Source organism: Sceloporus occidentalis, unplaced genomic scaffold (assembly GCF_023333645.1).
Source record: "Sceloporus occidentalis isolate IW3139 unplaced genomic scaffold, rSceOcc1.0.p SCAF_31, whole genome shotgun sequence".
NCBI classification, from domain to species: Eukaryota; Metazoa; Chordata; class Lepidosauria; order Squamata; family Phrynosomatidae; genus Sceloporus; species Sceloporus occidentalis.
Window position 1 is genome coordinate 10,045,046 of NW_028317011.1, and position 144,179 is coordinate 10,189,224.

The following is a 144,179-nucleotide window of genomic DNA, read 5'->3' on the forward strand; positions in this document are numbered from 1 at the left end:
AGACACCATCCTTGGTGATAAGGCCTCCACTGAGAGGCCAACATATATCTGGTTCTTTCATGAACAGAGAGGAAAGGAGATTTGCCTAATGTTTTATAGAAAAGTGCAGCCTGGCTTACTTATGGATATTTTTTTTTGGTAATGGGCCAATACCACAAGTGAGCAAAAATGTTTTAGACATTCATGAGTGGCTGCTACCCCACATTTGGCAGTAGATGGAACGACACCTTTAATAACATGCTTCATAAAAGCATTTTGCTGCTGTAATATTCTGAATCCCTATTTGGAATAGTTAGGTGAAGTATTGTATATAGTAGGTTCTGTGATTGACCGAATACATAATTCAAGGAGACCCTGTATTTCATAATACTATATCTCTGTTTTACAGCAAGAATACCACTTTGAATACACCGAATGTGATAGCACTGGATCGAGATGGAGAGTTGCTGTGCCCAATGAAGGCAAAACTTGTGTTGGACTCCCCGATCCAGTGAAAGGAAAAGAATGCAGTGAGTTGATTTTTATGAATGTGTGTTAACCTAAGTCTCAAGCTGTACTTTCTTTAATCTCAACTGGCTGAATTTTTCCCCCATTATCTATGTTCAGTGACTTAATATTTAAAATACTTAAGTATGTATATTATTAAGGAACATTGAAATGGCAAAGTATTCGGACTTAACATTGAAACAAATACATGCTATTTCTGCTCATTAAATAAAGTCCAATAAACTATGTCAGTCAGACCTTAATTTATTAAGAGTATATCTTTGCCTGTGGGTCCACAACTTGGTAGTTCATAAAAATATAGGTTTCTTTTTCCCTAATCTGAGATATCAGTCTTTTTTGATTTCCTGGTACTTGACATATCCTCATAGTTGCCAGAGCAACCCACATGAATTCTGCCTTGAGAACTACCATAAGGCATTCAGTACTATCCTTAAAATGTACAAGCTCAGCTTATTAAAGCAATCATCTGTGCCTAGATGTCCTCTTGTAATATTGAAACATGTCTAGATTATGACATTGTAGGCAGCTACTTCCATTAGTGACCTTTTCATAACACAAAGCTATTGAACACAGAAGAAGAGCAGAGCTGAAAGTAATGATCACAAGTTTTGCAGATGGCTATTCTCACTGTATGTAATTAAATACACATTTAAGGTAAATATATATAAATTTTGGCAACAAAAAACCTTAACATTGAGAGCGTTAAGGGCTGTGAAATGTATACAAGAAATTGTACCATAAATACAAAGGTTTGTAGGAATCTTAGAACTTCAATTCACAGGTAGATAAACTGGAGACTGGATCCAGATGTAGTAGAAACTCAAGTTATTAAAGTATTCAGCTATACAAATGGTAAAGTGGAGATCCCACATGCCCAGATGCAACAGCTGATGCTTTTCGTCCAAATGATGACCTATGAAGTCCAACATTTGGACGAAACAATGGTGTTGCCCTTAAGCGTTTGGAAGATCTCCACTTTTACTGTGTGTAAAGCAGTATACTTTAATAAGGACACATTTTCTACTTACTCTGGTTCCAGTTTCCAGTTGTATCTACCTGCGGATTGAAGTTCTATGATTGTGACAACCCATTGGATTTATGTATTTTAGGTCCAGACAGATCTAAGGTGGGGGTTGAGTTCCTACCAGATGAACTTGCCATCAATGGTGAGAGTTTATTAGAAATGCGGACAGTGCTGATTTAAGGTTGGTTGCCTCTCCATAAAATATTTGAGATGAAATTGTATCATACCCCATAAAAGTTTGTTTTATTTAAATAATTCAGTCTTTAAAATATACTTTCTTTTGTACACAAAGGGCTTGACTGTTCTATGGAAAAGTGAAAGTCAATGCTGTGGTTAAGCATGCACTAAACTGAGGTCTAAAGCCTAGAGCTAGCCTTAGAGCTATTTAAGATAATATGTACTACATGCGTGTGCTTTGCATGGGTAATTAAATACATAGTTTAATATTTTGCCATTTAATATGCACCCCTATTCATGTGTTACTTCTGAAATACTACTATGCTCCTATATTGCTTTTTTGGGTAAGATGGAAATTTGTAAATATAATCTCGTAATTGTTACTTTTTGCGTTTTCTATAGCCTTTTCTTGTGCGTCAGGGGAGTTTTTGGACATAAAAACCCAGCTATGTAGTCCATGCCCATCGGGAAGGTACTCTCTTGGGACTGGAATCAAGTTTGATGAGTGGGACACGATGCCACATGGATTTTCCAATCTGGCAACATTTATGGAGACTGCTACTGGCTTTTCTGGAAATAGCTGTGACAAGTAAGTGCTGTATTTGCACAACAATTCACATTTGTGTTTGTTTTTTATATGACCATGGCATGAAAAGTGGAGCACACTTCATGGTGCCATAACACTCAAAGTAATTGTTTTGTCGCATATCCCTCTGTCCCTATTTTCCAAAAGTTTTGGTGAATATGCGTGTATCACAATAATAAAAATCAGTGTTTTTCATGTATATGTAAACAGCTACATTGTTTAGCTATTGGTATGGTACAATATAATTGCCTATAATACTCTAAAGATGATCATCCAAAATTAATGTGAAGCAAAATGTCCATTGCATACAATATGCAGTGGAGGCTGAAGTGGCTTATAATAAACTTCCCTCTTACAAAAGAAAAATTAACTCTAATGTTATGATACATTGAAAATTTGAGACAGAATGCTGCAGATCCAGAACGGCAAGAGGATTTTTAAAATGTATCTTTACTCGGAGCCCACCAAGTTATATTTTTCCATTTAAATGTGTCCCGTTATAACAGGTACGCATGACACATAGAAGGCAAAATTGTGTTTGATGAAGCCAAGAAGCTCAGGTTTTAAACCTGCAGGCTTTTACTTTAAAGGGAATTTAATATTGTATTATTAAACGTCAGCATTATATGTGAAAATGAAAACACTTCATCTGTACAGATGTGTTCGAAATGAGATTGGTATGTGTTGCTATTATTAGACAAGGTGAATAGATATTCCAGAACTAGGTCACCTAAATCCGCTGGATTGGCTAACCACATTTACTATAATATAGAAAATACATACAAGTATACAAAAGGGATTTGTGTCTTAAAACAGAAGTGTGGAGTGCTATATTAAATAGAAATAAAATAACTCTTGTTATTTCAATACTTTCAGTATTTAAGTACTCTGCTTGTTGCTATGGTGATGAAACCACATTTTAAGCATTCTATCCGTATCACACACACACACACACACATATATATATATATATATATATATATATATATACACACTGATTAGCCATAACATTATGACCACTGCAGGTCAAGTGAATAACACTGATAATCATGTTATCATGGCAACTGTCAGTGGGTGAGACATATGAGGCAGCAAGTGAACATTTTATCCTCAAAATTGATGTGTTAGAAGCGGGACAAATGGGCAAGCGCAAGTATCTGAGGGAGTTTGACAAGGGCCAAATTGTGATGTCAGAGCATTTCCAAAACTGCAGCTCTTCTGGGGTGTCCAAGGAACAAAGAGCAGTGAACCTGCAACAGGGTCATGGGCAGCCATGGCTTTTTGATGTACATGCTGACCCCAGTCCACTCCCAAAAGTGCCTACAATGGGCACGTTAGCATAAGAACCACGGAGCAATGGGGGAAGGTGGCCTGGTCTGATGAATAACGCTTTCTTTTACATCACGTGGATGGCCGGGGGTGTGTTACCTGGAGAACATATAGAACCAGGATGCACTATGGGGATAAGGCAAGCTGGCAGATGCAGTGTGATGCTTTGGGCAATGTTCTGCTGGGAAACCTTGGGTCCTGACATTCATGTGGATGTTATTTTGAAACGTACCACCTACCTAAACATTGTTGCAGACCATGTACACCCTTTCATGAACACCGTATTCCTTGATTGCATTGGCCTCCTTCAGCAGGATAATGTGTCCTGCCACAAAGCAAAAATGGTTCAGGAATCGCTTGAAGAACACAACAATAAGTTCAAGGTGGTGAAATGGCCTCCAAATTCCCCAGATCTCAATCCAATTAAGCATTTGTGGGATGTGCTGGATAAGCAAGTCCTATCCATGGAGGCTCCTCTACCTTGCAACTTACAGGACTGAAAGGATCTGCTGTTAACATGTTGGTGTCGGATACCACAGCACACCTTCAGGGCTGTTTTTGGTGGCAAAAGGGGGACCTACACAATGTTATGGCTGATGCTGACGGTGTGTATATATATGTACTGTACATACACACACACTATATGAACAAAGTATTGAGACACAACCATTACAAAAGGAACTGTGATGACATTGCATTCTAAATACATAGACATTATATGAAGTTGGCCACACTCTTCTGAGGAGGTTGCCAGAATATTTTAGATTGCTGTGGGAAATTTTGCCCATTCATCCAGTAGAGCAATCTCCGTTTCAGTTAATCCCAAAGGTGTTCAAGGTGAGGGCTCTGTGCGAGAAATTATAGGTGAGTTGGGGAAAGCAAGGGGGAGAAAAAAAGAGGGACAAAAAAGAGGGAGGTGAAAGAGATGAAAAAAGGGGATGTTACTTATTATTTGCATGTATAGTTTAAGATGTTCTGGGGCAGCTGCATCTCTGCCTCTGGTCTGTAGAGTGAGGACGCCTGGCAGTGAGAGGTATGACTTCTATAAAACACATTTTTAACATGTGTTACATGTTATTACAGTCATACTTCTCATTCCCTTAACATGCTGCTGCTTCAAGTAAATCTTGTTGAAATGTTCAGAAGGTTGCAAGGATGTCCCCATTGAAACTATTGGACCAAATTTCAGTAATATAAAAAAAAATTGCAAATGAATGTATCCCACTTTGTTTTCCACTCTGTAAGAGACTGGCCATGACCACATATTTTTCCTCTCACCTAACAAAATAGAAAATCGTCCTACAAGACCATGTAATGTAGCTACGTTCTCTTAAAATGTCCTTGTGCATATTTTTATACTGTTGCTTATTTTCCATGAAAAAGTTACAGCATTTGTTACCATCTCTTTTCTCAGTTCATCATGGATTCCTCGGGGAAATTACATTGAGTCGAACAGAGATGACTGCACGGTTTCCCTCATCTATGCTGTTCATCTGAAGAAAGCCGGCTCCGTCTCCTTTGACTATCAGTACCTTGATAACAACATTTTCTTTGAATTCTTTGTAAGTTTTCAATATATATAATTTGTTGTATTTATCTCAATGTTATCTAAATTATATACCAATAATAGATCATCAGCTATGTTTGCATAATTGATTCAGTACCTTGTTGAAAACAATGGGGATCAATGTCTAGGTTTAAAATATACAGACAATCAATGTCCAGACCTGTATTATATTTCCCACTATATATATATATATATATATATATATATATATATATATATATTTATATATATATATATATATATATATATATATATATATATTTATATATATATATATATATATATATATATATACCAGCTTTTCATTTGTTTGTGATTCCCTCTACAATAGCAAATCATTAACATTAGAAAGCTGTGCGTGCAAAACTTTATTTCAGATATACTCTCAAAAGCTACCCATTGAAAGCGTGTGTGTATGTATATGCTAGCACCTATATAATCTGATTCATGTACCTAATATATAATTCACTTGAATATAAGAAAAAACATAATGAACACAGACACGTTCACTAATGGGAATCAATACCAAGTTGCATGTGTTGTCATTTTTATTACAATTATTATTATTTATTATTATTATTATTATTATTATTCGAAATATACCAAAAATATGTGATTGAAAAATAAACATGTCAACATAAGATATGTTGATAATAGTCTGTTTTTATAACTGACAAAAACATCATGTTTTCACAATAAATTTAAATGGCGATAAATGTAAAAAAAAAGGGAATTTTGTTTTTAAAAAGTGCCAATTTTTTATTTGAAGTTATATAAATAACATATATAAATGTGTCATATCTTTATCCCCAATATACTGTTTTAGAGATGTATTACTTTGTATATTTATATTATATATAGGTATTTACACAAAAGTAAAACTTTCCACTCCAGATGCTTCTTACCTGCAAGTCTTTCAGATATACACTCGGCAAATAATACATTATAATTTCTCTCAGCGTCTATTGTGGATTTGATTACATTATTTATTTTTACGTATTACACTTTACAGATCCAGAATGACCAGTGCCAAGAGACAACGTCCTCTTCTGACAAATGGGTTAAATTATCAGAGAACAGTGATTGGATGCATCACTCGGTAGATCAAAGTTTCTAATTTATCATATTATATCCAGTAACATACTACATTTTCTTCACATCAAACTGAGTTGGTCTAAAATGCTATTTTAAAATATTTCAAAAATGCAGTTCACTGATAACTGGCTATTGATTTTCTGATTGGACCTTATGTTTGTTTTTTTTTTACAGAGGGATATAATGCTTCTAAGACTATAAAAGCAGCTTATATAGGGGCTCCCTTTTGATATAATGAGTCTCAGTAAAAAGTATAGGGCAATATATTTTAGAATCTAATATGTGATTTTTTACAAATACAAATACTTGCTTAAATATTATTCAGTATCTACTTAACGTCTACTTAAAGAACATGTACGATTGTTATCTAGTAATTTAGACAAAATATACATTTCAAGGTAATTTTAAAACAACTAACACAAAAATATTTTTTGCTGTTTTTACAGGTCTCTTTGAAATCAGGTACAAATATCTTATACTGGCGAACAACAGGGATCCTTATGGGTTCTAAAGCAGTGAAGCCAGTCCTGATAAAAAATATCACAATAGAAGGTACTAAAAAGACAAAATTGTTTACTTACTAGATTTTTGCTCCTCACCATTTGCTTCAAAGTTTTGCCTCGGTGAAAGTGGCCTTTTGTTTCTGTGCAGCTAATGTCTTGTATCCCTTTCAGGAGTTGCATATACTTCTGAGTGTTTTCCTTGCAAACCTGGTACCTTTAGTGATGCACCAGGATCCTCAGATTGCAAGATTTGTCCAAGGAACACTTATTCAGAGAGGGGAGCTGCAGAATGCATCAAATGCAACACAGAGAAACAGTACTCAGGTATCCATGTTCCTGCCAGGCATTGTATTTGTTATTATGTGAATCTCCATTTGTATCACCATAACTCATGTAGCCCGTTCAATATGTTTTTAGTGTTTTATTGTTCTTTTATGTGCTTCTTGTGCAGTTAAGAAATCCAGAATAAGCCACATGTTGCCTGATCAGATTTTGGGAGAAAAATAGATTTAGCTTGAGTTTTTACAGTAGAACAGGATTTACAAAGTCAGGAGATTTGACTTAGCCGGTAGCATAGCTGTGCAAATATTTTGTAAGGTTGAAAGAGAAAAATACCTATGTTTAAGGACAAATTTAAGTTATTTGAGAAATTTGCTTTTTTTGTTCATTATTCATAGGTAATGCAGTGGTGATGTTTTATGCTATACCAAATACCAATCCCTACGGGTTTGCTAAATTATTTAATTTTGTTTTTATATACTGGCCCCAATAATTTTTTTTATCTATACCAATGAATCTTGCACATACATATTAGTTAAGGCCTATGGCAGCGACCCCCATAAACATCAACATACCAGCCCAAGCAGAAAAATAGTCCCAATGTTCCCTAACAATATTGGGGCATATCGAAATTTCATTGGGTAGGGCTCTCCAAGGAATCCTTATGGTTTCCGTAAAAAAAAATAAATTGCTTTGGTTAACCCCTTAATGACAAAGCCCGCACGGGCTCAAAATGCATTGTTTTCAATGGGTTTAGGGATCGCCCATTGAAAAATAGTCCCAATGTTCCCTAACAATATTGGGGCATATCGAAATTTCATTGGGTAGGGCTCTCCAAGGAATCCTTATGGTTTCCGTAAAAAAAAATAAATTGCTTTGGTTAACCCCTTAATGACAAAGCCCGCACGGGCTCAAAATGCATAGTTTTCAATGGGTTTAGGGATCGCCCATTGTCCTCAAATTCCCCTTCCCTTGACATTTTTAACATAAATGAATTATTGATTTTCTGCCAGATGGCTGCCCAACTTAATGATCTGGCTAGTGTCTTGTTACACACACACACACATATGTATGTATGTATGTATGTATGTATATATATATATACCAGCTTTTCATTAGTTTGTGATTCCCACTACAATAGCAAATCATTAAAGTTAGAAAGCTGTGTTTGCAAAACGTTATTCCAGATATACTCTCAAATATATACACTATAAAATGTAATTTATTAAAGTACTCAAATGTTAATCTAGGCTAATGAACTCTAGACAAAAATATGTTTTGTGTGTCATCAAACAACACAGAGAGCTTATGATCAACTGCCACTAACATGCATGAACATATTTTTACATGTATACATTTCAGATGAAGGATCCAGCAAATGTATAGATCGCCCTCCTTGTACCAGCAAAGACTTATTTCAAATACATACACCCTGTGACAGCGAAGGAAAGGTAATGTTTGTTAAACTTTGTTCCAAGCCACGCTGACTCAGTCACAACATATTGTTTAAAGATTATTTTTCACATGTCAGCTTGTGAATTTTGATATGTGAAATGATTTGATGTTTTATATTAAATCAGAAGCTGTCAATTGTGATAAATGGTGTTTTCCAGACTCAGATTATGTATAAATGGATAGAGCCTAAGATTTGCCGAGAAGATGTCCCTGAGTCTATCAAGCTTCCTGCTTCTGGGAAGAAGGAAAACTGTCCGCCTTGTAATCCAGGCTTTTACAGTAATGGCACATCAGCTTGTTCTCCGTGTGCCTTGGGGACATATTCTAATGGAATACAGGGTAAGGCAGCTGCATGATAATTCTTTCACCCCTCCTTTAGTTGTGACCATTTGAGCTGCTTCATTTTTCTCTAATTTATCATAATTTTCCCCTGATTTAGTCATCCACAGACTGAATTTGTATACAGTCATATTCCTGGTGTTCTAGCCATAGGAGCAACCGATTATGATAAAGATCCCTGGTATCCAGCGTACCATGGAATGAAAGCCAACATAGTGTTCTATAGCAGTACTACAGACCAGGCCCAGATTGGCCATGTGGCAAACTGGGAAAATGCCCAATGGGCAGATGCCTGATGGCACTGTTCACTGAAGCTCATGTGTCAGAAATGGTCTGTTATTGTATGGCTGAATGTACCCAGCATGTACCCAGCAGAATGCCACATGTATATCATTTATTAAGTGCTGGCCATAAAATGGGCTATTACTGAACCACTTGGTACATCTACCCCGTAAACAACACTACCTCTGCCATATATATACAGAGACAACCCCATATACACATTCATACAACAATAGTTACGCAGATAATTTACACACTATAAAACCACTTAGTTAAATACACAGCCTTGTTTTTTTCCCTTCTAATTACCTAACAGTACATAACCTGTGTATAGTGGTTTTACATATACCATGACAGAGATGTGCAACCTAGGGCTCATTATTTCCTATACATAAATACAGTGGGTTTAGATTAGATGTGTGCATTATGATGAAGGATACAATGGATTGACTAAAATGCTGTACCTGTCAAACAGAGTGTAAGCCGTGCCCTGCGGGAACAGAACCGGTCCTAGGCTTTGAATATAAATGGTGGAACATACTCCCTGCTAATATGAAGACTTCCTGTTTTAATGTTGGGAACTCCAAATGTGATGGAATGAATGGTGAGTTTCCTCCAGCTACCAGTTTACAAAATGCGTTTAAGGTTGTTTTTTGAATTAAACTTTGGTTTAAAAAAAATACAGATTGCTGTGGATTCCCTACACTATTGTGTGGGATGCACAGCTGTATCAAAGTTACACTACATGGATTGGAAATTATAAATTTATTTGAAACAAATGTAAAACCTGGTTTATAAGACTATTTCAAACAATGTTACTTTAAAAAGAATAATTGTTTAAGGTGATGACATTCGAGTTACACTGCTGTGATGTGCTAAAAAGGAGTTTGCAGATCTCAGGCACAGCATAATTTGTGCAAACTATATATTTTGTAAATTATCATTTTCTATCAAAAGTGATAATATAAAGATGAACATGTTATGTTACATTTTAGTCAGTTATATAGTAGTGTATCTCCCTCTGCTGGACATTATTTGTCTGTATTTTTATCACAGTTTGCATTATTAATTGCTGTAGTGGTTCTCACTAACCAATTATTTACATGACTCATCTCTATTGAAATCTGTACGCTTTGTCTGATTTCCTTTTCCTTGTTGGACTGTTTAATTCTTCACACAGAATAAGAATAGTTTCTTAGAAACACTTTGAACATTTTGTAAACTCTACTAAAATACATGAAACACTTACATAATTTAAATATATTAAATTTGAACACTCACCAAACAAACTCTTCTCACTGTCAAAATGTGTGAATTTACCTGATTTGATTCAGACATTTCTACAGTTGCCCCCAAATCAGTATCTAGGTTAGAGACGGGACAGGTTTGGGATGCAAGGGCTTATCCTTTTCCAGTGATAACACACCCTTTACCCTGGGGCACAGCTGATTCATTTCCATTCTGCTATTCCATCAAGATATGCACATCTTTTCTCAGTTTCTGTTATATAAATAATTTTCTAACCAACTAGAAAAACAGTGAATACTACTACTGTCCTTATGAAAACTCTGCTTGTTCCATTTTTTTAATAATAGCATAATTGGAATGTGAAACGCTGTTAACATTTTATATCAGTTAAATTAAACTATTTGTATTTATACTCAACTACGCAATGTTTCGTGTCTGCCTAGGTTGGGAAGTTGCTGGAGATCATGTTCAAAGTGGAGCAGGTGGCTCAGACAATGACTATCTTTTACTGAATTTGCATATTTCAGGATTTAAGTAAGTGGCAATCAGTTGGTAGCTAATAGGATAGTAGGTGGTAGGAGCATCATGATGGAAGTGCTGCCAAAACATTTAAGTACAAGGATGTACCAACCAAGCCAAGGGCAATTTCAAGGACAAAATATGTAACAAATAAGTAGCATGAGCAAAGCGGAATAGGTACCTACAGATACATGAAATATAATGATGCTAAAGTACAGTTGGTCATAATGAAAACTCACCTACAAAGACAAAGGACCCCACAAAAATGACTCATGACTACACAGATAATGGCTGGATACCCAGAATAGTCCGTATATGATCTGTATCAAGAAGGTGGAATATGTGACATGATGTTTTGTATTGTCAGCAAAGAGAATTAATGGGTAGAAGAGAATGTATTATATATCGATGACATGTAATATAGACTCTGTTTTTCCCTGTGCATACTCTCAAATGTAAATTTGAGAGTATGTGCCCCTGTGGATCTTAGCTGTTATAGAATATTCCACAGAGACTGGAATAAGAAAGAACTCTTGATCCCTTCCCATCATGCTGATGTGTTTCTGTTTTGGGGCACATTAGATACTCTATTAAGAAGGAAATCCATAATGTATGTTAACTGATACCATCCTGTGCAGACAGCCAACAATCTTGAGTGGTGTTTGTTTAGTATCTCAAAAAAAAAAATATATATTTCTCTTTTTACCTTGCCCTTCAAGGAAAGTCTGAATATATACCCTTTTAATGTGATGATACTTGATTCTGAATGTATACACCTTTAATGTGATGATACTTGATTCTTAATATGTTTTCATTTCTTTTAATTTCTAGACCCCCCAATTCAGTGACTGGAGCAAATGGAGCAGAATTAGGAAGAATAACCTTTGTTTTTGAAACTATTTGCTCAGCAGACTGTGTGTTGTATTTCATGTTGGTAAGTGGTTTATGTAGCATGGATGCAGCAAGATTCAAAACAAGTAATTGAATCATTCCACATCCTTACCTCCTGTATCTCATCACATATATTAAGGGAGAATGATGAAACTAGAGTAGACAAACTAAGACAAACCAATACATTAGTTAAACAAGGCCATGCCTGCAAGTTTACAATCTAGAGAACATAATGTATATTATTTATTATTTGCATGTATACCCATATTTTGGAGTTATCTTGTGTACATGTTACTTTGAAAAAGATGTGATCTATGTCTTAAAGAGACCAAACTAACATGTCTAATCAATTGCCTGTCCTGAAGTTTCTCTCCTTCTGCTCACACAACCTTACAAAGGTAGCCTGAGCCAATGAACAACAGGGAGCAATTTACAGTAACAGAGTAATAACTAAATAGCTTAGAATAACAATGCAGAACCTGAGAGCAGGGACGTAAGATGAGTACTTCCATGGAATACACATACAGTGGGTTTCCATACACATCTTTCTTATTTTAAACTGTACAAAAACATTATCCTGTTGCTTTGGTCTTTTATTGGCAATACCTATTTTGTTTTCTTTCAAGGATGTGAACAGAAAGACTACAAGCGTGGCAGAGTCATGGGGAGGAAGCAGGGAAAAACAGTCTTATACACACATCATAACTAAAAATGCTACTTATATGTTCACATGGGCCTTCCAAAGGACAAATCAAGTCCTTGAAGTAAGTATATCTAGCTATGAGCATGTATATATTCAATATAATATCAAAGTATGTCATCTTATATATAATCCATTTATAAATTCACTTTTAGAAATGTTCCTCACTAGTATGCATATTTTATTATTTACAGTTTACATTTATTTCATAAGATCTCTAAATATATTTGGAAATTTTTTTTAATTTTTTATTTTTTTAAAAAATTTAAGTACTTTTTTATTTAATAAACATGGACTATGCTAGGATGAACATGAAATTACATTCGAACTGCAAATGTTAATGCAATGCTTTTTACCTGTGTTGTTTATTTTACATAGAGTCGCCGTTTTGTCAACGACGTGGTAAAGATATATTCCATAACAGCCACAAATGCTGTGGACGGCGTAGCTTCCAGCTGCCGTGCTTGTGCCCTTGGCTCTCAGCAGCTCTCAACATCGTCCTGTGTGCCTTGCCCTGCAGGTCATTTTATTGACAAGGAGAGTAATATGTGTAAAGAATGCCCACCCAACACCTACCTGTCTCCTCACCAAGTGTATGGGAAAGAGGCCTGTATTCCATGTGGCCCAGGAAGCAGAAGTAACAAGGTAACAGAAATTACATTACTCTGCTGTCTCATAATGTCCAAACATCAACGTGATGCTTATTACCTGTGTTGCTTATTCTACATAGAGTTATCTTTTTGTCAATGATACGTCAAGGATATATTACATAACAGCCACAAAGGCCGTGGACGGTGTGCTGTGATGTCTCACAGCTGTCCCTTTCTCCTTTCTGAGAGCAGGGATATTTGTGCCCCTAACCAGAGCCGTAGCTAGCTCCTTTTGCACCCAAGGCAAGAATGGAAAATTGTCCCTCCCAACTATCTCTACAGAGGTTATTTTATTTACACTGCCCTTACAGACACCTGTCCATAAACACACATATACACATACACACTGCCTTTACACACACCTGCCCATAAACACACATACACGTACCCTGCCCTTACAGACTGCCTTTACACATACCTGCCCATTAACACACATGTACACATACACTGCCCTTACACAACCCTGCCTTTACACACCTATACACACACACCAGCTTACAAATATAGAAATACCTACACTGCTCTTACACACACACTGCACATACACATACACTGCCCTTACACACACGACTGCCCATGCACACGCATATACACATACACTGCCCTTACACAGACCTGCCCATACACACTGCCTTTACACACACGTGCCCATAAACACACATATACACATACACTGCCCCTACAAGCCTGTCCATACACACATGTATACACATACACTGCCCTCACACTCCCCTGCCTTTACACACACATATACATACTCCGTTCCAGGGCCCATAGTCTGTAGGAAGGAGGCTGGCACTCAGTCCCCTCCAGGAGCCCATGGCACAGAGGCTCTTGTGACAATACACTTTCACTCTGTTGTTTGGCCACAAAAAGGAAACCAATTGGTTGTTGAACAATTTCAGCAAAGCATATTCTTTTCCAGTAAATCTGAAGGATGGGGGAAAAAAAGGTGGTTGCTGACAGTTTTCTTAAAACCACAACCTGCAGGCTGGATCACTGTGGTCCTGAGCCTAGCTTGTCAAGAAAGGAGGAGCAGGAGCTGTTGCCCAGCTGACTAATATGCCTTTCCTTGTTGGGTTATAAGATGTTCTCCTACATAAGAGAAATATAGAACTTAACTACTGTGTACTTAAAAATGCTTTCTGACTAATGCTGTAAGACTAATCGATATGCACATATCAAGAAATAGAGTTCTTTGAAACTAATTCCCAGAAGATAGGCAGTAAACTGTGCTGAGGACACCAACTACAAATCTCCTAAACACTTTCCTGCAATGTAGTGGGGTTGCCCATTAGGTGCTTGGCCTCTTCATACTTCCCTTGCTAGCGTTGAGTTTAAAACAAACAAGAACAAAAGAAACAAAGCCCAATGTTTGTTTAAAAATGTCAAATTGGGGGGCGTGGCCTGGCAACGGAGCTGCATGGACGCGTGAGTGTGTAGCTCTGCCAACACGCGAGCATAAAACCGGCTAAAACAGCTTGAACACCGGGTTTTTACCTGCCAGCTTTCTATCTCGGCACCCCTGAGACAGGTGGGATGTCTGCCAGACACCCTAAGAAGACCCCACACAAGCTACCCCATTACTTCACCAAAGATGCCCGGCACGGTGATAGGCCCCAAGATGGCGGCGAGCCTTCTTTCGCGCCTCAGGCAAACGCTCCAGATGAGGATGAATTGGGCCTCGACCCTGCAGCGCCAGTGACTCCAGTGATCCTACGCAGCATGTTGGACTCCATGCAATCCTCCATGACGGATGCCATAAAGGGCATGCTCACCGACCTCAGGCAAGATCTGGCCCAGCTAGGCACGCGCACTGAACACATGGAACACAAATTTGAGGACTTTACATCAACCTTTAATGAACTGGTCGACCGTCACAACATGCTGGAAGACAAATATGACACATTGCTCTCCAAGCTGGCCGACTTGGAGGATCGCTCCCGTCGGAACAATCTGCGGCTTCGTGGCGTTTCAGAGGATGTACCGGATGGTGAATTAGCGGATTACGCCCGTGAGTTTTTCCTTACTCTCTTACCTGATACCCCGGTTCCAGAGCTTCGTATAGACAGGATTCATAGGATTCCGAAGCCGAAATCTCTCCCGTCAACTGTGTCCAGGGATGTGATTCTGCGACTTCACTATTACTCCACCAAAGAGGCTATTATGCGCCAAGCCCGCCGACTCTCACCGTTTCCTGCACCGTACACCCAAATTCACCTCTTTGCCGATTTATCCTCCGAGACCCTGAATCTGCGACGCTCCTTTGCTCCAATCACTCTGGCGCTCCGGTCCAATCATATTCCCCTACAGATGGGGCTTCCCCACCAAGCTGCTGATTTCCCGGAATGGGGTCCTGCATGTAGCCAAGCTGCCTTTGGAGGGCCTTCACCTCCTCCAGCGCTGGAATCTAGTCCAGGACGACGAGGACGTCTTGAGCCATCGCGACCCTGCTTCCGTCCCTCCTGGACCCCCTACGGCGGATGAGCCTCCTAAACCCAGCCGGCAGAGGACGACGCGACAACACTACTCACGCACGCACGCTAAGGATCCAGAGAGGCCCTCTGCGTTGCCTTCGGCGACCCCACCGGTGTCTTCCTGAAGCCCAGCAGCGATTACAGCGACCCTGTTTCCCTCCCTCGACGTTTCGGGGAGTTTTGTCTGTAGACGCTATGCGGGTAGTCTCTCCTGACTGAGGACGGGGCGCGTCTTCCTTCTGGCGACCCGATGCCGTCCTGTTTCGGTTGCAGGGTTGGTGAGCCTGGATGGGCCGTTGCCCTCTTTATTTACTTTTATTTTGGTTTTTCATCTGCACGGAGTGTGGTGGACAATGTGTTTTCTTTGCTTTTTGTTTTCTGTGTTCCACCGCTGTAGTTGGGGGGGCTAGCCTGTCCCAGACCTCGGGTCCTGATTCTCGTTGCGCTGGGAAGTTCACAGTTTTTTTTTTTGTTTTGTTTTTTTGTTTGTTTTGTTAGTTTTTTTTTCTTGTTTTTTTTTTTGTTTGCATGGTTTGATTACACACACATTCACACACACACTTTTTCTGTTTTTCCCATACATTTCTACCTTCCCTTACTGACCGGTAACTCGGCCTTGTGCCTGGTATTATGGTACTGTTGGTTTAGTTCCTATTTTATATGTGCGCTCCACCTCTGACAAGGGTCTTCACTGTATTTTACACTGCATTGTACTTCTGTGCTGTTACGTGTTAGTGCTATGTGTGGTGTACTGTGAGTTTTGCCTCGGTGTTCTGACGTTATTAGGTTATAATGCGAGCGTGTCAGCAGTTCATGGGAATTGCTGTTTTCTTGTTTTCTCCCCCTCATGGTCACACTCTCTGGTGGGTGTTCTGTTTTATGCTTTCTCTCATTGTGTGATTACTTAATACCTACGGTGAGTGGTTTTCTCATATAGTCTCTGGCTGCTCATTTCTTCTTTCCTACCTGTCTTCCTTCCTTCTTCTTTTTTTTTTTTTTTTTATTGTTTTTGTTTTTGTTGTTGTTGTTGTTGTTGTACGTCGGCTGTCCACATGCCGTTCAGGGTCCTCTCTCTCAATGTTAGGGGCTTGAACACGCCCCACAAGCGTCATACGCTATTTCATGAACTCAATGCACAGCGGGCAGACGTGGTGATGATTCAGGAAACTCACCTGTCCAAATCCAACCATCGCCTGTTAGCGTATAAATTGTATCCTTTGGAATTTCATGCTAGGGCTCCGGGCAAGACAAGGGGGGTAGCTATCCTTCTTAGTAACAAGGTGAATTTTCAGTTTCAATCTCAGGCCTGTGACCCTCAGGGCCGTTTTCTGCTCCTGAGAGGTTGTATTGATGGCGTCCCTTACACACTGCTGAACCTTTACGCCCCTAACACAGGGCAGTTAACGTTTTTTGATAAAGTTCTTGCTAAGTTATATGATGTGAGGCATGGCAGAGTGATTGTGGGGGGAGATTTCAATTTAATTTCAGCCCCTAGTCAGGATTCCTCGGCTCGTTTATCCTCCAAGTATTTGAAATCGCTGATTACCCAAGGGTCCAAGTTTCAGCAATTGCTTCACCAACATTCCCTTTTCGATTCCTGGCGTCTCCTCCACCCTATGGAAAGGGATTATTCATTCTATTCCACAGTCCACTCCAACTACTCCAGGATTGACATGCTCCTTGTTGACAAGCTTACCTTGCAGGATGTACAAGCGGCTGACATTGGTCATATTACGTGGTCTGACCATGCCCCTGTGTCGATTTCCATCACCAAGGGCTTTGGAGCGGCTCCGTCAGCCAGATGGCGCCTCAATGAAAGTTTACTGCACCAGGCTGATGTTCGTGCGGAGATCGCTACTGCGCTCACACAGTACTTTCAGGACAATGATACCCCTGATATTTCCCCGTCCACACTATGGCTTGCTCACAAAGCGGTCATCAGAGGTCACTTAATTAAAATTGCTGCTAGATTGAAGAGACAACGTTTGCGTACCCTGACTGACCTCACTACTCGTCTTACCACTCTGGAGCTTTCCAACAAGGCGTCTTGGTCTGCTGATACTTATGCACAGCTCCGGGACATTAAGTCGGAACTACACCAGCTCCATCTCCAGCGTACAGAATTTTCCCTCCGTCGGCTACATCTCACCTATTATATGAAGGGCAACAAAGCCGATTCCCTTCTCGCTCGTCGCCTCCGGATTCAGGAATCTCAGAGTTCTCCCCATCATTTGGTTGACTCACACGGACACAAGATTTTCAATCCTAAAGAGATTGCGGATAAATTTGCGGACTATTGTGCATCGCTCTACAACCTTCCTCTACAATCTGACCTTCCTCACCCTCGCTCCGTCGACATCTCTGCGTTTCTTGACTCGCTACCTATCCCTAAGCTTCTGCCTCCCCAGTGGGATACTCTGGTTAAACCACCTTCTACTGAGGAAATTGAACGCACCATTGCCGGCCTCAAGGCCCATAAAGCCCCGGGACCAGATGGTTTCTCGAATATTTATTATCGGACTTTCAAAGATATTGTTGCTCCCCGCCTCGGTGCTCTCTTTTCCAATTTCATGAGTACCCAGCATTTTCCGCAGGAGATGTCTGAGGCTACCGTGGTTACTATCCCTAAACCTGGAAAATCCCCTACAATGTGTGCGAACTATCGGCCGATATCTTTATTGAATACAGATACTAAATTGTATGCAAAACTGATGGCTAACCGTTTGAATATGTTGCTCCCTTCCCTGATCAAAAACGACCAGGTCGGCTTTATTTTGGGTCGTCAACCCTCGGATAACACGAGGAGGATCATCAATATCATGCACCTGGCTAAGTCGCTGAACAAACCTTGTATCCTCTTGTCCTTGGACGCTGAAAAGGCCTTCGACCGCCTACATTGGGGGTTTTTACGTCTGACGTTACAGGCCTTCGGTTTACCGGAGCCCTTTATTAATGCTGTTCATATCCTGTATGGTGCGCCCTCTGCGAGGGTTTTTTCTTCCGGATTCCTATCCAAGCCGTTCCCGATCCGCAATGGTACGAGGCAGGGTTGCCCCCTCTCTCCCCTCCTCTTCGCTCTGGCGCTGGAACCTCTGGCGATTGCCATTCGGCATAACCCTAACATCAGGGGCTTTGACGTGCGGTCTACAGAAACTAAACTATGCCTTTATGCGGACGACATCCTTCTGACGCTCACTGAACCGATGGTCTCCCTTCCAAACCTGCACGCTCTCCTGGAAGCCTTTGGTCGTCTTTCGTACTATAAGGTTAACTGGGACAAGACGCAGGCCCTCAATATTGGATACCCCGACCACTTGATTGACGTCCTCTCTAGCAATTTTGCCTACTCGTGGCGTTCTAATTTTATCACCTATTTGGGGGTCCGCATTACCAAAACTGCTGCCTCTTTATTTCGGTCGAATTACTTACCTCTGTGGTCCAAAATATGTCAAGATCTCCAACGGTGGTCAAAGCTGGAACTCTCTTGGATTGGCCGGGTTGTCTCGTTCAAAATGAACTCACTCCCAAAGCTGCTGTACCTTTTTCGCACCCTTCCCATCGCAGTGCCTACCATTTTTTTTCGGACTGTTCAGACGCGTTTGTCCAAATTCATCTGGTTGAATAAACGTCCACGGCTTTCCCTTGCACTTCTACAACGGCCTAAACTGCTTGGAGGTCTCGGTGTCCCTAATGTCAAGAATTACTATGTTGCGGCCCACCTAGCGCAGTCAATTCTCCTTTTTTCCAACAAGGCGTCGGTGGCATGGGTGGATCAGGAATCTACACTGGCAACTCCGCACACGGTGAGAGACTTATTGTGGCTTCCTAAGGCCAGCCGACCTCCACTTTGTGATTTGTTGCCTACTACTACGTTGTCTCTGGCGCTGTGGGATAAACACCGTGCTACGCTCCGCTTCCCGATGGAACTACACAGCGCTGCTCCGCTATCGGCCTTGAAACCTCTTCTCCCTCATGTGGCCCTTGATTGCTGGATAGACCAAGGAATCGTTTCCATATTTCAGCTCTTCTCTCACGGACACATACAGTCATTTTCGTCTCTCCAGACTCTCTTTTCGCTCCATGGTCGTGATTTTTTCAAATACCTGCAAATTCGTGATGCCTTGCGTAAACACCTCAGGCACCCTTCTGCTACGTCTCCCATGACACCGATTGTTGCACTATGCCTAAAAGCGCCTCATGTCTCTCACACTATTTCCCTATGTTACTCGGCTCTGATGGGTCACAGGTCTGAGGTCAAGCTCCCGTACATGTTGCAATGGGAGAAGGAGATTGGGTCCACGTATGACGTTCAGGTGTGGTATCACGCTCTCTCGGCCTTTCAGGGTGTGTCTAAGAACGTCACGCACTTTGAGACTAATCGCAAGGTTCTGTTCCGCTGGTATTTTGTGCCCTCCAAGATTGCTACCATGTTTCCTTCAGCCTCCTCTCTATGCTGGAGAGGTTGTGGTGAAGTTGGTACGATGTTGCACGTCTGGTGGAGCTGCCCGGTGCTCTGTCCCTTCTGGGCTGACGTCTTTACTCTTATTACTACCTTGCAGGTGGTTGAGGTAGCTCTATTAGACATGTTTCCCCGATCGTTACGACATACACATAGAAAACTCCTAGCACACGTGTTGAATGCAGCTAAGATCTGTATAGCTCGCAAATGGAAGGAGACTTCTCCCCCTATTATTCAAGACGTTCTGTATTCCATCACAACGACTCGCACCTATGAGTATATGGCTCACTCAGCCTCCAATACCACACACATCTTCCACTCCACCTGGGAAAGTTGGGATGCATATTACACACACACATTCTGCCCCACCCCACAGGGTCATGTCTTGGGCACCATGCGTACTCCTTGGCTTGTGAGGGCGACTACTACCGACTAAGATCCTCTTTTGTTTTTGTTTTTTTTATATATATTTTTTTTTTTTCTTTTTTCTTCTCTTCTTCTTTCCTCCTCTCTCTCTCTCTCCCTTCTTCGACTCTCTTTCATTTCTTTCTCTACCCTGCCAGAGTATGTCTTATTTAGTTTGTTCATTACATTCTACAAGAAAAATGTTTGAGATGTCCTGGTACATGTTATACATGCTGTACATTTTGTTTGTATTTCTTTGTACATTGCACCGTCGATTCTACTATCTGCTGTTCGGATGTTTTGTGACTGTACTCCATTTCTGTCAACTGTGGATGTCTCAATAAAAAATTTCAAGTGAAAAAAAAAATAAAAAATGTCAAATTGCAGCATGCTGCCAGCTGATCTGTTATGAAATCAACTGGCTAGCGTGATAGAAAAAAAAGCCTGATCGGCAACTGTGATGTCAAATCGCTTTGATCAACTTTTATGTGCAACACCAGAAAGATGGTGAGGGCAGTGGCACTTGTAGCCATCAAAAGCATGTGCACTAGGGGTAAAAAAAAGGGTGCCTACACATTTGTTTTTTCTATCTACATGTTATTGTATGCCTTCCCTATAAGTGGGTTGTCTCCTAAATAAAACTATAGCAAAACCCTCACCTCCCAGAGAGAAATATGTCCTGAACCCCTATCCTGGCTATAAGTGTGTAAGCTATATTGTAGATATATATTAGTGTCTGGAAGTGTCTTTATTACATGTATTTTATTAACAATACATTTATTCATTTCAAAGGATCATTCCGCCTGCTACAGTGACTGCTTTCTGTCTCATGTGTCTGAAAATCAGACCCTGACTTACAATTTCAACAATCTGAGTAGCGTAGGAACCCTCATCAATGGACCAAGCTTTACATCCAAAGGGACAAAATACTTTCACGTTTTCAACATCAGCTTATGTGGAAATCAGGTACGTTTGCAAATTATATTTGAGCTAATGTGGTAGGTTTCATCTAATAATTGAATTAAAAGAAATGTATGTTTCTGTTTTGTTTTCCCTTGGAATGCTGTTTCCAGAAATGTTTTATTCTTGTATATGTGTGCTATTTTTTTAAGCATTTTACAACATATTTAACATATGCCTATTTATAGAAATCTGTGTGTGTGTATATATATACAGGGCCGGCCCGACAATGGAGCAGAGTGGGGCAACCGCTCCAGACGGCACTTTTGAAGGGGCGGCAAAGTGCAAGCCCTTTTTTTTTTTTTTTTAAAGTGAAAGAGAGAGAAAAGGGCGCCGAGTGGTTTTCACTTACCAAGCTTCCAGTACCCACTCGGCGCCCCTCTGTCTCTCCACTGCGGCGAGTCTTCCTGTTCGGTCTCGGTGCCGGCTTGTAATGCTGAGTGCCGGAAGATTTCCGGCGCTCAGCATTACAAGCCGGCACCGAGACCGAACAGGGAGACTCGCCGCAGGACTGCTGAAAGGTAAGTACAAGGGGGGGCGGCAGGGACGGAGGGAGAGGAAGGGTAGATAAGGGGGGGCGGCATTTTAAAATACGCCCCAGGCGGCATTTTGCCTTGGGCCGGCCCTGTATATATATATCTATCTATATATATATATATTATGTTATTATGTTTATTTTACATTTATAGGGTGAAAAGATGGCTGTCTGCACTGACAACATTACGGATGTCACAGCAAAAGACATGGAAGGAGAATCTGAAGACTATTCCAATTTTGTAAAAACATTTGTATGTCAGTCAACTATCATTCCGTCAGACAGTAAGGGATTCAGAACAGCTCTGTCATCACAGTCTGTCAGTTTGGCGGATGAATTTTTAGGTAATTACTTTACACACTTTACAGACTTGCATTTGTATAATATTTGCACTGGTAAAATCTAATCTTAACCACAATGAAAGTATGCGTGTCGTGAAAAGCCAGTGCTTGTCTGCTGACAAGTATGCTCTTCATATTATCTCTGACTAATTAGAAACTGTAGGAGTGTTATTAAGGCTAGAGAGTGTGCATTCTGAGTTTGAAGAAAAAAGGATAGCTTGCATAAAGTTATGAGCGTCTTTTAATATTTACTTGGAAAGAGTGAATTTTTCCAGGCGCGTGTGGCCTTTCCAAACTCAAAGCAAGAAGAGGAATACAGTGTATACATGAATACAATTTGTATAACTTTTATATTTTTGTCCGCTTTTAAAGATTTTTTTAATGCTGAGTGATAGTGGGGTCGATTAAATGTCTTGATTTAATCAAGTGCAACAACGGTCGTAAAAACACTGTAGGAGTCCAGTTCAGTGGCCAGACTAAACTGGAAACAAGGACTGGACACGCAGGAAATGCTCCATTCAGATGACCTCGTTTATACGAGGACTAAAATAGATAAATTTTTGCACATACATTTCAGACCGCCACATTTAAATCTAAACTCAATGTAGACACCATACCAGCACCAATTAAACACACTGCTCATGCACAGGCGAACAAAAATTAACCCCATCAAGGACACTTAACCAAAACATGTGAACTGTGAGAACAGCAAAATCACTTTACTAACAATGAGATGAAAGGAACTTCCCAGATTTATTCTAGAAACCAGCTCTTTTTCCCCAAAATAAATGTAAGAACTTAGCCAACTGTTGCAAACAATGTCATTTTGGATCTTTCCTTTCATCTCATTGGTTTTGCTGTTTTTATGGTGCATGTTGTAGTGTTTCAGTTGTTTCTGTCTTCTGTAAATTTTGTCTGAAAACGGTTGTTGTTATGCATGTAGTCAGGAACATTGAATTGCTCTGCACGTTTGTATACAGAACATATAAAAATCTGTATTTCCCAATTGTGGCTACATTTATTTGGGAGCATTGAATTAGTGCTAGTATACCCATGGCAATGGTTTCAAATGATAGCCCTACTTGTCCTGGAAAAAATATATACTTTAGATGAGTAAAAGAAAAATATTAAAATTGCTGGTTGGTCAATGTAACCTCTTTATCTACACCAAAAAAGAGATGATTTTCATAGTGAAGAAAGATACATTTAATCTATTGTTTGAGGGTTATATAAATCTATAATTCTCACTGATCGTTAAGAATATATTAGAGGATCCTCTACACTTGTGTTACATAATAACCTTTGCAACATTTTTTAATGTAGAATATTTATATTTTTGCCAATGTAGGGGCTACAGTGAACACAACACTTATGGGGATTTCTATTAAACCAAATGCATTTCCAGCTCCACAAAAGATACCAGATGTGAATTTTTTTTACAAGTAAGTTGCAGGTGAATTTTGCTAATAAAAAAGGAAACATTTCAAGATTGTAGGCTTGCGAGCAGGGCTCTCTCCACCTAATGTATCGGTTTGTCGTAGTCTGTCAATTCTCGTCTTGTCATACCCCTTGAATAGATGTATTGTATTAAGCACTGCGTACATTTCCGGTGCTATATAAATAAAAGATAATAATAATAATAATTTACATTGATGTGGAAATTAGTAAAGTGCTGCACATGTAGAGACTCTTGGTCATTTTTTTTTATTTAAATGTAAAATAATTTGTCACCCTCAAACGTGATTAATATATCTATATACAGTATATCTAAGAAAACTATTACTGAATGACATTTGATTCATTCATTTGCAGATTTAAGAAATTAATGTAAACATAACAGTGGTGTAGGTGCCTAGTAATTTTTACAAGTTTATGATGACACTAGTAATGCATTTATGATATATCTCTTGGTTATTAAAAGCAGTAATAACAGGTTTTTTTTATCTAAAGTACACTACTTATAGAAAAGCAATGGTAAATAGATTTTTTCATCTTAGTGCATGTTACTTTTGTTCTTAAGATCATCCGCAGCTACTTCTTCGTGTGAAAAGGGACGGGCAACGGTAATATCCATGAGATGCAATCCCACCATACCAGGCCAAGGGGAGATCTCAGTGCCCAGGTAATGGATATCAAGAACATTTATGTTAACAGAGGCAAAAATATTGTAATAAATAATGCAGCAAAATAGAAACGAAATAGGAAAAACCTAAACACAAGGCTAGAGGACATTGGATATTTTTAACCAATCAGGGCCTTCCAATTAAGCATAGAAATTTCATCTGAATAAACTTTTCACCCCAAGAATGTTGTTTTCTAACATTTCACTGGCTGCACTTACCCCATTAGAAAATATTGGGAAAAACATGCATACTTAAGTTGGTGTTCTGTTACTTTGTCTTGCTAGAGAGTGCCCAGCAGGTACTTGTGATGGGTGCAGTTTCTTTTTGCTTTGGGAGACAGTGGAAGCGTGTCCACTCTGCACAGAAAACGATTATCAGAAAATAGAAGGCGCCTGTAAAAAAGGGCAGCAGGTAAGGGAAAAATTCTAAATTTGCTAGGAGATGTTTCTGTGATATAACATTTTATCATAAGTGGTTTTTTTTGGTGGTTATAGCTTACTTGCTGTTTACTTTCTGTTATTCAATTGACTTAATTCTAACCAGTGTACCATCTTGTAAATGATTTCTTTTTTATGTACGCATGTAACATACCACTTTATTTATTACTATTATTAGCTCCTTAAGGATACTAGATATTTTACACTTCAGGGTGCACGCAGTTTCAGAATTTTTGCCATGTGTTTGTTCAACCTTGATTTCACTAAGCTATATAGTTTTTCAGGGCAGGTAGTACTGCAATTGTAGACTGAAAAAAGGCAAAAATACCCCACAAAATTGTAAATTGCTTCAATCTGGGGTTTTTCTGGATCAGCAGAGTTAAATTTGGTGGACTTGTTTTTCAAACATATTTACTATGTTACTATTTCATATTATACATTCTCCTTCATTTTCTCTTCTTGTTTTTTCTTTTATTCATTTATTTAAAAAAATATAAAGGTTAGAATGCCCACATTGCCTGATGTGTAACAAATTGACATGTCTTGTTTTGTCCAGTTTGACCATTCACATATAATCATTACATTTGGATGGCACTCTGGAAGACAAGATATTTCCTTGTTGTGATATGTTTATATTTCTTTATGCATTCCTAAATTATTCACTTACTATAAGAGTACTAAATATACATGTTTACGGGGGAAAAAATCTAGAGACCCGTCTTTCATTTAACATCAGATATACAGAACAAATCTTATTAGCTCCTTCTTTCCTTCTATATTTGATGTGATTTTAACACATGTTGTAACCCATCTCTTATACAAATAAAAATATGCAAATACACATTATTTATACATAAACCAAAAGGTTCTAATCGCGAAGCTGGAACTTATTTCTTTTTAAAGGAAACACACTATGTATGGAATGAGCCTAAACTCTGTAAAGGCTCTTTGCTGCCTGAAAAAAGGGTGTCTGCCTGTGAATCTATTGACATCTGGCTGAAAGTGGGAGCAGGCGTAGGAGCGTTCACTGCTGTACTGCTAGTGGCACTGACTTGTTACTTTTGGAAGAAGAATCAGAAGTAAGTACATTAAATATCTTTCCCTCATTGTAGATTAGACATAATGGCAAGGCAGAATTTGAAAAAGCCTGCATTTTGATGCCTGTACATTTGGATGTGTACACATATTAATTAAGAGCGAGAGTAAGTGTGAGAGAGCTTTAGTTTCAAAATGGAAAAAGCTCTGAATTTCCTCCAAACCGAAAGGGCAGGAGACAAAATGTGTTACCTGAAAAGTATCGGACCAAAAACGAGACACGTGATTCATCAGAATTATTCTTGGTCCTTTTGTCTAATATGTACTTTTCTCAGGAAGCATATTACTTAATTATTTGAAACGGGGCTCTGTTTTACAGAATATAACAACTGACCTTGGTTGGCTGAGTTTGATATATCTGCAAATTGAGACTGATGATACAGTTTAGCATGCAGAGTACATGTTCCACATGCCCAATATGGACCATTAACCACTCTTCTTTTGCAGGCTGGAGTATAAATATTCCAAGTTAATTATGACTGCTAATTCGAAAGAGTGTGAACTTCCTGCCCCAGATAGCTGCGCCATAATGGAAGGTGAAGATAATGATGACGATGTGGTATACTCCAATAAACAGTCATTACTGGGAAAGCTCAAGTCACTTGCTACAAAGGTGAGATAGCAGAACCTCAGCACTAAAGTACATCAAAATATTCTGGATTTATTTGTGTGTTAGCTATTGTACCACTAGAGGGCACCAGTACACTGTACTGAAGAGTTCTTTAATGGCAGTGATAATTAATATTGACTTTTAGAAACCTTGATTTTATAAAACGCTATCCCTATTCCAGGTCCTTGAAAACTGTAAAGCAAGTCTAAATATATCTATAAACATATAAAATGAATGTTGCTACCGTACACAGTGTGTTACAGTGGGCTATATCAATGACTGATCTTTAGTCATGAATGCCTAGCATGGCTAAATAAGGATTACATTTTTGTAAAGACAAAACAGAATTGGTGAATATAATACATTTGCTAACTTTTATAATGCAGCAGATACTGCTAGTGTTGTCATGTTCCAAAGATGATCTGTTGAAAATTATTGTAGTACTACAATTTCTGCAACAAAAACATGGCTTTTTAGGAAAGAATTATTTTATATTATTCTTACATTTTTGCTGTATTTTACTACTCTAATTTTCTGCATGCATTATGATGTCATGGACAGCCACATAATGTATACACAGAAGTTTCTCCATGGCAGAAAGTGCCAACAGCAAATACAAAGAGTCAGGCTTTGATGTCCCTTCCAGTATGGCAGGATGAGTAGAGGTTTACATTTTTCTCAAATGAGGTATGCCAGCATCTTACATCACAATTCTCTAAAAAAAGTTGTATTGACATGAATTGTGTCTATAAGCGTACTTTAGTGTAAGCTGTGTCGAAAACTGAACTTCTTTATCATTTCAGGAAAAAGAACACAATTTTGAGTCCGTTCAACTCAAATCTTCCCGGCCACAAAATATATGAAAACCAGATAATGCCTTTTAGACACAAAGATTTTTTTAAGGAAAAAAACCCCAGTATATATATAATATATATAAATATATATTGTAACAAGAAGAATACAATTTTTGTGGTACCTGTGAAAATCACCAAGGCATGGAATGGAAGAACGGAATATCAAAAGATCAAAATAAATGCTTGGCTGCCTTATTACGTGATTGAATATATTGCCAAAAATGGAATATTAGTTTGGATTTAAAGTTCAACTCAGGAAGAGAAAAACTAATGCAGAAAATATCCAGTCCATTCTGCATTGCTTGTGCATGTTCAGTCATTACATTGTAACAATTCTACCACTGGAGTAGAACTGCCAATATCTAGTCAAGAAATTCAAATATTATACAGGGCCTGTACTATTGTTCATAAACCCTTTTTAATGTACTGTTTTAAGGACATTTGACATGTGAAGAGGATATGGGTGGAAATGGGAAAATGCTGGGTCAGATAAAGTAGTGGCCTTTAAACACACAAACTAACACAGTCATCCCATCATTTATTTAGAATGTTCTTATAATGTCATTTATTTATTTAGAATGCTTTAATAAGGCATTCTCCACTTGTGTTGATTCCTGCCCCAAGAGCAGGGAAGCAGGAAACTAGCTTTTCTTTCTCAGTGCTTCGGGCACCATAGGGTAGATTGTAAGACAAAACCTTTATTAAAACTGGATTCTTAATAATATAAAATGACACCAATCACGTGCAAGTAGTGTAAGGGTATAAGAGAAAATTTAAAGTATAAAATATAAAATATACTTCCCAAAAACGCACTGCAGCAACCCTCAAAAAACTGGAATCACCAGCAGTGTTCTATATGGCCATTTAAATTGAGTAGGTTAACCTTTTTTATTTTTGTGTGGAAACAATCTTTATCCGGAATTAAGTTTATACGTATGAAAGTATATGACAGTAAAAGTGTATGTATGTCTACATTATGAACCATTTGTTTCTGTTTGTTTTATAAGACAAATATTAATAAAACACCTAGAACTAGTACTTGTAAAGCTAATGTTCTATATGGATTTAATTGGATGTACCCGTTTTATAGAAAAACATAATTCTGGATATATCTTGCACTGCTAGACATAGAATTAAGTGAATGTCATGCTGCCTAATTAAATTACATCACATGATTTTTAATTACAGAATGTGTACTATAAGATGTAATTAAGTTCCTATCACAACATGGAAGCAGCTGTACCATTATAGATGATAGGCATAAAAAATAGTCCAGAGCCACATGTGATATTTTCATATGGAGTTCTAATTATAATTTACACTAGACCATTTTGATTTACATTGAAAAAATGGATAAGCATCAATTGATGTAATTTAAAAATACGTATTTTCCTGGGAATCACATTTATCTGTAAAAAAAAAAAACTACACTAAGCATTTTAACATACAACACATGTGAAGTTAAATGTTTCAAAGGATGTACATTTTTGTTACTAAATAGATTATAGACTTGTGTTTTTATAAAAAGACCATTGGCTTTTTCTAAAAAAAGACTGGTATTTAAGTAAAAAAAAGTTTTGTTTTGGGTTTTTTTTAAACTAAGTTATTGCTCTTCTATGAAATGGAGATAGTTTTTTTTTCTTGTCTAATTTTCTCTGTATTATACACAAAAAATGTTGTCTGTATTTCTCTTTTTATGGGAAGAGAGTAGCTATTGATATGTTTATTTCTGTTAGACTGGGACTACACATAAGTTATTTGTAATATATTGAACTTATTTTAAAAAATAATGGTGAGTTGCAGAATGGGCTTGAAAAAGGTATACCTAAAAAAAACAACCTATACCTATACTTTTTTTAAGCAGGAGCCCAAAAGGTCCCCCTCTGTGAACCATCCAATCAGTAACTTGCCTTGGTAAAATGGGTAAAATTGTGATTTTCTTCTGCCTAGAACTTGCATTGGTACTAAAGCCAGCCTTTCACTGCATTTATTTTAAATGCTCCCTATATTTGTGTCAGATCCACACTATTTTTACTGAAATTATTATTATGTTATTGCCATTCATGTTTGGTCACAAACTGTTTACTTTAAACTATTTTGTAAAACTATGTAAATGTTAGCTGTTCAAATGTCTCTATTCACTTTACTTTTGATTTTGAAAAAGGTTATATTTAAACCTACCACGTATAAGTATTTTCTTTGTCAGATTTCTTAAGGTAAATATATATATATATATTTGAAGCTGATCTGTTGCCTGTATGTTGTTTGTGAAGAGTAAACTGGTATCAGTATAACTAGAATGCTTTGTGTATTTTACATGAATTTCCACATTCAGCAGCTGGGGTGTTTAGAATAACAAGGCGGCATTTGTACCCTGGCAATATCCTTTTGATTTTTCTTTTCATGGATGTTCTATGCAAATTCGTTAGGACAGAAGCGGATAATGTACATTTATCATGTTGTTATATACTCTCTCACATTCTCAAATCCAAGGGAGAACGCCTAAGTAATAACTTAAGTGAAGGAGTTACAAGCAAAGGATGAATTAAAAGGCAAAAATGAGGATAAAGTATAAATCCTTATATATTGTATATTTTGGGATTTATATTAGTGAACGTGTTGAGTAGAAAGGAAAAAAATTCTAGCGATGAGCTCCTGTGTAAGCAGCAAAAAAGAACATGAGTTGCACCAAACATCCAACTCCTAAAAATATGCAACTATTGTGAAAGGAAGAGGGATCTTAAAGTGCGATGTTAAATCAATGAATATATATAATTAATAAATCATAAAGTGATATTTCTGATAAGTATAAATAATTTGGGCTAATAAATAAATATGTACACTGAACAACTATAACATTATGACCACCTGCCTAATGTTGCGTAGGTCCCTCTTGCAACCAAAACAGCCCTGACTGTCGAGGCATGGACCCCACTAGACAACTGAAGGTGTGCTGTGGCATCTGGCACCAAGACATTGCAGCAGATTCTTTAAGTCTTGTAAGTTGCGAGGTGGGCCCTCCATGGATGCACCCTGGTGCCATATATTGTCAATGAAAGCGACGCACACGCAGCCGGCCATCGACGTGATGTAAAAGAAAATGTGACTCATCAGACCAGGCCACTTTCTTTCATTGCTCTGTGGTCCAGTTCTAATGCCCACATGCCCGCTTTTGGTAGTGGGCAGGGGACAGCATGGGCACCCTGACTGGTAGGTTATAAAATTGAAGATAGAATAGATAAGAGAATATAGGGAGAATATAGAAGATGATGAAGATGCAGAGGAAGATGCAGAAATAGTAGCGGACTGCGGAAGTGGTTGGCAGAGAAGGTAGCGGGACATATAGTGAGAGTAAGAGAGAGCGAATGAACAAGAATGTGAGTCCATGAGAGTGCTGGAGAGTGAGTGAATGTTGGCACCAAGCAACAAATTTTGTTTCTGAATCTAAAATGCCTTAAAATTTTCAGCCAAAAATGAGTGGGCAGGGAATAGAATTTTTTGCCAAAAATAAATGGGCCAAAAAATTGTGGTTATACCCAGGCCCGGACTGGCCATCGGGCAAACCAGGCGTTTGCCCGGTGGGCCGGGCCGGATTGACTTAGGGGCTGATGGAGCTGCAGCTCCAGGCCCCTACCTTAAAATAGGCCCAGTCAGGACCGAACTATTTTTTTTTAAATTAAAACATCTGGGTTTGTTTTTTTTTACTTTATTTAACATCCTCCATGTTAAATAAAGTTTCTGTTAAGGCTGGCCCTGGTGGGGGCTTCCCGGCCCCTTAGAGTGGCGGACCCGGTCGCAGTTGCGGCGGGCTTAAGGGGCAGGTGCCCCTTATGCCCTGCGTTAATGCGGCCGTAGAGGTTGCTGCTTGCTCCGGCAACAAGGTAAGTAGGGTGAGGGAGGGGGGTGCAGTGAGAAGGGGCAGAGGGGGGTTAGATAGTGAGAAATGGGGAGAGGGGATAGATAGTGGGATGGGGTACATAGTGAAAAGGGGGAACAGTGAGAAGGGACAGATAAGATGGGGAGAGGGGGTAGTGTGAATGCGTATGAGAATGAATGAATGAATAAATGTGTGGCTGAATTGTGTGAATGCGTATGACAATTAATTCATGTGTGGATGAATTGCTTGAATGATTTGTGAGACTGCATTAATGAATGTGTTAATGATTTGTGTGAATGAGTAAATGCAAAGATGGTACATGAAGGGTGGGCTTTAACAATAAATAAATAAATAAATAAATATGGGCTGCTCGGGCTTAAATGCCCGGGCCTATTTTTTGTCCCAGTCCGGGCCTGGTTATACCCATTTGCACATTTCTATTGAGCAAGCCTAACACTAGCCTATCTAAATCACACCTACTTTCCCTCTTGCAACTTAACCAGCTCTGTGCCCTAGATACTTCCTCTACCCCATATCCATGCTCACCAGCACTTACCACAGCGCTGACCCATGTTCAGTAAAGAGTAACCTAAATTTCATGTTGTCAATGTAGGGTGACTACATGTCCCGGATTGCCCGGGACAGTCCCGCAATGGGACAATGCATTGTCCCGGAATGAGGAGTCTGAGTGAAGGAGGTCTCAGCCAATCAGGAGAGACTTCTCAACTCTGAGAGTTCAGAAGCCTCTCCTGATAGGCTGAATTCCTCCTTCACTCCAAGTCAGAGGAAGCTGCAGCCAGCACCAGGTATGTGTGTTTGTGTGACTGTGTTTGTCAGTTTGTCACAGTGTTTGTGTGACTGTGTTTGTTTGTGTGACTGTGCTTGTCATTGTGTTTGTTTGTGTGACTGTGTGTAATGTCGGGTAATAGAGGAGTACATTTTCTGAAACTACTCATGCCTGGTATTAGAGGGGTTAACAATCTATATCTACTCATGTCTGTAATGAGTGTATGTATATTATTAAATCTGAAATCAGTGTGTATGTGATATATATATGCATGCATGATATTTCTCTGCAGTCAGCAGAATTCTCTGCCTTTACCAAATTTTGTCTATTATAGATTCTTGTGGTATGGTACTATGTATGTTGTAAACGTACACATTTTCATTCTATATGCACTATTCAACTGCTATTTCACTAAGAGGTTTCTCTTTTGTTTATGTCATTTCACATGACCAAGAGAATTCAATGTATTGAACGGAACGGTTTTAGGTTCAGCTTGTTGCATGGGGGATGTTTTACTAGGTACACATTATGTTTAACTGGGGATATGCACATGCTGTTCTGGTGATTCCAGTCTTCATTCCCACATGATGATCGTTTGAGAGGTGGGGTAAGCCACTCCTGTTGTTTATCACATTAATCACTGCACTGCATAAATTGTTTCACTTTGCCACACAGCACTTGTCTTGAGAAAGGACCGGAGGTGGTCCGAAACATTGGCCGTGCTGATTGAAATAAACTAGTGTTTAATGCACTTTGCTACAAAGACCCGTGAGTGCCCATTTTTCTTTGGTTACATGTGTCTGGCTATTTTTGGAGCACCCGGGCAAATAAAAGCCTGTGTATATTTACAATATTTATATATATATATATATATATATATATGTGACAGTGTGCATATGTGAATCAGTGTATAAATAAATAAATATGTATATATATATATATATATACATCTGTGTGTGTAATCATCTGTTTCATAGCGTGTCCCTGAATGGCAGAAATAAAATGTGGTCATCCTATGTCAATGGCCTAAAAGTCTGTACGAGCGACCAAAAGAGTCGCTCGTACAGACTTTTAATACCCCAATGCAGCAACTTACCCGGCAGATCCCACTGGTCTCCCTGTTCTATCAGTTAAATGTCCGTACGAACGACTTTATTGGTCGCTCGTACGGACATTTAACTGATAGAACAGGGAGACCAGTGGGATGTGCCGGACAAGTTACGGCACCAGGAGCCTAAAAGTGTTACGGTCAGGTAGACGAGGGATCCAACAATGCAGGTAAGCACAGCTAAAGAAAGTCCAGAACACAGTCCGAGGTCGAGGGCAACAGCAGGCAGCAAGGTCAAAAGCAATCCGAAGTCAGGGCAGGTAGATCAGGTGCAAAACGGTAAACAGGTCCGGGTTCGTAGCCAGGCAGAGAAGAATCGTGGTCGTTTAAACAGGCAAGAGGTCGGTACACAAGGGAGAGATCAAATAGAACGTGAACTATAGCACACCCAACGCTAGAGAACGTTTAGAACGGGCAAAGACAAGGCAAACAGAAAAGGAACCACTCACGTCATCAGTCGCGCCCTAAATTGATTTCAGGTGCGTTGGCTGGAACCACCACCAGATGGCGCACTTCCGCCGTTTTCCCGGCGTGTGTGCGTGGCGACGCGCCTGGATCGTGAGCGGGTGCGCGCGCCCGATGAAGCAGGACCGCAAGCCTCCCGAGTGACCGCGGCAGTACCGGAGGTGGAGCCGCCGACGTCGGGGGACCCAGCGTGAGCGGCCAAGGTAAGTGCAGCAGCGGCGCGCGTTACCCGTCGGCAACCTGCGTGCGGGACGGAGGTGGGGTTGCCGGCGCCCGGCGAGCCGGCGTTAGCAGCCGGAGAGGGAGCCGCGGCGGCGCGCGTAACAAAAAGTCTGTACGAGCGACCAACAGAGTCGCTCGTACAGACTTTTAAAACCCTAATTCAGCAACTTACCCGGCAGATCCCACTGGTCTCCCTGTTCTATCAGTTAATAAATGATAGAACAGGGAGACCAATGGTATCTGCCGGACAAGTTACGGCACCAGTTTAACAGTCTGTACGAGCTCATACGGACATTTAAACTGGCGCCAGAGTTGCTGTGGTATGCGTTAACCCCGTATTAACCCCTTAACTGGAAAAAACCGAACACGAAGAATGTCCACGAATATTCGCCCGAAGAGAAGACAGGAACAGGCGAATATTCGCGGAATACGAAGATTTTTTTTTTGTCCCGAAGACGAGCACGAAGATGAACACGAAGAGCCCCCTGGTGCCCAAGTCTACTCTCCACCAAATGTGATTAATGGGAACATCGATTTGTCTTAGTCTCTCAATTCTCATCTTGTCATACCCCTTGAATGTATGTATTGTATTAAGCGCTGTGTAGATTGTTGGCGCTATATAAATAAAAGATAATAATTTTAGTTGCCTTCGTTTAATCAGATCTTGCATTTAAACACATTTTGAAATTGTGCCCAGTGATGCATTATTATAATATTTCTTATTTAATATAATTGCAATAAATTGGGAAAACATTAATATATATGTAAATCAAGGTTGGTCACAGTTATGCTCCTATAAAGAACTGAAAAACTAATTTGACTACTGTAGTAATAAATCTCTGTATAAAATTTAATTTAGTTGTAGTTTGCACCAAGTTTAGTAAATATATAAATATGACTATTTACTATCGAGTGGTAATGAAAATATAATGATTGGGGTTGCCCTTAAATGCCATTTTCAAAATATATCTATATAATAATAATTGGGTAGTAATGTTAAAATTCTTAATTTAAATGTTTATTAACAGTATTAGACATACATATATACATAAAATATATATTCTATCTGTCTAAAAACAACTACTGTTTTAAAACAAAAGGAAACAGCTACTAAACAGTAAACTAATTAGGAAAATATTGATAATAAAGATAGCTTAATTTTATATTCATATTTTGCAGCATAGAAGTAAGACATTTTAATTAATGTTTTATTGTTAATTTGATATTGGTGAAGCTTAATAACAGGAGCAGATATAACATCTGCATCTAATTTTAATTTGGTTCTGTTGGCTAATTTTCAGGTTGTAATTAGTGCTGTTTCTCAATGCCATGACTAGCTCCCTTCTAATCCAATGTTACATCAGTCAACATGCACTTTTCATTAACAGAACTAACAAAAATTAGTTTTAAAGAATTTTCATGAGTCCTAATCTCTCTTTTATTTGTATCTACATTTCTTCAATTTATTTTACTTGGCACTAGACTTGTCCTCACAGCCTAAATAGGCTGGTTGGGGAGATCAAAGAACTCCCCCGTAATGGGCCCATTTGTAGCGAGACACTGGGGGGCTTGGTTGCCCAAGAGGTTTTTGCACCAGAGGAACTGCGTAGGCCAGGATACGTCACTGAGTTCAGGGGACTATAGAAGATGAAAACCTTTTGGGAAGTAATAGCATAGGACTCAATAATCTAGGGGCCAGGTTGGCAGAAGGTTGGTGGACATTAAGGTTCTTGGTGGACAGCCACATTTTATCTGCAGTTTTACATATTGTAGTTGGTACACTCTCAGAGTAAGCATAAGACTTTAAGCAATCTCCACTGTATACTTAAAGAGAAAGACCCATGGAAAAATATTTTTGAGCCTTAAACACCATGCTATATAAATGAAAAAAAGCAATATGCCCGTTAATCATGATTCTCTTGTGTCACCAAACTTTTTTTTTTACATAATAAAAATGGTACAAACACGCCTACCCTGAAGGGGGCTGTTGTTCTGAAATGTTTGTGCCATTTGTATTACGTATAATAAAACGTTTGGTGACACAAGTGCACCATATGATCTTGGAAGCGTGTGGCATATTTATTACTAATTTGTATAACATCAGCTAATCGGTGGTGCTCTATATGTGTGTGTCACCCCAGGACAGCATGTTTACTGTATGAGTAAACACTGTATTATTTGTATACAGTAAAACAGCTTATCATTATAAAACACTTATTTTTCTTTAATTTCATTCCTGTAAATGTCCTTTATGTACAGAATTCCTTCTTGTCCCATGAAATCCTTTCTTTTATAGACTTTCATTAGTCAGAGTAATAATTGCCATTCTGCTGTTGACCACAAGACAGTGTGGTAAGGAGTCTGGGTAATAAGATAAGGATTTATTCCTCGTGGAGTAAGACAAATCACTAATGCTTTAAGTAAATTTGAAGAATGGTTGAGAGTGTTGCAACTGCAGTTTAATGTTGATACATGCAAAATCATGCACTAAGGATGTAAACATAAAAAAGCCAATGTAACATTGTGCTGCTGTTCTTTCAGAGATAACAGAAGAGAGATATTTGTAAGTAATTCTCTAGAGACTCATCACCAGGAGGAGAGAGTTCAGAAAAGTCAATTAAAAGGGTTTGCAGGGTAAAACATATTAGGAAAGACTAAAGGGTATCAACACTGTATGTATAGCTTGGAGGAGAGTGGGGATGTAAAAGAAACACTTAAACACATAAACTAATTTAACAAGGTACAGGTGGGAAGTTTATTTCAAAGAAGGAGAAATGTTTTAACAAGTCATGATCTAAAACTAGAGGGTGAGAGGCTTAGATGTAATGTAAGGAAATGTTCCTTTAATGAAAGTTTGATACGTAAGTGAAACAACATCCCAGAAGAAGTGGTACATGTTAATACAGTACATAAATACAATACATTAATACAGTATTCTAAACCTTAGATTAGACTAGAAGGTAAAATAGGCAGACTAAATGGGCCAAATGGTTCTTATCAGCCAACAAATTCTCTGTTTTTTTAGAGCTTGAACACATTCAATATGAAGCTGTCTGAAAATATGATATAAAAACTAGAACTATATCTATAAATAGAAAACAATGCTAGATTTTTAAAAACTTTTCCAGTATGATACTAGTAATAAAAATGCTAATGGATGTTCCCTTTTAATTCATTCATGGTGCATCTGCAGCTTGTGCTGTAGGAGAAAAGGAAACATGAAGAACACAGGAATTATAGCCTAGAGCATCATGAAAAGGAGAACATCAAATGAGACAGTGGAAAGTCTAAGTAATACTTAGTCAGTTGAAACACAAGATTTGTGGTTAATTTGTCCAGTAGGCTTTTACATGTAGAAATAGTGAGATGAGCCCTTAATTTAGATTTTCCAGTAGTAGTATACAAGGTTACATAGGACAATAAACACAACAAAGCAAGAGATCAGTGCACATCCAACAAATATTATTTAGCACCTATCTGAGGGATAAATATGGGGGATTCCGTCACACTATATGGCCATATATTGCTTAGATCGTCACTACGTCAAAATACCCCAATTTTGGCGAGTTCTAATTTTCCATGACTACACTGCTTACCAAGGAGCTGAATCAGTGGGATTGCACTGCTGTTTAACTTACTGAAATGCTTGTGTATTTTAAAGCCCTTTCTGGACAAACTTAATGAGGCACCAGTGTGGTATCTGGCATGCAGTACCGTCGATTCAGCTCCTTGATAAGCAATATAGTCATGTCAAATTGGGCTACGCAATTTATGGTCATATAGTGTGATGGAATCCCCAATATTAATGCTTCAGATTGGTGCTTTCCAATAGTATTTGCTGGGTGTGAGCGGATTCCTTGGTTTGTTGTGTGTACATGTGGTTCATTTCAGCAGCAACAGGTAATCTGAATGTAAATGCTTTTTAGGGTGTGCTTCCTTCTCTGTATGAATTTGTACTTAGAACAATACAAAAGTATTTAAACTGTCTATGTTAAGACCTGAGGGGGAACCCTTTTGTACAAGAATTCCGCTGTTATCATGAAATCCACTCATTACATTTAACACAAAGATTGGTACACTTCTCTTTTTCTTTTATTGTTTGTTTTACTAGTTCATGTTCAGACTAAGTATAGTAACCACTATTTACAATAAAAGCATAAATCATGCCTGGACCTTTAAAAGATAAGGTCCCTTTATCTCTAGATTGTAAGCTTGAGAGCAGGGACCTCTCTACCTAATGTATTGATTTGTCTGTCATTGCTAGTCTTGTCATATACCCTGAATGTATGTATTGAAAGAAGTGCTGCGTACATTGTTAGCGCTATATAATTAAAATAAAATAATAATACAAATAATAAGTAGACCTGTTTTAAGCTCAACACATGCATGTTATTAAAGTACTTACAAAGTAAGTTAATATACCGTATTTACTTGATTATAAGACAAGGTATTTTTCAGGGCAAATGCTCTGAAAAATAACCATCGTCTTATATTCAAGGTCGTCTTCTAATCAGACCTCAAATAGAGGTCTGGCTACACGACTAAGATCCAGATCCCCCGCAGCGCTGCGGAAGACCTGGATACTCCTCTCTGGCACCTGGTGGATGTCTGCGCGATGCTTTCTGGAAGCAGAGTGGTATATAGGGGGTCAAGAGGCATATCAGGGAGGCAGAGTGGCATATAGGGGGTATAAGGCATTTCTTGGGGCAGAGTGGCATATAAGGGGGTATAAGGCATAACTGGGGGCAGATGTGCATAACTGGGGGCAGGTTGGCAAATAAAAGGAAACAAACAACAAATGCATTTTTCTCAATCATAGTTTTTATTAAATATGTGAATTAATATTTACCAGTAAAACTTTTTTCCTATAGGGAAGTCTTATATTCAGGATTTTTCTTTTTCTCCTAAATTGATATTCAAATTTTGGGGGGTCATCTTATAAGTGAGCAAATACGGTACATTGTTTGTGAAGAGGCTACCTGGGACACTGGAATGACTTTGAAAGAAAGAACATTGCCATTGTCTCATAAATCATGTGCTTTCAAGATACAAAATTCTATATGCATACTGTATTAGGTGTATTGAGAAAGACTTCATACCCGCATCTGCACTCTGGTCTGACCTAGTTTAAAGGCACTATGAAGAACAACTGTTTATAAGCGGGCAATGAGTTGCAACAGCAAAGGCCTTGACAGCTTTTTTAGGAAGCATAACAGAGAAGCACAAATCTAAGAAGCTCTTAAAAGCAACGTCAAAGAGGCAAGGTCAGCAGCAGGATATCAATAAACGACATACGACACACAGTATGCGCATGCAGAACACAACAGTGCTCCGTACTAAATGCTGGGAGCAACACTTACAAAAGGGCTATGTAATTAGCCCCTAACAGTTTCTACACCTCGTACATCTGGCATAAACCGTAATATAGTCATTCTGTGAATTACACAAGCTGTTGAGTGTAGGGGAACAAAGCAAGTAGCTACACAGTTGGAAACTGGCAAGTTGTAGTTCACCTTTTCTTTGGTGGTCACTGCAGGACAAGTTATTGTTGAAAATTGTGCAAAAACATAACAATTAGTATCAATTTACATGGTTAAATGGTGAATGGAGGTCAACAAAGCCTTTGTGATTCCCTCAATATATTCACCTCTACCATCTCTGATGGTAGGCCTTATCAATTTATATATCACCCTTTTGGTAAAGTAAAGTTCCTTACATTACATCTAAACTTCTGACCTTCTAATTTAGCTTATAATTAGTATTAATAATACTCAATTATCTTTAGCATAAATGTGTTTCGAATTTAACACTAAAAATTAATTCATGTTGAGATCTCGTACCAAATGAAAGACCTGCTGTTATTCAAACATAAAAATATTTATTGGAAGATTGAATTAACATTCTGTAATTTATACATGACAAGCAGCACTTGTAGCCCCCCAACATGCTTATCACAAAATGTGCTTTAGAAATCCAGCTGCCTGCTACAGAATACTTTGTGTAAGTACACTGCTGGCTTCACAATACAGTTCCAATGCTGTTTGTAACACAACAGAATTCAATATTGCTTTCCTTGTTTTATCATGCAGTATTTGGAAGAACATAATACACCTTCGAGAAAGGAGGAAATATATCCAAATTACTCTACACATTTTGTAACCTCCTACAAAATGTTTGCACAATGTCTAACATGCAAATGGTTATGCAGATCTCATTTCACTCCATCAAAGGCGGATTATATTATCTGTGAACCTTTAATCTGTTTGTACAGTTAGTAATAGGGAATGCTGAAACAGAATAAAGAGGTCCATCACAAGTTAAAATAGTTTTTCAATCCAGGTATTGAAAAACAAGGATAACAGATAAACAGTACAACATGTGCCTTTTATTTTTCTAAGATTTCTAAAAATTTCTTGACAAACAAGAAATTTATTTTTTTGTACATGGTTTACATGGAATGCTTTTAAAACTAACATTTATACTGTATATATATAATCACCAGACTTGTGCTTTTACCTAACCACTTCCCTATCAAAAGGAAGTTGTGTATTTTAACTAGACGTTTGTGCTTTATCGGTGTCAGATAAGGAAGCAATATGTGATGAAGAATAAATTGCACATGGAATCCATTATGCAATATACGTTTAAGTTGGAACACGCTGGAACGTTTACCTTACAATCCAGTTTTCTGTATCCTATTTTGCAGAGAGTCTTTGGTAATTACACCTTTTAGACAACATAAACTTAATGCAACCAGATGACCAAATTCTTGAAAAGGACATGGAAAAGCATGAAAAATCATTGTTATACCCAATGGGCAATACAAAATGTGTTAACAAATATAATACATACAAATACAAGTTAAGATTCCTATTGAAGCATGTTTTTATTTCATTAAAAACAATGTATATATTGAGCTTAAATATGCAGGGAATTTATTGTGCTGTAGGTTTGTGATCAAAGTGTGATACTTCTTTCTGATTGGACTTCATACACTAAAAAGGAAGACCAATATCCAACCTTAATCATGTATAAAATAAGGTCAATTAAATTACAGGAAAAAAAAACAAACCTGCCAAGTGATTCTGAATTATATATATATATATATATATTCAAAGTACATTTATAAAAATGTATTTATAAAAGAAAATACCTAACTGTGATGTTAGCATGTCCAAGAAGGAACCCAATTAGTAAGCCTTATGTCCCAGAGGACTGAGAAATGTCTTGTATCACAAAAGGTTCATGCACATGCACAGTACTATATTATTCCTCTTTAAAGGTTGGGGTTTGTAATTGGGACTCTGAAGTAGACAGAGGACGCTTTGTGGCCCAATTTCTAGAGATGTAGTGTTCCATTTTACAGCTAACCTTACAGTCCTTTTATGGCTAATGCAGGGCACATTAGACATTTAGATGAAGCCAACACCAGATTGCCCAGTCATTTTCAAATCTAAAATCACAATACGTCAAAGTGTTGTGCAAAGGAGGGTATAATTCATTCTTACATATATTGCTTCCCATGCAAATAAAAAATCACATGAATGAATTTGCCACAGGACAGAAAACCACATTTTATGTCGTATTATGAAAAGTTAAAGTTAGAACAAAGAAAACAGAAAGCTCCAACATTTTTGTTTAAAACTGTGTTTTGAGTAATCCCTTTTGTTTTTTTACCCCTTAAACATTCTATGCCTTCCCTGGAACAGTCCTGGGGAACTGCCATTCATGATTCCCCACGTCGGGAGTCTCACTTGAGACTTCCTTTATGAATGGACACTTCACTTTCTCAATAAAAGTGATGTTCCATTCATCTGTTGTGAGTGTGGCTTATAGGCAAGAGACTTTAACATTTTTTAAAAAAATAAGTAAAAAAATAAAATAAAGGTTAAAAACTGTCAAATCTCTGCTGTCATGCTGAGAATTAGACATTATGGCACAGCCACCCCTACCTGCAAATAAAATCAATAAAATTAATCACAATTAAAACACAACTAATAAAAATAATAAAAAAATACCTTACAAGCACTTTTTTTTTAGAAATAGGCCGATAACTGTCTGTGGATCAGAACTCCCATCGCCCTTATCCGAGCTGATGATAAGGGTCATGGGAGTTGTGGGCCACAAAAGTGGGTGCATGAGAAAAGCAAAAGGCTGGCATACTTGTGAATTTATTTTTTCCAAACATTTTCATTATTTTAATGTATTATTCATATTAAATGTCAGGCTATACATCTAAAACAATGTATCAAAATAAAGCTTTTTCTCTCCTTGAAAAAACAATATACAATTTGTGTAGATGCATTAAAAAGGAGAACCATGGTGAAGGAGAAAGTGTAAAAATGCTGAAAATTCTCAGGTTCTTGGGCACAAAACATCCTCAGTAAAGAAGGGGTTAAACACTGGTTAACCAAGCAGATAAGTGCTCATTATATGTAAACAGATTGCTCCACAACTAATAATACTGTGTGACTACCATCCAATATCAGGAAATAGCCATAGACAAACATTCAATTCACCTTTCATCCCCCAAATCAGTGCAACAGAAACTGATTAAAATTACCAAGAACAAACATGCTTGAAACCTCAGATAAAAGTTCACATACTGGCATCTTACATTAATACTGCTGCTTTTTGTGCAAAAAAACCCCCAACCAGTTACATGGTTTGGAACTGTTACAGAAAAGCATTCTAAAATTGGTTACAATGAAAACCTAGTTTACAAAAAAAACATTATCAGATCATAAGAAATATTAATTCATCACTGTTTAAGTGGATACAGTAAATTGTGTAATGAATGCACCCTATTTACACTTACTCTACATCTGTGGTTTACAGTGATCATTATACCAGTCTAAAAAGTTCTACAACATCATTGTTTACTGTCCGCAAAAATATTTCTCTTAAAAAAGCAAAAAGTAAAAGTACAGAACTGCACAACAAGTGCATATTATCTAACAGTCTAAAAACCCAGAGGACTACAATGTTGTTCACAATTATAAGGACGATGTTGTAGAATCAAGAACCTCTCCTCCATTGCAGATGGTAGGCGTGTAATGAGCACTCGCGGAGGCTGCAAAATCAAAAAGAAGAATATACTATTAATAATATCCAAATAACAACAGAATCTGGCAGCATTGATTCATGAAACAGCTTGATGACCACCTCCCCGCTCTCCCTAGCATGCACTCTCCATCACAACACCAAAAACAACCACCAAAAAACACATGGAAACACAGTATTGCAGGTATGGTTTAATCCCAAAGTTTCGACCAAACGGAATGGGCAGGGGAAAAAAATGTTTTCCCTGAAAATGAATTTGTCTAGCAAACACTCATCCACACATACTAATACATATTCATTCATACATACTCATTCACATATACTAATTCCCACATATTTATTCATACATACTTCTTACAGCACCCTTTACTGTACATCTTTTGCCCCATGTTAAAGATGACTCCAGTACAGTAGCATTATGACTACGAGAGTGGGGAAGACTGGTATTGGTTGATATTTCATTTATTCTAGCATTAGTACATTTAAAACAGATTAGGCAACAGGGGCCCTCAAAATGAAGTTTTCAAAAAACATGGACATATATGTAACTCAGACCTTTGTTTGTCTTAATTGTAGTTAAATACTAAAGGAGCAGCAATGGCTACATGATTAGCCTCACCTTTATAACTGGCCTACTTGGAGATTAGGACTTGGACATTATATTGTATCCTAGGCAATGATTTCGGAAAGTGTAATTACTGAGAATATGGATATATTTTTGACTTAAATATATTACTATATTTTTATAAATTCAACTTAACTATATTTATTTTTATGTTATTTGTTTTTGACAGTTAGTCATGTTACAATAGATATATTCTGTATACTACTCCCTTTTTCTAGACACAGTGTCACATCATTGAGGCTCCTTCTATTGTTAATGGTAAGACAGTTTGATAAGTACTTGATAGATTACATCTAAAAAAACATGAATTAAGCAAATATACAGCTGCAAAACTATTGTTTTTTTATTCAAACTTTTTTTCAATTACTGTTAAAGACTTTTATGAAGTGATACAGCGGCTATAATAAAGTTTTATCTTTAATGTATCATTCAGCAACAACTAAATCTATAGTAGCAAATGTAAATGTAAACAAATATATAAAAATGATTTACAAAGTGTGATAGCAATATTAAGAATTGGCTACTGCTGAAGGAGAACTGGCAATTAACATTGTTAATTATACAAATATTACATGGTCATAGTAAAGCAGATATTGCATGTAAATATCTCTGAACAAATAAAACAAGCTGTTATCGCTGTGTTTTTTTGATACTATCGACATGTTCCTGATCTAGCAAATAAAGTAACGACAGAAAAGGTTTCAGCACAATTCTCTGAGCCAAGGGAAAGGTTGCAAAAGAGTGCTTCTTGCGTCACATTTCTCATTAGTTGTCTTACTGGGCTTGCAATATAATGCTGTTTATTGTCCCCGTAGGTTAGCTCTTCCCATTGATCTGAACCTTCCTATATTGGAATTTTTCAGAGTGGTAATAAAGATTTCTCAGAAAACACTCTGCAATCGTAGCTGAAATTTAAAATTTTATTGACAGAGTTCTCGCACAACACCACAGTAATAAAGTATACAAATACAAAACATATCTTATTTTTTATAAAGTTAACAAAACAAAGAGATTACAGACTTCTGAATAAATTTGTATTAAAAGAGTTTAACAAAGCCTTGGTTACTTCTATGGGGCTAATGTATTAGGAGGACACTTCAGCTATCATATGCTAAATCCCCAATATGAATATGGCCCCAGCTATTTTCAATGCATTTTAATGAAGACATCTCCTTGCACATGATATACTTACTGCCAATCAGCTCCAGCTTTGGTCCAGCAGTACACATACACAGAAAGTGCTTCCATTGATTTATAGTTTAGGGCTTTCCTGCCACCAATTGGCTGCTTGAAGTAGCCAATCAGTCATTTGAATTGCCAGACCATGGAGAAGGAGGGTGGGTACTATCACAGGTAGGTTCTTTATTTTATTTATTGTTGTTTTTGTTTTGACAAATGCATACTAAAGGCTTCACAGCTGCATGCATATTGTGAGAGGGTATCCAAAAAAAGTGAGGAAAGCTAGGGCAATTCTGGATAACTTAAATAGACAGGACTTGAGAACTTATGATGTGGATAAAAAGACCATCTGTCCCACAGACGAGAAGATTAATTTTGTGACCAGCTACAATTCACAATTTGATGCAATAGTACTACAACTAGCCTCCCTCTTCTGGCTACGTATAATAAATTACAACATATAAACACATAAAAACATGATACACGTGCTTATTGAAACCTTCAAAAATTAAAAAATAGTGACCTGGCTTCAAATAGACGAACTATTGAGGAAGCTCCAATATCTCAATAAAATATATCGTTTACTTACCTAAGTAAAGTTCTTAAAAAAATAGCAGCATGCATCTTCTTTTTGTGTAGTAACGATACACAAGGAAGAAAACACAAATATAGTGTAGAAGTTCAATATAATAATATATATTAAAAATATTGCACTCACATAGATGAAGTTAGTAAAGGCTCATCAAAACATCTTATTCCCGATCTTCTTCATTTGTTAAGTCAGGAAATTCAGAACAAGAAATTTAAATAGTATAATTTATTGAAAAAAGCATTATCTTTGATATTCAGATGTAATATCTGCAATAACAGAAATACAAAAATCCACAAATAATTGAATAAAATAGAATAAAATATCTAAAAAGTCACCTGAAATATCCAATAATAGAGCAGCTCTGGCGATAACACGCAACATGTTTGCCACTAAAGCCTTCTATATGGCATCAATCTAACTACTACACTATATTTTTGTTTATTTTATTTGTATGTACCTATAATTACTGAGATATTGGAGCTTCCTCAATATTAGGTCTATTTGAAGTCATTTCAGGTCACTATTTTCACTAAGGGTTTCCCTAAGAGCATCTAGCACTTTTTTCTTTGTTTGAATTTAGTTTTTTTGTAAAAGTGAGTATACTGTTCACTGGAGGCTTATGTAAGGGTTAAACGTTTGTCTTTTGTCTTTTGATATGGTTAATCAAGGCTATATATTTTCAGCTAGGAGAGCGCCAACCCTGTTTAGCCTTCTAAAGAAATCCAAAGGAGAGTAAACAGGTTGATTAACTAGTACACCGCGTAATTCAGGTGGTAGCCACCGTTGCATTTGTTGTTCTCATTTGAATGTCTCCCATAGTTTTTGTTCTTATACCCTTCAGGACCGGGATTTTGATACTAACGTGTCGCTAAAGGACCGGAGCCGTTTTTGTCATGTCTTTCTTCAACTGTAATTTCTCTCTTATCACCCACACAAATCATATATTGTTTTTTTCAGCACAAGTAGGGCTTTCATTTGAAACCATATTAAGCTGGGTAGTACATTGTTTTGTTTGAAATAAACTGCAAAAAGTGGGGAAAAAAGGAAAAAAAACATTTACAGTTTTGTATACATACAAATTGTACACACATTGAACCAATGGGAAAAAATTATCCCAAATATATTCATTAAGTTGTCCTGATTTGGAAACCACCCAACATGGCCAGGATTTTTATCTATTTTGACCAGTATAGGGCAAATATTGCAAGGCATGCATCACGTTTTTGAAATGTAATTTTTTTCAAATTTGGCATGGTAGTCTAATAACTGCAATAGTTGTCACAGATACTGATTACCCCCCCCAAATTATATGTTTATGAACAGTAGATAAGTCAAGGTGTACAACTAGGGTCATTTTGACACTTTTCAAACAGGGATTTTATCGCCAATTGCTGCCAAATTTTGAGGTATTTTTATATTTTTTTGGTTTTTTTTGCATATGTTGCAATGTTGCTTTAGATTTTATATTATATTTTGTATAGAATATGTGCAACTGCAGAACAAAACACCAAATTGTGTTCACCAACATCCCCCGGTTCCAACAAGGCCTCACATGCATGGTTCATGCATTTTTTGAGGAAGCTATGAGGGCAAAACTGGAACATGCGCATTTTCGTTTTCACATTTGGAATTTTCAGAAATTGGTTTCCTGGGCCCATATCCCATTTGGGACATTTTGGAAGCCCCCTGCTGTAAATTACCCCATAAAAGTATATATTTATGAACAGTAGACAAGTCAAGGTGTTCAAATAGGGTAGTTTTGACAGTTTTCAGCTAGCCTTTTCTTCACTGATGTCTGCCAAAGTTCACGGAAAATTTATTTTATTGCGTTTTTAACAAATACATTTCAATGTTAAAATTTATTTCTTGCACAGCATATGTGCAACAGTGGAAGAAAGCACCACATTTTGTTCACCAACACCCCCCGGTTCCAACAAGGCCTCACATGCATGGTTCATGCATTTTTTTGAGGAAGCCATGAGGCCATAACTGGAACATGCGCAAGTTTTCAGAAATTGGTTTCCTGGGCCCATATCCCATTTGGGACATTTTGGAAGCCCCCCACTGTAAATTACCCCATAAAAGTATATATTTATGAACAGTAGACGAGTCAAGGTGTTCAACTAGGGTAGTTTTGACAGTTTTCAGCCAGCCATTTCTTCACTGATGTCTGCCAAACTTCACAGGGAAATTATTTTATTGCGTTTTTAACGCATACATTTCAATGTTGCAATTTATTTCTTGCACAGCATATGTGTAACACTGGAAAAAAACACCACATTTTGTTCACCAACACCCCCGGTTCCAACAAGGCCTCACATGTATTTTTTTGAGGAAGCTATGAGGGCAAAACTGGAACATGTGCATTTACATTTTTTTTATATTTTTTTTCATCAGATTACTTGTAAGTGACAGGTTTAGGCCGCTGACATCAATCAGGGAGACCGATCAATAATCAGCGACTTAAAATGTCACCGACAGGTGATCAGGTAATAATTATGATTTTTTCATTTATTAATAATTTGTGTTTTTTCATAATTACCCTAGATGACCCCTCTCTCTTTGTAGAGCAGGGTCATCCGTGGGCTGCCATAATGATCCGATCACTCCTATTGGCCAGGAGCGATCTGATCAGCCCAGCATTTGACCTGGAAGCACCCTGGACGTTCAGGTCAGTGCTGTTATTTTTTTTTTTATTATTATTATTTTTTAATTTTTTTTTTTTAATTATTATTATTTTTTACATTATTTTTTTTTTTAACTCTTTCAATGCTGATGCTCCATTGAAGCACAGCATTGATTGATATTTAGTCCCCACAAGCTTGTGGGGACTAATATTAACCCCTGCAATGCTGCGATGGGGGTCATACACAATCGCAGCATTGAAGGGGTTAATTGAGGAAGAGGGGGTAGGGGTTAACTGAGGAAGGGTGGGGGTGGGGGGGGTCTGGTCTCCACACTCATGTGGAGACCAAAGAACCCTGTCTCCCTGTCCCTGAAGCTGCCTCTGGCAGCTGGGACACAATCTCCAATAGACTGGAGATTGTAGGGGAGGAGTCTCTCTCTGATCAGTCCTACAGGTTGCTGAACACACATTGGGGGGTTGTTTGATAGTGACGCATACCAGGAGCTATGAATTCATTCCTGAAGTACAATTTGTGTGGAAAAAAATACAAAATAAAATTTTGGGAAAGACAGGTAGTAGAATCTCATGCATAAAAGGGTTAAAATACCAGCATTTGAAATACTTTGTGGTGTCTAGTTTTCAAAAATATATGGTTTGATATGTTGAAAAATTACGGTTGCTGTGTACTGGGCTGATATTTGGGGCCCTATAGCTTTAAAAATGCACCATATTCTCAGAAATACTAGAGGGGCATGTGTTTGAGATATCTGCAGTGTAACTGTATTGGTCCAATGGGGAAATTTTTTTTAACCCCCTGTAGAATGTTGAAAAATGACGGTTGCTGTGTAGTGAGCTGATATTTGGGGCACTATAGATTTAAATTTCCACAGTAAAAATGCACCATATTCTCAGAAATAATAGAGGGGCATGTGTTTGAGATATCTGCAGTGTAACTGTATTAGTCCAATGGGGAAATATTTTTTAACCCCCTGTAGAATGTTGAAAAATGACGGTTGCTGTCTACTGGGCTGATATTTGGGGCCCTATAGCTTTAAATTTCCACAGTAAAAATGCACCATATTCTCAGAAATAATAGAGGGGCATGTGTTTGAGATATCTGCAGTGTAACTGTATTGGTCCAATGGGGAATTTTTTTTTAACCCCCTGTAGAATTTTGAAAAATGACGGTTGCTGTGTACTGGGCTGATATTTGGGGCACTATAGCTTTAAATTTCCACAGTAAAAATGCACCATATTCTCAGAAATAATAGAGGGGCATGTGTTTGAGATATCTGCAGTGTAACTGTATTGGTCCAATGGGGAAATTTTTTTTAACCCCCTGTAGAATGTTGAAAAATGACGGTTGCTGTCTACTGGGCTGATATTTGGGGCCCTATAGCTTTAAATTTCCACAGTAAAAATGCACCATATTCTCAGAAATAATAGAGGGGCATGTGTTTGACATATCTGCAGTGTAACTGTATTGGTCCAATGGGGAAATTTTTTTTAACCCCCTGTAGAATTTTGAAAAATGACGGTTGCTGTGTACTGGGCTGATATTTGGGGCACTATAGCTTTAAATTTCCACAGTAAAAATGCACCATATTCTCAGAAATAATAGAGGGGCATGTGTTTGAGATATCTGCAGTGTAACTGTATTGGTCCAATGGGGAATTTTTTTTTAACCCTATGTAGAATGTTGAAAAATGACGGTTGCTGTGTACTGGGCTGATATTTGGGGCACTATAGCTTTAAATTTCCACAGTAAAAATGCACCATATTCTCAGAAATAATAGGGGGGCATGTGTTTGAGATATCTGCAGTGTAACTGTATTGGTCCAATGGGGAAATTTTTTTTAACCCCCTGTAGAATGTTGAAAAATGACGGTTGCTGTCTACTGGGCTGATATTTGGGGTACTATAGCTTTAAATTTCCACAGTAAAAATGCACCATATTCTCAGAAATAATAGAGGGGCATGTGTTTGAGATATCTGCAGTGTAACTGTATTGGTCCAATGGGGACATTTTTTTTAACCCCATGTAGAATGTTGAAAAATGACGGTTGCTGTCTACTGGGCTGATATTTGGGGCCCTATAGCTTTAAATTTCCACAGTAAAAATGCACCATATTCTCAGAAATAATAGAGGGGCATGTGTTTGAGATATCTGCAGTGTAACTGTATTGGTCCAATGGGGAATTTTTTTTTAACCCCCTGTAGAATGTTGAAAAATGACGGTTGCTGTGTAGTGGGCTGATATTTGGGGCACTGTAGCTTTACATTTCCACAGTAAAAATGCACCATATTCTCAGAAATAATAGAGGGGCATGTGTTTGATATATCTGCAGTGTAACTGTATTGGTCCAATGGGGAAATTTTTTTTAACCCCATGTAGAATGTTGAAAAATGATGGTTGCTGTCTACTGGGCTGATATTTGGGGCCCTATAGCTTTAAATTTCCACAGTAAAAATGCACCATATTCTCAGAAATAATAGAGGGGCATGTGTTTGAGATATCTGCAGTGTAACTGTATTGGTCCAATGGGGGAATTTTTTTTAACCCTCTGTAGAATGCTGAAAAATGCCAGTTGCTGTCTACTGGGATGATATTTGGGGCGCTATAGCTTTAAATTTCCACAGTAAAAATGCACCATATTCTCAGAAATAATAGAGGGGCATGTGTTTGAGATATCTGCAGTGTAACTGTATTGGTCCAATGGGGGAATTTTTTTTAACCCTCTGTAGAATGCTGAAAAATGCCAGTTGCTGTCTACTGGGATGATATTTGGGGCACTATAGCTTTAAATTTCCACAGTAAAAATGCATCATATTCTCAGAAATAATAGAGGGGCATGTGTTTGAGATATCTGCAGTGTAACTGTATTGGTCCAATGGGGGAATTTTTTTTAACCCTCTGTAGAATGCTGAAAAATGCCAGTTGCTGTCTACTGGGATGATATTTGGGGCGCTATAGCTTTAAATTTCCACAGTAAAAATGCACCATATTCTCAGAAATAATAGAGGGGGTTGTGTTTGAGATATGTGCAGTGTAACTGTATTGGTCCAATGGGGAATTTTTTTTTAACCCTCTGTAGAATGCTGAAAAATGCCAGTTGCTGTCTACTGGGATGATATTTGGGGCGCTATAGCTTTAAATTTCCACAGTAAAAATGCACTATATTCTCAGAAATAATAGAGGGGGTTGTGTTTGAGATATCTGCAGTGTAACTGTATTGGTCCAATGGGGGAATTTTTTTTAACCCTCTGTAGAATGCTAAAAAATGCCAGTTGCTGTCTACTGGGATGATATTTGGGGCACTATAGCTTTAAATTTCCACAGTAAAAATGCACCATATTCTCAGAAATAATAGAGGGGGTTGTGTTTGAGATATGTGCAGTGTAACTGTAGTGGTCCAATGGGGAATTTTTTTTTAACCCTCTGTAGAATGCTGAAAAATGCCAGTTGCTGTGTACTGGGATGATATTTGGGGCACTATAGCTTTAAATTTCCACAGTAAAAATGCATCATATTCTCAGAAATAATAGAGGGGAATGTGTTTGAGATATCTGCAGTGTAACTGTATTGGTCCAATGGGGGAATTTTTTTTAACCCTCTGTAGAATGCTGAAAAATGCCAGTTGCTGTCTACTGGGATGATATTTGGGGCGCTATAGCTTTAAATTTCCATAGTAAAAATCCACCATATTCTCAGAAATAATAGAGGGGCATGTGTATGAGATATCTGCAGTGTAACTGTATTGGTCCAATGGGGGAATTTTTTTTAACCCTCTGTAGAATGCTGAAAAATGCCAGTTGCTGTCTACTGGGATGATATTTTGGGCGCTATAGCTTTAAATTTCCACAGTAAAAATGCACCATATTCTCAGAAATAATAGAGGGGGTTGTGTTTGAGATATGTGCAGTGTAACTGTATTGGTCCAATGGGGGAATTTTTTTTAACCCTCTGTAGAATGCTGAAAAATGCCAGTTGCTGTCTACTGGGATGATATTTGGGGCGCTATAGCTTTAAATTTCCACAGTAAAAATGCACCATATTCTCAGAAATAATAGAGGGGCATGTGTTTGAGATATGTGCAGTGTAACTGTATTGGTCCAATGGGGAATTTTTTTTTAACCTTCTATAGAATGCTGAAAAATGCCAGTTGCTTTCACCTGGGATATTTGGGGCGCTATAGCTTTAAATTTCCACAGTAAACATGCACCATATTCTTAGAAATAATAGAGGGGCATGTGTTTGAGATATCTGCAGTGTAACTGTATTGGTCCAATGGGGGAATTTTTTTTAATTCCATGTAGAATGTTGAAATATGACATTTATCAAGTACTGCACTGCTATTTGGGGTGCTATATCTTTAAATTTCCACAGTAAAAATGCACCATATTGTAAGATATTATATAGGGGTGTGTGTGTGTGAGATATGTGCAGTGTAAATGTGTTGGTCCAACGGTGGAATTTTGTAATATATGCAGAAATGTTATAAAAGGTAATTTGCTAGAAATGAGCGGATATTTACCTTTAATTTGTTTAATAAACGTATCTAATTTTGCAGGGAGATATATTTGTGTGAGAACTCTGCAAAATCCACTAAAAATTGTAACATTATATGATTATTATCACATTTCCAGGTCTAAGGCACATTTTGCTAATCTTAAGAAAAAGCGTCTGATGGCATGACCACTGATTTGAAACTGTCTGATAGCTTGACTCCAGTTACATGTTACAAAAGGTTCCTTAATAAGATAAGGAGAGGAATGGTAAAGTGAGCCAAAACAAATAATTAAAAGAATGACTTGTGTATTTTTCATGTGTATAGCATAGCACAACTATTTATAGGGTAGTATGAAGGTATGTAAGTTAGGGTCACTGTGTATTGTTTTTATATATGTGCACAGGGTTGTGTGACTGTATAGGATATTGTCAATGTGTATTGCTTTGTATGCCTGTGTCTAGGGTAGTGTGACGGTGTATTGTATAGTATGCATGTGTATAGTATTGTGTAAATGTGTGACTATGTAGCATGTGTATACGTTAGTGTCACTGTTTATAGGGTGGTAAGCAAGTGTTTGGGTTAGACTATTTGTAATAACTTTTGCCAATTTCATACACTCATATGAATCTCAGATAATGAGGAGGGCCCCCAATGAAACAAACAAAAACAAATGGCAAAACCTCTGAAATTTTGTTCAGATTTGTTCATTCATTTTGTCTGCTGTAGCTTCCTCTCACTCATTTTGTGGAAGAGTTGCCAGTTAATTAAAATATATTACTTTTGTGGGGGTCAGACAAGCTTAAACAAGCTATGATTAGCATCTTGGCAGTGTTCCCAGAAAATATGGTTATGATTAAAAGTGGGTACACTCATGAGTCCAATAAATCAGGAGCTGCTTATTTAGTGTTAGCAAATGCAAATTCCCAAGGAAACAATTAAGGCCAGGATGCAAAAGTTGCATACAGCAAAAGAAAAAAATGATATAGTTACCTATTTCAATGCCAGAGATACCTATTCTGAAAAAGTCCTACCTCTACAACTAAACCTTTCATAATAACTTTAAAAAGGAAAATAAAAATCTCAGTGGTTCTGTGGACCCCAAGCTACTTCTGCTGAGAGCATGTTATACATATCCACCACACTTTCAGTAAAATAAATCTTCCTTAAATGAAATAAAACTGTCTGATGTTAAACAAAAGTAAAAATATTAGACATCAAGTAATGTGAATAAAATATTAGTCTGCACTACTGCTGTAGGAGCAGAGTGGGGGCAGATAAAAGGCAGGGGGAGAGTACAGGGGGCACAGACAGCAGTGGGGAAGAGGGGATACAGACTGTGAGAGGCTTAAGAACAATGCATCCAAAATAATGTTGGGCCTTTTGTAGCATAGGGTTGGGCCACTGGTTAGTTTGTACTGAAATGTAGCCCTGTCCAGAGCCCAATCTACAGTTACCAGCTAATATCCCTACTATTGCTGGCTCAATATAATGGGAGTTGAAGTGAGGTAAAGTAAAACAGAGGAAGAGGTAGACCTTTCACGAAAGCTTTGTGACTAAGGACCTCAAGTTTAACATAGAAGTCTGTATAGATGACCTGTCCTGGAAAAGCAAAGGGGTGTCTTTTCAGACTGCATTATGGGATGAACACTTACATTGGGAGTATGTGGTCGCTGTGCCGCTGACACTGAATCGGTTTAGATGAAGTCTGTGCGTAACCACGTTTTTCTGTGGTTGAAACAGAATGATGTGAACTTTGGGTGCAAACAGGCAGCCCAGTACCACAAAACCACTCAGACTTACTGAGATGCACATAGTTGTAGTCTGAACCTGTAATAAACAGAATATAACATGTTAAAAGAAGTGAAGCACATCTCAACATAAACATATCACATGATGGTACATTCAGGAGCCCTGTAAAAGTGAATAATAAATTGCCACATAGTATTGCTATGCTAGTTTGCGAAATCTCCATGCACTTTATATAAAAATTGCTGGAAAAAAACCCCTAAATTTGCTGGAAGAAAAACTAAATTTTACTATGATGCTCACGGTAAATGAGTGAATTAGTTCATAGATGCCATAATCTGTTACATATAGATGTCCTGCAAACTCCACAAAAAAACCCCCAAAAACTTGGTTTTCTATGCCCAAGAACTTTTGTAATGGAACATGTAGAGAAGCTTAAAGTTTGCTAACCAAGTACCCAGAGTATTAACTATATTAGGAAAACATGGGAGTGGCTGCTGACACTTGGCACGATGTCCCTTTCATTAACATTCTAGCTAAGTAATTACTAACTAGAAAATCTGCATAGTATGTATGCTTCATTCTATCAATGTAAAGCATAGACCGGTGCTCCTATACGTCATCTTTCCTCTATGTTTGGGTAGGATACCTCTATAAGCATACCTCTGAAGTATCCATCTTTAAATCCATGTCCCTCTTTTCTAGGAGATCAAGATGTTTGTTTACTTTATATGAGTTAATGACAGTGTTCTATAAGCTTGAATGTCATAATAGTGTGTGTAGACACAGTGGGAACTAGTTTATAAATTAAACTGCATATATGTACAATAATTGCTTAACAACTACTGCTAGGTATATAGTGGGTGTGTGTGTGCGGGGGATGAATACTCTTATTCTTGGAGTGCCACTTGGTCTAGGACCGACCCTGGCTGAAGTGCGAGACATCTGTCTGTGTAGTTAACCTTGTCAGTGATGGAGTGAAAAACTGCCATCTGCCACATTGAGGGCTATGTGTGGGGGAACCATGGCTGTGAAGCTGGGGAATGAGACAGTGCTAATAATATGCTGTGCTTTGGCTATTTTTTTTTTAATTTGGCAACCCTTATCCTCTATCAGTGCAGTGTTTCCTTTCCAAATCTGTAGACCAGTAGTCAATTGTGGGCAAATCAGTGTGACACTGTAGATAGAATGAGTAAGTGCTCCTGATCATATTACCTGTTGTCTTCTTTTAGTGAGAAGCTGACTTCTTTTAGTGAGAACTGACACAGTTACTTTTAGTGAGACTGACAGAGAAGTAGGTTGTAACATAAAAGTAAAAAAATCTAAAGGCACCTTAAAATTACTTTCACCACTAGAACATATGGAAAATGTATTTTAAATGAACAGTTATAACACTTTTAAATGTTGTTATTAAATGTTAAAAACCCCTATACATTAACATAGTACTTTCTGAAGCCCTTTCAAGGTTCACAATGCATTTTTACTTACTCTGTAATCACTTGATGTCACATAAAAGATGGGCAGGAAAGCCAGCCAGATAATGCAAGTTGTATACATTGTAAATCCAATGAACTTGGCTTCATTGAAATTTTCTGGACACTTCCGGGTTTTGAAGGCATATACAGTACATAAGATCACAAGGACCACATCATATGTTAAAGATATTAACATACTAGAATCTTTGACATTACACTTCAATATGACAGTTTCCCTTTTGTCAGGAAGTGTGAATCGTCGTGTGCCAGGAAATTCTAACACGAGCCACACAGACACGATGACAATCTGAACTGAGATGAGACTCAGGCATATCGCAACTTGAGATTTGGGACTGATGAATTTAGGTCTTTGAGCACCTTCCTTCACACCACTGAAAATCCTGGCAATGCGATTTGTCTTGGTTAATAAAGCGGAATAGCAGACTATGAAAGACGTTCCAAGTCCCAGTCTACGGAGTGCACAAATGACTGGTGAAGGTTTGGCTATGAAGAAAAATGTCATACAGTAACACATGAAGACTCCAATTAAGAGAATGTAGCAGAGTTCCCGGCCTGATGCTTTGACCAAAGGTGTGCTGTTGTGTTTGATAAAGACTCCTCCAACCATACACGTACACAGGATACCGAGACATGCAATTGTTACTGGTCCAATAGCCCATGCGTCTTCCCATTTAATGTAGTCTTCTGGCAAATCATAACAGCTAGTTAAGTCTGCAGAAGGCCAGCGTCCTGGACCACAGTCTGAGCAGGTAAACTCATCTACCAGATATTCATATTTTTCACATGGGATACAAATCCAGCAACATACATCTCCTGGTTGCATATTTTTCATTTCATTTGGAGCACAAGGGTCACTGCATTGTGACGTTGGAATGAATCTCTTAGACCACTGGATCAGGTTCACGTCCAGTGACAAGGTTTCTGCCCACTGGCCGATCTTTAGATAAGAGTACTTGCCATTGTTGTACTGAAAATTAAATACATTGTACAAACCTATTCCATCTCCATATGGATCAAACTTCACAATGCTGTCTCTATGAATCAAAGGAATGAAAGGAGCTGCCAATAGAAAAAATATAGAAGTTAATGTATGTATTAGAACTGGAACTCAATTAGACACTTCCGAAGCAGCTACTGGGATGTCCAGTTGGCACAACTTTTAAGTAATTTACATGCTGTATAGGGCAAAATCAGACAATTCAATCAAACAAGTAAAAAGTAGAAGAAAATAATATTGATTTTGGTTGGAAATATTACTTTAGTGATTGGAAAGCTGTTTCAAATCTTCTAGCCCCTCATAACCAGAACCAAACACATTAAAAAATAAAAATAAAATGGTGAAATGGTGCCCATACCTACCACACTCACAATTACCTTAATATATGATATTCAGCAAGTATAATACAAAAAATAAAAGAAGGATGGTGTGCTCTGTGATGACCATAAATCTATATTTGATATTTATTGTATTGGGAAGCATTAGCAAGAATATGAAATATGTCAGATAATGGTGCTCAGTTGAATTGGCCCATTATTCTATCTATACAAGTCACCGGTTGGATGAGCTTTTGCAATACAAACAAACATAACTATAAGTAACATCATACACATATCTACTATAGGGCTGGAGAAGAATGGCTCTCTAGTTGTTCTTTTTTTTAAAACCATAATGCAAAGCCAACTGAGGATAATGAGAAATATATGGTAGCTGTAAATACAGAATTAAAAAAGCCACACAACCATTTACAATAAGTATTTCTGTGCAGCTTGAATAATGAAATCCAGGACAGAACAGTTGATATAGCAAAACCACTATACACAGTGTCATAACTAATGGGCGTATTAAATACATTCTTCCAATATAATTATGTTTTAAGACAATAATAGCAATAAAAGCATTACAATGACTATCATTAAAGGCATCTCAGATAGAATAAGATAAAAGAGAATGAAAGAAAGTACTTGCTAAAGAGCACTACAAAATGTTTCATAACATTATATATGTATATATATATATATATCAATCAGAAAAATGGCATCAACAATAGAAAAATGAATGAGTTCACAAAGGGTCTATCCAGACCCTCTTGAGAACTCTCGAGCAAGGTCAATGGAGCCCAGCTCACTAATCAGTGTGATTAGTTAAAAAAAAATGTAAAAAAAATGTAAAAAAATGTTTACATTTTTTTTTTAAATATGGTAACATAAAAATTCCCCAGTGTCACCAAAAAAATAAACAAAAATAAGTTTTTTATGAGCAACCCCTACAATCCACAAAAATTCCCTCAATTTGGTGTGAATGCCCATTCTGGATTTATAGTTACAAATTTGCTGTTTAGCATTTTACTTGCTGTTTTTCATTTTATCATGAAACAATTGCTTTAGTTTTTCTTTTCTTTTTTCCATTTTTTGTTGCCTTTCCCTGTGAAAGAAATGTTTTTCTTCTTATATATATTTACTTAATAGGTTACATCATAATTTGCTTACCTGCTACTTTCTGTTTAACAATATTTTCACCGTTTAAAATAATCCAAGTAGTGTATTGGTTTGTCAATGCCAAGGTTATGTTATCCTCTTGTAGTAACATGACTATAATGTTGTGGTCTACATTATTTTATTTGTTTTAAACTGTAATGTGTTATGATATCTTTGAACATGCCCTTGTCCATAGCCCTTTGAGGCAATTAAACTTTCTTCCTCCGATAACCATGAAGTCAGAGAACACCCAAACATTCATCTCCAGTTAACAATTAGGTCTGGAGCATTTTTTTTGCCCTAGAATACAATGATCCTCTTAGGGCATCTCACCCTTGTTCTCATCTTGTGTCAGCAATATGTTCATGAACAAACTTGACTTGACACTTTGGAAGTCGACATGTCCACTCGTATTACTGAATTGAAATGATTTATGTCCAAAACCTGTCAAAGTCTCGGACATGAAAGAAAATTTAGTTGGGAAAGTGCATCATTTTATACCCCACCATTATATGAACTACATCGATGTAAAACAAGGTGGTAGAGCTACATACACTAAACGACCAAAAGAATGTGGAATTAATGAATGAGTTCAGGTGTTTCAGCCACACCCATTGTCAACATGTTTATAAAATCAAGTACATAAACATGCAACCTCCATAGACAAATATCAGCAGTAGAATGGGTCACACTAAAGTGCTCAGTGACTTTAAACTTGGTGCTGCCATTTCTGCCCTGCTATATCTGCCCAGTCCACTATAAGTGCTATTATTGTGAAGTAGAAGCATTTAGGATTAACAACAACTCATATGGGGCCACTGAGTGCTGAAGCATGTAGCATGTTTTGCAAAGAGTTTAAAACAGTCTGTGGAAGCAACATAAGCACAAGCACTATGCATTGGGAGCTTCATGAAGTAGGTTTAAGACAATTGTATGCCTTCAACTTTGTGGAACCACTTTGGGGAGAGCTCTTTCCTGTTCTAGCATGACTGTGCAGAAAGCAAGGTTCCTAAATACATGGATTGACCAGATTGGTGTTGAAGAACTCAAGTGGCCTGACCCTAACCCCATTGAACACCTTTGGGATGAATTAAAATACCAATTGAGAGCCAGGCCTTCTCATCCAACATCAGTGCTTGATCTCACAAATTCTTTTTTTGCTGAGGATATGAACATGGCCCTTCTAGGGGTAGGCTTAATGAAGCACAGGGCAAGAGAATGCAAAGGATTGAGGAAAATTTGATGACCAAAAGATTTAAAAGACAGGATTTGTGTAGACAATGACACATTTCCCATGGTGACACAATAAGCACAATATGGACCTAGAATGCATCATTATTTAAAGTGCTGGTGGGGCCAAAGTTGAAGCTTACTGACATTCTTACCTAATGTAACATTTGTTTCCCATGCTTCATTCACTTTCATGCTATACACTATTAAGTATATTAAATGTACTAAATACATTAAGTGCTATTAACTCCTTTTTTCTTTGGGAAATAAGCCTTAGTTTATATGTTCACCTTGGATATAAATCCAGCAGTGAGGAAGGATGAAGGATATTGATAAGGTGGGAGGCACATAGATTGACAGCACATAAGAAAATGAAGTAGTTGAGATGATCAGGAAGTACAAAAATCATAGATAAAGCACAGTAAGATGAAAAATAAACACTGTTAAAGCTTTGAAAAAAATAAACAACTCTGGATATCATCTCTGGTGCAGTTTTTAAAAATAAAGCTAAGAATTTTTCAGGGGCTCACAGATACAATTTGCTGGAGTTTGGAAACAAGTTTTAATAATCAAAATAAAAATAGATTAGATACAACAATAAACCTAGCAGATCAATAAAGACAAATTAGCTATTTAGCTATTTTAGCCGGCTTTAGTGCAACAGAACTGCACAACATGTCCAATGTACTCATTACTCCTGTGAGGGCAGGTGCAAGTACATTTTGATTGATTATAGCCTTAAATACCCAATAGTTTAATTTCACAGGCAGTAAAGCAAATGTAGGAAATTCGTAACCAGTTCTATAATATCTGCTTTAACTGTAACCAAATGTGATATTTACATTAATGCCATGGAATAGTGTATTGTGTCAAGATGGCTAGATTGGATGTTATTTATGAACTGTGTGCAAGTTACTATTATCACTTGGCTTTAGAGTATGCATGTTAACATTCAATGACCAAATGACAGCCTGCAGACACTTATTGGTCCAATCTGGAGGTTATGCAAATATTTGGTTTTACTAGTTTCATGGAAACAAGTCAGGATTAGAAAGGCATAGGGATTTGGGGACGTGTGCTAACCTGATGCACAGGCCAACAGACTGAAAGGAATAGATTCAAAGAGTCCAGCAGAGTACAGTACAGACAACAGAATCAATCTGAAGGGCAAAGGAAGGTTTCAAGGACTGACAGAGTTAAAGGAATAGTCCTTTCTAGAAATTTGCATGACTTTAAGAGTGGGCTTAATTGAATAAACTTTTTAGCAACTTCTATGATTTCAAGTTAGTGCTTGCTTAGCCAAAAGCTGAGAATCGTGGTAGCAGAACAAGTCTGACTGTTTAGACTGTTACGAAGTAGTTGCCTAGTATATGACATTACATTTACATTACACTTATTTATAGACTACCAGCATATACTGTAGCACTATTAAAAAATGAACAATAAGATTAAATAGGTGCAGCACAGGTAAAATTCTGTATAAGTGAGAGGAAAGAGATGATATTGGTAGAAGAGAAACACAAGTTGTGGCAAGAGCTAAGAGTGCATTTAGGAGAGTATTTGGAGATAAGAGTAGTAATATAGGAGGTTCAGTGTTAAGAGGGGCAATGGTAGGGCAGTGGGCTGCTAAGTGGCATAAGTTTCAATTTAGCAAAAAAAGTAGCCCTCAAAACATAACCCCCAGGACATGCCCTACTGGAAGTTATATTTCTCTTGTCCTGAAAAATCTTAGTACTAATGTATATTCATGTGCTGTAAATTAATTGCATGTATCTGATGCTCTACTGAACGCAAAATTCTATTACAGAAAAAAATATTCCTAGCTCTAGTCTTACAAAAAGGCAATGTGCTTGGAGATATTATCAGGTAGCTTATGATCTAGGATGTACACTAGATGGCACAGGTTAGGCAACAGCGAAGATAATTCTCTTTTGGCTGGCAAAAAAGCAAAAATATATACTTTTCTATGACCATGTTATCCAGTTCATATATTTTTTAAAATTAATAGGCATGTTATTTCTGTTTTAGTGATAAGGATTATTTGTATCCACTATTCTGTAAAAGATACACATAGCAAGTTCATATGAAACAACCTTGTATACAGACATGAAGTAAAGAAAAAAAACTTACATTAATATTTTAATAGAGATTTAAACTGATTGATGAACGCAGGGTATGCCCAAGACATTTTGTTGCCTGTCTTATCTGTGCTATCTTTGTTCCCAAACAGCTTGTCTGTGCCATATTTTTGTTTGTTTAACCAGGGCCCTCCTACCTGTTGTTTCTGTCAGTTAAATTATTGCTTGTTTCCTGTTTACCCATTATACATCACAAATATGATGGCACTACATAAAGCAATAAATAAAAATAATATTTGTACCCAGATAGCTTGTCAGTTCCCCCAAGCATATTGTCTGTACCATTTTTGCCACAAAACAGCTTGTTGGTGACCCCAAACAGCTTGCCTGTGTTATCTTTGCCACCAAAAAAGAAAGAAAATCCTGTTGGTGGACCCAAACCATTTGCTCTGTAAGGCACCCTCAATATGTCTGATGGTATTTCTCTTTCTCCATGAATCTATCCCAAAAAGAACATTCCCTCGGGCATATAAAAGTGACAGCTGGGTGCAATGGACCCATGTAAGGTCTAGCTCTAGGTGAACATATAAGCACTATGTGACGGCAAGAAAAATGATTTTATTAACAAGATATCTGTGAAATGACCATGTGGGGAATAGTTATGCATTTAATATATCAGAGTTTTTAAACATCCAAAATATGTTATATTCATATTACAGATATTAGAAATAACTACATAATGTCATAACGAGGAGGATGTTTACATTGGAAATAATACTGAGTATGATTAAGGGGGAAAGGCAAGACTACCTACATGCAGGATCAGAAAGAAAAACAGAAGATTATGTTAACATGGAAGTAGGAGAATTTATCAATATTATCTTGAAAAAAACATAAGATGCTGGTATAGGTTGTTGCATACAATGCAGTTTAGATTTACATGTTACCATCTGAACATACATACTTTAATATGTATAGACGTTTCATATTTGGGAAATGTAATTATTATTATGAGCTATAATTATTATTTTGTTTAAAATGGAAATGTTCCAATTCCCCATAAATCATAAAAGCATTCATTATGTGGTAGTAGTTTACACCATTGCTACAACAAAGACTGCCAATTGATTTGAAATATGTTTTGCTATCACCGCTAAGAGCTTGTGCGGAATAAGACAACAGGAAGATATCGAACAATAGCTTCCAATGCATGAGGTAGCATTAGAATCAGTTCAGTCTCTGTCTTTCTTTGTAAGGATCCTTTGTCAGTGTAAGTGGGATATTTGGTGTCTTAGCAACAAGGAGGTGTGAGATTAACAAAAGCTTTTAAAATATGTTTTTTTTTCAATTTACAAACAGGGCATTGTATTTCACCTCTAACACTGTAAATTATCTTTGTGAAATTGTTAATCCAAGAATTATAGATTCAATTGAAAACATGCAATAATAGAACATGCATAGAGTAACATAACAAAATCCTTGGGTCTTCCCTGTAAACAGTGTTGACCACCCTACCATTGTGTGTTAAAGCAGGGTTGCAATTTGGAACAAAAACAACTCAGTCATACGATAACCTTACCACATACATTTACCAGGTGGTCTATAAATCTCTACCTTGTAAGATCACGTGCTACAAGAAGTCATAGCATACAGGTTAGCCAATAAAGTAACTATTTCCCTAAAAAGGGATAGTCATCTGTTAACAATTTGGTGCCGTGATAACTAGAAAAATAGAGTGATCATTGTAGAATTAAATTCTTGGTCATGCTTTTGATTACAGATATCATCCAGATCACCAGTGACAATTCATATGCATAAGAACAATCAAACTGGTTTTATGCATATACCAAATTATCCCTAAGGGTTCTTCTGACACAAAGTCCCAAACACTCAGAACACCCATGCAGTACATTATTGTAATTGTATCTATCTTGTAACTTTTTAGCTCAAACTCAAGATGAATGTCAGTTCTAGTATCTTATATTTTTCCATGTTTCTTCAGAGAGCATCAAAAAGCATGGACACCATGGACATGTTGTTGCAAAGTTTCTATGTTATAACCTCACAGCAGCTACCAGTTGGCAACTCTTACTAACCTGTGACTACGCATTGTACGGTTGGTGAAGGTATGCATTATACACGGCCAGCTTCACCCTCTTTACAGGAAAAGCTCACCGGGGGTTTGCTTGCAAAATGTGTAGTGACAGCAGGGAGTAAATAGACCCTAGAGTTATAGGCAGGACATAAGATTCTACTAAACACAATATGTATCATATTTCATTTTCTCTTTGTTATGACAGTAAGTCTGAAAGTGAAACAACAGAATATATCTGTTTTATTTTGGCAACTGTCTTTTCCCTAAACACAAGACACTGCCAAAACAAATAAAGTTAGAACAAAAATATCATAGCAACGTGGCACAGGTTCATTGCACCAGGAATATACAATAGTTATGGCTGTAGAGGCAACTCTTTTAGTGCCAGTGGGTTGTTCAATGCACTCTTCTGCACTATGACAACCAGAGGGTTAAATGTGCTGTACTGTAATGTATGCAGATGTCGATATTTTAAATGTGCTGATATGTGCTATAGAAGTAACAGTTGTCAAGGAACACAGTTCATTATGTAGCTCTTGGATGGCGACTAATATGCTGTGTCAATAAGAGTTAAACATATCTTAAAACAGACAGTTACTGAAAGCAAGACATGGTGTCCTATTTTAACTAGGGTATGGTTGGTATCTTCTGGCTTGGGGACATGCAAAACCAAGTCCACATTTACCTGCCTGTCTGATGTTTTTGTATTCAAGCGCATCTCATCTTTAAAATAGCAGCAAGAAAAGCACGAACTGTCATGCTTAGACATGTATAACATACCTGAATAAGAGACCAAAGTCTCATATAGCAATTTAATGCAATTCAGTAAGTAAAGGCTTCATATTAGCTAAATTAGAAAATGTTCTTCCCACTTCTAACACACTGCAGCTGTGAAGGCATCAGCTTCAGATGATGTGACCCTGAGAATATCCCCTTTCAGACCGGTGCAAAAACCTTGGAACACGGAGAGAAAGTTTCTATGTAATTAAACACCCCTTTAATCTTAAATAACATGCAGGGTGTCAATGTAATTACAGTAAGCCACAACTGGGAACAAGGCCACAGATCCCACCTTGGAACTCCCCTTCTTCAGCCAATACAGTCTGAATTTCCTTTCTACATATTGTACATTCATTTGAGCTTCCCACTAATTTGAGCTGATGCCTTTTCTTGTTAGTATACCAAATGTCAGGACTCGGGTGATCAGGTCGGGTAGGAGCCCATGCGCAGGGGATACTTGGGGTTCAGTATGTAACCCACGGTGCATGATTATGCAAACAAAGACACCACAAACAGAAATCCAGGTAATGCAGTGTATTTCATGTATATAACAGGACCAGCAAATAAGGGCAATATAGTCTAAGCAAGTAACCGGACGTATGACAAAATAAAATACAGGTAATAAGTCTTTTGGCAGGGAGCCCGCTTGGAAGGGCACGACAGACAGAGAGCCCGCTTGGAAGGGCACGACAGACAGAGAGCCCGCTTGGAAGGGCACGACAGACAGAGAGCCCGCTTGGAAGGGCACGAAAGGCACACAGCCCGCTTGGAAGGGCACGAAAGGCACACAGCCCGCTTGGAAGGGCACGAAAGGCACACAGCCCGCTTGGAAGGGCACGAAAGGCACACAGCCCGCTTGGAAGGACACAAAGCAGGGAGTCCACTTGGAAGGACACAAAGCAGGGAGTCCACTTGGAAGGACACAAAGCAGGGAGTCCACTTGGAAGGACACAAAGCAGGGAACCAGGAACAGTACAGGTGCCGAGCCACAGCAGGAAGGTCCATAGACTTCAATACAAAGGCCCTGACTGAAGGGCAGGGCAGGTTCATAAAGGCAGGGTAATCCAGGTAACAAGGCCCAGCTGGATGTAGACTAGGGCTCAACCCAGGTAACAAGGCACACCTGAGTTCTGAGTGCTCCAGAGGGTCGAGAGTGGCCACTAGTGGTTGCAGATGTAAACACCACAGGTATTAAAAAAGCCATGGTTCAGGCAGCGAAAAATTAGTTCCTGACACCAAAGCTCAAATGACTGCTTTGGTAAAGGTTACACAGGGAAGTTGAAAATTCTGGATAAGCTTTGGGTTTCTATTTGGTCTATGATTATAGTGACTGCAAAGAATAATGGTTGGCTCATTTAGACTGTGCTGGGTATTGCAAAGAATAAGCCCCTAAAGCTAAATGCAGTATCCAACTGAGGACCACAGGTTGTCTAGACCTGATATAGGAGATTTAAATGAGATTATTGTGCTGTGTGGCACACTTGAAATGGCTATATGCATACTTAAAGCTTTATCATGGCATCAGAAAAAAAGGCACATGTGATAAATAAGATAACATAATGCAGGTACAGATCTCATGTACATGGCTGCATAATAAAAATGCTTGGAAATATGAGCAAGTAACATCAAAGTGTGACATTTTTTCCTGATGTTCCCTTTTCGAGAAGAATGATTTTTGTTTTTAAACTTGGGTTAAAAATAATTCCTTGTCAAAGAGTATGTATTTGCATTCTATGTAAGTGTTACAGGCTTATCCGACAGAGAAGGGGTTATTTTTATTTTCCAATATCTCATCGTGTTCTACAGAGCAGAGGTTGAATCAACAATTTTAGAGCTGCCCCTAGTTGTCTGCATTGATGTCTGCATTCTAATAAGAGTTTAAATGGAACAAAGTGTGTACCTCTCAGCTTGGGATGAAAGCAGTCACCTTTGATGGCATTGCTCTGTGTACCTGAAAAAACCCTCATAATACTAGTAACCCTTTTAGTCTTCCAACTCTCTTAACTCCCCCACTGATAGCAGTGTGGATCACCCTATAAAGAGAAACTGAGCAGCCTGACAAGCAGAGAATAGTTTGATCATTCCCTCTTCATTCTTATATGTCAACTGGCTCGCTCCACACTTCCTGCCATCCAAGCTCTGATGCTATCTGTCACAGATATGTCAACTCACATTGATTTCCCACCAGTCAGGATTTTCTGTTTTGAAAGCTGTCCCAGTCACCTCAGCAATGTCTCATTGATAAAAAAAAGCCTTTTTCAACTAATTGCCACCTTCACTTCAGGATCTTCAAAATATAGCTGATTTCAATGCACTGAAGAGTGACATCCATCTTTACAGTGTGGAATGATTATTGCACACTTAATTCCCAATTATGGCAAAATGCTGGTAATAAATAGCTGGAAAGCAGATAATTTCTTACTAGAGATTTGAAAATGGAAGCCATCATTTTGGTGTTCATCTGCTCTGCAGTCAAGCAGGTAACTGACATTTACAGGAAGGGTGTGAACTAAATAGGAATTGTTAAGAACACAGACCCCACTAATGTAGTATCAGTAAATTTAACAATTATTTAATTTATGGCTATGCTAGTAAAAAATCAAATCATTATTTAGCCATCCTCACCGATATTACTAAAGGCATGCAAACAAACTAATTTTAATCATAATAATTATCGTTGAAAGCACCTCATATAATGGGCACATTTAAAATTAGCCCCCCCCAAAAATAAAGTAAAACATCAGCCCATTTCAACTTCAATGGCTATATATCCATTATACAGATTCCTTTTTACGGTGCAAATGAAACCACTATTAGACTTGTGCATTCTTATTCGGGTGAACATGAAAACGAACATGAAGGGTGCATTTTCGTTGTTCAGCCCGAATACCGAAGAAAGGGACATGACCACTGGTCTCCCCGCTCCAAGAGTTAAAGGTCCGTATGAGAGACTCTAATTGTCGCTTGTACGGACCTTTAACTTCTGAAGCGGGGAGACCAGTGGTCTCCCCAGGCTGAGTTTCGGCACCAGGATTTTGAAAGTCTGTACAAGTGACTCTATTGGTCACTAGCAGGGGGCTCGTCTGCCATCAACCAATAAAGTGTAGGTGCGGACCTCTAAAACCCTGGCGCCAAAGTTGCTGCGTAGTGCGTACCATGTTAACCCCGTATTAACCTCTTCTACAAAAAACGAACACGAAGAATGTACACAAATATTCGCCCCAACCGAACACAGGAACGGCCGAATATTCATGGAATACGAAGAATTTTTTCCCCACAAAGATGAACACGAAGAGTTGGCCGGCGCCCAAGTCTAATTAGAACCAAGCTGGAAGTAACACAAGTGACATGCTAAATAATATAAACTAATATAGAGGCAATGCTAGAAAATACAGAAAATATGCATTTTTCAAAAACAGTATACTTTCATCTACAAGGGAATTAAGGGCAGCATCCTCTGTTATCAAGGTTAGTAATTGTATAGGACAGTAGTTTGATGCATATGTGAGATAGTGATGAGGAGTTATAGGTTTGAATTAGTTTTTGAATAAGTAACTTGTAAAACAATGTTTGGGCCAGGCGGAAATCAGCTGGGTTTTATGATGGGAAGTGGACTCTTTTTATCTATATGGTAATGTTGGTGGCCTAATGGATCTTAACCTCTTAAAATGCACTAATTCAAAATGCCTAAAACATTGGCGGTTGACACAGTGGGCAACCCTTTTTATGGCTCCAATGGATCTGGATCTTCAGCTACTTTTTTTTTAAATGTATACAACCAGGGGGCTGGCACACTGGGCACCTTTTTTTGGACCTGGCTACATTCAGCTGTGTTTAATGTAGGGAATTGGTCTTTTCGTATTCGTAGTGTAATTTTGGTGGCCCAATGGATTTTATTCCATCTGAATCCTCAATCAGTTATTTAAAATGCTTAAATTCTGGGGATTGACACACCGGGCACCCTTTTCATCAGCAAGATAGCTTTTGGTCCAGGCTGGAATAAGCTGTGTTTTATGTGAAGCATTGGGTCCCTTGTATACGTATTGGTCATGTTGGTGGCCCAATGGACATTCAACCCACAAGCACTTCAGTTAATTATTCAAAATGCTTAAAAATCATGGGGTTTTTGGGCCAGGCTTAGATCAGCTGTATTTTATGTATGCGAGTTGACTCTTCATATTCATACTGTAATGTTGGTGGGCCAATGGATTTTAAGCCCTCATAATCTTCAATTACTTATTCAAACCTTATGTAAATTCTTGCCAAGTGTGCCACCTTTTTAATCTAACATACCAGTGATTTCATACATGCTTGCAGCGTCTATGGGTCATGGATCTGTTGTAATATCTGTGTTGTACAAAAGTATTATTGTATTGATTTATAAAACAAAATACTTTCTGTTTTCAATAAGAAGCTGGCCGAAGAAAAAGATAACTTCAGCATTGTTGAATTGGGAACCATACAACACAAATTCCAGTTCAAACCTATCACTCCTCATACATCGCTATCTTACATATACATCGTACTACTGTCCTATACGATAACTAACCTTGATAACAGAGGATTTTGTTTTGAATACGAAGCTGGCCGATTAGGAAGCCAACTTCAGCATCGTGGACAAGTTGGTTGTGGCCTAAAAGTTCCAGATGAAAACAGTTCTATATTGCAGAACAAAATGTTAACCAGTAAAGCATAATATAGCTTAAGGACACAATGTTCTTTTTTATGTAATCTTCAAATCTCTGACCATACTGACATTGGCTAGAGTCTGACACACTGCCAAGTTTCCTGCTCATTCACTGTTTCAAACTTTGAATGTGAACTCCTTCGCTTTTACTATCTGCACTTGGGATTCAGTAACTTTGACATGTAGAAAGGCAAGTGAAGCTGCAATTAGACAAATACCCTTACACTAGGCAAACCACTAATTTATGAACATTTAGGCTAATAAACATATTGTTTCTTCTTAATGCCTAATCTGAAACTAATAGGCTGTCCTAATTTATAGTTTATAGTCAGTTATAGAACAGCTGGGGAATCTAATTTACAAGCTACATCTAACTACATATAACTTTATAGCATGTACTAGGATAACTAAGGGAAAGGAATGAGCATTTTACAGAGGTTGGCAAAAACAGAACTATACAATAAGAGAAAAATAACAATAACATTACAACTGACATTATGAATATTGTCAATAGGATTACTATTCATAATTTAGTGTCAACTAAATTACATAAAATCTTGATCTCTTGATCCCGAACAACTAAAATCACCACTGAATGTTAATCTTATTAACTAGAAGTAGTTCTGTGATATGCAGTATTTTCCCCTTACTCTGTACAATATTACAGTTTCATAATGAAATTCAGTACTACAAATACCATCTCTGTTATTTTTGAATGCCAAAATACTATTTTATTTTGTAAATTGTCGCCCCATTTCTATTTTGTGATATGTGACACAATATGCAATATTCATGTGCTGCCAGGTCAGAAAAACCAGCATTGCATCTCATGACCTTATTAAGTCTTTGGCTAATTACCAATTCTGTATTACTAGTATGAAACAACCAAACATTACTGATGATGTCGCTTCAGTGATACATCATGGGCCCTAGAAACCAGCATGTATGCTGCATTGATCCAACCGTTAAACCGAGACAAAATATCTAATATTTTCATAAAATTTGCATAACAAATAATTAAAAACCAGTGCCCCAAGGAGTCATGGTATTAAGAAGTTTCATAAAAATTTCCTAAAGCTTATGAGAAAGGTAAGGTCATGTAGCACCTTCCTCCCTTGTATCATTTTCAGTTTTTGCAGTTAGCACATTAGCTGATGTTTTCTCAGTTTTTAGACAATATCAGCATCATCAACACTAATCATAAACAATATCCACATAATGAGCTTAGTAAGTGGTATCATACCATTTAGTGTGCTGCAAAAGTAAAAAAAAAATAATAATAATAAAAAAAAAACTTTGGTGAAAGGACATTGTGAAACATTACAATTAACAGCATGTATCTACAGGGGTTCTCTTGTTCAATCCAAATTACTGTAAACTGTGACAGAGGCCATGCGATATGTGTTTGTTAAATCTTCAGGCTTTAATGAACTAATGGACTGTGCAGCACATGATGTATATTGCTGGTGGCGATCGGTAAATGCAGCTGCTTAATTTGATTATTACAGAGACATGTCATCTACAGTCTGCACTGTGTATCAGACAACCTAGCGAAGTGAAAGCTTAAATTATTCTTGTCATCTAAAGTGGTTAATAAAGTATAAAGATTGGTTTTCATTAGGTAGAAAAGGTCCCGGCAAAAAACGATAAAGTATTTATAAATAAGAAAAATTCCCAACCAAATGTGCAGTGTGTTTAATTGGGCCTTGCATAATGACTATATTTAATTTAGTCAGGTCTAGTGAAGGTTAGATGAAGGATTTTACGGTCTGAAATTTACAGGCAAAAATGTATCCATCTTAGGTGTTCAGACACTTAAATGGAAGGGTTTCCTATGGTTTTCATGTAGTATTTCTGTGCAGTCATATCATAGAATGAACGATCGTTCTATGAATTTTAGCCAGGCTGTTGAATTTTTGTTACACCGGTGAGGCCAATTAAGGTTTATTCGGGTCATTCAGTTGAGCACCCTATTGATAGAATAGAATCCAATGTAAAGTTAAAGGAAAATTTAACTTGCTTTTAACAAATCATTTTTTAATTGGTTTACGTGATGCCCCTTTGTTATTTGAGCAGGGCCCTCCTCACCAAGGGCCAGCCCAAGACATTGTGCTAGCAGTGTCCAAGGATGAAATGCTGACCCCCCCACAACCCCACACTAAACGCACTAAAACCACACCCACATCCATAATGTCATAATTAATAAATTCACTCTCTTTTGCTTTCACACTCTCACTCAGGCTCTTTCAATGTCTTCCTACACTAGCATAACTACAGGGGTCGCAGCGATCGCGGCTGTGATGAGGCCAGTGTGTCTAGGGGGCCCGGTGTGACCCTGCGACCCCTTGTTCGTGTCTCCTCGTCCCGGTGCAAGCAGCTGGACAGAAAGCTGCGGGAGCGGGGAGAGGTAAGCGAGGATGGGGATTTATGCTTATTTGTTTGTATGTATGTATGCATGACTGTTAGCATGGATGTCTAATTGTATGTGTGTGTGTGAGAGAACATGGATGTCTAACTGTGTGTGTGAGCATGGATGTCTAATTGTGTGTGTGAGAGCATGGATGTCTAATTGTGTGTGTATGAGAGAATGGATGTCTAATTGTGTGTGAGCATAAATGTCTAATTGTGTCTGTGTGTGAGCACTGATGTCTAATTGTGTGTGTGATCATGCATGTGTAATTGTGTGTGTGAGAACATTCATGTGTAATTGTGTGTGTGAGCATGCGTGTATAATTGGTTGTGTGATAGAATGCATGTCTAATTGTGTGTGTGTTTTTGTATGTGTTAGTGAGTATGAGTAAATGTGTATAATTTGTGTAAGCTTGTCTGCATACATTCACACAAACATATACAGCCATGTTCTCACACACACACATCCATACTCACATAAAAACACTTACACATCCATGCTCACACACACTTATTCAGACCCATCCATGCTCACACATCATTTACACATTCATGCTCACACACATTCATACATGAATATTCCCAGCCCCTCCCTTACTTTCTCCCTTACCCCCTCCCTCCTTCCCTCACTCATTCACCTCGATCCAGCCACATTCCTGCTTCCCTCTTTGCACTCGGAAATGGGGCTTCTGGGCACATCCTCTCCCCGATTAGAGGAACGGGGAGAGGCTGTCTCCCTGGCTCTACCTTTTATGCAGAAGTGCACGAGAGGTTCAGAAAGATTTGTGGAGAAGGAGAAATGCAAAAATGCAAAAATGCTTCTCTAGCCCTCCAGCATGAGTGCTATAGGTTAATGTAGGTAATGTAATTTTTTTTTTTTTTTTTTTTTTTTTTTTTTTTTTATTAAGAATTTTCATATTATTACAAAACATATAACATTTCTTCCATAAATGCCATGAAATTACAGCAGGAAAACATACAAAGTGACCGTGCCTTCTACTAGTTATAGGAAGATAAATATCATAATCATTATTACCAACTTGGATATAACATTCAAGTTGAGCATGCATACCTCACTCGTTCACACTACACACGTATGCTTGGGGTAGACCTTAGATTGTGTTGGGCGGAAGAATTCCCACAGGGGAGCGTCTAATCAAGCATGTCACTATATAAGTTTACCCACGGGCGCCATATTTGTTCGTATATTTTATAAAGGCCTCTGGAAGCAAAGAAACCTTGTTCCATCTTTTTTTGATATTTAACCTGGTTAACAACATCACTCCACTCTATTTTTGCTGATTGTTTCCATTTTCTTGCAATACAAATTTTTGCTGCTAAGTACAACTGAGAAATTAAAATTTGTTGTATCTTGCTCACTACCGGAAAATTAATGTTAAATAAAAAAGATTCCACTGTAATTGTTTGTTTTGTTTTTGATAACTTAGATATCATATCGTTAAGGTTACCCTTTAGAGAGTCAAGCATAGGGCAGTCCCACCAGATATGTAGCATATCGCCTATATCCTTCTGACACCTCCAGCAAAAGTTCGAGAATACTTTGGATATTTTATGTAATCTTGTTGGAACTAAATACCATTGATACATTATTTTATATTGAAGTTCTACCAACGAAATGCAGTGGGTATTCTGTGTAACAATAGATAACCCTTGAAGCCAATCTTTTATGTCATAGACGTTTCCTATTGAATTTTCCCATTTCAATATGGGGGGATATTTTTCCCGAACATTAAATTCTTTACTTAAAGACAATATCCTTGAGAGCTGTCCTTTTCTCTGAATGTTATTTAATAGCCTATTAATTTGATGATTTAATGGCAATATATACTTCTTGGAAATATAGTTTTTCAACCTCAAATATGAGAACAGATATTTGTTTTGGATATTGAATTTAATTTGCAAATCCCTAAACGAAATAATATTTCCATTATTCATTATGTCAGATATGTTCTTTAAACCGGCATTAGACCATGTTGTTATATCCATATTTTCTATATCATATTTAGCTATGACTATAGGAGAATTCATTGAAATTGCTTGCGTTAAATTAAATGTGATCTTAAACTTATTCAAAGAGATCAGAGCGTCTACAATTACTTGATTGTCTATCGTTAAATGTAAAATTCTTTTTATATTAGCCCAGAATATTTCTGATGGCTGGCGTGGAACCAGATATGTTAATTCGATCCCATACCAAGCAAGTACTTTAGAGTCAGGGTTGAACCATGCGAAGGCGTGTGTTAACATAGATGCTTCATGTAATTTTACAACATCTGGATAGGATATACCTCCTTCTTTTTTATTAAGTTTAAGTATACGTTGTGATATTCTGGGATTTTTCCCAGCCCATATGTGGTCAGCAAAAAGTTTTTGAAAATTGTGAAGTATTCCAGTTTTAACTCTTAAGGGTATTATCCTAAAAAAATACAATATCTTGGGAATGACATACGAATTTATGGTGTTTACTCGTCCTAGCCATGAAATTTCGAGACTTCTCCATTTAGTCAGTTTTTCTCTGATCTCTTTAAATAAGCTCGTATAATTAATATCTATGATACTTTCAATATCCATAGCTAGCTTTATCCCTAAATAATCAATAGACCTAGTGTTCCAATTAAATTTATAATTATAAGACAACATCACTAGCTCATTGCTTGTCAAATTAGCATTGAGTGCTTGTGTTTTATGTAAATTTATCTTATAATTTGAATATTTACTATAAGTTTCAATTGTACGCAGTAAAGCTGGAATAGATAAAGTTGGGTTTGTTAATGTCAACATGATATCATCTGCGTAGAGTACTATTTTATGTTCTGTGTCAGAAATTAATATACCCGATATTTCTATGTTTTGTCTTATCATAGCTGCCAGGGGTTCGATGGTCAGGATATATAATAAAGGAGCCAGTGGGCAACCTTGTCGAGTACCATTGTTTATATTGAAGTCTTGTGATTGGAATAGAGGTCCTGTTACTCTAGCTGTAAGATTAGTATAAAGACTCATAATGTTAGTTTTGATAGTGCCCAGGATACCAAATATATCCAGTACTTTGTCAAGGAAGTCCCAGTTGACTCTATCGAATGCTTTTTCAGCATCGATCGCCATTAGAACTGCTCCAAGCTGTTGCGTATTGATCTTATGTATTATATTTAATATTCTACGGGTGTTATCTACTGAATTTCTTTTAAGAACAAATCCAACTTGATCCGTATTAATCAATTTCGGAATAAATTGGTTTAGTCTATTGGCTAAGATCTTAGAAAAATTTTTTATATCATTATTTATTAGGGATATAGGTCTATAACTCCCTATAATCGTGGGATCTTTCATTGGTTTCAGTATTGGAAGTATGTCCACTTTGAGCATCTCTGCCGGAAATTTATTTAGCTCGAATGAAGTTGAAAATAAATTCAATAATAATTGGGATAGAATTTTTTTAAATTTTTTATAGAATATAGATGAGAAACCGTCTGGGCCAGGAGCTTTATCTGGCTTTTGGTTATTGATTATTTCTTCTATTTCCAATAGTGATATAGGCTTATTTATTATTTCTAAATCTAAATTAGATAATTTTGGTAATTTTAAATTAACTAAAAGCTTCGATATATCTGATTTATTATTATCTTTTACAGACGGAATATTATAAAGTTCACTATAAAATTTTCCAAGAGCGTTGGCTATGCTTATTGGATCTAGAAATTGATTGTTACCTACTACTAGCTTCTTAATTATCTTTGTCTCATTATTAAATTGTAATTTTTTGGTTAGAAGCTTCCCTGTTCTATTATTGCCGTAATACCACTTTTGTTTTAATTTGATAATGGCTTGGTTCACTTTCTCATAGGTTCTAATTTTTATTTCTGCCCTAATTTCAAAAATTTTATCTAAACATTTTTGATCAAATATTAATTTGTTTTCTCTTTCTAGTGTGGATAGTTTGATATATAATTCATTAATCGAAAGGTTATTAGTTCTTTTTTTATTCTCTACACCCAATTTTATAAGAACACCTCTCATATAGCTCTTAAGGGCACACCATAGAATTCCTGGAGATACTTCATTATTATCATTGTGTATTATAAATGTTTCTAACTCTTTTTGAAGATACTCTAAATTTTTTCCATCGTTTAACAGACTTTCATTTAATCTCCATTTTGTACGTAATTTATATAGCTCGTTATTTTTTATCTCCATAACAACTGGGGCGTGGTCTGACCAAGAGATTGAACCTATCTCTATTTTAATGATACGATTTAATGTCTGTGGTTTCATTAAAAAATAATCTATGCGGGAGTATGTTTGATGTGGATTTGAGTAAAAAGAGTAGTCCCTTTCAGTCGGGTGTAAAACTCTCCAGCAATCGTAGAGTGTGTGATGTATTAATATTTTTTGTAAAGATGTCGAGGTGTCATGAAGATGTATATCAAATTTCTTTGTTTGAGTATAACTTTTATCAACTTTAGGATTAATCACACAATTTAAATCTCCTCCACAGATTAGGGTTCCTACAGTATAATTTTCCAATTTTGAAAAAAGTTCCTTCATGAATCTAAGAGGTGATTGATTTGGCGCGTATATGTTCAAAAAAGTATACAGTATGTCATTGATTTTTATAGTAACAATTTGATATCTACCATTGGGATCAGCTATTTCGTGTATTAACTCTAACTTCAGCTTATTGGAAAATAATAGGGCTACACCTCTTTTACTCTGACCGAGAAAACATGCCGTATGAATATCTTTATATTTATTAAATTTCCAAATTTTTTGAGGATGTTCTTTCCAATGAGTCTCCTGTATGAACATTATGTCTATTTTATTCTCTGATAGGTATCTATATAGACAACCTCTTTTCTGTGGTGTGTTTAGGCCTTTAACATTCTGGGTAGCTATTCTAAGTGACATGCGAGTAAACGTTTCCTCCCCAACTCTTTCGCCGTCTTGGAAGTCTTCCCCCACTACATACCCACATTAACCACCATTCATACAAACATTCAATAACCATTGCAAATGAGTTAAAAAGCAACATTACTTAAGCTGTTAACTCATTTCCTGCTGCCGCCGCAGGAGATATTCCGGTAACTTGGTTGGGCTGCCCCACTATCTCTATGTGGTAACCTAGATATTGTGCTTAAACTATACCCCTGTATCCATAAACATTTTAGTATTAAATAGTTCCAAAAATAGCTAAAAACTCCAAAGAGTTAAAATTAATGTGTTACCATTCAGTATACTGCTTGTTAAATATAGTTATTAAATGCTTATTCATAATATATATATTCATTAGGTTTAAGTGGGTTACCCACATTAATACTACGAATTTATTATATCATATACCAATATCTATGGACTCAATATTTATATATATAGTATATCAGATAATGTTGCATATTAGCATTATCCCCAAAAAGATAGCTCTCTTTTTCTCCCTTTTCTCCTTCTTTTCCCTTTCCTTTTTTTTTTTTTTTTTTTTTTTTTCCCCCTTTCTCTTTCCCCTCCTTCTCCTTCCCTTCCCCTTTCTTTCCTTTTCTTTTCCCTTTTCTTTTTTTTTTCTTTTTTCCTCTCTCCTTCTTCTTTCCTTCTTCCTTTTCACTTTCTCTTTCTTTTTTCCTTCCCTTCCTTTACTTTTCCCCTTCTTTTCCTTTCCTTTTCTTCTCCTTTCCCCTTCCTCTTCCTCCTCTCTACCTTTCTCTTTTTTTTTTTTCTTTTTTTCTTTCCCTCTTCTTCCCTTCTTTTCCTTCCCCTCCTTCTCTTTCCCTTTTCCCCCTTTCCCTTCCTTTCCCTTCTCTTTCTTTTCCTTTTTTCTCAAAAACAATGTATTTATGTTCTATAAGAAAAGAGGAGAGTGAAAAAATAAATCCCAGTATTAAAGTTACTTCAATACTATAAGTTTTAAATATCTCACAGATATATATTATCTCGATAGATTAAGAATACTCATCAAATATCAAAAGTTAATATTCGCCCAGAATTATTAGTAAAAACTATTTTAAAGCCACATACAAATATCTGTGAAATCAGCTTAAATGTGAATTCTGTAAAAGTGCATTAAATACTATGTTATTTCCATAGAAAGTATTTGATAAAAACTATTTTAAACCACATACAATTATCTATAAGATCGGCGTAAATATAAATTTTATAGGAGTGCATTAAATAATATATTATTTCCATAAAGATAATTCTTAAAAAGTGTCAAGTGGCAACCAAAAAATTTATATAGAATATATTTGTTAAATATAGCTTTAGTTTTCTTCTGTGCTATTTATCCTCACAATATGTTAAGTCGATAAAAAAAAAAAAAAAAAAAAAAAGTGCCAAAAGATAGTGCTTAACTGAGATACTAGTAAATTATTCTTATATGCCACCTCTCTCAGTGTGTAAAGTCTTAATCAAGTGCAAAAACATTAGTGAACTGACAAAAACATTGGTGGCTACTATTCTTATATGCTTGAGTAAATATTATTAAAAACCTAAATTAAGTCAAGCACCTATATCTGTGTATTAAATATAAATAAAGTTATATCAAAGTGCTGGTCTTGTCGCCAAAGGGACAATTATTAATCACATTTAGTATAAATTACCTCGTAAACCAATATGTGTACTCTCAGTGTATAAAGTCTTAATCAGGTGCATAAACATTGGTGGCTACTATTCTTATATGCTTAAGTAAGTAATTATGTATAATTAAATTTCGCAGATAACATAATCGCCAATTGTCAAGCACGTATATCTATAAGTTCAGTACAAATATAAATATATCAAAGTGAATTCATAGTGTGATGATAATTAAGGTGTAGAGAAAAAAAAAAAAAAAAAAAAAAAAATTTCTAATATATACTATCTTAGTCCAGGTTCCATAGTGCGATCTTTTCTTGTAGTGTCTCTGGATCTTTCAGGAGATACGAATTTTCCTTATAGAAAACTATTATTGCTGTAGGGAATGTCCATTTGTATCTTATCTCATTTTTCTTAAGTATTTGCGTCTGGTGAGAAAAATTTTTCCTTGATTGGCGCGTAGCAAAAGAAAGATCCGGGAAAATTTTAATATCCTTATATTGTTGAGGAATTGAGTTCAAATTATTTCTAAAGCTTTGTACAATAAGATTTTTTGTTTGTAAACTTAAAAATCTTAAAATAACATCCCGTGGAGATGACAAATCCACTTCTTTAGGTTTACGTAATCTGTGGAAGTTTTCTATGTAGTTAGAGCCAAGTTTCTCTGCAGATATAAGTGAACTGAAAAAGTGCTCCAAGAAAGTATACATCTGGTCATTTCCGACCGATTCCGAGATTCCTCTAAGGCGAATATTTTTCCGTCTTGATCGATCTTCGAATTCATTCATCTTATTCTCTAAGAGATTAATTCGCTTATCAATTGTTCCATTTATGATTCTTAAATTCGTATTTTCAGCTTGAATTTTATTGAGCTGGTTTGCTTGGATTTCCACTATTTCCGCTAGGCATTCAATTTCTTTTTTTAAATCCGCAGAGTTTCTATCCATATCTTGTTTCAGTTTATTATATAGTGAATCAAGCATTGCGCCTAATGACTGATTAGTAATCTCCTGAGGTAATGTTGCTTCTTCAGATAGATTCAAAACTGATGTAGGCCTTGGCTCAAGAGGAAATGATCTCCTTTCTCTAGTATCTCCAGCGAGGGATTTCCTTGTACTGGACGTTTCTAATTCACACCTTTTTGGGGAGTAAAAAGTATTGATTGACTTTGTTTTGTCTACAGCTTTTTCTTTATCTTTCTTTGGGGCCATTTTCTCTTTTCTTACCTTTTTCTCTTTTTCTTATCTTTTCTCTTCCTTTTTCTTCCCTTATTCTTAAACTGAGTTTTACTGCATTTAATTCTCTTCTATTTAAACAGTTGTTAAATAATATTGAAAGTGACTCAATTAGCTCCGTTGGTGTAAATTATAATCAAACATAAAAAGTCCAAATCTATATTTGACTATGTGTTTCTTAAATATCTTTTATCTTCAATATTTTCATTATTTTCATTAATTTTTAGAAATATGTATATGAATGCAACCACCAGAGTCAACCAACTTAGCTTATGCTACATTTGATTCCTTCTTTTTAAACAGCTGTTAGGTGGTGTTGGAAATTAACTCAGTTAGTTCCGTTGGTATAAGTTACAGTCAATCATGGAAAGTCCAAATTAATACTTGTCGCTGAGTATCTGTTATCTTCGGGCTGCAGATTTGTATTTATGAATGTATATAATATTATTTTCATCAACCCATCAACAGAGTCACAGCAATTAGTCTGTGTTGGGAGCCACCTATAATTCAATTAAGATTCAATTGAATAATGCTGCATCTTAATGCTTGAAATTCTTCTTTTTATACAACTATTAAAAGGTTAAACAGTCATTGGATGTGGTGAAATTAACTCATTTTAGCTGGATTGGTATGAAGTGCAATCAGTAGTATAATTTGGTATTTGTCTCTGTATTTGTCTCTGTATTTCTTTAATATCTTTTATCTTCAATCTTCTCATAGATTTTTGGAGATATGTAAGAGTATGCAACCACCAGCCGAACAGCAGGGTCTAAAACAATAAGGGGGGAGAACCCTATTACTGGGCTCGCTCCTCCAAACGCACCAGGTCTCTCACCCACCGGCTGATCGTTTTAACCCCTGCGCTCCTGTGCAGACCCGTGCTGCTACGCACGGAATAGGAGCCAGACCCACCTCAAACCCCTAGCCCCAAACTACACCGCCGCCCGCCCGCCAAGCTACGCCCGCCAAAAGCACTCCCCCCGTCTCACCGCGCTTGTCCCACCCGTCTGAATCCTACCCTGAGAACCTTCCGGCGGGATCCGACAGGAGACTGCAGACAGTGCACGGGGACGGCAAACCGGCGGCTATCGGCGAGCGGCTGGTGAGCGAAGACAGGAGGCGGCGGGCGGCAGGCAGCAAACGATAAGCAGCCGGCGGAGACACTACGCTCGTCCAGCCGTGGAATTCATCCAACAGCGGGGTCTTACGAGATAGGGAGCAGGCTACCAGTACCGGAACATGTCACGGAGGCGCGCATGTCCGCGTACACGCGTCACGTCATCACGTCACCGCCAAATCCAGGTAATGTAATTTAAACATACACGCAAAAAGGTTTTTATAGTCAGAAAATGTGCAGACTAGTTGGTCTGAATGGTTCCTAACATTCATCAAATTCTATGTTTTAATAGTTCTATGTACTGGCTTCATAAATGCTTGGATTTAGTATTTGGACAGGCTTGCCGCATTGTTCAAATATAACACATTATCATATTCAACATTAAGAAATGAATCTCTAGATATAAAATAGTCTTGCCACTTTGGGAATTGTTGGCCACTCTGTAAGGGCTTAAGGTCCAATCAGAGTGTAGCCAATAAAGTGCCCAGGCTAGGAAAAGAGAGAGACAGAGGATGTAGATGGTAAGACAGAGGAGAGATGGTCGATCACAAAGAGTGTTGTGAACATATGGGGTGGTATGTGATGATGCAGAGGAGAAAGCAGGGACTGGTTGGTAATGCTGTTGGATATTTAGAATAGATGGTGATGAAGGGCAGAGATACAGTGATAAGGCACAGAGGAGGTAAATGGTATGGGAAAGAGGGTTGAGACTGGGGGCTTTAGAAGAGAGGTGCTCCTTGATAGTGTTGCAAAGGAGAGGCTGCCAAATAGTAAGTTAGGGTATGGGGAATGAGGGCTGCCAGATAATGTATGCAGGGGTGGGGTAAGGGCATGTCTGATAGTATTGTGGTAGTGAGAGAATGAAAGAAAATGAGAGGGAAAGAGAAGAAAGAAAGGGAGACAGAAGAAAAAAAGAGACGGAAGAGGGAAGGAGAGAAGAAAGGGAGAGAGAGAAATACGAAATAGAATGAAGTTAGAGAGAAGAAAGGGGGAAAGAGTGAGATAGACATAGACAAGAAACCCAAAAGAGAGAGGGAGGGAGAGAAAGAAGGAATAGAAGTAAAAAAAAAATATAATGAAAGAAGAAAGAACCGAAGAGGAATAAAGGGGAAAGAAAGGGTGATAGAGAGAGAAAAGAAAGTCAGAAGAAAGAAAATTAAAGAGAGAGAGAGGTAGAAAGAGAGAGAGAGAATGAGAAACAAAGTAGGGGCAAGAAAGCGAGAGAAAAAGAAGGGACAGAGAGGGAGAACAAAGAGAAAAAAAGAGAGAACCAAATAAGGAGAAAAGGTGTATATTATTTTAATGATGGGTACATACACTAGCTTCATGTAAAATATGTGTACAAAAGATTTTTGTGTTTGTGCACTAAATGTACAATCCCTTCAAAATTGGCTCTAGTTTTGCTTTGAAGTATTACAGACAGAAAACACAGCTTGCAATAACTAACAAAGGGGTTTGACTTAAATTAACACAACGGTACAGCCATCGACGCCTGTCACAACTGACCATCTATTTATTGTAGCATTAGAAAAATGTAATCCGTCTCTGCCTCATTCAAAACAAATTATCAGCTAGTCAAAGACATATTAATTAGAAACGTAGCCAAGGCATCTGCATTTAGGACTACACAATCTGCGGCCATTTTGATTCCCTAGTAAATTAATCCCAATGGCTGCATGCTTAAGTATTTTTTTGTTATATATTGTAAGAACCTACAAAGAGGAAAGTAAGTCTGACTTTCCCCTAGAGAACATCATATTGTATGAGTCAGACCTGTGTGAGACTGCCGTCTGCCCTGAAGGTGTACCAACACGTCACTATGAATGTACATCAGAGGTGTGTAAAGGCATTCTGGATATTGTTTGTCTAGGGACAGGGCTATACAAGACACGAGAAAAAGATAAAATGTTCCACATTCCAGTAATACTAACAGTGGCGTCAACCTAAAGTTGATTCTAGGCCATTGCCAATACTATTGTTACACAACATGACATTCAAGTCCTTAGAGCCTTATATACTGTTTTAAAACAAAAACACAACTCACTATAAGACAAAGATTTATAGCAACATTTTTTTATATTAAACACTTTGTTCATTGTCCAAAGTTTTTTGTAGCTTGGTACAAAAACAAGAAGAAAGTTCCTAATAGGCATAAATGAGTACCACACACTATGACCCTTATACTGTGACACTTGATTAAACATTGAACATGGGACTTTGTATTTGTGTCTTGGTCTTACCCATGTACCCACCAGGAGGCATGTTCCTAAGGAAGATCTCAGGTATCAGGTATCTCACTTTTCTGTTGGGCTGATTGTATCACACTTGGTGGGTATTACTCATTACTGGCCTATATATATATATATAACCTGTTGGCTTCAGCCTGGAGCAATATTCTGCCTTTTAACTTCTTTTTTAAGTTTGCTTTTCTACTGCCAGTCTTGACCTCTGCACTATATAACTTCTCTTTTGCCTGGTAATTTGGTACCTTTTTTCTGGATGACTTGCTCATCTGTTTGCAGACTCTTTCTGCTCACTGAGACAAGTTACATACTACTTGTAAGGCTCAAAAAAAATATATAAAAAGTCTACACACCCCTGTTAAAATGCCAGGTTCTTGTGATGTTAAAGAATGAGACAAAGATAAATCATGTCTTTGAACTTGAATTTTAACTTTGAACTTTGCCCCCCTTTATGTAACCTATAACATGAACAATTCAATTGCAAAACAAACTGAATACCCCCTTTGCTAGAGTGGGATACACTAAGCAGATAGGGGATACATCTGATTCAATCTCATAGCATTAGCTGTGCACAAGAAAGCACCAACCCAAGTAAACCACAGGATTTTTAACGTGAGAAGGAACGACCCTTCATTACACATAGTTAATGAGATGGAATTTTTCATCCCACTGCCTGTTACTTAATGTTTAATGAATCAACCCACCATGAAAATCTTCAACTTTGCTTTACTACGAGACTACCTCTTGAGTGCACATTTATCCTGCCCTGGAACCACTGGTATTTGTATTGTAGTAGTGGAAGTTTAGTACATGAGAGTTTTCATTAATAGATTTGAATGAAAGGTTTGGCTACTAGTATAGCCACCAGTCTATCATATCTGATCGAAAATAAGGTCAGCCATTTTTCGCAAAACAGCAAATATACCCAGTAAACGTATACCCAATGTTTGGTTTTAAAAATAGCAAGGAATGAAGTATTGTTGATTCTACATCTTATACGTATGTAGTATAAAATCTGTATTAGTTATGCATAAGTGAATTATGTATTCTAATGAATCCTAGTCCCCAGCTGGTGAATTTACCCTTAGCTTTTATTTTCTCGTCAATCAATTGTTCTTTTGTAGTTCTTTTCAGAACTGTTAATATTCGAGTCCTGAAACAGCTGAGTTACAACTAATTTGTACAAGGTGAACATTTTGCTTGTTTTATATTTCCATAAATAAATGCATTAATAATCTGTACATCCGAAAAAAATGAGGAAATATTGTCAAAATGCACATGCATCAGCAAATGTGCACATTCGAAAAAGCAAAAAAGGACAACATTCCATTGATTATGTGCAATTTTTAATATGCAGCATTTGGCGCATGCCCACTTCCAACCCTTTTAGTGCTCTCTGGGGCTAACCCTGTCCTTGTCAGCAGCTAGCCCCAACCCTAAGCATGACTAACACGCTCCTCATGTGGATACCCAGCTCCCTCCTGAAGGTACTTCCTCAGAACACTCTGTGTAGCCTACCAGGTATGCAACTTACATGGCAACAGCTAGCGCAAAGACCTCATCCTTGCCACCTGTGCTAATTTTCCACAAAAAAGCCTAGTTACAATATGCACGACAACACCTTGAAACACCTCACAGCTTCTGGCACACTGTAATTTTGAGACCAAAATAGAGCTTTATGGTTACAATCATAAGCGCTATGTTTGGAGAGGGGTCAACAAGGCCTATAGCAAAAAGAATAGCATCCCCACTGTGAAGCATGGTGGTTGCTCACTGATGTTTTGGGGGTGTGTGAGCTCTAAAGGCAAAGAGAATCTTGTGAAAATTGATGGCAAGGTGAATGCAGCATGTTATCAGAAAATACTGATACAGACAATTTGCATTCTTCCGCTTTTCAGCACGACAATGACCCTAAGCACAAGGCGAAGTTGACCCTCCAGTGGTTACAGCAGAAAAAGGTGAAGATTCTGGAGTGTCCATCACAGTCTCCTGACCTCAATATCATCGAGCCACTCTGGGGAGATCTCAGATTAAGGTTCATGAAAGACGACCAAAGACTTTGTATGACCTGTAGGCATTTTGCCATGATGAATGGGCAGCTATATCACCTGCACGTATTAGGGGACTCATAGACAACCTAGTTCTCAATGCCTGGGTGTAGTGCAGCCAATAAACAATAATCCATAATAAGCACACACTCACCGGACTTCTATTTCTAGAAAATCAGGTAATTTTTTCAGTTTGACAAAAAATCAACATTTGGCTCTGGATATCGTACAGTTATCAAGATGGTCTTGATAAAAGTCTGATATCCAGAGTGAAACATTGATGCTTTTCTGTTAAACTCAATAAATTAACTGATTTTCTATAATTAGAAGTCCTGTGAGTGCGTGCTTATTATGGATTATATGTATATGTGTGTATATATATATATATATATATATATATATATATATATATATATATATATATATATATATATATATATATAGAAAGAGATCTCTCTCTATATATACCGTATAACAAAGAATATACGACCAGAGACAATCCTTACTCCAGAATCTTCTACAACTTGCACCTGAAGCTAAAAAATTATTTCTACAGAAAAAATCAACAAGTTCTCATCAGGAAAAAAAAGAAGAAACTGGCAAACCTTGCACAGAACAAAGACATTCCAAAAAAAGATCAACCTTATCCACTGAAAGTGTCAATGTCCCTATGCAAGCTAAGAAGGTTAACCACCATGAAAGCAACACAGACAATAATGAAATTGTTAACCTCTCCAACCATAATCTATCAATACCTGAGAAAACAGTCCTATCCAAGGGGCTTACATTTTGTCCAAGCACAAAACTGGATCACATTCAATTATACTCAGACTTGGAGGAATTTTTTAGAAGAATGAGGCTTAAGGAATTTTTCTTTGAGAAAGAATACACCACATCCAGTCCGGTTAATAATGGGAGAAAAAAGAACAAAGACTTTACACCTGCAACAGGACGTAATATGAAAGTGGACAACTATATTGAAAGCTTCCGCACAAGAGTAGCATCCCTCGCTACCACACAACAGAAAAAAAAGATGAATTCTACTACAAAAAATTGAACCAGGACCTCACCAGGGAATATACAGAAGATCTTATCAAACTTATCAGATCCTTCTCAAAACACATGCAACAAGAATTGGAAAATCTTGTGCCTTCAAATCCTCAAATAGGAACTTTCTACATGCTGTCCAAAATCCACAAGCCAGGCAACCCAGGACGGCCCATTATTACAGGTATGGGAACTCTCACTGAATCTATATCTGGCCTTATAGAAAACATTCTTAATCCCCTAGTTATCAGCACTGAGAGCTTTATACAGGACACCACTGATTTTCTCAATAAACTGAGCCAAGTTAGTAACCTTCCTGCCAAAACTATACTTGCAACCATGGATGTGGAGTCTTTATATAGCAACATCCCCCATAAAGATGGTATTGAGGCCTGCATTAAATTCCTCTCCTCCAGCAATGCCACACAAAAATATGATAGTGAAACCATCGCCAAGATCATAGAATTCATACTGACACACAACTATTTCAAGTTCTATGACACTAACTACCTACAAATGACCGGGACAGCCATGGGCACCAAAATGTCACCGCAATATGCCAATCTTTTCATGGCTGACTTGGAACAGAGATTTCTAGCCACTCACCCCCACGAACCGCATAATTATTACCGTTACATCGACGACATCTTCATAATATGGACAGAAGGAGAAGAAAACCTTTTAAAATTCCACGAATCTTTCAATTCATTCCACCCATCTATAAAACTCAAAATGAATTTCTCAAAACACAGTGTGAGCTTCCTGGACTGCGCCATAACTGTCACCTCCGGCTTTCTTCACTCTTCCGTGTATAGAAAACCCACAGACAGGTACAGCTACCTTCACAATTCAAGCTTTCATCCCAAACACACTAAACAAGGTGTCATTTACAGCCAAGCCATCAGATACCACCGTATTTGCTCTGACACTCAGGACCGAGACAAACACCTGGGCGCGCTGGCAGAGTCATTTCAGAAGAAGGGCTACAAGGAAAAAACTATATCCAAAAAAATTAAATCTGCTGTAAGAACACCACGGGAAAGGCTTCTAGAATACAAAAAAAAGGATAACACAAGCAGGATCCCTCTGGTAGTTACCTACAACCCAACTCTTGAGGAAATCCGCAAAATTATTAAAGACCTACAGCAGATACTCTCAGAAGACCCCATACTGAAAAAAATATTCCCTCAGCCCCCAATACTGGCATTCAAACAACCACCAAACCTGAGGAAAAGATTAGTGCGCAGCAAACTGGCCCCAGAACAGGAGCATACACAGAATGGCATTGTACCATGCAACAAATCCTGCTGCAAACTTTGCCAACATATATGAGACAGCAACACAGCCAGTCACAACAACAAAACATACATCATCAAAGATTCTTACTGATGTACATCGGCAAACGTGGTGTACATGATACAATGTTCTGCATGTGACAAAGGGTGCTACATTGGAGAAACGGGGCTTAAACTGCACCTTAGAATGAACCTGCACCGAAGCTCCATCAAAAACCATGAGGAAGAAAAATATTGCACCCCGGTAGGACATCATTTCACACAGAACTCCATCCAAAACCTAAAAATTTAAGTACTCAAAGGAAATTTCAGAGACTCTCAGGAAAGAAAAACATTTGAGATGAAAATGATTACACATTTTAACACCATAAAAGAGGGACTTAATGTGGATTCTGGTTTCCTTACACACTACCAGAACTTCATCTAAACATCCAATGTGTGTCTAATTGCTGTTATTATCTTTGATGTTTTACTGTGGTTATTGGTTTCCCTGAGTTTATTTGTTCTGTCCCTGGGTTATCTCTCTACCTCTCTTCATTTCTCACCTCCAGACCTATTATTTACGACACCCCACTCAACCTCCCCCCCTTCTCTTATACCATCACTTGTTTTAAGTTGTAACCTCTATCATATTGATTAGTATTGCTTCGGACCTGATGAAGGGAGGATAACTCTCGAAAGCTTGTCTTTTTAATATTATGTTAGTCCAATAAAAAAGGTATCACCGCATACTCTGCAATACTCTATTTTTTGACATCGTATATATATATATATATATATATATATATATATACACCAATCAGCCATAACATTATGACCACCTCTCTAATATTGTGTTCCCCTTTTGCAGCCAAAACAGCCCTGACCTGTCGAAGCATGGACTCCACTAGATCTCTGAAGGTTTGCTGTGGTATCAGACATCAAGAGATTAACAACAGATACTTTAAGTCCTGTAAGTTGTGAGGTGGGGCCTCCATGGATGCATCCTGGTGCCATGTGTTCTCCAGGCAAGCGACACTCACGCACTCCGCCATCCAGGTGATCTAAAAGAAAATCTGATTCATGAGACCAGGCCACCCACTTCCATTGCTCCGTGGTCCAGTTCTTATGTTCACATGCCCATTGTAGCCGCTTTCGGCAGTGGAGAGGGGTCAGCATAGGCACCCTGACTGGTCTGCGGCTAAGCACCCACATACGCAACAAACTGGGATCCTTACACTTGCCCATTTTTCCTGCCTCCAACGCATTAACTTTGAGGATGAAATGTTCACTTGCTGCCTAATATATCGCATCCACTGACACTTAACCTGTCAGTGGTCATAATGTTATGCGTGACGGGCCCTTTAGATGAGCCTGGGTCTTTTGCACTAACCTATACTTTAAAGGTTACACAATTGCAAAGAATTCTGTAATCTTTGTGCAAATATCTGTTGGGATTTTGTGCTAAAATATGTATCCCTACATCCAAAGCAATGATATTGCATCCGCTACAGACATGTATATAGGTTAGTAACTTAATTTTATACATATTAGGTTTTTTGTTTCTACTTTAAAGGCATTGCATGTATCTTGCACTATTTTTATAAAGCACCACATTATGTGAGTTTGAGGTCATGTTTGTCAGCAGCTGCCCACTTCATGGAAGCACTAAAGCCCCTCTCAGGTGTTGCAGAGCAGTTGCACAGACAATTCTCCTCTGTGCAGCCCCCATTCTCATGAAGTCCTGTGCGGTCACAGAGCCCAACCGTGCTTGCATAGGACATCAGTGAACCTAAGGCTACAAAACACTGCCTAATGGACCAAATTCAGGTGTCCTGGTCTCATTTTGTTTTTGAAAATCAGCCCTGGGTAAATTAAACTTGTACTGTCATAGAAGTATAGATGGATTATATACTTACAGATTTAGCCATGAAGCCAAGATTGAAAAATTATTATTTTCCATGAGCGAAATACTTTAACATTCATTCTAATCTTGTTAAAGAAATTGAATTTGAGAAGCATGAAAAAATATAATCCTGTTTTAATTTCATAACAGCTTGTCACAGTAGCACATTTGTTTACACTGCTGTTATAAGATTTCAAGATACTGAAACTCCTACTCATTCACATTTCTTGTAGTATAGTAATATCATATATGCATATCCATGTCATTTTGCAAGATGTACTAAGGAGAGAGAAAACAATCTACTTAACCCCTTTCAGAGCTAAGAGATTATCCTACCCTAATGGCTTTTTTTTTACTATAAATTTGTTTAATCCCTTTTCCATATTTGGTGTACCGCACAAGTTTTTTTTTCCAGTAGTGCAGTGGTTCTTAATAGACTTGCGCATTCGTCTTCAGGCGAACATGAAAACGAGCACGAAGAGGCCGTTTTTTTGTTCGTTCCGAAGGAACGTAGAACAAAATACAGTGCCGGCAAAACGTAGGCGCAGACGAAGACTCATAACCACGAAGAGTCTTCGTTTTCGCCGCGCAGCCGCCAAAATTTCAAACAGGAGTGAGCTGGTCCTCGTCTGTCCAATCAGCTCGCTCGTGTGATGTCACGCTAAGGGTCTCGTCCAATGCCTGTGCTGCTGTTTTTTTAATTCTGAAACGCCTTTATAAGACCAGAGCTTGCCTGAGAGATCCATTCATTTTTCGCTGTGACTGCTTTGGCAACACTGCTGTGCTGCATCCGAGCGTTACAGAGAGAGATTGTTCTGTTCTGTGTGAGACTGGTAAGCCTCAGCCTGCCATTTCTCACAGTGTACTCTTCCTCACTTCAGTTCTACTGAATTAATAATTTTATTAATTTAGTCATTTTTTTATTTAATTTTTTTCAAGTGCTTCTGTCATCAACTGTGTAGTGCTGTTGAGTTGACTGGGGTGCCCTTGCCCTGGGCTGGCACTAGTGCCTACTGCCTGTCCTGTCTTCAGTTAGATAAATTAAATAATAGAATTTATAAATAATAATTTAATAAAATATATAATAATTTAATAGTACATTAATTTATAATATTATATATATTTGTCAGTCATATATATATTATATACTATAGTATACTAGTGTAGAGTGTACTGTAGACATTCAAGACATCTACTAGTGTCTAATCTAAAATCATTATATTAGTAATATTATATAATTAATTTTAGCTAGCTTAATAGTTAATTAGCTATAAACAAAATTAATAATTAATTACTACTAGCTTATAGTTCAGCTAATCTTATTAGTACTGGTACTGCAGCTCTTTAGTTTGTACTTTGTTTTAGCAACAGCAAGAGACCAAGTCAATTTTTCTTAATTAATAATATTTCATTTTAGTTCATTTGTTTTGCTCACCTCAGTCCATCAGTGAAGTGAACTTGTTGGGCTAGTGAGTGCAGCCGCATAAGTGCTGTGTTCTTTTTTGATCAGCAAGCAGTAACGTTAACTGTTTTGCAAAGATTTTCTCATTTATTTTACATTTTATTTTAATTTTATTAAAAGTACCCTTAGTGTTTTGCTCACCTCAGTCCATCAGTGAAGTGAACTTGTTGGGCTAGTGAGTGCAGCCGCATAAGTGCTGTGTGTTTTTGTTCAGCAAGCAGTGAAGCTAACTGTTTTGCTCTTACATTTTATTTTCTATTCTAATTTCTTTTCAAGAAAGATTGACTGTGTGACGACAACAACTGTACTAAGCAAAGCTTCAAGGTACTAGCTGTAGTACTAAAACAATTCTAATCTTCTTTAATCTTAATCTATAATATATTATAAATATATAATATAATATAAATTGTAATTCATAATCTATAATATAAATAATTCTAATTCTAAATTCTAATTCCTAATCTATATTCTTCTATCTATAATCCATAATATAAGTAATTATTTCTAATCTATTAATATTATATAACTTAATATTAATTAATAAATCATATACTGAATCTGATTTAACCTCACTTTAGCTTAGTGGGCTTGAGAGCGTCTGCCTAGAGGTAGACTTATAGTAAGGAAATATAGCTTTAGCATAGTAGTAGGCTAAACTCTTAGGCCCGTGTAAATTCAAATTAAAAATAAAATACTGCTAGTTATATAAATAGTTAATCTTGAGTTAATAATTTAAATAACTTTAGCACTTTGGCAGATTGCACACAACAGCACAGCGCAGTTTTACTTTTTAAGCAGTAGGACTGAAGAGAACTTCCTCTAATTTTTTTGTCTTTAATTTGTTTTTCCTTTTTTTTTTTTTTTATAGTTTTTTAAACACTACACTACACTACACACACAACACAAAATTTGAAATGGATCCTCCTTTTGGGACTAAGGAGGGACAAGCTCCATCTACCACCACCACCACCACCAGCACCACCACCAGTTCTAAAATGCAGCCTTTGCGTCAGTCTAGTCGGCCAAGTAGGCCAAGCTCTCGCTTATCATTTGGGGAAGCATTGCTTGAAGGATCATCAAGTAAAGGAAAGGCACCACAAGCAGGCAGTAGTAGGGCTGCTAGGCCCACAAGCTTTATGTTTTTTTACGGAAAGCCTAAAGCACCAGAAGCACGTTCAAAGTTAAAGGGTAGCACAACTAGTACTTCTACTAGCCCAGTCAGTAAAAAGAAGTGCCTTTTGCCCCAAGCAGCATCTTCCCCATCCACGAGCAGCATGCAAGGTACCAAGCAGAGCCAAATTAGCAGCAAGACTAAGAGGGGTTTTCCCAAACCAAAGCGATCTCATTCCTTTGTAGGGAAAACCACCACCACCTCTACCCCCACTAGTGCTGCGCCTACTGTTCTCCCCAGTACCGCCACGCCATGTCCTCCTAGCACCTCTAGCAAGCCACCAAGTCCTTACAATATTTTTGTAAAGACAGTTAGAGAGATGGCTACACATAGTGGAACTCCAGCTAGCGAGGTAGCAGAGGAGCCTGAGACTGAGAGGCCAAGTGCAGAGTCTGTTCTTCCTGCTCGCACTACTACTAGTCACGATATCAGTCTTAGCTCCAGCCTAGCAGGAATTCCATTTGATCTGGCTAATGAAGAACTAGACTATGAGCCAGAGGAAGTAGAGGAGATGAGTGGTCAGGAATCAGATTCCTCAGGGAGCAGTGTCCAAATGACTAGTGCACAATTTTCCCCTGAGCCTCCACCTTCTCCGCTGCGATCATCACCACCACCAGCAGCAGCAAAACCTACCAAATCTGCTAGACTTAAAGCAATTAGCAGTCCCACTATGGCCAGTACTGGTAGTACCACCAGTGCCACCACCACTAGTTCTGCCGCTGTTCATCCACCCCGAGCAGTAGAAGCAGCACCTAAGGCACACCCCAAGGCTATGCGCGCCCCAATTTGGGAGCACTTTGAAAATGTTGAAGACGGGCGCTATGGAAAGTGCAAACATTGTGGGAAGCTAATAAGCAGAGGGAAAGTGTCTGGCCATTTTACCAGTGCTAGCATGAAGCATCACCTCAGCACTCAACACAACGCTGTGCTATTGGGGAAAGATGCAGAAGTAACACGTAGTGCAGGCAGCATAGCTGGTGGCCGTGGTACTACAACAACAACTAGTACCATCTCCAGAGACAGTGGTAAAACCCCAACAGCTGCTTCTGAGCCAATAGAAGCAGCTAGTGCTGGCAGCCAGGGACCAAGGCAGGTTGGAGCACTGCATGCCCAGCCCACCCTGGAAGAATTTGGGGCATTCCACTCCAAGAGAACAATGCCCAAACAGCAGGCCAATAAAGTAATGCGACTTATTGGTCAGTTCATTGCTGTTGGAGGGGCATCCTTTTCCATGATTGAAGGGGAGCCTTTCAAACAATCGATGGCGGCTGTGGCTCCACAATATACAGTTCCGTCACGTTCCACTTTCAGCAAGAACATTGTCCAGTTGCTGTATCGGTCCTGTGTTGCAGCAGTGAAAGAGGAGCTTTCCAAGGCTGCTGGTCAGTCTGTTCATTTCACAACAGATTTGTGGAGTGCACCTAGTGGGCAGCATGCCTTTCTTTCTTTGACAGCACACTGGTGGCAGCCCGGTGTGCCCAAGGAAGCTGCTGCAGCAAGCTACCGATCATTCCTTCTCCATGCAGAAGTGATGAATGAAAAGCACACTTCCCAAAATATTCTGCATGCGATGAGGAAAATGTTTAGCCTTTGGGTGGGAGCAGAGGCAGGCACCAATGTTGAAGTTGGTTTTGTGGTAACTGACGGAGGTGCCAATATGGTGAAAGCGCTGCGAGATGGTCATATTGTTGGTGTGCGCTGTGCAGCCCACATCATCCATCTTGTAGTGAAGGCAGCAATGTCAGAAGGAACTAATGTGGCAGCAGTAGTTCTGTCCCGCTGCAGAAAGATCGCTGGGCACTTTCACCATAGTGTTAAGGCTAGCCAACTTTTGAGGGAAGAGCAAGAGAGGTCAGGTCTTCCCGTACACTGCCTACGTCAGGATGTCAGTACACGGTGGAACTCCACGTTAGACATGCTGGAGAGGATTTTGGAGCAGCAGAGGGCAATCCATAATCTTGCCACAGAAAATTTAAGATCAAACACTGCCAGTCTGGCCCAGGTAATCCCACTGTTCTCCCATCTAGGCAGCAAGATGGATGTGTTCCTTGAAAACTGTGAGGCTGTTCAAGGTGGAACTCTACATCATGACGTAGCAGCCATAGTCAGGAAGCTGAAGGATCTGCTAAAAGTACAGCTTCGCAAACGCATGGAAGGGAGTCCCGAAATGATGCTAGCGTGCCTTTGCGATCTAAGAATTAATGGAAAGCTAGCTTTGAAATTCAATGTTCTCAGTAGCAACCGGGAGCAATTGGTCAACAAGGTGCGTGACTGGCAGCGTAAAATGGGAATGCTGTCCGAGGAGGGAGAGGTGCAGGAGGAGGAAGAGATTATGTGGTCTGCTACTCCTAGCAGCAGCATCAGCAGCAGTGCCACAAGCATCACAACAACACAGCTGAGTGGAGCAGCTGCGTTTTGGGAAGAGGCACTTGGGAGTATAGTTGGACCATCTGACAGAGCTAGCAGCAGAAAGGAGAGTAGTGCTGCTGAAATGGTCAAACTTTACCTCTGTGAAGTTCCTTCTGCACCTAATGTTGATCCTCTCAGCTACTGGGATGAAAAGAAGAGTGTGTGGCCTGCACTCTCATGGGTTGCGCAGCAGCTTCTATCATGTCCGCCAACCACTGTTCAAAGTGAGCGTGTGTTTTCTATGACTGGAAACAGGAGTCCACAGCGCTCACGCATGGCACCTCATCTGATGGAGCAGATTGCCTTTCTTAAATTCAATCTGCCCAAGTTGGGTTACCCAGCTCTTAGCTTGGAAAGTAAAAATTTTTTTTCCCTAATGTTTAAGGTAGTTTCTCCCCCTGGTTGGACGTGTTTGTGGTGTGGCAACGTCTGCTACCTCCGGTGTAGCCAATTTACGTTAGGGCCTAGTGTCTGAGTTCTGGAAGTCCGCTCCCAAACGCCATGGACTGACAGACTTTGATGCTTTGCCCTGGGGTGAAACAGGTGAGCGGGTCGTCAATTGCCCACTCATTTGCCTTTCCCAATGCTGCTGCTGCTGGTTGTGGTGCCAGCGTCTCTTCTCTGCCAGTTCGCTTCCTGGCTAGTGTCATGCCTCAAATGTCCAAAATGTTCAAGGTAGTTTCTCCCCCTGGCTGCGTCTGTTTGCGGTGTGGCAACGCCTGCTACCTCCGCCGGTGTAGCCAATTTACGCTAGGGCCTAGTGTCTGAGCTCTGGAAGTCTGCTCCCAAACGCCTAGGACTGACAGTCTTTGGATGCTTTGCTCTGGGGTGGAACAGGTGAGCGGGTCGTCAATTGCCCACTCATTCAACTTTCCCAATGCTGCTGCTGCTGCTGGTGGTGGTGGTGCCAGCGTCTCTTCTCTGCCAGTTCGCTTCCTGGCTAGTGTCATGCCTCAAATGTCCAAAATGTTCAAGGTAGTTTCTCCCCCTGGCTGCGTCTGTTTGCGGTGCGGCAACGCCTGCTACCGCCGCCAGTGTAGCCAGCTTACGCTAGGGCCTTGTGTCTGAGCTCTGGAAGTCTGCTGCCAAACGTCTAAGACTGACAGTGTTTGGGTGCTTTGCCCTGGGTTGAAACAGGTGAGTGGGTCGCCAATTGCCCACTCATTCACCTTTCTCAATGCTGCTGGTGGTGGTGCCAGCATCTCTTCTCTGCCAGTTTGCTTCCTGGCTAGAGTCATGCCCAAAATGTCCCTAATCGTAAGGGTAGTTTCTCCCCCCCTGGCTGCCTCTGTTTGCGGTGTGGCAACGCCTGATACCTCCGCCGGAGTGGCCAGCTTATGCTAGGGCCTAGTGTCTGAGCTCTGGAAGTCTGCTGCCACACGTGTAAGACTGACAGTGTTTGGGTGCTTTGCTCTGGGGTGAAACAGGTGAGTGGGTCGCCAATTGCCCACTCATTCGCCTTTTCCATTTCCTTTTGCATTTCCATTTCATTTTTTTCCGTCTGATACACAACCAACCAAACATAACACACACAATAACACAAATAACACAGTGACATAACACACACAACACACACACAACACATAACACAGTGACATAACACACATAACACACACGTACAATGCACAAATCACAAGGACCTTTCCTCCTGTTATTTGCCCTGGCCTTCACTTCTACACTCACTAATAGCATTACATTAACGCTATAACTGACACTTCACCCTATAACATTTTTCCATCCTCATACCTGCCAACAGACCCAACTTTTTCAGGGACAGTCCTGCTTTTTTCCTGTCCCATCAAATTTAGCTAAACTAGGTATGCTAGTGCACATAGGTATAGCTGGGTAGGGTAGCACTACAACATTAAATAAATATAATAAAGTAAATAATAAATATAACTTTAAAATAAAATTAAATAAACCCATTAAAATTAAAATTAAATTATTATTTAGACATAATACATCTTTAACCAAAACAGTGCACTGCTAATAATCTTAAACATAACCGTACATTAACCCTAAGCTATTTTTTAGTTCTTGTCCAACATTTTTCCATTCGCATACCTGCCAACACACCAAACATTTTCGTGGACAGTCCTGCTTTTTCCCAGTCCTGTCCAGTAAAAGTTGGGTTGTTGCAAAGTATGCCATTATCAATAGGTAGCAAATGTTAGGCATGTATTAAAAGTGGTCCAAAATCGATTTAAAAATGTAAAATAATCACTACTGTTATTAAACATCTATGGATGTGTGACTGTGTATGATAAAAAGGAGGCCAAGTTCCTTGGAGCATTTGTCTAGGTCTCAGACAAGACAACTGCTCGGAGGAACGTGGCCCTCAGTTTCGGGCAATGTGTACTGTGTACAGTACATCTCGGTACGTGTGTGCAACTCTATTGGTCGTTTCGGCAGGGGGCTCGCCTGCCATCAACGAATGAAGTGCATTCTGCAGTTCTGCAATTCATTCGTTGATGCCAGACCAGCCCCCTGCCGAAACGACCGATAGAGTTGCACAGACGTACCTTCACGGCAGCTGCTGCTGCTCCGATGTGTTCTTAACCCCGTATTAACCCCTGCTAGGCAACCGGGAGGAAAACGAAGATGAAACGAGCACGAAGAATGTCCACGAATATTCGCCCGAAGAGAAGACAGGAACGGGCGAATATTCGCGGAATACGAAGATTTTTTCCCCCCCGAAGACAAGCACGAAGACGAACACGAAGAGCCCCCTGGTGTCCAAGTCTAGTTCTTAACCTTTTTGATGTCACACCTCCATTGTGAAAAATCTTATGACCCAGGCCTCCCATGTTTTAATGGCCCCAAATTTAGGCTAAGGCAGGATGAGTTTGCATAAAGCAATTTATTGTTGAGAGGCTACTCACACCACCCTTGGAGTCAGTCCAAACCTCCCCACAGGTTAGGAACCCCAGCAGTAGGGCCTTCTTTTTTAACTCACAGAAATACATAAAATAAAATCATTATTAGGGAAAAAAAAATACCAAAATAATATTTCTTTTTTACTGCAATTTCATTAATAATGTATTCTTCAGAACACATTTATGTTCAGCAGCATTCCCTGATTACAGCAATAACATATACATTTTTTTAAATACTTCTTGTTTTGGGGGTAGTGTTTGTGGAACACAGTGATATCATGGTGACATCACTGGGGTCCCTATAATTATAATGTTATATTTTCAATTTAAATGTTTGTTGCATTCTCATTGGGTTTTATTATGTATTTCATTTATACTAATTACACTGTGATACAGGAGCAGAGCTCCATACTGCTGCTTTGCTGATCACAATACTGATGATCAGCCAGCAGGGTGGTGGTGATCAGGGATCCTAGCAGGGTCTGGATTCCTGTGTCTCTACTCTTCTCCTTCCATTGACACCTACCAAAAAGGGCAAAGCCCAATGGCTATGCCTCCCCTATTCTTAAGTTGCTGATTGCTGCTGCATGGTTTAGACAACCTAGCGGGTTAATTGCACTTCTATAGTGCAAACTAAAAATAGCTTTTGTAGCTTTAATCCCTTTATAATGTTTTCAACACTTACATATCTAAATAATTTCTGTCTGAGGCATGAATTAAAGTTATAGTAATAATATAATAACATAGCAGAGTGAAAACTGACAGGCCTTTGGTTGCATTATTCTTCAATATACATTAAATCCACAAAAATAAATAAGGATTCATGCACATAGAATTTTTCTATCTATACAGATATATATCTTTAAAGTACAGAAACAATATATTTAATAAGCCCTTATTCATCAAATATGTTATACTGTGTATAATAACAGTACAAAATAATGTTTGTTTGAACTAACGGTACCAGATTCAGAGCTAACAGATGGAGAATTAAGTAGGAGAAAAGACAAAGAAAACACATTACTTAATTAGTTTGGAACCGAAAAGCTTTCTCTGACAAATGCTGCAAACAACAGAAGTTAATTAAAAACCTACCTGTAAAATTAACTTTCAGTAAATAATCCTTGTAAAGTTTTTTGCCGTCTAGAACCTTCATGGCATCACATAAAACGGTGGTGTTTGGACACAGTGTCCTCTGCATTTGGTGTAATGCATGGGCCATTGCATAAACAGCATTGATCACAAACATGATTTTGGACTCCTGTTCATAGTTGGAGCTGTTGATATTGAGACGTTTGTCACACGGCTTTGCATGTGGGGTTTTATTCTGTAAACTACACTGAAATTTTTGCTGCCAGAAGTCCTTGAACCAGGGATTGCGATGGTTGTTATTTGGATTAAGGCTTTTAAAATACTTGTCAAATTCTTTAACCGGGTGTGATGCAAGCTCTAAAGTTATTGCCCCATAAGCAATATGTTCATTGCCTTTAATAATACTTTCTTGGGCACCCCATCCATCACTAGCAATCCATGTAAATGAAGCATTGAATCTGTTGGCAGCTGCCAGAAGTTCTCTGGTGTCATCGCTTCTCATAAAAAGAACCACCACCTTAGCATTTGGCTTTTGAAGCAGTTCCCGTATAGCATTATCATAAGACTTTTTAATATTTGATCGCCCAACTTTTTCTGATGTCGCGATACAAATGTTTCTCATTCTTGCTTCTTGTTCAAAAGCTTCAATTCCTGTCTCTCCATAGTCTCCTTCAGACGCGACAGTAGAGACATATGTCCAGTTAAAGTAACGCAAGATTTCAGCCATTGCTTTTGCCTGGTAGAAGTCTGGTGGCACAGTCCTTGCAAAATAGTCATAACGGGACTTGTCGCTAAGTTTGGCACTGGTGGAAGCATAGCTTATTTGAGGAATGTGGAAGAGTCTTAATAAATTGGCAACCTGTGAATACAAAATTGACAATGCATTACAATGAAACAGTAGCGAGACGTTAAATAAATCAAGTAGTTAAAATGTCTTCTTTCGCAGTACATTTTAACAATACCCCTTTACAATACCTGCTTTAGTACCCAAATGTAATACAGAAATTGCTAAACCACATTTTTGTTCTATATGATCAGCATAATAGTACTATTTGTTTTGGGAATTGTGAAGCAGGCAAATTACATTCTTGATCCATATTAAATCTGCTTTTCCTAGCATGCTAAGTAAATAAACCTCAGCAGATCTGTCACTTATTCATTCCCCTAAAGGTTTACTCACATAACATCTAAAGGTGCCACTCCACTTACACAACACATGAATTTCACTATCCAGTATGTGAAACAAATACATTTTAGCATATCAGCAATTAAAGCATTTAATTTGAAGCTTTATTACATAAAACAATGCAGAAACTTTTAACCCCTTCCCAGCAGCAGACATACCTGGTACGTCATGCGGAAGTGGTCCTAGCAGTCCGAGGACATACCTGGTACATCACCACTAATGCGTGATCCTGTGTGGCACTGAATGCCAGGATCATGGGGGGTCTGTCTATGACTGCTCGATAACCCAAGCGATCTTTCTGGAGCCAATCCCCCACATTTCCATGCTCACGATCGCTTTAAATGCAAATCAAGCCCATGACTCTGAAAAATGACAGCTACAATGTTTATAAGCATTGTATCTCTCTATGTTACTCTGCCTTTTTCCTCCTCACTCATGGTTGTGAGTTGAAGAGAGACAGAGTAGGTTGTTCTTTTGTGTCCTGAGGGATTTGTCATAAAATAAAAAAATCCTTTTTTATTGCTGATCATTGTTTTCATCTGCAGTATTTGACCTCATAAATTGCTATAGTGTGGGTGGCTAGTTAGTGTGGAATTTATTAGTTATTGGGAAATTTATTAGGTAAGGATTAGAGTTAGAGTTAAGAGATAGGTATGACAAAAAAAATAAAAAAAAACAAAAAAAACATGGAGAAGTTTCATAGAGACTCTGCTACTGACACTACGTCAGATTTTAATTCTGGGAACTCACCATGATAATGGGGATAATCAAGGTTATACTGGGGCACATTTCCCGTTATTTCAACCTCAGACTATGACTAGGCAAGATATGAGCTCCCCCTTCTCTTTTTACATTTTAATGATCATACCCAGAGCCTTTTTAAAATTTGCACCCCTTATTAACCACTTCCAGACCAAAATTGCGGCAGTTTATACCCCCCCAGAGAGGAATTTGTATTGATGAGTACCTAATGAAATTTAAAGGCCAGTTAGGATTCAAACAATACATCCCCTCTAATCGCTTCTGGTTGTTATGGGGTTAAATGTTACAAATTGTGTGAGAGTGGTAGTGGCTAAACACATTCCTTTTGAGTGTATGAGGGGACAGATGTCCAGCTCAGGGGCGGGCTGGGCTGGGCCGGGGGACAGGGGGGCAATCTTTTAACCACTTTACCGTTACAATCTTAGTATTTTTTTTCGGAAGGGGAAAAAGGTACATCATGCCGATGTATGTGTATATAAAGCATTATAAAGCATTTCAACCTGATGACCCGTTGTACTAGAACTAAATTAATAAATTAAAACTTTTAGTTAAGCCACAATTAAATATAATCCATATTCCGTGCAGCTCATTAATATTATCTATGTGTACTACAAAAAATATTTAATAGAAGTTTATTGTTACTAATGCGTCTGAAAATTTTGTGTCTGAAAATACAGACTATTCCCAAGATAGAACTCTAGTATTGCAAGATGTCAAGGAAAAATACTGCTCTATTTGTCAGCAAGCTGGAAGTGTGTGCAAAGAAGAAGAAAAAAATATCCAACCTTTCTCATCTGCCAGAAAAAGTCATTACAAATTTCATAATGCCTTTTATTTTCAATACCCTTAACAAAATGTGGCACCATTCACCCATGCCTCTATGAAATACATGTCTTCCTTAACAATAAGTGTCATATCTTTATTATAAAGCAAATAAAGGAAAAAGGATATTAAATTGGCTGTATCACTTTTGGTGCAGGCTAGGCAGGTTAATTGATTATTTTTCTAACCCACAGTACCGGGGTGAATGTACTTGTCAATCATGCACACAGCTATTATATGTTTAAAGATCACACTGTTTATCTTTCAAACGGAGAACAGCTATAGATGGAAGTTTTCTAAGCCTGACGCCTAAACAAATATAATAATCTTACAAAAGTGTCAAAACTTTTATGGAATGCATTAATTTGCATCTACCTTGATATTGTTACTAGAAATAGAAACCTTTGTCATCCCAGCTGATACAGACTCCTATCTCTACCACCGTCAAAGTTTTGCATCACACTCTGTCCACAATGTCATATCACTCTTTGTTTATACCAGGGCTGGACTGGTGATCACAAGGCGCCCATCACACTTTAAGTCCAGGATTAAAATTATGTTTTTAGGCTCACATAAAGTGCGGGTGGGCATATCCATCTGCTTGCCACATGCTGCAGTACCAGATCTGATGCTGGATGCACCACATGCCCTGTCACATCTGCTATTATTTTATCATTTTCTTATTTTTAAACCACCATAAAATCAACCTGTGATTTTATCATCAAATCTTCCTTTTGTTTTTGCAAAAGCTCTTACATAATTTTTATATTTAAATTCTTGATCCCTTCTGTGTAATAATACTGAGTTTATCGCAGTGAAAATAACAAAATTGTTTAATGACTCAATAGTCCAATTAACTTCTATATTCCTGAAAATGACTCAATTACATTTTTTTCGGCAGCTTGGGGTCTAACTTTTGGTCAACTCTACTTGGTGATCTATTTCTCATTATGCCATTTTTGGGGGGCTAAGTTATATATCTGTTTAATGGTCTTTAACAATTGTATTGCAATTCTTTGTAGCAAAGGCATTAATTTAATCAACTGGGATTTGGAAGTTTATTGCTCACTGGAGTTTAATTACTAAAGCATGAGTTGACATGAGGATTTGTAGGAGCGCTTACTAATTATGGTTTAAACTCCCAAAGTATGTGTTTTTAAATGATGATCTATGGCAAATTCCTTATACCAGAAAGGCTAAGCAGGTACCACATAATTCAAATGGTAAGGTTTACTTTCAGGGAACCTCAATTATTTAATTATGCAGGATCAGCCAAACTCCTCTCGCATTTGAAAGGTAAGTTAAAACTACAGCTCTACTGTCAACTTTCCATTATTAGGGGGCCAAGTCTAGCCAGTTTCAGTTATAATAAGGGCTCATATGGCCCTGCATATAGTAGTAATATTGGTGAGATGATGTTCAAGAACTCACTGATTTAACTAAGCAGGATAAACTCACTCTCCGTAGTGCTTAATGGAGTTGGTTAAAAGCAGAGCTCTCCTTCAAACACCCTCTGCTTTTTTCATCTAGACTTTAAATGACCATATTGCCTGATGTACAGTGTCCATCAGTAAGACTATATTAATAACATTTATGATGTCCCTAAATAATCAGTGAGTTTAATATCACAAATCAGCTTGTAATGTTAATAAGAATCTCTGAAAATAGATCTATGGATTTCGGAAACCAGCACACAGTCTAGCCTGGCTGTCACATTAGCCATATTAAAACTGACTGCTTTTTCCACTTCTATTTATAGTTTATTTCACAACACATCACTGCTTAACTGAGGCAACAATAGTTGAGTTTTCTGTCAAAACCCTTGTTGTCAGTGGAATTTAGTCAGTGTACATAGTCTAAATTAGTTGGTAAATGGTCAGCCAAATTAGTTATTCTCATAAAAGGTTTCTATCACACAAAAGCAGACGATTGAATGATTGAACCCTTCATAAAGCCACTCTTCTAGAAAGCCTACCATGGGAAGTTCCAAAGTAAGTCTTTAAGGATAGTAGTCCATACAATAAATTGGTCAATGGGAAATTTCATAATGCATTTGACTGGTGTTTAACCATTAATGTCATTTAAATAAAAAAAATGATATTCAAATGCACCATTAGATTTACGTTTTCAGGGAACAATTCCTGGGTGAAATAGGGACTCAGGGAGCAAAATGTTCAATTTGTTCCCATGGAACAGGGATACCTAGACACCATAAAATAGTATAAAAAGAACACAAGACCATCAAAATGCATTGATCTAGAAGAATGCAAGAGCCCCATACTGAAGCGATTTCCAGTTTCATTGAATAAATGCCTTTTTTAGAAAATCCCTGCTAATTGCAACTAAATTTACTAGCTTTATTGTAAAAAAAAAGTAATAATGAAAAACAAGGCTGATCTTTGTTAGGTTTATGTAATATCTAATTTGTAATTGTTAAATCGCAAAAATTAACTGTAGTTTTTACTGAAAGAACAATTTAAAATATGACAGACCCACTTCAAAGAGAATCATCTTAATGAGATGTTTAATTTTCTCCTTAAACAGCAGTTATGCTGGGATGCCAGGATAACACAGAGCTCCAGTTTCCAAAACAGATAAACAACTTAACAAACAGAATTGCATCCTATCCTTCCAACCACAATATTTTTACACTTCTAAATGAGATGTTCAAGCATTAACTATTTTTGCTTTTCTGTAAATGAGTTTGCCAATACATTGTGAGTTAGGAATAACAATAAAAGTACCTAGATAAAACCTATTTCGCAATGTGTGATATATCTATAGATTTATATTCGTCGTGCATGGAATACAGCAGGGGGTCATCATTCTACAGTTATTAGGGGGTGCTTTTTTCTTCATCTATTTTACTGTTTCTGTTTTCTTAATGTAGGTCATGCGACAGGGATTTGCAGGGATTGTGCGAGTTGGAACTAAAGGTCTAGCTCACATGAAAAGTTGCAGGTAACTTAAATTTTGCATTTTAAACTTGCATGCCCTCACATACACCTCATCTTCTGCATGTGTGTCTATGAAAGTTTTGTTTTTTTTGTGAGTGCTAATGTGAGATTCTGCAAATCTACATTTGTTGTTGTTTAGTGAATAGACCTGTCAGTGCTGCTTGACAACTTTCTGCATCATAGGGAAATATTTTACAAAATTGTACCTTACTTTTTTTTTCTAAATACTTGAAATACTCAAGTGTTCCATAACTTTACTTGTCATGTCTTTCAAGTTCAAACAGATTCTGATATGGAGCTCAGGACGAAGCCTTCAATGTCACGGGTAGTATCTGTGTTTATTTCTGGCCAGTGACAGAGGAATTGAGAGGTGCGTATGTCTCGACATGTCAATTAAATGAACTTAAGTTAATTGAAGTGAAAATAATGCTTTGCACTTAGGGAACACTCAGTTCAGGAAGCATTTTGTTCCCACAGATTTCCGCTAAGTATTATCATTTTTCAATCTGTAGATCTATATTCTATAGGGATTTCTCGAAATAAACAAAATGTTTTAGCTTTGTCCTTCTCTGACTGCTTGTTCATCAACTACATTTTTATGGCATTACCTGGCAATACCCGAAATACTTATTGCAAGTGAATCATTTTTACTAGTACTTTTTTACTATTATTTTTTAGTATATTTATTATATGGAACTTTGTACTGTAGTGAACATTCATCGTTTAATAATATTATTGATATAACAGTATAATAATTTATAGGAATACTTATTTGAATTCTTGTTAAACATGTGTAACTGGTAGTTATGTCCATTAAAAAAAAAATCAGTGAAACAATTCAAATTTAAATCAGTTTCAATGACGATTCAGCATTTTGGTGAGACTACCTCACCTTCCCGTCTGCTTTATGACATCACAGGTTAAGAAAATAAACCCTGTCAGCTATTGACTTGGCCTACAAAGAAACTGTTAGTGTTTACTGATTAGATAAAAGGTGCTGATGATTATTATCTACTATTAGTACTGCATTATGTTATGCAAATCAAGCACTAATACATAAATGTAACATTTCAAAGGGAATTTACCATATGGCAATACATACATTAAATCATTACTATCTGATAACTCCTGTGATGATGTTTCAAAGTGGATGCCAGTCCTTGCTACACATAAGCCTGAGTCGAAAAGGACACCCAACACATGAAATTAGAGGCCCCCATATACTATTAAAAATATACACTGGGTTGAAATGTATGTTTATCGGATAAATGTTGATAAAACAATGATAAAAGTTTAGATTTAATGTTTTATTTCCAAAATAACTTCTTATTGATTAAATGGAAACATCTTGGTATAGTTAAAGATGACCATTTTAATTATTGGAGGGGGGGTTAATAATATTTGAATGCTAGTATTGAGGATAATTTACCTGTATCGATACACTGCTGTAGGATCCACCGATAACTCCTGCAATGAGCAACGGGCTGTTTTCTTGGATGGCATATGATCCATCTGGACACATGTACTCCGCTTCATCCACTTTAGTTAGAGAGGCCCTAACAAACTCGAGAGATTGTTCCAATGCATAGGTATCCCTTGAACATGTATCCAAAATATGAACTCCTAGTTTAATGCCAGGAAGAAGGGAACTGTCTCTGTTTATCTGATCGATAGCAAACAACATGGCTTCAAGTCGTTGGATTCCTCTGTCTTCATTGATTCTGCCACACTCATCCATCCCCCCACCTTTCTCATTGATGGGGAACAGACCCCCCAAAACAAGGTCCCCTTCAAATTTTATTTCTTTCCTCACAAAGTTATGGTCATTTGAAGAAAGCAAAACTCCTTTGGAAAATAAGGCTAAAATTAGCACCTCTAGTCCATTAAATGTCTTCATGATTTTTGTGAGTTGATGTAACAATTTAAAACCCACAATTTCATTCCTTCTTAGCAGTTATTTAGGTTGTAACAATGCCATTACATTCCTGCAAAGATATAAAGCAGATAAACAAAGGGAGATAATTATAAAATACGATGTTATTTTCACTGAAAGAAGAATGTAAAAGTTTACCTCATGAATCTTTCCCACCCCATACTGTTATTTGAACGCTGTAACATTTCAATAGGATATTTTAATATTTGAGTATGTGCCATTTTACTTGACATATAATACATTGTTATTGGCAGAAACCCATGCATAATTAAAAAAAACTGCTTAAAATGGTTAGAATTGTTTAAAACAAATCACTGCAATATTGCTGAATATTAAATATTAATGGTACAGACATTCAGGTAGGTGATAATTTCCTAGCATTAACACATTTACCCATGCTAACTAACATTTAAAGTTATTAGTGGCACAATTACATAGCCTTCAATGTTAAATGGTTCATGATCTTTTTTTTTGGTATTGGCCATTCACCTTTTTTAAAGGACACACCAGCCATTGTATTTACATACATACATATGATAGCTGTATTTGCCCTATCCCCATCAGCTCCAGTACTAGACTGGTGTGAACAGCAAACATTTCCATTTAGAGTACTTTCCTGACACTCCAGGACTTGCTGCTTCAAGGGGATGGTACTAGGTTTGTTGTGTCCCTAAGCCAAAATATTTACTGTGGTGCCATCTTTACCACAGGTAAAAAAAAAAAGAATAATTACACAATACCAGTGGCGTCGCTACAGGGGGGCAATTGCCCCCCCTAGGTTATTCCTTGCCCCCCCCTGTTGCCCCCCCTGCCGAATTTGGAATTAAATCCCGTCTTTTTTTTTTAATGCGGAGAAGAGAGAGGGTGCGGCCCGTGTAAGATCGGCAGCCAGGGCAACCGATCTTACGCGGGCCGCACCTCGAGCCCTGCTACTTACCTGTGGGAGGGTCTTCTGTACTGCATAGAGGAAGCGGAACCTAGCAGAGTTCAATTGACATCACATGACTCTGCTCCAGTCCTGCTTCCTCTGTGCAGTACCAGAGAATGCAGAAGGAGGCTGCGCCCTCTGCTGAAGTCTGTGAGCGGCATCAAGGAGCTGCAGTGCAGGTAAGGGGGTGGGGAGGGTGTTTGAATGAGTATGCGTGATTGAAGGAATTAATCTGTGAATGAATGAGTATATGAATAAATGAGTGTGTGTGTGATAGAATGGATGTGTAAGTGCTCGAACCTAGGCATGATGGGACTGTGATTGCTGTTATCAATCACACTCATATCATGCCAAGTCAGCCAGTACATGCTGAAACCTAGCTAGCTGCCCCCTTGTGTATTGATGCTGCCAGCAGTATGGGGTCAGCACATCACTTACAGCCACCCTGTACCAGCATGTACTGGCTGACTTGGCATGATAGGAGTGTGATTGCTAACAGCAATCACAGTCCCATCATGCCTAGGTTCCAGCATTTACTGGTTGGATGTGTAAGTTCTGGAACCTAGGCATGATGGGACTTTGATTTCTGTTAGCAATCACACTCCTATCATGCCAAGTCAGCCAGTACATGCTGAAACCTAGCTAGCTGCCCCCCCTTGTGTATTGATGCTGCCAGCAGTATGGGGTCTACACATCACTTACAGCCACTCTGTACCAGCATGTACTGGCTGACCTGGCATGATAGGAGTGTGATTGCTAACAGCAATCACAGTCCCATCATGCCTGGGTACCAGCATTTACTGGTTACCTGGGTATGATAGGAGTGTGATTGCTGTGTGGGCAGTGTGGACGCCAGGGCTGGCTTTGGGGTGTGCAACCTGTGATCTATGCCTGTAATTTAGGGGGTTTTAAATATACCTTTTAATGACGTGTTTTTATGTGAATTCCAATTGATCTATACTTGCAAAGCTGGGTTTTTGCGTTATTCTGTAGATCCATATCTATATATTTCCATACATTATTTATGTATACCTGCAAATACAGTGTTTGTATGTCTTATTCAGTTGATTAATACCTGCAATGCTGTTTCCATGTATTTATTTGATCTATACCTGCAATGCTACGTTTCATATACTATTGTATACCAGCAAATACAGGATTTGTATGTCTGATTCTGTTTATTCGTTATATACCTTCAGTGCTGAGATCACAAGTGAATTTCAGTTGATCTATACATGCAAAGCTTGGTTTGTGTGTTAATGTGTTGATTTATACCTGCTATCGGCAACTGGGTCTAATATTAATATATATGGGCAGCAGGGGCATCAATACACAAGGGGCAAAAACACTAAGGGGGGTATAAATGACAATGCAGCGTGAAAAATCCATCCTGATGTAGACGTCTGTGATGTAGATTGTGTCCTGCTGTTTGTGTGTTTTTGGTTATCAGTGTAGCAGAGCCTGTCCTCGGGTGTGTGTGTATAGGTGTTGGTGTGGCAGAGCCTGTCCTGGTGTGTGTTTGGGTGTTGGTGTGGCAGAGCCTGTCCTGGTGTGTGTGTTCGGTTGTCAGTGTGGCAGAGCCTGTCCTTGGGTGTGTGTGTTTGGGTGTTGGTGTGGCAGAGCCTGTCCTAATGTGTGTGTCTGGGTGTCGGTGTGACAGAGCCTGTGTTGGTGTGTGTGTTTGGTCATCTGTTTCCTGGCACTTAACTTACAGTAGGAATTATTTAATTTATATTTATCCAGAGACAAAATGCCCTCCTGAAGTTGTAGTGACTTCAGGGGACAAAACGTTCAAGGCCCTGAAATCATTTAGTGGAAAAGTTATTTATTGTGTTATAATATTTATTTCAAGGATTAGTCACACTCAATTGTGGCTTCAGGCTTCCCATGTTGAATGATCAAGTATTATTTTAGCCCAATAACAAAAGTATAATTCCATAGCACATTACTTTTGGAAATTATGAATGCCCCCCCCCAGTTTGACTGTGGTATCTTGTGTGCCCCCCCTATAGTCGCCACTGCACAATACCATACCAGAGTGTCAGAATATTCTTTTGCGGCATCATCATGATATCATTATAGGAACACATAGTTATATGGCAGATATGAAATATTTGGCCCATCTAGTCTGCCCCGTAAAGACTCAAACCTCAATCAGTGCTTGGTCTTAGATTAAGGACAGCTTTATGCTTGTTCTATGCATGTTTAAAACACTAACTGTATTCGCCTTTTTTCCCGTACCTTGTTAAATCCCTTTACATATTTTATTTTTTCTATCACGTCTCCTCTCTTTCTTCTTTCCTCCAAGCTATTCAATGTGACATCGCCACAACATCTTAAAAGAAAGATGTCACTTTTCTGTAAGCGTCTTTCAATCAACCTCTAAGAAGCTGCTTAATCTGTTTGTATGATAGCACCACCTCTTATTATATTATATGTTCAGTTAAACATTACAAATGACAAGGAGAACTCACACAACTAAGTTATGCGATAAAAGGAAAACATTAGCTACAAAGCAGCATCCTCTCCCTTATTAGAAGGTAATTTCCTGTGGGTGTCATTGGATATGTTTCTGTTTACGAAAAAAAATCAGTTTTACATTTAAAACTAAGAAGATTTGTCTGGACAAATTATAACTTCAGTGAATATGCGATTTTGCTGCAGGGAAAAATGAAAGTTGGAGATTTAATTAGGGAAATGTCCTTGGTAGGACTTCATGTAAAGAAACAAATCTGTCTTTAAAAATAATGAGAATATGCATACCAGCAATTAAAATATCTGACAAAATAAAAGGTGTGAAAGCAGAAACACAATGCAATGGCCATATGGTGCTTGTTAGAAAGTCACTAAATTGTATGTACCTGTTACCGTTAAAAAATAATACAATGGAAACAGATGGGGGAAAAAACTCTGCAACATTTCATATCCAGCCTCACAAAATGTTTATATAGTGAAAGGGACATGACAGTCCCACCTTTAATGTACATTGGAGTCCGTTTTTCTGGAATCCCAAGCATTTTATCAATTACAAGTCGGTGATGATTCAAGAACTGTCAGCTCCATTCGCCTACATGGGAGTTACCTTCTTCAAAATCAACTCAAATACATTTATATGGTAACCTCAGGGTACTGGTGGTACCCACTCTTATCTTTCACCTGTTTTTGAAAACTGCCACAATGGGGAACAAGTTTAATACAAATCAAAAGTATTACATTTCCCTCAAAATCTCCTACTCTGCTCTTTAGCAAAGCTACCATTAACATGAGGCAAAAGGGTCAATTGCCTCAGGCTTAGGCTTTCCTTAAGGGTCAACGGGGATACCAGGCCTGGACAATAGCTGCATAGACCTCACACTTAGGTATAAATGGGCCGGAGGCATGGGGGAGCTTTTGGCAGGCCATTTTATGTTTAAAGATGGCCTAGATCCTAACAAACTGACCTTGCAGTAGTGACCCCTTTTAAACCTCAGGCCTGGACACGGTCCTCTGGATGAAGCAGCCAAGTAAATGTATGTTTTACTGTACTGAATTGGCACTGTGTTAACTAAAACACTATCGAACCTTGATTAGAAATATACAATAAACATGCCAGGGTTCTAAAATGTGGTTTCAATGGCCATGGAATCTGTATCTGCACATGCTTAGGTCATGGTTTGACTGAGTAATATGATAATACTTCTTAGTGAATTGTTACAAAAAGATGAGTGCCCAACATCTGATATAATCGGACTGTTCTGAACCCTGTAATGAAAGTATATATCAGCTGCAAATGCTCTAACTGCTTTAACAACTTAAATGTATTAGACAAAGTATTTTCTATGTACCTTTGGTGTTAATGGATTACATAAAGTTTAGTTCTAGTTCAATGACACAATTTACTGAAACTATGGATCCAGTTATAGCATTACATTACTTCTTCATAGGTTGTAATGGACAACACCAATTGATGCTAAGGAAATTTTAAACATTTAAGGTATTTTAACCTTGGTTAATACCATTAAAATACCAAACAAGCCCCAAATATTACACAGTGTGATATAGGGATTTAATCAATAATTTTGTAGTTTGTAGAAGGGCTGCAATATCAATCTGAATACTTCAATATTTGTAATGAAGGTTCAACCCCAGTGAGCTGCATAAAGTCCACATTCATAAACAAAAGGCTGCCATTTTAGAAATCAATTATTACCCTTATACATTCAAATGTTTTCATTAAAAGACTAAGGTGGGTATTTAAGTTATGTCTCTGCCTTTAATCTATATAAACTGTATGAGCCAAAAAACACCCACAGATATCTAATATATCTTGGGGCAAAAAAAATTCTTCCCACTGAGTCAATTTAGCAATTTATTACTGGTTATCAAAGCATCATTACATTATTGCCAGAAGGCTGTCACTGGACTAGGACATCATTAGTATAAAGTCAAGCATTATTACCTTACAACTATAAAAGCTCAACATTCTGTTGTTAGGATAGGACGTTTAAAATTTGGTAAGTGTAAATGGGAATTAAAAATCTAACATTATGCCTAAATACGAAATATTTTGCATTCAAAATCTTTCAGTACTTCAAATTACTTTAAAGAACAAATATAAAAGTCAAATTATTAGATGAAAACCATCATTAGATTTAAAACAGCATCCTCTTGGTACACTTGCACAAAGACAGAGATTGTGTAGGCATATAGGTAGGTGTATGATCAAACAGGTCTTAATGATTATCAATTTAATATGTAGGTTGAAACACAAACATTAACTGAAAAAGAAACAGCTGTGTAGGAGCAATAAAACTGGGTATGGAACAGCCAAACCTTCTAGCAAGGTGAGGTTGCTAAAGACAGTTCAATGCAAAGTCATACATCATGGTAGACTAAGCACAGCAACAAGACATAAGGTTGTTATACAGTATGAGCAACGTCTCTCCCAAGCAGAAATTTCAAGGCAGCAGAGGTTTCCAGATGTTCCTTCCAAGGTCCAAGGCAATATTGATGCAGCAGATGCAGTGGTGGGCCAAGGAAACTTAGTTCAGCAGATTAACGACACATAATGCTTACTTTAATTCAAAAATCGGAAGATGTCCATCAGTGCCATAAAGTCAGCATTGCCAAAAAAAGTGAGACCCTGGGTCTACTTCTGGAAAAGTCTGATGAGAAGTGGTCATCATTGAATACTTGCGGCCAAAAAGCTATACCTCTGTCGAAACAAGGCCAAGCAACTCATAGGAACTGGGGTGCAAAAATTCAGAATTAATAGTCTCCTCAAAGCGGAGAAGTACAGTCAGATATTTATCCATTATACAATACCATCAAGGAGGCATCTGATTGACCCCACATGTATTCAGTGTGAATAAGAACAAGGACTCCTATAAGTAATGGTATGGCCCTCAAAAAGACCTGATCTCAACATCATGATTAGATTTGTTTTTTTTCTTCTGTTCACTCATTTTGCGTTTTGTTAAATGATAAAAAATCAACTGTTAAGATATCTATTTGTGGAAGCATTCTTAACTTACAGCTTTTTTCAAACCTGCCTAAAACATTTGCACATATAATCTATATTTATAAAAGTGTATGATATCTTAGTATTTTATTTATTTTTACGAACAAATGGAATTGTAGGTCATATGTTGAATGAATCTAAAGCATTAGCAGTAAAATATTTTGCTGCAGAAATTAGATTTCACCGAGCTCAATAAAAAATACTGCAGTTAAGTGTCGTTTTGAGCAAGTGGACAGGGAACTGATTGAGTTCTATCAGTTGATCTACTCTCTTCCATTGTGGAAAAGTAAAGGATGTTAGAAATTGTGAGTCCCAGATTGCTAGTTTCAGTAGGCTGTGATATTTGAGTCCTTTGTTAGGTTCACAAAAAGGTTGCATGTCTGATCTTTCAAACAGTGAATCTGTCAAAGAGTTTGTGGTGTTTGCTACTTTGATCTTTAGCAAAACTGTCCATCTCCAGTACTGGAAGCACACAGACATATTGGGCTTTAATATTATCATCACACAGGTTAGTGCTGGAATCCAGGAAGCTGGCATTTAGCAACAAGTTGCCGTCTAGCCATCACTGGATGAGGCAATTTCTTTTTTTTTCTAAGGATGTGGTTCAAGGGGATTTATTAACACTTTTTGCTAACAAGAAAGTCTGACATGCTATTTGATGATGGCATGCCCTAAATTAAACCCAGAACATCACCCAGAGCCTCCACAACAAACCTATTTTGCCAAGGGGTTTCTTCTTGCTAGCATTGTGCATCCACGTGCAGAGCACTGGTTAATGATATCCTCAGAATGATGTGCAGTATAAGGGAGAGATACTACTTAGGTATATGCTGGCTTAAACACAGACCTCCCAGCAGCGTAAAGGTGTAGGTTACAAGTAAGACTAATATTCTCTTTAGCTGTGGCCCACTGAATAGCCCAATATTGCAATCTAATGCTTGTAAAATGGGACAAGGGCTGTGGACCTGAGATCTAACGCCATCTCTATACCCAAGCATATGAAGCAGCTTTATGATGTGCAGTAAATACATGGTACATGCTAAGACAAACCACACATGTGGTGATGTCCAGGATTTTATTTCAAACATCCAGGTTTGAGGACATCCAGCCTTTTAAGGTTGAATATATATATAATATAATAAACGCCCATTGAGGAAGGTCTAGCTCTTGAGTTTAGAGCAAACTAAACAAAAACTGCTCATCCTCTAAGCACTACTAGATTATTTTAAGTTAAATCCTTTTGGGCAATTTTGAGGTAGCACTCGATACCCCGCTTATAGGAATATATATTATACCCACAAACATATCTTTATAAACATAGTAAATATATCAATAGTTGTGTGCATCCTACAAATATTATGCCTATTAAAATAGCTGTTTCTTTAGTTCAATATTGTTTGGCTTTGTCTTCAATCATTTAATATGATTATAAAGACAAGTAGCCTCCCTTTCACTAATTGTACTGCATCCTTGAGACCCAGGCTTTATTGGTTTCCACATCACTTACTGGTTTCTGTTGTAAGGTGTAAGTGTTCCCTAAGCAGACCTTTTACAGGGCATGGGGTTTACTCTTTGCTGGAAGGACAATTAATAAAGAATCCTTCAATACCTAATATCACCATATCGGTTATAAAGGTTATTGTCATGAAACGCCAAGGTGAGGATTAAGATGTGTAAAGACACATTATGCTGTAAAAACCTAAATTAGATTTACTGCTCATTAATTTCCAAAAATGGTTACTCATACATAAAGTGCCCTTTTCCAATGTGGACTATATTTTTCATATCATGCTCCATATTTTATTCAGCACACAAAAAGGATGACAGTTTTCTTTTATTTGCAATGTAACATTAAAGAAACCCCTTCTTAAAGTAATACCTATTTAAAAATCTCAGTGGAAACATTTCCAGCATATAATGAGCCTGGAATTTAATTACATCTAGTTTATAGCCTTTGGAAAATGAATTTCAAAAGTAAAAAAAAAAGGAAGCCAAGTTCTTTGTTTGATGTGAATACTCGTGAAAATACACATAAAAAACTAATAGCAGCTTAATCAGGGAAATCTTGTAAAATATACCACAGTAGCTCTGTTATTTGAAAGATATACTATCTAGAAGAATGGTGTAATTAGTTACCCTGCTGTGGAACTACAATAAAAAAAAGAACTAATTCAGCATGAGCGTTTGAATGCTTTATCACAAGTGAACTCTTTTTGTCAATACCTTTTTACCGGGTCAAGGATTAAATGTTCATGGAAATTGAGTTACATATCCCAAAAGGTGTTTGGTACAAGAAGAGATTTCACACATTTAATATGTACCATTTAGGAGACTGCACAGCTGCAACTGAAATAACAGTTACTAGAAAAAAAAAATCTGTTTATACCTTTTTAGACTGTGGGTTTCAAAAATATTTTTATATAATTCAGAACATATGTAAATGTATTTTGCATATCAGTCTGTAACCACACAGCTACTGCAATTACAGCATATCATGAGTAATCATTTCATCATCACGCTTGCAATACGGTTTCCTGCGAAACGACATCTTAATCTTGAAATTCAATGTATTTGAGGCATGTAAATTGACATACCTGGAAACCCGCTCCCCACCCATTTTTACTTTAACTGACGCCAGTGGGACCGCCCACCTACGTCACCGGACCGCCCACCTACATCACGGGACCGCCCACAGACATCAGCAGGACCGCACACTGACGTCAGTGGGCAGTCCTGACCATGTCCCGCAAGGGAAGGCTCCGGAGCTCAGAAGTTTTATTGGTGTACAAACTCTCTCAATTTTACCTATGCGTTCCTTGACAACCAATTCATTTCTAAAGTGGTGGAAAAAAACTTTTTTCAATAGTCCACCCACAAAATGGGCGGACAGTGTAATTGCTTCATAAAAAGCAATAACCCATCCTGGTTAGGAATAGGCAATGATGTTTGCCCCCCCTATTTAACCCACCTCTACTTCCACAATTACCCAAACAGTGATTCCCTCAATTGGAATTTGTATGGTCAAAATCCCTCAAGAGGGACAAAGTCGATTGTTATTCTAGGTAAGGAAGTGGATATCATTGTATTGCTGTCGGGGGTTGCATAAGATACACTTAAGCTTTAGGGATGTCCTGGGTTTTATTTAATGTAATAAAGTCTTAACTTAATGTAAGGAAGATTTACTTTACTGAGAAAAGCTTGAGGTCCCCAGAACCCTGAGATTTTTCTTTACCTCATTTACCTATATTTTATAAATTGGTGTTTTGGTTTAGTTTTTTAAAGATATTATAGATAGCATAGACACCACTGGCATTGTAATGGGTAACTACAGTCTTTTTGGGGGGGAATGCTGCCAAAAATACTAATGATAGCTTGTTTAATCATACCTGACCCCCCCCCACAATAGTAACATCTTCTAATTACTGGCAACCTTCACAGAAAACCTGTGAGAGTGAAAGATAAATGAAAAAAACAAAACTTCAGGGGTTTAACAATTGGTTTTTGTTTGTTCTGCTGGGATTCGTAGAAATGCATGAAACAGGCAATTTTTATTAAGAGACAAGTTCCTATGAATCTGAATGATTATGTATACTAAATATGAATATAAGTTGAAACTCTGTTTCTTTGTTTAAGCAATTATACCTTGCCATTGGTCTCTGTGATAAGGCTTATTGTAAAAATACTGTATGATAAATTACATTTAAGTGACATCATAGGATAAAAGAGTCATTGGAGGAATTGCATGAGCATTATCTGTTTTATTGATTTTTAAGCTGTTTATAGCAATACTTACTTTGACATTCACCTTAGTATCCATATGCAATACTATTTTATGGGCACTGTCTGGACGTTCATGAAGTCTAAATATACATGAACATTTTCAGGTGATACTACTGAATGCCTTTGCCAATTTTGTTGGCACCAATTTAATTATCCCACTTATTACATAAAGACACAGAGGCCTCAAGTTTGGAAAATAGGCTTTAGGGAGATCGGTAGGGGGTCTGAGGCAGAACCCCCCAGAAGCCAGAAAGATTTCATAAATGTAATGCTGTCAAAAATATGCGTAGTGTTTATTATTACGTTATTATGTTATAATGTGGTTATGTTTCGCGTGTATATATCGCCTATTTTTAAAATTTGTTGGTTAATTCACAGAATAATATTCCTTTAGTTTCAAATTTTTAGAAAGGCATGCAGTATTTTTTTGTCCAAATTAGACTTGTGCATTTGGATTCATATGAATAACTAACAATATCAGAACAGTCACAGACTGGAGGAATTATACGTGTAAATGGGTCAGTTGGGGAGATCAGTGATCTCCCTTGTAGATGGCCTAGATTAACATAGAAACATAGAAAGTGACGGCAGATATAAACCATTAGGCCCATCCAGTCTGCCCAACCTCTGAGTACTTTCCTTAGTACCTGCCCTAATCCTATATCTAGCTTGCCCTTATGCCTATCACATGCTTGCTTAAATGTCTTTACTGTATTAACATCTAACACTTCTGCTGGAAGTCTATTCCATGCGTCCACTACCCTTTCCGTAAAGTAATAATTCCTGATGTTACCATTAAACCTTTGCCCCTCTAGCTTATGACTATGTCCTCTTGTCGTGGTAGTATTTCTCCTTTTAAATAAACTTTCTTCTTTTATGTTGTTGATTCCCTTTAAGTATTTAAATGTTTCTATCAAATGGCCCCTGTCACGTCTTTCTTCCAGGTTATAAATGTTAAGATCCTTTAACCTGTCCTGGTAAGGTTTATCCTGTAATCCATGAACCATTTTAGTAGCCCTTCTCTGAACTTTCTCCAACATATCTATATCCTTTTGGAGATACGATCTCCAGTACTGAACACAATTCTCCAAGTGAGGTCTCATCAGTGCTCTGTACAACGGCATGAGCACTTCCCTCTTTCTACTGCTAATACCTCTCGCTATACAACCAAGCCTTCTGCTAGCATTACCTGCTGCTCTACTGCATTGTCTGCCTACCTTTAAATCATCAGAAATAATTACCCCTAAATCCCTTTCCTCACACGTTGAGGTTAGGACAGTATCAAATATTCTATACTCTGCCCTTGGGTTTTTATGCCCTAGATGCATTACTTTGCATTTATCCACATTAAATACCAGTTGCCACAGCTCTGACCATGTTTCCAGTTTACCTAAATCATTTGCCATTTGGCTTCTCCCTGTTGCAAATGTATGTGTTGTCACCAAACAGACATACCTTTCCATCAAGACCATCTGCAATAACACTAATAAAAATACTAAAGAGAATGGGTCCAAGTACAGATCCCTGAGGTATCCCACTGGTAACAAAACCCTGCTCAGAATATACGCCATTGACTAGAACCCTCTGTTTTCTGTCACTCCCTAATCCATTGAACAACATTGGGTTCTAAACTCAGAGATTGAAGTTTACTTATAAGTCTTCTATGTGGGACAGTGTCAAAGGCCTTACTGAAATCCAGATATGCAATGTCTACTGCACCACCGTCATCAATTACTTGGGGGACTTGGGGTCAATTGCCCAAGAAGACAATCTGTCCTTGGTTTTATAGCAGGAGGACTGCCTCCCGAGATTGACTTAAGTGTATATGGCAGGGATGATCAATTTTGTGATGGGCCCCTCGAACTGCCACCCAAAGCTCACTCTAGTGTATGGGGACCAGATTGTCTCTTTAACAACCAATTAGTTTTAACTGGTTTACCTACCAATAAGTGTAATAGTACACTACATCGTGCATTTTCCATTTAAGAAATATATATTATCCAAGCCGATGAAGAAGCTGGGCACAAAAAAGCAACAAACAAAATGTGCACTATTAGCATAAACAGTGCTATACAATGTGCAAATAGGATTATTTGACCCAGCTCGATATTACAGTGAGTGCCTAGTACCTAAAATAGATTACAAACATCCTCCACAAAACTGATATTCATTTTTAAAAAATATCTGATTAAAAAAAAATAGTAGATATAAACTGTTTGCTAAATGCTGGAGAAAAATTTCATTTTTATTTTAACCTTAGTTTAGAATGACAGGTTAACTACACAAATGGTTAAGTAGCTGTAGCTATTTAAATGATGACTGGAAGGCTTCTCAGAGTGTTGGAAATATTAAGAACATCATACTGGTGAAATAGTAAGTGTTCTATGAAGTGAAAGTTACCTGGAGGCAACCAGGTTCTGTCAAGTGTGAAATCACAATTAACATAGCAAGTGTTTTGTAAGTGAGCAGACGCTACGGCAAATTACATTTTGCTATTAGCTCATTCCAGACCGGAGCTGAAAGAGATCATGATTACTGGACCGCAACGTGTTTAAAAATAACATTAATAAAACATAATTGATTGTGTTTAAATGGTGCCTCGCATTTTGTATTTGAAATTGCTCCTGCGGTTTGCCATGTTTTCCTTCTGATATCTATCTTTGCCTAAAGCCACAATCTGTGTGATTTGTTTTATAATATATCATTCAACAAGGTGGTAAACATAATTTTAAAAAAAAGAACCGATCATACTAATTTTGCCAACAGCATATAAACTAGGCTAGGCTGCCTTAATAGCTGTTGCACAACCCTAGCTATCCTCCACTTCCAAGTAATTGCTGATTTATGATATAAGTCATATAACAGCTGCAGAAACCATTCAGAATATTTTTTTTAATAAACCAAGATCACACCATCCTTCACGTGGCTAAGGATGATGGGAGTTATAGTCAACAAAAGCTAGTTTGACAGGCTATTTAGTTATGCCATACCATTTTTTTTTAAAGGCAACAAAAATACATAGGCTTAGTAGGACACAGTTGAAGAAAGTCATAGTCTGCATATAATCTTTAATTATGGGGAAACAGCTTATTGATCCAAGGAGAAATCTGACTGCCATTTTGGGGTCAAGAAGGAATTTTTTTCCCTGGTAAGTGCAAAATTGGAAAGAGCGAAACCGGTGTTTTTTTTGCCTTCTTTTGGATCAACAGCAACAAATTAACAGATATAGGAAAGGCTGAACTTGATGGACGCATGTCTTTTTTCAGCCTATATAACTATGTAACTATGTAACATACTGCCAGAGATTGATCTGCTTTTCAGCCATGTTCCATGCAGTTTAAAAAAAATTAATCTTTTATTTTTTCTTTATCATCGTTTTAAGATCTCAGCCCAAACACAACATGATAAATGAAATTGATATTTTTAAAATAGTAGAAGTGAGCAGATAACTGTATGTTCGGGAAGAAGGTTTTACCATATTGGCCACAGATATATCAGGACGAAACTCTACAGTAGATGATCACTTTATTGGCTAACTGTGATGGGTTAGAGAGAAATGCTTTCAAGACCACTTAGGTAGATGCTTTCTTCAAGATCATTACAGAAAAGGCCAAAGTGCTAGGGAAAGATGCACTTTATCCCAGCTGAGTTAGTCAATAAAAGGTATTTCTTTAACTCCGACATTTACTGGGAAATGTGAAATACAACTTAAATCCACTCAGAATGACATCATATGGAAGCAGGCTGCAAAAATCTTGCCCAGAAATGTATTATTTGAAAAAAGCTCACACTTCAGAGGAAAGATCATAAGGGCTGGTGGATGTAATAAACTGATCACACAAGGTTAAAATCAATAATACATGAGCTAAATATTCTATGAAAGGGGTGTTTGGGTCTAACCTAGCATAATTAGATCACGTGACCATTAGTGTAGCAGCATCCTGACTGCTTGGTTATGAGACTGCATTATTCTCCAGCATATAGGAACTACTCTAAAAAGGTTTTTGAAACGTTCTTAAACAGCAAATCTAATTATAAAAGAATAGCTGCAGGATTTAAAATCATTTGATTTTACAGATGTAAATCCATTTACCGGGTATATCTTTGTGTGTGTGTGTGTGTGTGTGTGTGTGTATGTGTATATATATATATATATATATATATATATATATATATATATATATATATATATATATATACATATATGTAAGGAATCCATGGATAAAAAAACGGTGTTCGTTGTTAGCTTTGTTTGTATATGCCTACCCAGAATCCCTTGCAATGGTGGTAGCGCTACAAGAATTGTGAGAAAAGCAAGTCTTCTGGCTTGCAGGGTGGATATAGATAAGAGTTTAATAGGGCTTACTATACAGTATATACAAACTATATGGGAACTTCTTTACTCCAGCTACCCGGAGCCTTCCCTTGCGGGACATGGCCAGGACTGCCCACTCACGTCGGCGGGTGGTCCCACTGACCTCGGGGGGTGTTCCCGCGACCTTGAGGATTCAGGTCTTGACCCGGAGAACCTGAGAAGTTGTGCTTCACCTGGAGATCTCTGGGTCAAACACGGAGAGTACCCAGGTATAGGGCCAAAAGTATGTTTCAGCCACACCAATTGCTAACAGGTGTATAAAATCAAGCACATAGGCAGCCATTTCTATACCTAAACATTGGTAGTAGAATGGGTCTTACAGAAGAGCTCAGTGCCTTTAAATGTGACACTGTCATAGATAGCCACCTTTGCCACAGGTAAGACACAAAGTGTGGAAGAACCTGAGTGGCCTGCACAGAGTCCTGACCTTAACCCCATTGAGTTGTAATGCCAAGCCTTCTTTGTCAACATTGTCACAAGATCTTTTGGCTGAATGGGCACAAATTCCCATGGGGATGAGGGGTTAATGGACTCCATTGGAACAGGATGTACAACATCTCATATAGTTGTGATGGTCAGGTGTTCACATACTTTCAGTCATATAGTGTATGTTTATGACTGCGATAGACAGCACCGTATCTCCTGGAATGTTAATGGCATCACAAGCCCAGCTAAACATACTAACACCTACGCAATCTACAGACACATGTCGTCTTTAATTTAGGAAACATATCTTTGCTCAGAGAGGCATGTTAGACTGTCTATTAACTGGTTAGGATACATTATGATGGTGTCCTTCCTGGGTAGACAAAGGGAATTAAAATTGTTATTCCACAAAAACTAATACCATATACACAACTACTATTGACCCAAAGAGTAAATACATCCCATAGTACATGGTTCTACATGATGAATATGTTTTATATTAATATTTTAATATTAGACAAGGATAACCCAAGTAAACAGAAAATGTCGTTTTTAAATGATGATTTCATGTATAGAAGGAAAAAAAGCTATCCTACCCTACCTGGTCCTATGTGAAAAAGTAATTTCCCCTTAGTTACTAAATCAAGCAATTAACTGATTGGGTCCAATGTCACTAGACACACCCAGGCATGATTACTGCTAGCCCAGTTGAATCTAATTTAAATTTAACCAGTCCTACAAATTGATGTAGACTAAAAAGTCTCAAAAAAGCAGCAGATGATCCTGCAATCTAAAGAAATTCAAGAACAGATGAGAAACAAAGTAATCTATCAGTTTGGAAAGGGTTACAAAACAATGTCTAAGGATCTGTGACTCTAGGGAACCACGGTAAGAACCATTATGTACAAATGACTAAACATTGAACAGTGGTGAACCTTCCCAGGGGTGACCGGCCTGCTAAAATTCCTCCAAGAGTGCATCGGCAATTCACCTGGGAGGTCACAAAAGAAACCAGACTAACATGTAAAGAACTGCAGGTCGCACTTGCCTCAGTTATTCCACAATAAGAAAGAGATTGTACAAAAATCGCATCCATGGAAAAATTTGCAAGCCAAAAACCACAGCAAACCAAAAAGAACACAAAACCTGTCTTACATTTGACAACCCTACCTGACATACACCCGAACTCAGGGGTAGGCTGGGCTGAGGAATAGGTAGTGTAGTAGTAAGGTGTGATATGTGAAGTAATACGTTGTAATTGATTAATTGAGAATGTTTTGGTATATGTGTGTATGGGGGAGTTTTAAGTTTGTGTTTTACTTTTGGTAATTTGGTAATACTACATTACTAATACTCTTCAATACACTAAATAAACATATGTAACGGTGCTTACATATAAAAACAAACAATAATTATGTATTAAAAACCAACCTATTGGATATATAATGAGAATTTACATTAACTTCCCTTTCTCAGGTTCTGAATATTTATTGCTCCCCATAAAGCAAATAAACAAGGCAGCTAATCACAATGAGGTGGTTATTATGGGGGACTTTAACTATCCCGACATAAACTGGGAAACCGAGACCTGTGAATCTCATAAAGGAAACCGGTTTCTGACTATAAGTAAGGATAATTATCTGTCCCAAATGGTACAGGACCCGACCAGAGGGGGCGCCCTACTGGACTTAATATTAACCAACAGACCTGACAGAGTAACTAATGTGCAGGTCAGGGGACATCTAGGAAATAGTGATCACAATATGATGCATTATAACTTGTCCTTCAATAAGGGAACTCTTAGAGGAGCCACAAGAACTATGCACTTTAGGAGGGCAAAGTTTGATCAACTAAGAGAAGCCCTTAACACTGTAAATTGGGAAAATGTCCTCAAAAACAAGAGTACAGACGCTCAATGGGAGATTTTTAAGAATATCTTAAATTCTCACTGTGAAAGGTACATACCGTATGGGAATAAAAGAGTCAGGAACAAGAGAAAACCAATGTGGATAAATAAAAATGTAAAGGGGGCAATAAATGGCAAAAAAAAGGCATTTAAGCTACTAAAAAAGGAAGGCAGTGAGGAAGCACTAAAAAGCTATCGGGAAAAAAATAAAATATGTAAAAATCAGATAAAAGCAGCAAAATTGGAGACAGAAAGACTCATTGCCAAAGAGAGTAAAACAAACCCCAAAATGTTCTTTAACTATATAAATAGTAAAAAGGTTAACAATGAAAGCGTTGGCCCCTTAAAAAGTAATGAGGGAGAAGTTATAGGACTATAGACTATAGGAAAAAGCTAATCTATTAAATATATTCTTCTCTGCTGTATTCACAGAGGAAAATGAAATGCCAGGTAATACACAGCAGGATGAGATAAATGCCCCAGTACATGTCGCCTGTCTAACCCAGGAAGAAGTGCAGTGCCGCCTAAAAAAAATCAAAATAGACAAATCACCAGGTCCAGATGGCATTCACCCCCGCGTTCTAAGGGAGTTAAGTAATGTAATAGACAGACCCCTATTTCTAATATTCAAGGACTCTATAGTGACAGGGTCTGTTCCCCAGGACTGGCGCATAGCAAATGTTGTGCCAATATTCAAAAAGGGGACAAAAAGTGACCCGGGGAATTATAGGCCTGTTAGTTTAACTTCTGTTGTGTGTAAACTGTTTGAGGGTTTCCTAAGAGATGCTATTTTGGAGTATCTCAATGAAAATAAGTGTATGACTCCATATCAGCATGGGTTTACAAGGGATCGGTCCTGTCAAACTAACCTGATCAGCTTTTATGAGGAGGTGAGCTCAAGACTGGATCGGGGTGAATCGCTGGATGTCGTATATCTTGATTTTTCCAAAGCATTTGATACGGTGCCACATAAAAGGCTCGTACATAAAATGAGAATGCTTGGGCTGGGGGAGAATGTGTGTATGTGGGTAAGTAACTGGCTCAGTGATAGGAAACAGAGGGTGGTTATTAATGGTACATACTCTGAGTGGGTGACTGTTGCTAGTGGGGTACCACAGGGGTCAGTTTTGGGTCCTATTCTTTTTAATATATTTATTAATGACCTTGTAGAGGGATTGCATAGTAAAGTATCAATCTTTGCAGACGATACTAAGCTCTGTAACGTGGTTAACACAATAGAGGACAGCGCACGATTACAAATGGATCTGCATAGGTTGGAGGCTTGGGCTGGGATGTGGCAGATGAGGTTCAACACAGATAAATGTAAGGTTATGCACATGGGGAAGAAAAATCCAGGCTGGGAATATGTATTAAATGGGAAAACACTGGGGACGACTGACATGGAAAAGGACTTAGGAGTTTTAGTTAACAGTAAATTTACCTGTAGCGACCAGTGTCAGGCAGCTGCTGCTAAGGCAAATAAAATCATGGGGTGCATCAAAAGGGGCATAGATGCCCACGACAAGGAAATAATTCTACCCCTGTACAAGTCACTAGTCAGACCACACATGGAATACTGTGTACAGTACTGGGCACCAGTGTACAAGAAAGATATAGTGGAGCTGGAGAGGGTTCAAAGACGGGCAACCAGAGTAATAAGGGGAATGGGAGGACTACAGTACCCAGAAAGATTATCAGAATTGGGGTTATTTAGTTTGGAAAAAAGACGGCTTAGGGGGGACTTAATAACTATGTATAAATATATAAGGGGACAGTACAGAGATCACTCCCAGGACCTATTTATACCCAGGACTGTATCTATAACAAGGGGACATCCTCTACGGCTGGAGGAAAGAAGGTTTCTACACCAGCACAGACGGGGGTTCTTTACAGTAAGAGCGGTGAGATTATGGAACTCTCTGCCAGAGGAAGTGGTGATGGTAAACTCAATAAAAGAGTTCAAAAGGAGCCTGGACGTGTTTCTTGAAAGCAATAATATTACAAGTTATGGATATTAGATTAATAGGGACAGAACGTTGATCCAGGGATTTATTCTGATTGCCATATTTGGAGTCGGGAAGGAATTTTCCCCCTGGTATGGGGCAATTGGCATCTGCTTCATAAGGGTTTTTTGCCTTCCTCTGGATCAACACAGTAGGGACACAATATGTATATAGGTTGAACTTGATGGACTTTGGTCTTTTTTCAACCTTATGAACTATGTTACTATGTTACTAAGGTTAGTAGTGTTTTGTCGCTAAAAAACTGTTTATTTGATGTGGCTTAAGCAGCTTTTGTTAGGGTCTGGTGAGGAGACTAAAGACTTCATTACATAATGCAGGTTCTGCCACAGGCCACCAAATATGACAGATCTTCGGAACAATTTCACTGAATTACTAACAAGAAGCACAAGCTATGGGTAGTTTTAATAAATATACGTACTTATGTTGTAAGAGTGACAGCATCTTAGTTTGTTTTTTAAATGTTTTGTTTTGAATGTTTTATTGACCTGAATCTCCAGAGTGCCCTCATTTGTCTCTATTAAATATATCTATATTCTTGTCTCTTGTTAAACTTTCTGAAATAGAAGTAATAGATTCCAGTCCGTGCATGCATCCTAGGAAAATATTTGTCTTTTATTTGAGTATTACTTGGGATTTTAGCTCAAGGTGACTTCTGTTTTTTTTATTTATTTATTCCAATACACTGCATTCATTTTACATTTACTCTGGGCTAATGCTAAACCAACTAAAAAGGAAATGAAACAATAGTTTTCTTATTTTTTATGTACAAAGTATACATACAAGATGAAAGCTCCTTTTTTCTTGATGTCTACACAAAGACCATGTCATATTTGATTTAAAGCACAGATTGACTACAGAGTCTTTTAATGCTTTATAAAATGAACTCATTGGGATCCACATAGCGTTAGGAACATTGCTGAAAGGAGGATATGAAATTGGAACCAACACGAAAAACTATAACATATAACATACCAATCCTAATAAAGGGGCATTCGTGCGTATATACAACATATATCAATGTATATTCTTGAACGTTTTTCTCTACCATGAAATAAAATCTTACAAGCAGAAGATACTGCTTTAAACATATTTACAAGTAACACATTTATGAAAGTGGTTTGGCAAAAATAATTATATATAATATTTATCTATATAAAATGAAATCTTATTTATTTATAAAAAAAATATGGAATAAAACATTGAATTTTTTTTATTTTTTTGGGGGGGGGGGGCATTTGAAGGTCGTGTCCATAAGCTTGCCATAGTTCTAGAAAAGCTGGACTCTGAAAACTGGATGTCCTTACACCTGACTCACCTACCAAAGTGGAAAGGGTGTTTTAGACAGCTTTCCTCAGGCCTGCCCCTCTTCCCTCTTGACAAACTGGTCCGAGGTGAGTATCGCACTAGCTTGCCCAGCTATACATTTCAAATGTATGCAGAATAACATTTAATATACAGTTTAATGATGACTTCAGTTGCAAAGAAGCAGACTGTTTGTTTTTTCAAGTTTTCTTCCTTATTGAAATTATTGAACAGTTGGACCAAATGTGTTTCTGATTGTTTTTAATAATTACATTTATACACCTGAAACTGACTGTAGACCATCTTATTTCCTCTTATACACTGATGGGTATTGTAAATACATTGGAGGACAAAGTGGGACAGTGAGACATTTCTACGCTATGGGTTAAGTGAAAAGAATTTGTTGCACAGAATCACATGCAACATAGTGATGTTCTACAGATTATATGGTGTATCATTGATGTGTTTATATACAGAATGTTAATTTTGTCATTGAGTTGCTAATATTTCAGTATGAAGACCATATGAGAGGCTAGTCTACTCTTTAGAAGCTTCTGATATATTTTAGGATGCTGATCTTAGGGCTCTAAAGCTCATCTGATTCTTCATCCTGTTTCATATGCTGGTGCGCTAAAAGTTATCATAAATGGCTAAGTATTCTATCTCTCAAGAATTGAGAATTGTTACTTAAAAGTTTGCCATTGTCTTTGGAGACCATAAATGCAAATCACTGATAAAAATATAGTATCACATACTGAAATTGTCATACAAACTAATAAAAGCAAGCCTGGCATTTATCATACTATGTAACGAAACAGCTTACTTTCCAAGTGTGCCTACATTGTTATAATAATTATTGTCAATAATAGTGCTATAATAATGTCTCACAAATGCAATGCACACAGCTATATTTTAGCTAATTACAATATATATCACGCAGTATACTAAGCTATATTTTGATTGGCCCTCAACCAAGACAGGGGCATCTTTGAAGCAACTACATTTTATTTAAAGATAAGGCTCCAGTAATGGTTGAGATTATAGGTATTATTATTATTTTGTATTTCATAGATCCTACATATTCTATCTTTAGGTCACTATCATACCTTGGAAGTTCTGGGCTCCGGCTGATGTCGGTGGGCGGTCCCGCTGACATTAATGGGAGTTCCTGCTGACGTTGGGGGCGTCCCTGCTGACGGCAGTGGGAAACACCCCCATTTAAAGGAAAATGGGCGTGGAGCGGGACCTGTCGCGACCCGGAGCAGTGCTCACCTGGCAATCTCCGGGTCAAACCCAGAGAGTTCCCAGGTATGGTAGCTATAGATAATGGTAATACCAAATGCTTGTGCACCTACAAAACAGAACATGCAAAGCAGGACCCTTTTATTATTTTGTTTTCATGCTTCTACTCTCACATCCTGGCAATACAACCCTGTATTCAGTTATGTGATTTACTCACTAAAGTGTGAGTTTGCAATTTCAAATGTCTGGTTTCACTATGCATTACATGAAATATGATCATTAGTAAGCTTTTACTAAGACTTGGCTGGCCTTGTAGAATGCATAGCTATAGTAAGAACATTTCTTTGAAAATTAACTCACTGATTGAATAATGTCTTTTTGTGGGAGAAATGTTTAACTTATATATCTTCAAAACTACATTGATTGACAAAAATAAACACAGGCTATAGGTATTTCTTCAAAGCAATTACATTGATTGACAAATAGAAACACAGGCTATAGGTATTCTCTATAAATACATTTACTTGAAATTTGCGTATTTTATTAATTTTTCATGTTTTATTTTTGTTATTATTCGAGTTTCGTCTGAGGCAAACGGCTAGAAAATGGAATTTGTTACATGGAAATGAACACAGCAAAAATAAAATTAAAATTTTGTCTGAAACGATTTTGCTCAGCATGCACATGCTACAGTTTATTACCTGCTAGGATTTATAAGTTTGTTATAGTGACATCAGGCTTATTTTAAAAGTAACGCCTTACCTCCCAATATTTTTCCTTTCCTTAGTCCCTAAATGCCCTAATTTCCTATAAATGTATATGTTTTATTGATATGGACAACCATGTTTCAGTCCAGTCACCATCATCATTGGAATTCAGCTGTAATGCTGTTGATGTGATGCAGCTGCTACCACGCATGCTTTGAATTATTATACATGACTTTGTACATTCAGAAAGTATTTGTGCTGTTACATTATATAATAATATATATTGGTTACTCAGGCATCTAGCTTGAATAATCTGCATTTGCAACAGTGCAGGGCTGTTTAGAGTGTCCCCAGGCTACCACAGCCTTAAAAACAGCATCTGCACATCTTAAATTCTACATCAATGGGTCAATATAAAAGGAAAAGTCAGTGCACACCAATTATTCAAATACAATAAAATCTCCCTTTAGCTACAATTTGTGAGAATGTTCAATGAGTCAAGGCAATAAAAAGCTGGAACGTCAAGAAAAAATACAAATAAAAGTTATGTTCTCTTTCCTCTTCATTAAGTCTCTATTTCAGTATTTTGGTACAAAAATTTCTCAGAAAGTTTGCATAGTTGTATTTCTTTATATGATCACCTTGTGTGAGTTTATTAGGCATGTATACCTGTCTTTTCTTTATTCAGTTATTAATAACTTGCTGTGTATCTGCAGTTTCCAATGCTATAGCTTAAATTTATAATTTGTTAATATATAATTAGAAAAAAAAATGCACAAATCATTGCCTGCCCCTAATTTAAAACAGGTTAAAAGCAACTTGAAATGAGTTATGCTCAATATTGGTAATACACAAACTTTTTGAATGAGTCAATTTAGATAGCAATTCAAATAATCCTTAATTTGAAAAGTTAGACAAATTATTTAAGTAATATAAGTAATGCTTTTTGTGTGACTGAGTAAATTAATATACATTTGGGAGAGAGTATCTGTAAATGAGCGAATAAATGAGTATCAGTGAATGAGAATCTATGAATGAATGAGTATGCTTGCCCAGGATCCAATCAATATTGAAGGCGGCCCTGCATGTATCAAAGACATTATGAGGTATATATGCCTCATTGGCAATAAAAACTCAAACATTTGCAACATTCTATTTGCAAATTAGAAAACAGTTTGAAATTGTAAATGGTAATAAAAATAGGTTGACACCTTTTATTGGGTCAAGATAGAAAAATATCTAAAGTTACATAAGGACTTCAGAGGCCTCTTCTTCATACCTTTTTTTGTCTAAAGAAAACTTATGTAACCTACCGCATTTGGTATACAGTAATAAATAGGATCATTACTTTGTTCATACAGAATTTTCCTTGCCAAAAAAATAATTACTGGGAATACAACACAATTCAGTAACACTGTAGAATAACATTCAATGCAAAATAATTACTGATGTAAAAAATAATGCTAATACCAGTTTTGAGAGCTCTTGAAATCTAGAGAGTTTGGAGGGCATGGTTAACATCAAAGGTTGTTGAAAACATGAGTTTGCTTCACAATGTTCTAAATTGTCCTAGTACTTGGTCATTTCAGGACATGTCAAGCAGATGTAATAGAGTGGTATTTCTGGTTCTCTTGTTAGTGGGAGACAAAGCAGCCCAGTGCTAATTTGGAGGTATGGCAGGTCGATGTGATGACTGCTTGCAGGCTTCATTCAGTGTAGGGAGGAATAAGTAGCTCAGAGAAGTCAAATATTTTAAATAGCAAAGGACAGCATCCGTTATTTCAGCTATGGGAATAGCAAAAGTATGTTCATGACATTTCCCAGATGATGTTTTTAGTAACTCTTAAATCATTATAGAACCTTTACAGTCAATGCATTCCTATTTTATCTACACTGTTCATTTTAGGAATTAGGCTAAAGTGCACTTACAGTCCTGAATTACTACAATGTCCTCGGTTGAATGCTAGATGTAATTACAGAGAATGTCTAGTAATAATGAGCCTTTAGGTATATGAGATGGATTCTATAGTATGTCCTGCTCTGCAATTTCACTATATATTTTAAGGTGTGCTTAAAGACACTACTGACCGTGTTATAAATGAAAAAGGAGCATAAATGTTACTGACCTCATGGGCACTCTTCATAAACATAATTCCAGCTAAGTAGGGACGTTACAGTCACTTTCAACTTATTGATTTTCTATTAAATGTTTTTATGAGCAATTTCTTTAACAACAAAATAATACATGTGTAAAGAGCAAAAAATATGGGAATGCAATCTGCTTCTTTTTTTTTTTATTTTTTTTACAAAATAGTTAGGGGTTTTGTGCAGTTTCTCTGCTGTGAAGAGCTGTTAAATATGGGATTTTATTTGGTAGTCGGGTGTGCTTCTTCAGTTTGCACAATGGTTAAGCAGATATATATTGGTTTTAATATTACAATTTGCTTAATTACAGGTAAAGTCATAATATAGCATTGCAGAGAATGGGGTGGATACTTGAGAGAAGGCTCACTGCTGTATTTTTGCTGAATGATGAAATGACATTAAATATTTTCAAATATATTAGGATATTTAATATATTAATCTGGAAATATATATCGATGTTTACGACAATTGACAATGCCTTTAATTATGTTTATAATATATATAATCAAAATGTTGTCCATTTAGCCCAAACTGGTAAGGGCTATTAGAGTGTTGTCTTCTGTGTTGGAAGCCACTTTACTATATAAATAGTTTTTTTATGTTTTAGAGACAATTTCTCTAGAAACATTTAGTCTGTAGTTTGCATTTGGAGTACTGAAGAAGAAAATTACTTACACAAAATGCAAGAGGTATAATGTTCTCTCCCCCTTCCCTTGAGTTATAAGTCTCACTAAAATCTATTTGCAAACAGTTCCACAGCCACCTTCCTAATGGCTTACAGATGGCTTTTGTTTTCATAATTCAGAGACAGAACAGCCTAGCCTTACCGCTTCATATAAATAGATTGAAAACTGTTCCTAAATGGGATGCCTCACTGTACAAATGGTTTCATGCAGGTAAACAACACCGAAATGTGAAGAGATGCATAATCCAAACGCAATTCAGTTGTGAAGTTCCTTTCTTACAAAGTACATCAGAATACTACTAAGTGGCTTAGAAAACATTAAGATTATATATTTTCCTGGCAAGGACAATATACTTAAGGAAAACCCCAAAAATACAAAAAAACAACAATAATACAGGAAAGGTGAAATTATCTTTTAGTTTTTTCAATAAAAATATAATGTTTAATGTTTAATTGTGCAGTGCATATCTACGAAAGGAACTATAGAACAATGCAAAATTTAAGAATAGTTCTGATAAAATTGGATTCTGAGGGAGACTGAGTAGAAAACCTGTTCATCTGAAGTCAGGAGCTAATTATGTAAATGTATTTTGGATACCATCTGGCTGCAAAAGAGAAGAAAAAGTATATCTTACTAAAAAAAAATCAAAGTTTGGAAATGTCCATTTTAACTAGTTTTAAAAACTGACTAAGCAAATGGGTAGTTTATACTGTAATTCTGCAGAAATACATTCATTATAAGAAATCCTGGTACATAAATACTGGTAGTTTATCTTGCTATGTATTGGTACTGTATACGATAAAAAAGAAACATTAACCCTTTAAGGACCAGTCTGTTTTATATTTTTTGTACCCTTCGTGACCCAGGCAGTTTTAACACTTTTGTGGTGCTCGTGTTTAGCTCTAATTTTCTTCTTTTTCATTTAGTGTAACCACACAAGGTATATATTGTTTCTTCAGATAATTTCAGATAAATTAAAAAAAATAATAAAATATGGTGAAAATGTTAAACAAAAGCACTTTAATTTGAAAAATATTTTACACATTTTATAGGGCAATAAGTACAAGTAGCGTATTGCTATTTAAAAATGTTTTCCAAATCTGGTCATTCTGCCCCATGTGCTATTTGGGACATATTTGAAGCTGGCTACTTCAATTTACCCCAGATTTACCCACACACCTAGTTTTTAAACCATATATTTTTTTCTACTACCAGCCATTGTCAAACTTTGTAGTAGAAATTTATTTTGTGTTTTTGTGTCAAACTACACCCCAATATGTGTTCAGTGATATCTCCTGAGTACACTAATAACACACATGCATGTGGTTGACAGGTTATTAGAGGGCTAAAAGGCCACATTTGGGACATGAGCAATTCAGGTTTTTAACTTGGAATTTTTACATGTGGTCCTTCTTATGTACAAATTGGGCCATCTTTGAAGCCAGTCACTTCAATTCACCCCATTAAACCATATATTTTTTTTAAATATATTTTTTCACACACATTGTAATTTAGGTTGTGTTAGGGGCAACCGCATAGGATTAGTGAAATGGAGACGCAAAGACCAAGAGAGGGTCTATTCGGTCTGAGGTGTGCCATGACCGACGTACCAGGTAGGCCTATAGAGGGCCACCCTGTAAAAGAGATGAAAGAAAGGATAGAGGAGAAAAAGAGGAAATAAAAGGAAGGAAATGAATAGCGAGGGGGGGTAAGGGTGGGCAACGTCAGACGCTGAAACGTAGTTTAGAGCAGGAGAGTCGTTGGTTAAGTAACCATAGCCCCTCCCACAACTACAGGCTAATTTACATTAGCCTTAACATTTATATGTCACTGTCAAACAACACCCCAAAATGTGTTCAACAACATCCCCTGATTCCAGCACCCATGTATTGGTTTGTCGGGTTGTTTGGGGGCAAAAAGGCTACTTTTGGGAGGTGTGCTTTGTTCATTTTGACATCTGGTCAGTCAGCAGCTATGCCCTATTTGGGGCATCTTTGAACCAAGCCAATTCTATTTGCCCCATCAAACCATACATTTTTTTAAACTAGATACCCCATGGGTATTTGAAATGCTAGTATTTTAATGTTTTCCATGATTTTTTTGGAAGATACAGAGATAATTTTAGCACTTCCTCATAAAAATAAACTTTTTTTATTTTATTTTTTATATCTGTGGACTTTTTTTTACATTTTGTTGGAACTGGATGGTTCCACCCTGTTGGTGACATTACTGCATAATTGTTTTTAAATATTACCAAATTTTTATGTATTTTTTACCAATTTATTCATTTTTTTAAAATATTTTAGTAATCATATTGTCATTAGAAAGCTGGCCTCCATTGACCTGCCTGGTTGAATACAGTAATTATATTCAACCTGCAGGGGAGTCCAGAGTTCTCAGGAGGGTCTGGAGAGACCCTCTTGGAAACTTGTTTAATTTTTTAATGGATGCCGCCATCTTGCGAGAGGCAAAAGCTCTTGCAGTGACGCTTGTGACCACTCTCCAGAGCGGTGATCACATATATTCAACCATGACCTGTAATGTATACTGGCCTAGGCTGACTCGGCCTAGGGCGGCAGATCCAGAAGGACGGCAGTCTCCAGTACAAAGCCAGGGCACAAGTCATCCTTTCGGAAGATCAAGCCCCAATGTCCTGTCGTTCAATGGGCTTGTTATAGAAGAGCTCTTTGATCTCCCCAACGGGTCTATTTATGCTATGGAAGCTTTTTTGGGTCAGCACAACCTCCATAGTCTTTATAAAACTAATGCCTGTTTTTTTAAAGGCACACAGCTCTACGGCAGTCCCAAAGGTAAATACATAACTGACTATAACAATTTTTTAGTGGTGTAAAAATGCAGTGCATATAAATATTTAGGGATCTTTTTAACAATTGTAATAATCTGTAGTGTGATTATTCCTACCTTACAATGGTAAACCATCTGGTGACTACCAAATTCCTTTTATAAAAATGTATGCTATTTTATCTAATCATTCACACAAGGGATTATACCTGAAACTAAATATACCAGGTGTATTTTAAAAATGGTAGCCAGCATTCATTCCATAGAATAAAAAGAACAAAACGACTCTTATTTTTCTGACGTTTATATAAAGAGCAAAATGTGTCTAAGAAACTTCTCAGCCCCAAGGCATTGTCATTGAAGGACGTACCCCCACAAATAGCGCCCCACAAATGATTGAAGATTATGCCCGCATTTCACCTGCTATAGAACCTTTTAGACTGTGTGCCAGCAGTGTGAATATATATTCAGAAAAATATGATGTGTTAAAGACCATTAAAAAAACTTAAGCCTTAAAGGTATAATATAATGTACAGAAATTTGACAAAAATGAAATCCAAAAACAGAATTGTTTGCTTAGCCCTAGTATAAGCCACCTATTGAATGTGTTGTGCATACTATATCAGGATTATTACAGGATTGTTTCTTTAAAAACAACATATTGTGCTAGTACTTGGATGGGATGTACTTACTGTACCTACTGTCTGATTCTTTTTCATTTTATATTTATGTGGCTAACCACTGTGGATCTCTCTCTCTTTAATGCACAAGAAATGTGTATGTACTGTTTCAGGGATACATAATAAATTATGTACTTCTGGATATGTGCAGGATCAAAGAGTTTTAAGGTAAAACTCCAAGTGATGGTAGTTTAAAAAGGAAATATACCAAGTAAAACCCAAGTAACACAGACTATTCCATCAAAACCAAATTTCCTGAAATTAGATTTCTTTTTAAAATTTTGCTGAAAATCAACTGCAACAAATATAAAGGACATACTGCTTATTAGAATTTTGTTAAAGAAAATCAGTTGCAAAAAATTATTTCACACATCATCCCATGTATCAACAAGGCACAGCAGCCAAGCTATATTAAGCAGACATATCAAATGTTAAATTAATGTTATGCTTGTTGTCATTATTTGTGGCAGTTCAAATTGACAATTCCTTTTATTGTAATACTGGATGCTGCTTCATTGCTCATCTTAACTTTTTTGCCAAGGACCATGTTGTATGTATAATCAGGGCCAGAATAAGCAGTCCTGGCCCTAATCTGTACATGAATGCATATAATAGCTCTGAGGTTACTTTAAGTTTTTATAGTGTCCCCATCCCAAATGCATTTGCCCTTTTTCCTGCCCCAGACCCCCATGCAGGATGGATGAACAAATCTCCTGGTATGCAATATACCTACCTAGCCAGCTCTAGCTCTGGAGCTAATGCTCCATCTGGAGATTTGTCATTAAATGTTGGCAGACCATGTATACAAATTTCTACCATTAAACCCTTCCTCTCCCATGGATCCCTTTAAGCATGTCTATAAGGGATACTGGACCCCCATTTTATGAAAATTATTGGACTGCAATTTTAAATTGATTTACATAAAATTGACTTAAATTGACTTAAGTTTACCTGTGTATATACTCCCGCCACCCACGTGGAGCATCAAGCGCTCCATATTTCTATCTCCTTGCCTGTAGATGGCAATTAGCTTTACCTCATCACAGTTCTGTGTTTTCCTTCTGCCTGAGATGTGGCTCAAGCATTTCACTGCATTTCCTCTGCATCCACCAGGGTTGGCTTGGGAATTCCTGGACTCCCCTCTGCTGCTGGAGATCAAGCTCTGGTGCCTCACATCCCTGAACGTCTTGCTGCAGCTGGGGATGGGGCACTTTTGGCTCATATCCCACTCCCTCTGACTGATGCAGGGGATGGGGTACCATCACCTCATATCCCTGAATCTGGTTGCCACTGGGGAAGGAGTGCCACACATATCTCCATTTTAACTTGCTCTTCTTCTTGGCAAGTATGGATTATCTTTTAGAGCAGGGCTCAACAAACCTGCTTGGCTACAGGGGGTGCTGAGGTGTGTGCCACAGGTGAATGTCACCCAGGCCGCAGTGTGACCCTGCCATGTTACAGAGGCAGCAGCAGGCAGCTTGCATACAGTGTAGACAGGTCTCCTTGAGGTAAGAGTGAGAGGGGGTGAGAGGAGGAGCAGTGTATGTGTATGTATAGTTTTACAGTCAATGTGTATATGTGTTTATGTATAATCTATATCTCAGTGTGATTAAGCATCTTCTTCAGTACTCCATATGTGTCAGGACCCGGGCAAGCAGATCAGGTAGGAGCCCAGTTGCAGGGGATACTAGGGGCTCTGTCTTTACCCCTTGATGCATCATGATGGGTAAGTAGGTACAGACAGGCACACAACAGACAGAAAAGCAGGACTGGAATAAAATAATAAAGGGGAACTGTAGCGAGGACAGGGGAACTATGATTCATTGCACCAAATAAAAACTTGACAACAGAGCAATCAACAAGTAGCCAACTTGAATATGTGGTCACATTTCCTAAATTTGAAAGTAATTAATTTGTAATGTACATTATACCAACTTATTATTATTGTTTTATAAGAGATTTACTGCTAACCCCAAACATATGTAATACATAGGTAATATCTCTTTTTTTTATTAGTGGATCAAAGTTTTCTCTTTGATTTACATGCTGCTGAGGCAATATTTCCCTAAACAAATCTATCTTATTTGATGAAAAAATAATTGATTGCTCAAATGTACAGAAGCCGGATGGGAAAAAGACAATGACATTTTCTTCTGAAATTTAAAAAAAAAAAAGACAGAAGATCTTTTCATAAAGGTCAACATTTCCCATAGCTTCAAGTCGACTGCAGTACAGACACACAAAACATTATTTCATTTGTACCGCCTAGTTGTGAATTCACATTTATTACAGTACCATAAAGTTACAGCAATTGGCTATTTTAAAGTGTTAGCTTTAATAGATGTTACTTTAAGTAGTTTATTTATTAAAGCCACATAAAGGAGACTAGAGAGCTAGTACATAGAAATATTCCAAAAAGTTATATATACCTTTTTTGTAAAGCAAAACGTTATTTTATGTTCAATGCCTTCTAATTATTTTAAAATAAAGGAAGCAATCAACTGCTTCTAGCCCCAAAGGTTGAAGGAAAGTTACTTAATGCACGAACTGATTGCAGAATTGATGTTTTTTTTAATGAACCGATTTAGCTGCAAGAAAGCTTGGTTTTCCGGCAGTTTACAGGTCTGTCAATTGGGTATGAGAGTTAGGAAATATGATTTAGAACCCAGGACAACAGCTGGTCTCGTTCAGTGATTTGAACACAGCTGCCACTGATAATGTTCATCTCTTTTTAGCACTGGTACAAGGCAAGTCACATAAAGTTACATGAAAGCATGGAAGAAAAGTGAAAGCCAGTGACCAAATACAAATGTGGCAAGTGAAGGCCATATAGAATCTAAGTTTGATGTTACATTACATGTAGACTTTTACAGAAAATTACTGTAACATAATACATATGCATATCCCCAACACTTAACCTTCTTTGGGCAGGCGAGGTTAGAGGTAGGCTGGGGGGGTATTATTATAGACAGTACCAGGGGCTTGACCACCATTTTATCCATCCAGCCACCTTGTGAAGAACTAGTGGGCTGGTCAAGGGAGATCATTTGATCTTTGTATGGAGCCCCTGATCCTCGGCCAGATTAAAGAGTTTTAGTCCATGGAGCAATTACACAGGAAGGGCCCCTTCTCTGGAATACCTGCCTTTAGCAAGCTTTTTTCCCCTTTTTTCCCCCTCTAAAGCTATACAAAATATTACCAAAACAGCATCTCCCACGTACAGTGATACCACACATGCATGGGTTTGTCAGGTTTCTTGGGAAGTGTGCATTTTTCAATTTGGAACTTTGACATCTGGTCCTTCAGCCCCCATGTCTTATTTGGGACATCTTTAAAGCCGGTCAATTTAATTTACCCCATTAAACCATATATGTTTGAAAACTAGACACCCCAGGGTATTTCAAATAGTGGTATTTTAACACTTTCCAAATTTTACCACCAGCCTTTGTCAAAATTTGTGGTAGCCATTTTCTGTGTCTTTTTTCACACACATTGTATACCCCAATATATGTTCAAAAATATCTCCTAAATACAGTGGTACCACCCATTCATGGGTTTGTTGTTTAGGGGACAAAGGCCACATTTGGGAGGTGTTGCTTTTTTTCTTTTCATGTTGACATCTGGTGAGTCTGTGCCCATGTCCTAATTGGACTAGTATTTTAACATTTTCCATGGCTTTCTGGGAAGACACAGAGCTAATTTTAGCTCATAAAAATAAACCTTTTTACATGTATTTTTTATATTTTTGGACTTTTTTACATTTTGTTGAAACTAGCTGTTTTTTTTATTTCTTTTTTTATATTTTACTAATCACATTGTGATTAGAAAGCTGGGCTCCATTGACTTGCATGGTTGCATGTAGTACTTATATTCAACTAGCATGGAAAGCCCAGAGTTCTCAGGATGGTCTGGAGTGACCCTCTTGCAAACTTGTTTATTTTTTAATGGGCATCGCAATCTTGCAAGAGGCAAAATCTCTTGCAGTGGTGCTTGTGACTGGAGCGGTCTCAGTGCGTCCTGGGGTGGGTTTTCAGTGTCACCCAACAGAAAGTCTGTAGCTTCTTCTGGCGTTAGGTATCAGAAACATTGCATTTGTAATTTAGGTACCTAATAAAAGCTTAATAATGTTTATCATCATATCACCTCTCTCAAGAGGGCCCAATTGAGTTCTGGTAAAAGGATCCACTAAAAGTAGTATAAAATGTATCAATATTTAGAGGATACATTACAAAGAAAATGTATTTATAACATTAATTTATGTGAAACTCATTTAAAATCTTTTCAAATGGTATTATACTCCAGGTGTCATATGCAGATTTAACACTTCCCAAAATAATCTATGCTGGAGATGTCACTCAGCTAATGGGACAGTTTCACACACTTTCCCCCAAGTTGGAGGTACAAGGGAGAGCTTGCCCAGTGGCTCTGCCTTTTGCGGAAGTATTCCAAAATGCCAGAATAACAAAGACAGATTCACAGATAAAGAGAAGCATTTCTGTACCCCTCTTTATCCGCAAATCTGTCTGCATTATTCTGGTCACTTGGAGTACTACCCCAAAAGGTCAGAGCCATGGAGAAGCCTCTCCCCCTTTCCTTCAATTGGGAGAGAGGTTGTACCAGGAAGCTCCACATTCTTGCAGAAGTGCCCCAGAAGGTCTGGTTCACAGAGAAGCAGAAGAAAAAAGACACAAGGAGATGCATTCGAAAAAAGAACACAGAAGAACAAGAAGCAGTGCTGCAGGAAAAGAGATAGGGATGCAGAAGGGGTTGGCGTAGAAGATAGGATGAGAGAGAGAGAGAGACCGTGTGAGTGAAGGTCTGAGAAAGTGTGTGAGAGAGAATACGAGTGAGACAGTAAGAGCGAGTAAGAGTGAACAAGCAATGAAAAGGAAAATCATTATATAATGATAAGTCACTGAATGTATCTGGAGCGCTGTATAATAACTGTCACGCTGTACCACTGTCTGTGCCTGCTTACTGTATAATTATAGAAGTCATGCTATATATTTGCTGCTATATATACATACATTTATGATGAAGTATCCCACTGCAGAAAAAACTTGAACCCAGTTCTAAACAGATAATCTTCTAAAAACACTGCAAGTTGCTTTCAAATATTAGCAGGTTTGATGTTGATACATATTTTTTTAATATGGTTATGTTTTTGGGGGTTTTTTTTAATAAAAACTTCAAACTAAAAACAAGGTTGCTCTAAATGTGTTTACTTTGTCATCCTGGCTTGCAGAGAATTTCACCAAATTCTTCTTTTTGGCCAACCTGACATATCTCCTTGTTTAGTCTCAAGGGATAGAGAAAAGGGTCTGTTTGTTTGAGAAATTTGTATTCCTATAATAATTAATTTAATAATAAAATGGAAAAAAATAGTAAAATGTACTATTATTGCTTGCTATAGTAATGGGTGTAAATCCCCAATGTGTGATGTCACCATAAGATTGTAGTTAAAAATATGCATGCTCTACATCATTTGAACAACTGCTAGATAACAGGAGTATTGCTAATAAGTCTTGTTGCTCATTATTTTAATCAAGGGGTAAATGCACTTGAAATTTGGCAGCCAGGAAAGACTGTGAAAGTCTATAAAAGCCAACTTTGTCAACAGAGGTATTAAGCATTCTGAGCAAGGGCCTGGAATCTTTTTGAAGAAAAGACTTCAAAGAAAGTGAGAGAAAAGAAACAATGTCTAATCTTCATACAAATGTGCTCAGGGGTTCTCTAAGCTCGAAGTCTTTCAAGATTTAAGAATTAATTATCAGTTGCCAGAAGCAAGCTTCCTCACAGGTAACTAGTATAGCAATTTGAGTCCTTTAGGTGTAAAAATCATGAAACTATATTAAACTGATTAAAAAGCTGAGTAAAACATTATATTTCCCTTTGGTGTGCTTGTAAATTTGTTTTACTATGTGATTTGCATCATTTATTTACTATTTTAAGCTTGGATGTCAGTGTTTTGTAATTTTTGTCACACAAGTATATGTTACAAAATACTGATTTTTTAAGACAGTCTGCTGTTTGATGAATCCTGGTGGCCAGATCATATTTTGTAGTTTTGCAAGATTGTTTAAGTTTAGTTGGATTTAAATGCAGTCTTATAAACAGATTACCCTTTACCCAGGGAATCCTATTTACATAATATCAGAAGTTAAGCTGTTTTATAATTTAAGGCAAACAGTGCATCAGATTGCATGGTTTAGTTGTACAAATATAAAACATAATAATATTTATAATAAGAAAAAATATGCTTTCCCCATTGTTTTCTCTTTTATGTTAAACAAAATATTAAATGCCCCAACTTACCCAAAATATATGTCTGTGAATACATGTAGTTTGCACAGGAAGCTCATTTAAGTATAGAATACAACATAGGTAGACATGCATATCATGGAGCTAAATGCCATAACTATATTAAAGAAACACAGTCGACAAAGAAAATGCACATTTACTCAAGTATGACATTAGCTTTTGTTAACTATAACTCTCATTAGCAGCATTCCAGCTGGGGGTTAAAAGGGGATTTTCCTATTCGATAGGGAGGTTATAGTACTACCATGTAATGTCATATGTACAAAGCATCCTGGGTCCACTTGGCACTCAATGGATTAAAAGTATCATATTTGCATCATTGCTGATAATTCTTCACAGTAATGTTTTTATCACATCCTCTGCCAGATTGTAGATATTTGATTCCTTAGTGTTTTATTAGATTTTTAAGCAATAAACAATAAATCATTTTAGTTGTTCTTTTTTTGGACTTGATCCAGAATATGGTGATGGTGCATTCAGCATTGCATGTATTACTATAGATACAGTCTGACCTGTTATCTGCAATATGACATGAGGACTTCCCTTTTTAGCCTTCCGATGTCTCACTGGTCATACACCCAAGCATCCTACAAGCATTTTCTGCTGCGTTGTAACACTGCCTTCATATATTTAGGTCATCAGAAATAATGACTTCTAAACCTATTTTTTTCTGTTGATGCTGCCAATACTGTACTATTTTTATACTACATTTTGGTTTAGGATTTTTAATGCCCCAAGTGTATTATTTAACAGTTAACTGCAGTTTCTGCACTGTTGCTTATTCTACCAATTTACTTAAATATTGTGTCATTTGCTTATTCACAGATACTGTCTATAGTGCTGCAAATCTGTGTATTATTAACAAAAGGTATACATTTCCATCAATATATTTGTAATTATAACATAACGTATAAAAAGGAAATTATTCTAATAGTAACTTGAATTAATCAATATATACTCCATTAGTAACAATTCTCTCTTATCTGTCATTCAGCTATTGCCTTATCCACCAAGATATTTTAATATCCAAACCTAAGCTCTAAGTTTATTAAAAAGCTGGTTCTGCATGATAACGTCAAATGTGTTGCTGAAATCTGAAGCAATTAAAAATTGGGAAAATTGTGAATCACAAATCAATTGGAGAACTGTTTTATAACTTCAGATAAATTAGGACTAATGTATTGCATTATACTCATCAATAATGTAGTATATTCATAAATTCCCTGTTCTACTACAATTTTGTTTCAATAATGTTGTTTCAAATTTTCCACTCACCATATGCAATGTATACTTTTGATAATGCTTTCTATTCTCTGACTAAATTGGAAAACAACAATTCATTTGCACCTTGCTAATTTTTACTGTGCTATTCATGGAGAAATTGTATTGTTGGATTAGAGTCTCCCTGGGAATAAACTGAAAGATGACCTTCAAACAAATCTTTCAGACAATAACTTTCTGGCACGCACATGTTTTATATTTGAAATATTTATGTTTGGAAAAAAGTTTTACTTTTTCCACTTAAAAACCCTAAATATTTTATTCCTGAAAAATGCATAATCGCAGTAGCATTGTGTTATCCAAGCACTGATATGACATTTATAACTCTCATGTCATCACATAATGTGATATAAACATAAAAACATGTTATAGAATTTATTATATTCCACAAAAAACAAACGTATAAATTACTTAAATTTTTTTAAATGACACACTTGAAAAGACCACTTGTATTAATGCTTGGGTAATGCTACTCCCAGCTTTGTTGTTCCTGGAGGTGCCTAATGGAGATTATTTTCTTTAAACACACCACATCCATTGGACTTTTAAGGGGAACTAATGTCTTCACAACTAAATCCCCTCCCAAACTTAAAGTATCTACATCTTGTACATTTTGTTTTCAATAATGGTAGTTTTGGAAATATTTTGCTTACCGTATAATACCGTATTTGCTCGATTATAAGCTGAGGTTTTTTCAGAGCAAATGCTCTGAAAAATACCCCTCGTCTTATAATCGAGGTCGTCTTATAATCAGACCTCAAAAAATGTCCGCTGGGGCCAGGCTGCAGGAGAACAGGAAGCTAGCAAAGTGTCACATAATTCTGCCTCCCCCTCCTTCCTCTGGGGGCGGGGCCAGAGAAGTTGCTCGCACAGCCGGGCCCCTGCAGAAGTCTTCGAGTGAGAGATCTGCAGTTCAGGTAAGGGGGTGGGGGAGGGTTTTTGAGCAAGTATGTGTGATTAATGGAATGAATGAGTATTTAAATGTTTGTGAATGAGTGTGTGATAGCATGGATGTGTAAGGGGGGTGGTGGTGGTAGCATGGCATAGGGAGGCTCACACTCCTATCATCCCCAGGTTCCAGCATGTACTGGCTGCCTTGGCTTTATAGGAGTGTGATTGCTGTTAGCAGTTATATATATATATGGCATATAGGGGGGTAAAAGCCATATCATGTGGCAGAGTGGCATATAAGAGGGTATAAGACATTTCTGGAGGCAGAGTGGCATATAGAGGGTTAAAAGGCACATCATGGGGCAGAGTGGCAAATAGGGGGTATAAGGCATTTCTGGGGGCAGAGTGGCAACCTTGGGTGCATAACTGGGGGGGCAGCTTGGCAAAAAAAAGGAAATAAAAAAATATATTTTTCTCAATCATAGCTTTTATTAAATATGAAAAAATTGTTTACATGAATTAATATTTACTAGTAAAACTTTTTTTCCTATAGGGTAGTCTTATATTCAGGCTTTTTGTTTTTTTCCTAAATTAATATTTAGATTTTGGGGGGTCGTCTTATAATCAGGGTTGTCTTATAATCAAGCAAATACGGTAATAGACTTTTTCCTTAGGTAGGCTAAAATAGGTAGAAAATCTAGCTTAATGCTTTTTTCTGTCCAACAATATTAGTGACTTTCATGATTATCTAATTCTAGTACACTGGTCCTTATAGACTTGCTTATATAGACTTTATAGACTTGAATGTTTTAAAATATAACACTCATTACCAGAAAAATATTCTACTAAATAACAAGACAGCTGGGTGTGATTGTGTGTATAACTCATGCAGGGCTCAATCTGCCTAATGCCTTTAAGGGATTTTGGATTGACACCAATGACATGCATGTCTCCTTTACTTTAATGAATTCTTCCCATTTAGTGAGCTTTCACCAAAGACCGGCCTAATCAGTATTTTCAATATACCTTCTTAATAATCCACAAGCTGCAAGATAGACGCCATTTGTTTCCAACAGCTTTAATATCTCCAGACTAAAGAGTTGTCTAATTAATGTTCACTACATTACTGTCTTAGTCTCTCTCAAACTTCTAGAAGAGTGTAAACATGCAGGAGCATTGCCCTCTTCTCCTTCTGTATGATAGTTTGTGCTTTTCGTTTTACTGTTTGTTAGTATTTTTCCTAATAAAAAGTACTAAGCAATTTGTTAATAGCCTATAATGGCAAATGAATGATTCGCGGAATTATATGCCTTCTTAAGTTAATTTAGGAAAAATTAAACTATTTGTATAAATCACTGAATTAAGTTCTAGTGTTGGATAGTTAATAGCTGGAACCACTATTTATTGAGCAAACAGTTGCAACACTGGTATATATGTCCCAAAGTTTCAAATATAGCAATAGCCAACAATCCTATTACATTTTATTGATGTAACTCAGCTGGATTTACTTTTTCCCCGGATATGTGATTTATCATGGATTTACTAAACAGCTTCTTAACTTATATC

At 37.6% G+C, this 144,179-nt stretch overlaps 2 protein-coding genes across 3 annotated transcripts; one reads left to right on the forward strand and one right to left on the reverse strand.

Moving 5' to 3' along the window:
- The first annotated feature begins 391 nt into the window (after positions 1 to 391).
- LOC149298829 (endosome/lysosome-associated apoptosis and autophagy regulator family member 2-like) lies at positions 392 to 27,456 on the forward strand. Of its 2 annotated transcripts, none has more exons than XM_089487157.1 (21): positions 392 to 509; positions 2,111 to 2,297; positions 5,038 to 5,185; positions 6,203 to 6,289; positions 6,732 to 6,837; positions 6,960 to 7,112; positions 8,430 to 8,518; positions 8,681 to 8,861; positions 9,619 to 9,747; positions 10,835 to 10,925; positions 11,742 to 11,844; positions 12,428 to 12,565; positions 12,880 to 13,146; positions 21,285 to 21,458; positions 22,142 to 22,331; positions 23,677 to 23,770; positions 24,349 to 24,450; positions 24,736 to 24,862; positions 25,792 to 25,967; positions 26,431 to 26,596; positions 27,397 to 27,456. In XM_089487157.1, exons 2-21 carry the CDS (start codon positions 2,224 to 2,226, stop codon positions 27,454 to 27,456), a joined length of 2,655 nt encoding a protein of 884 aa, XP_089343283.1. In that variant the 5' UTR covers positions 392 to 509; positions 2,111 to 2,223. The 2 variants fall into 2 exon arrangements, with proteins under 2 accessions (XP_089343283.1, XP_089343284.1); XM_089487158.1 differs by lacking the exon at positions 392 to 509 and adding an exon at positions 4,452 to 4,460 and having other exon boundaries at positions 2,188 to 2,297.
- Positions 27,457 to 42,902: 15,446 nt separating this feature from the next.
- LOC149298830 (metabotropic glutamate receptor 3-like) lies at positions 42,903 to 105,581 on the reverse strand. The gene is made up of 5 exons (XM_089487114.1): positions 105,114 to 105,581; positions 97,961 to 98,816; positions 55,737 to 56,803; positions 54,155 to 54,329; positions 42,903 to 42,979 (listed from the first exon to the last, which is right to left on the reverse strand). Exons 1-5 carry the CDS (start codon positions 105,579 to 105,581, stop codon positions 42,903 to 42,905), a joined length of 2,643 nt encoding a protein of 880 aa, XP_089343240.1.
- Between the last annotated feature and the right edge of the window lie 38,598 nt (positions 105,582 to 144,179).

What these genes read in the sequence shown, in the direction of transcription:
- LOC149298829 (XM_089487158.1), top strand. Translation starts at nt 2,224, where the DNA reads ATGCCACATGGATTTTCCAATCTGGCAACATTTATGGAGACTGCTACT. An exon ending in GGACAAATCAAGTCCTTGAA is followed by an intron (nt 12,566 to 12,879) that starts GTAAGTATATCT and finishes TATTTTACATAG; the next exon opens with AGTCGCCGTTTTGTCAACGA. An exon ending in GATGTGAATTTTTTTTACAA is followed by an intron (nt 23,771 to 24,348) that starts GTAAGTTGCAGG and finishes TTTGTTCTTAAG; the next exon opens with ATCATCCGCAGCTACTTCTT.
- LOC149298830 (XM_089487114.1), bottom strand. Translation starts at nt 105,581, where the DNA reads ATGAAGACATTTAATGGACTAGAGGTGCTAATTTTAGCCTTATTTTCC. An exon ending in ACTGAAAGTTAATTTTACAG is followed by an intron (nt 56,804 to 97,960) that starts GTAGGTTTTTAA and finishes TTCTATTGGCAG; the next exon opens with CTCCTTTCATTCCTTTGATT. An exon ending in AGCGACCACATACTCCCAAT is followed by an intron (nt 42,980 to 54,154) that starts GTAAGTGTTCAT and finishes TTGATTTTGCAG; the next exon opens with CCTCCGCGAGTGCTCATTAC.